This window comes from Cibotium barometz, chromosome 10 (assembly GCF_041138505.1).
Source record: "Cibotium barometz isolate CiBa-2024 chromosome 10, ASM4113850v1, whole genome shotgun sequence".
Classification (NCBI taxonomy): domain Eukaryota; kingdom Viridiplantae; phylum Streptophyta; class Polypodiopsida; order Cyatheales; family Cibotiaceae; genus Cibotium; species Cibotium barometz.
The window spans coordinates 54,328,864-54,473,042 of record NC_141055.1 but is presented as its reverse complement, the minus strand read 5'-3'; the positions used below and the strand labels follow the sequence as shown (position 1 = coordinate 54,473,042).

The following is a 144,179-nucleotide window of genomic DNA, read 5'->3' as shown; positions in this document are numbered from 1 at the left end:
ACATCCTCGCTCTAATGTCACATCTGAATCCTCCTTGCTAAGGGGGTGAAAGAAGAGCTCTCTTTGCCTAGATGGAGGCAAATTGAGATTGGCCTTTGTGTTGGTTTTCTCTCACAAAAGATGGAAAGCTAATGCAAGAGGGAAACCAATGAACAAACCTGTGACATGTAACCATCAAGCAAGTAAGATTCAATGGCATTCAAGCAAGAATAAAGAAGAGCATAGCTCACAAGTATTCTATTCCAAGGGAATGATTGTGTATTGCTTAGTGTCAAAAATACCTTACATACAACTAATGTTCCTACTAGGCTGACCAAACTTATTTTTGAGCACTTTACCTGGGCAAGTTCAATTATAAAGCTACAAGCTCACATTTGTTAGTCTCGCAACGGATGAGCATGCTCAAAGCCCAACTTTCTCCCATCCACTAACATTCAAAAAGGGCGAGGATTTCCCTAGACATCCCTCACCCTGTCCTAAGAAGTAAGGGTGCATCAAAAAGATTAAGAAGCCAAGAGAGTTAGAAGTTGAGAGGCATATCAAAATTTAGCATATCTAACAAACCCACTTTAAATGTGGTTGTCTCCTCCATGTTTCAGTAGGCCTCTCATCTTGTTCTTCAGATTTCACCTCGTCAAATGGGTGCGGACCTCCCCTTCGCCATTGAAGTGGAAGCCTACAATATTGTATCTAGTGGTGGATGTGTCTGTTGGGATACATCTTCGTTGATGGATAAAGTGGACGGAGCCTCCTCCTCCACTTGATGGGATGCTCCACAAACACCACATCACGGCTAACCACAATCTTCCTTGTCTTGGGATCATATAGTCTACACCCATTGACTCCATATTATACCCTAGAAAGATACACTTTCTGATTTTGGTATCCTACTTGGTCCTTGATGAGTCTAGAATATGCATAAAACAATCACACCCAAACATTCTGAAATATGAAACTGAAGGCTTCTTATCAAGGTAAACCTATTGAGGAGTCATCCCCTGCACCACCTTGGTGTGACTCCTATTGAGTATATGCATAGCTATGTTAATTGCCTCGACCCAAATAGTACTTGGCAATCATTCCCTCTTTAGCATATTCCGTACCATCTCCACAAATGTGCACGTTTTTTTGTTTCGCCACGCCGTTTTGCTTGGAAGTATGAGGAATAGTCAAGTGTCTCTAATGTAAACTCTCCTTCCAAGTCTATCAAAAGCTTTTTCTCATTCTTGTCCAAATTATGCAATAATTTAAACTTTGCAAAAGTATCTGCCTTATCTCGAAGAAAATACACCCACATCTTTACACTAAAGTCATCAACCATTAATGAAAAATAGGAAGAACCACCCAATGCAATGGTAGGCATATTTACCACAAAGATCAACACGAACAAGATCTAGAAGAGACTTTGCTTTGTTGTTGCTCTCTTGTGAAAAAGGCTATCGATATTGCTTACCCCTCATATACGCTTCGCATGCATTTGACATCTCTGAAAATGCTAGTAGATATGTAACAATCCCAAACTTTTGCATCTCTTTCAAGACCACATAGCTCAGGTGCCTAAATCTCTTGTGCCACAACCTGCTCGTGCCCATGTCAGCCCAGGCAAAAAAGTTTAATAATTCATTAGATTGCTATGCCTTGTACCTCTCCCAATGACATTGCCACTGACATCCAAGATGCATGCACCAACCCGATCAAAGTGAACCCTCAGGTCAAGATCTGTTATGGCCACAACAAACCGCAGATTCCGCTTGATATCTCGTACATAGAGGACATTTGACAACTTCTTAGTATCACTTGACACAAAAGAGATGATACGTACACATTTTGTTGGGGATTTGACATCATTCCAGCCAACCGCTACCAAGATGGACTCACCTACAGGCTGTAGGGAGCTATAGTAGTTCTTCTGATTAGGTGGGGCGCTTTACTGTCAATGATCCACGAAACATTGGGTGTTGCAGAATGGTTTGCCTTAACACAAATTTCTTCAATCCCGCTACAAAGAGCTTAAATTCTACTTCATAGATGTTACTCGACTCCCTATTTGATGGCTTCAAAGTACCATTCTTCTCAATTTCTTCCTGCTGCCTGCATTTTAACTGCATGTCCCAAGCTTGTCAAAGTAGAAGCATTTCACCGTCGTCTTCTTCTTTCTAGAAGAAGAGGAGTTCCAAAGTCCTTTCCCTCAACCTTTCTTTGTGCTAGCAAAGAAAGCAGAATCACCACCATTCCTCCTCTTCTGATGCATCTCCTCGTCCAAGAGCATAGTACTGAGCTAAACTCTTCAAAAGTCAGAGGAGGATTCCCTGTCTGAGTATTCAATGAGGTGACCAAGCTAGCATACTTATCCCGATGCACCTGAGTACCATACCTTCACTTGACGTATTGATCCCAACCGCCACCATCTGATCTTTTTTTTTCCGAGAAATAGATCCTTCTATTAGTTAATGAAAAACAGCCACGATGGGCTAAATACAATCACGAAGGGCTAGATACAACCTCGCTCTCCCATATCCATAGCCGCCAAAATCTCTCCCTGGGCACCTTGGCTGGGCCACCATTTGATCTTGTAGATCCTTGATCCGTGTAATAAACTGCTCAGTTGCTTCTCGATCAGAAAGCTTCTCTAACACTAGCTGATTCTCAAGCTTTTGTATCCTTGTCTGATTCATTGTTTCATACTAGTTCCGTAGAACCACCCAAAGCCTCTGATGCGGTAGTCGTATGCTGAATCAAAGTCATCAAAGAATCGGTGACGCTAGTAACGATGGCACACTGAGTCTGCCGAGTGACTGACGAGGGTCGAGATTTCCAACATTCACAACCCTTAACGCCAACAACTAGCCAACCAGTATGCTTTCTAAGGTTGGTGACAACCAAAAAGGAAGTATCTACAACAATTCACTACACCAATTCTCAATTGCAGCTACAAGTCACTGGACTCGCATGGTTTTGACTTAATTCAAGGAAGCAGTGTTACTTACAAAAAAAAACATGCTAGATTGTTCTGCAAGGCATACATATGGGACCTGGGCATATCAACCCAACCTGTCCAAAAATGTGGATGTACCATGTGACATGAATTGAAGGACACGTCCATATGCATTAATATTTGCAGAAAACATGCTTTCTGCATGAATATGTGTGTAGCTAAGTCACACCTCTCCATACAGTCTTGAAAGTCTCTCTTTGTCTTAAAACTGGGCTTCTTCAAGCCACCTGCACACTTGACCATTTAACCGAATCATGACGACCCATTGCATATGCTGGCATCACCAACAGGGCTGTATATGGCAGCATTCAAAGAAAAGATTTAGCCATGAAAATGGAATAATCCCTGCAGAGGCTGAAGTTTTCAAGAAAAACCTTATACCTTTGACATAAAGGTCATTGCAGTAACTCCCTCCCATTGAGTCATTTACAGCCCGCACTTTGCAAACAATGCACAGTTTGCTGTCTACACAGAATTATCCAAATAGTTTCCCAGAAGCGATCCCCACAAATACAATGGCTCCAAACCACTTGTTTGAAACGAATCTATAACAGAAAACCACAGGGCAGAGAAAAAGGGTGGAAACAAAGTTAGTCTAAATTAATATCCCTTTAATCCAAGTCGTCGAGTTTTGCAAACATGTAATAGGGCGAAGGGGAGTTACTTTGAGTTGCAATCAGCACGATTTTGAAGATCCACAGTTGATATTTGCCAATACAAATGGCCAGCTGCAACCAACAAACTAGAGTGGAAAAGCCATCCTGTTTGAGATTTACCATCATAAATGTTCATGTTAAGACTTTGTATATGGTAGAGCTTTGCATAATGAGAAAAATCTATAATAAGATTAAACCTCACACAAATGTATTTTTTGATATAATACGTGCAGATTTAGTTCAAGCTGCACCTAGCCTTTCCATCATATGTTTAGCCTAATATGACCCTGGGATGGTGCCTATACATAGGCCCACCCACAGCCTAGATCTCAAATCAAAGAAGCACTTTCTACATAAAAATATCACTTACCTAGACCATCATTGTGTCCGGCTAGAAATAGTGAACTGACAGTCACGGTGCCAAATCCTCCCAGCCACAATTTTGTCTGATCGCCAAAATATAAAGCTGTCGACTTTACACCAACTTTAACATCATCGTATTTGTCCTGCATCATGTAATTCAAGAAAGATCATGTGACACTTTCACATTGTAGTATCAAAAGGCCCAAATCTAGCTTACAGTTGGCCACACACACACATTCAGTTCCTACTAACGAGGCAGAAGCAGTGTTGAGCCAGGAAAAAAAAGGTGACAAAGCCAAGGAAATACCAAGAGGAAAATGCAGCCAAGGAAGCAGAAAAAAAGTACGACAGTTTTTAGCCAAGGTTTTGGCATCCAAACCCCAAACCAGGAACCCAGAAAGGTCACATGCATCGATTTACTCAGATGCAAATCCCTACTAGTTACACAGGCAGTAACAAGGAACACACCTAGGGTTAGGGTTCAGCAGAGGAACCCATGTTCTAGACTCTGATGAATAAAGGAACAACAAGGCTATGTACCAGCCAGATTTAGTTGTGATTGCCTCAGAGAGTGTTATGGGCAGGGAACAAAAAAATTGGACAAAGGAAGGTAAAGAACAAGGCAGCAAGAAAGCAGCATGCCACCAGGGAACAGGCCCAAAACAGGGCACCGGGGTTGAGCAGTTCTCAATCAATACCCAATGGGCCCAAAACATGCCTGCCCAGGCAGCAGAGATAGCATCAAGAACTGCAATTTGCACACATCTGATTATTATGAGGTCATAAGCATCTCTATTCCATATTTCCAAAAAGAAAGAAAAAGGCTTCACTTCAAATATGCAAACATTGTTTTTTTATAAAAAGAAACGATACTCAGAGAGATGAACACCTGATGAGCATAAATTGTGTCATAAACCAGTGTCCAACAAATACCAGCAAGATAAAGGGGGGCAATCACAGGTATGTCAATGCTCCCTTTGACTGCAGCCCAACCTAGCAAGGCACCCCAATTCAAGGTCAAACCGAGGAATGCTTGAGGCTGCATCAAAAAGGCACTCATTAGTGGCAGTTATAATTGGTAACAAATAAACACACACTAATCTCTCTCCTTCCCTCGCTTTTTTGTCTTTCTAATGCAAACCCACTGAGCCAGAGAGACTTGGATTACACCCAGTTAGCCTCTACCGCCGAAGAAGCTATACTACAGAGATCAGTTTATGCGTATCTCAGCGGATGGATTCATATAGAGACCTGGATACAAGGATGTGTACATGCCTCACAATGCCCGAGTGGTGATTGGCTAGCTCAGAGTGTCATCACACCAGCTTGAGATTGAGGCAGGTAGGGCAGCACAGATCCCTAGAGCAGAGAGGATATGCAGACTATGCCACGAGGAGATTGAGAGTGAGGAACATTATGTATGCAGATGCAGAGCATATAGTGTCATTAGAGAGAGATACACCACCATCTTCAGTGGACATCCCTAACTCCGCCAGATCATGGAGTCCGCAGACCAGCGCAGATTTGGCCAGTTCTTGCTAGAGACACAGCACCACAGAGAGACACTGCTACAGACTCATACCACAGGGAGAGGTGGGCGACAGCTCCAGCTCACTGATTTCTTCCAGAGATCTATCCCAATGCCTACCCTGACACGGGAGGGGGTTACACTTCAGCGCGCTGTGGACCTCCGAGCCAGACGGAGACCAAGAGCACCAGGCTACCAAACTCCCAGACTACATCAGAGGGAGATCACAGAGATACGAGCTCAACATCAGCACCATATCCAAGAGCGGCTAGCTCACTTACACTCACACCCGGAGATCATGCTCCGAGGTATTTTTGCCTCGCCATCGCCTATGTATCACATATTACACCCCCATTATGGTACTGGTTGGAGCTAGACAGATCTGCATTGCATTCTTGTATACCCTGTGCATATAGGTTGCATACTGAACCTCTAGCAGTAGTGCTCCATCCATCACACCCCCCCACTAGCTCAATACCTTCATAGTTTATTTCATGTTCATTTTGTCCTTTTTTTTTTCTGGACATCCAGAAGACATTGACAGTTGTACATCGATTTGTCTCATAGGTCGAGTTCGGCCTCTAGTAGACGTTAATACAGCTTTCTTTCTTTTTTCTTCTTCTTTCTTTCTCTCTCACCCGCAGTCAGGAGCCACACTACTCTCACATTAGCAGGAGGGCGGGTCGAGGTGGTGAGCTCTTATGTTTACCTTGGCATCACATTTACTAGCTCAGCTGGACGCTTCTCCATGGCTCAAGCAGTCCGAGACAGAGTGACCCGGGGGTATGCAGCTCTTACTGGCCTTGAGCGTCAGTGTCATCACGCACATTTTCAGGAACCCCGCACGAAGGGGTGGCTCTTTGATACATTAGTGACACCAGCCTTGATGTATGCAGCAGCGGTTTGGGCACCAGGGCTTGCAGCCTCCACATGGGTACAGCTGGAGAGACCACAAATCTTGATGCTCTCGAGGATGATACGCAGCAAACCATCCGTCCCGCATGACATTGTTCGAGCTGAGTTTGCTGCACCACCTATGGCAGTGGAGGCATTGTTCCAGACGATCTCCTTTATATACAGGTTGAGGGAGATGCCCATGGAGAGATTATCCCGCCGAGCTTTTGAGGCATCCAGACAGCTGGCCGAGGTTGGACACACTGGATCTTGGTATGCACAGATGCTACAGTGGTTCTCACATCATGGTATAGACATTGAGCGGTTGCCACCTTTTCAGTATGATCAGTCTGCTCCACGGGGTTACCTCTCTCTCAATGAGAGGAACAGAGTGATGAGACAGGACATATGGCAGCACTACATACAGGAGACATGGACAGCACTAGAGAGCCCACTACCACCGAAGATGCTATACTACAGAGACCACTTTATGAACATCTCAGGGGATGGGTTTATACATCGACCACGGTACATGGATGTATACATGCCACACAGCTCTCACGTTGCTATTGGACAGCTACGAGTCTCATCACATCAGCTAGAGATAGAGGCTGGGAGAGCGGCACGGGTTCCTAGAGCTGAGCGGATATGCAGATTGTGCCGCGAGGAGGTGGAGACTGAGGATCACTTTGTATGTAGATGTAGGGGTGGGAGACAGTCCCAGCTCACAGATTTCTTCCAGAGAGCTATGCCAGTGCCAGCTGATGTACCACGTGGGGTGACCGCACAGAGAGCAGAGGAATTGAGAGCCAGGAGGAGACCTAGACAGACTGGACATAGAGCACCCCAACTCCGTCACCAAGAGATAGCAGCTATCCGAATGAGACACCAAATGGAGACACAGGAGAGGCTAGCTCGCTTTCATTCAGACTCAGGGTACATGTTCATGCCATTCACAGCCTCAGCATCGGCGATGTATGATATCTTATATCCCTCTTATGGCACTGGATGGAGTTAGACATAGATCTGCATAGCATGCTTGTACTACCCCTTCAGCATATAGAGATGCATCTTGCCTTAGCACTCCATCCACATCCCCACCCCCCTTATATTGTTTGTATATGGGCTCAACCGATCCATGATGATTCACAGTTGTATCCAGACACATGCACACTTTTTCTTTTGTTTCTTTTCTTCCGATGACCGGAAGAACACAGTTGTATTATTTTTTGTCTCATAGGCCGACTTTGGCCTCTCGTAGACGTTAATATATCTTTCTTTCTTTCTTTCTTTCTCTCTCTCTCAAAGCGGCCAAATGGCCGAAGATAGAGAGGCCTCAGGTCATGATGCTCTCCCATATGATACGTAGCAAACCATCGGTCCCCGTACCCATGGTAGTAGAGGCACTCTTCCAAACAGTCACATACACTCACAGGATCAGTGCCATGGGCCCCTAGAGACTGCCAAGGCTCGCCCTACAGTCCTCCCAGCAGCTAGCAGCAGATGGGCACGAGTCATGGTATAACCGAGTATGCAACTGGTTCACGAGGTAGGTACTCAGGATGGATCGCCTCTAGGCTCTCACCACTCCAATATGACCCGGACTCCCACAAGAACCGGGTGATCAGATATGATTTATTGGGACTAGGATACCTGGATCACAACGCATGAGCCTCTCACACAAACGGCAGTACTACAAGGATACTTTCATGAGGCTCACAAAGGATGGTTTCATACTGAGGACCAAATATCTTGACATATACATGTGGATTGCAGTGGGCCAATTGCGGGTGTCATCACACTGCCTGAGGATAGAGCCAGGGAGAGCCATGCAAATACCTCGTGAGGAGAGGATATGCACTATATGCCAGTTGGAGGTCGACTCAGAGAAGCACTTCATATGCACGTGCACCGTATATTAAGAGATTCGAGGGAGGTTCCACTGTCTCTTCAGAGAGGGGTTTGGACCCTTGTCCAGGATCATGGATTACCCAGATCAGCGGTGCCTAGGCCTCTTCCTACTAGAGCTTCATCACCACAGAGACTCATTGATTAGGGAGTCGAGAACTCGTGGGAGACATCCACCCCAGCCCCGGGCAACCATCACTCAATTCTTCCGACCACAAGATGACACCACACCGGCCATGGATGGCAGATTACAGACTTCTTTCGACCAGAGATTGAGCAGACACGCCAGCAGGCATTGCAGCTAGCCCCAGAGTATAGCCGCACCAGAGGTACACTGATTGATCGGGCTATAGAGCTGGGGCGGTCCAGGCGCCCCAAGATGAGAGGCCCATCTCGACACCGGCGGAGACTACAACAGAGGATAAAGACCATACTAGCACGGCATGGGAGACGTCCAGTCAGAGTACTCACCATGGAGGACATTGAGGATATCCGCCATCGACCGATGAGAGACATCTTTGGATAGTGATGTATATGATGCTTACCTTTGTTGCTGGAGTTTTCCTTCCCAGATGCTATCCATTAGGAGCTCCTAGTACCTTACTTTTCCTCATAGTTGTTGTTTCAGTTTCAGTTAGTTGTTTAGTTGTTTTAGCTTTTCTTGCACAGACATTGTATCTGATCCACCAATTGTTGTAACCTTTTTGGTCTCATAGGTCATTTTGGCCTTTTGAGGACGTTAATATATCATTTCTCTCTCTCTCTCTCTCTCTCTCTCTCTCTCTTCGCCGCCCTGCTGGTGCTCCTCCCTCCTCATCTGTTCGTTGCTGCCGCCCGCTGTTTTTCCGTCTCTCTGTTCGCCGCCCTGCTGGCACTCCTCCCGTTGGCCTTTTGAAGACATTAATATAACATTTCATTTCATTTCTCTCTCTCTCTCTCTCTCTCTCTCTCTCTCTCTCTCTCTCTCTCTCTCTCTCTCTCTCTCTCTCTCTCTCTCTCTCTCTCTCTGCTGGCGCTCCTCCCTCCTCCTCTGTTCGTTGCTGCCGCCCGCTGTTTTTCCGTCTCTCTGTTCGCCGCCCGCTGTTCGCTACTGCCGCCCACTAGCCCCTCCGCCTCACTGCCCTGCTGGCCCTCCTCCCTCCTCCGCTGTTCGCTACTGCCGCCTGCTAGCCTCTCCGCTCGCACTGTGCGCCCGCTGTTCGCTACTGCCATTCGCTACTGCCGCGCCCACTGTTCGCTATTTCTGCCCGCTAGCCCCTCCGCTCGCACTGTGCGCCCGCTGCCCATCACCCCCTGTTTCGCCTCGCCTGTTGTGCCCAACACACCCAACCATCTCTCTCTTTCCGCCTCTCTGTTCGCCGCCCGTTGTTCGCTTCTACTGCCACCCACTAGCCCCTCCGCCTCGCTGCCCTGCTGGCGCTATGCTGGCCCGGCCCGTCTGCATGTCCGGTAGCCCCTGTGCCTACCTTGTCTCACCCACCCTTCCTCAGGCCCCCAAGGCAGCAACATAACTCTCTCTTTCTCTCTCCTCCTTGCCTGTGGGAAGGGCTGCATAGGAATCTCGAGGAATGGCCCCGAGTCTCCAAGAGAAGCTCGAGGCCCTCGAGACAGCAATGAAGGCACTAATCAAGGAGAACAAGAAGACATCCGATTCCAACCTCAATGAGGTGGAGAACAAACTACACCGGCACATCATGGCCCTCGAAGCACGGGTCACGGACCTTGAACAAGAGAACACAGCACTCAAGGAGGAGGTGAGTGCATTGAAAGTGGAACTGGTAACCGTCAAGAACACCGAGAAGGAAGAGGGGGAGATCAATGACAACACTCTCACGGCCATCAAAGAAGAGATCTCCAAGGAGATCACAAAGGACATGGAGGGAAAACTCGAAGCCAAGCAGTCAGGATGGGTTGAGGTGGTGAAGAAGAACATCCGTAAAGAAGTGAGGGAGGAGACTCAAAGGGAAGAACACCAAATCATTCACACCACCATTGAGGAGGAGACGATGAGGCATGCCTGCTGCCTCGACATTCGAGTCACAGGTATAGCCGAGACACCCGACTCCACTCCCGAGAAAGATGGACACCTTCTATGCATGAAGCTCGGCTATAAGGAAGAGGACCCTCTCCCCTTCACCAAAGCATGGAGAGCCGGGAAAGACTCAACACGCAAGCGAGCCCTCATCCTACAGTTTGCAGGAGAGACGGAGAGGGTCACCTTCATGAGGAAGAGGGTCATACTACGAGGCTTAGAGGGAGCTCCTATTTTCTTGGATGATGATCTCACGAGGATGCAGCTAGAGCATAGGAGAGCTTGCATGGCACGAGTCTTACACGCGAGGAGAGAAGGCAAGAAGGCCTTCTATCGAGATGGTCGGTCATCATTGATGGCCGGCCCATGGATTAGCGGTTTGGGGCCTATGGGACACACACCAGGCCACTGACAGAGATACACATGGCAGTATGGAACTGTAATGGTTCACTATGGGTGCAGCCTGGACGACTAGAGCATGTTATGGTGAGGAGAGACATCATACTTCTGATAGAGACACATCATACTTTTGACAGAGGCATTTGACACAGTACCACGAGAGAGGCTCTTTCAACGCGTGCAATCTCTTGGCATACCAGCAGATATGACATGGGGCATGTATGCATTATATGAGCAGGTTTTTGGGCAAGTCAGATGCCCAAGAGGTATGTCCGAGACTATTGCTAGCACTTTGGTGTGAAGCAAGGATGCCCACTTTCCCCCACGCTATTTGGGTTATACATTGATGAGGTGGCTGACTTCATTACACGGGGAGGCGGAGATAAAGTTGATCTAGCAGGTACCTCAATACATATTATGCTTTATCCTGATGATATTGTATTAGTGTCTGAGTCTCCAGGAGGTCTACAACAGCATCTACATGCACTCGATGATTTCTGCACACAGAGGGGTCTTACTGTGAACCTTGGGAAAACCAAGGTTATGGTCTTTCATACATCAAGACAGGGCAAGAGTCAACTGACATTCACTCTCGCAGGACGCCAGGTGGAGGTGGTGACATCATACGTGTACCTAGGGGTTACCTTCTCTGCAGCAACCACGTGCTTCACCATGGGTTCAGCAACCAGAGCTAGATTGACACAGGGATATGCAGCATTGGCTATGCTAGAGAGACAGTGCCACCAAGCGCATTTTCAAGAGCCCCGAACGAAGGGGTGGCTATTTGACACATTAGTCACACCGGCACTGATGTATGGAGCAGTGGTATGGGCACCAGGCCTTGCTACCCATTGGTGGACACAGATAGAGAGACCACAAGCCCTCATGATGGCACGCATGATACGCAGCAAACCGTCAGCACCTCATGACATTATCCGAGCAGAGTTTGCTGCGCCTCCTATGATGGTAGAGACCATATTCCAGACTATATGCCTGCTAGACAGATTCAGCGAGATGCCACAAGACAGATTGTCATACAGAGCTTTTGAGGCATCTAGACAGCTGGTTGAGGCAGGAGACAAAGGATCATGGTATGCACAGGTCACACATTGGTTCTCACATCATGGCCTAGACATGGATCATCTACCACCATTCCAGTATGACACGGATGCACCACATATCCGTCTCTCTCATAGTGAGAGGAACAGAGTATTGAGACAGGACCTATGACAGCTCTATACACGAGAGACATGGATATCGCCTACACAGCCTCTTCCACCGAAGACGCTATACCACAGAGATCACTTCATGAGTATCACTGATGATGGATTTATAGAGAGGCCTAGATACATGGAGGGCTTTTTACCACACGGCTCCCGAGTAGCTATTGGTCAGCTTAGAGTCTCATCACATCGATTGGAGATCGAGACTGGCAGAGCAGCACGGATCCCCCAAGAGGAGAGGGTATGCAGATTGTGCAAAGAGGAGGTGGAGAGTGAGAAGCATTATGTATGCAGATGCAGAGCATATACAGCCATCACAGAGAGATATCCCATTTTATTCAGGAAGCCACATTCCCTACGCCAAATCTTTGAGGCAGCAAACCAGCGCATACTGGGGAGATTCATTCTAGACATACAGCGTCACAGAGAGACATCATTACAGGCTCAGACAGCTCCAGAGGGGGGACGACAGACACATTACTACATTTTTTCAGAGATCCACCCCACTCCCAGCCCCTACACAGCAGGGAATTACTCTCCAGAGAGCAGAGACACTCAGAGCCCGCAGGAGACAGAGGACACCTGGCTTTCGGACACCACGCCTATACCAGCGAGAGATGACAGAGATCAGAGCTCAGTTTCACAGAGAGGGTGCGGAGCGACTGGCTCGCTTCAGAGCAGACCCAGGCATGTTCTTCAGGGAACTGTGGACACCCCCTTGATGTATACCATTTTATACCCCCAGTATGGTACAGGATGGAGCTAGCTAGGTTGCATATAATGATTGTATACTCCATGCATATAGCTTTGCAATCTCCTAGTAGTAGAGCTCCATCCCCTCCCCCACTCATTGTACTTATTGCACACCCAGATTCAGCTTTTTAGTTCAGTACTTTTTCATTTTGTTGGGATGACAGAGGATACCCCACACAGGTACACTGATTTGTCTCATAGGCCAAGTTCGGTCTTTTGGAAGACGTTAATAAAATCTCTCTCTCTCTCTCTCTCTCTCTCTCTCTCTCTCTCTCTCTCTCTCTCTCTCTCTTTTTCGTAAAGTTGATTTGTATTACTGTAACTACAACAGCCACATGGCTAAAAAAAAGAGTGCGGCTCCAACCACCAATCCAAAAACCTAAAAACCCCCCAGAACTACCAATCCAATGAAATAGCTAAGTCCACGCTGACGAGCATCTAGAAAGAAGTAGCCCGAACTGTAAGAAGCCAAATGTCAGCCTTCTCTTGCTTGATCACACGTCCCGAAACCATTGAAGAAATCTGCCATAATAGCAGTCCTCGAATGCGCCGGATATGCCCCACTACACCTGAAGCCGAATCGAAAATGAATGCATTCCTGGTGAGCCAAATATGCCAAACTCCCGCCCATCGAAAGAAGTCAAAGAAAGACTCATGCTCCGGCTCCGGCACCCCTACAGCAAGCCGCCCAAGAACCCAATCCGTGGCCGAAATTGAAACATGAGTAACCGCACACCATACCTGGGACACAAAAGCCCAAACCTTCTTGGCGACAGGACAATGAATAAACAAATGCCCCGAAGCAATCTTTCGCCGCCGACGATGCGATCCAACAGGAAGGCCACCCACAACCATCCGCCAAAGAAAGACCTTGCCTTGATATGGAACTTTAGAGTGCCATCCTCTATCCAAAGTAACTCTCCACCAAGAGCGATTATGTCTCTTGTTCCATTCTTTATTTGCCTTCTCTGTGACCCATCTTTTATCCTCAACAAGAAGGTGATACAATGCATTTGCGGACACATGCATAAGATCATCTTGCTTACGTAACATCCAATCTCTCCATGGTTTGTCATTATCCAACTCCGGAAAAGCACCCAAGCCACCCACTATTTCCTGAATAGTGGACCATAAGCCACGATAAACCCTCGGCACACCAAAAAACTGTCGTATACGACGGAAGGAATACAAGCGTTGTGCCGAGGGAAGAATGCCATCCTCCACCCGAACAAGTCCTAACCTTGCCATCCGATTTAATTTCCTCCTATCATCTTGCTTTCCGTTCCAATTCACTACTCTCGAAGCAGCCAATATTTCAACTGGCAAGGAATTAGCTAAGGCCCGGTCATCAAGTGGGCTCCAACGAGTGCGCTTCAAGACTTCCTGCCAAGATGCAGACAAGTGGGAAAGAAGCATGGACGAAGAAACTAAGCAAGACTGAGAAGCATTCAAAATGTCCCACCAGGATGCCTCAATATGCGTGCTCCCTTGTGAAATCCCTACCTGTGCAATGAGATAACGAGCCATAAGTACCCATGGCTGATCCGGCTGTAGACACATGTCTTGAAATAAAGACCATCGCCGAGCAGTAAGATGTATGCGAATATCCATTACAGCCGTTCCACCCATTCGTTTGGGTGTAGTCACATGGTCCCAAGACACCCAAACTTGGCCCCGTAAATTCCCTTGTTTTTTCCATAGCATGAAACGCAGAGGCTGCATAAGATGTCCCAAAGTCTTCTTAGACCAAGGCAAAAGTGGTAGGAAAAAAGAGACCATGCCAGTCATTATTACCTGTGCTACTTTGAGGCGAACATGAATCGGCCAGGCTTGAGATTTCCAATACATAAATTTGTCATGAATGCTCCCCGCAATCCACTCCAGTAAGTCCACATGACTCACATCTACCCCAAGTGTCTAGTAATGCTCCCTCTCGGAATGACCTTCCCTTTCCAACCAAGACCTTGAAGATCAACTTCAGTGCAACTCAAAAGGGCTGATTTACGAAAATTAATATGCAATCCAGATGCCCTGCCATATAAAGACCATGCCGCCATGGCACGTGCCACATTAACCTTGTCTGCCCTCAAAAACATAAAAGAGTCATCCGCGAGAGCCTGACCGACAAGCTGCTTATTATTGGGAAGACGGAGCCCAACTACTTCTCCATCTGTAGCCAGCTGATCCAGCAATGAAAGAATCGGATGTGTCACTATTGCAAACAACAACGGGCTGAGGGGACATCCCTGTCGTAAAGACCTCGACAAGGGGACGGCATCTGTCACTCCACCATTTATCAAGATCCTAGTTTGTGCATGCATACTTATCATGAAGATGAGCCCAGACATTCTTGGACCAAAACCCATAGCGTGCATAAGCTCATGCAAGAAGGACCAACTCACATGATCATATGCTTTTTCCAAATCTAGTTGTATCATGACCACTTCTTGTTGGGTAGCCTTGGCATAATCAATACCCATCTGTACATTAAGAATATTATGCAAGATATTACGACGTTGGATGAAACCATATTGATGTGGATGAATAAGCTTTGGAAGCACATGTTGTAAACGATTAGCAAGTATCTTTGTGAAGATCTTGTACATGGATCCCATCAAAGAAATTGGTCTCCAATGTGCCCACTCCAATGGAGATGGGACCTTCGGCAAGAGGCGAATAATACCAATTTTCCAATCATCCGGCATATGGCCCGTCCTCCAGATCTCTTGACAGATAGCTCTTATTGGAGACTTCAGCTTATCAGCATATTTCTTAAAAATTTCATTGGCAAGACCATCCCAACCTGGACTTTTCCCACGGGGCAAATGTACCAATACATTCTCCACCTCCCCCTCAGTAATATCTGCCTCCAATTCCTCAACCCAAGAAGGAAGCACAAGATCAAACAAAATATTCCTAGCATTCATGACTGGATCAGAAACCTCCTCTGGTGAGCTAAACAAAGTAGAGAAAAACAGTGTGCAAGTGTGAATCACAGATTGTGGATCTGTCAAAATACATCCATCGGCTTTCTTTACCCAAACCACATTTTCCCGCGCATACTTTTGTTGTAATTTTGCAAAGAATTTGTGGCTTTGGCAGCTACTATCCAGTAATGCATCTTGGCGGGCAAACAATTTATATTTAACATATTCTTCATCTTCCAAATCAGCCAAATGCTTAGAAAGCCACACCAATGCAGCTTCAACATCTAAATTAAGTGGACCATTCATAGCAACCTCTTGCAATTGAGCATGTAAATTTTGTATGTTGCGCAAGTATTCCCTCCTAGCACACGCGTAACGAATCCCATATTGCCTAGAAAGAGAACGCATATTGTGAGCACATATCGCCCAAGCATTCATCCCCTCGAAAGGCACTCGATACTCAAAATGTTGGATCAGCTGTAACATAAACTTATCAAACAGCTCATGATCCAAAAAAGACTGATTGAATCGAAGAGGTAGCTTACCCAATAAAGCCTTATAAGCATCCACTGGATGATGAAGCAACTCTAGAACCAGAGGGAAATGATCTGACAAGGTATATTTCCGGTCCACCCACATTTGCACAACTTCTGGAAGAAACAAATCATTTTGTAGAACATACATACGATCTAGCCGTGACGATGTCCCAAGATACTGTACAGAACGATAAGTGTATCCCCTCTTCCCTGGATGGACCCATTCCCACATGTCTTGTTGCAAAGCCAAAGCTGCTAATGCATCCCAACATTCACGTTCCGGAGCATCCATAACCGAATGAGGGGTAGAGGCATGCGTACGTTCCGTGCAAGCATTAAAATCCCCCATCATAAAACCAGGTTTCGAAATGCATATCCGCTTAAGGTCCTCCCACAGTACATGTCTCTCCCTCGAATTATTCGGGGCATAAACACCTAGCAGCCAAAGAGGCTCGTCTTCGAAAAGGATCTCGATACCCAAAAATCTGCCCCTCGCATCATGCAACACCTCTCTCTCTCTCTCTCTCTCTCTCTCTCTCTCTCTCTCTCTCTCTCTCTGGATTCGCTTTGGTCGTAGTGTGGGCAGCAGTGCTATCTCTGGATTCGCTGGCCGTACAGGTCCTTCAACAGGCAGTCGACGTTCTCTGTCTTTCTACAGCAAGCCGGCGAGCTCTTCTCCCTTCTCTTGCACTGGTCGTACTGTGGACAGCAGACCGGCCAACACACCTCCTCTCTTGCGCTGGTACAGGCCATATAGTAGGTGCAGCAGCATTGTACAACAGGTACAGCAGCGCCTTACAGCATGGACAGCCACCTTCTCCCTCTTCTGGGCGACTAGCGGGCAGCAGTTTTGTTGTACCTCAAGCGCAGGAGCTGCCGCCCATTGCAGAGCCAAGCGTCACTGCAGCCGCCGTTTAGAGCCAGTGCCGCCACCTTCCTCCCGCTACTTCGGGCCCGAACTAGTGGAGAGGGTCCGCTACCGTGGGCGGCGCGAGTGCAGAGGGTCCACCCATTTTGGCGGCATCGCTCCCAGTGAGCTGTCTCAGCCACGCCGGCCAGTTTGCCACTTCTGGTGACTGCGTTAGGTCGAGTACTTCATCAGCAGCTATGCGTGTGTCTGCACAAGCCATCTGAAGCCTAAGGGGCAGCTGCTTAGAAGTCTACGTCATCTATCAAGGCAGAGGTGTACGCCTGTTGTCTGCTGGTCAGTCTCGAGACCCTGCAATCTGCTGGTCAGCCTGGGGGTCTTTCTGTCGCCTGCATACAACACATTTGTGACTTTGCAGGGAGCATACAGAAGAGAAAAGAGGAAGATCAGTACATGTTTTACAGAGAATTTCCGCCTGCTGCTGCAACAACACAGCATTGCCAGTTCCATTCCCACCAACCCTTGCTCAGGTCCCCAAGGCAGCAACTAGTAGGGGAAAACATGTCTCAACCCCTAGAGGGGGAACAGGATGGTGAGACAACCTTTCACACCCCCACGAAGGCACCGAATGCCTACCGTAGAAGACTGAGGGAAGGAATCATGTCCCCTGGCTCACGAAGGATTACGAAGATGGCCCGACGAGACGAGGCCCTTTATGAGGAGCTACAGCTTCACATAAGGACAGAGATGAACACCATGCGACAGGAGCTTGAAAAGGAATGGACCAAGCAGATGCATGCCCAAAGGAAAGTGATATATGAAACGCTAAAGGAAGAGATATGAAGGGAGCTAAAGAAGCTCAGCTGAAACAATTAGGGTTTCATGTGGGAGACACACACACAGAAGAAGGGAGAGAGAGAGAGAGACGTGTGGGGATAAGTCAACTCACAAAGTATGAGTGTGTGACTCCCCTATCACACATGTATATTTGCTCTAGTACACATAGTGCACTTAGTACATTAAAAGTACTAAGTGTACTATGTACTATAAAACTTATGGGCTTGTACACACTACAAGGGTGGGCATAATGCCTTTACCCCAACAACCTCCCACTTAAAGGCAATGTGCCCTTAAGTGAAGGAAAAGAAAAAAAACAGCATGTACATGATAATATACAAGGCCATATCAAGGCTGAAACTGGCCTCATCCAATGCCCATCAAGTGTCTGCAATGAGCAAATCGCTCTGGAGGCAAACTCTTTGTCAACAGATCAGCCGGGTTGTCATCCATATGAATCTTGACAAGCTGAATCAGCTTGTTCTTTATCACCTCTATGATGAAGTGATACTTCACATCCACATGCTTCGTCTTTGCATGAAAGACAAGGTTCTTTGCCAACTGGATGGCACTCTGACTGTCATAATTCAACATTGGAATATCCCCTGTATAACCCAAATCAACCACTAACCGAGATAGCCATAATGCCTCCTTGCAAGCCTCTGTGGCTGCAATATACTCAGCCTCTGTAGTAGATAAGGCAGTGCACTTCTGCATCCTGGATATCCATGACACAAACAGCACCTCCTGTGAATGTAAACACATAACCGGTAGTAGACTTCCAGTTATCTGGATGACCAGCATAATCCGAATCCGTGTAACCATGCACTAATGCATCCTGTTTGCCAAAGCAAATGCACATATCCTGTGTGCCCTTCAGGTATCTCATGACACCTTTCACTGCTTCCCAATGCTTCTTGCCAGGGTTGGCCATGTATCTAGTAACCACTCCCACTGCAAATGCAATGTCCGGCCTGGTAGCAACCATGGCATACATGAGACTGCCACAAGCTGAAGCATACGGAATCTTGGCCATATCAGCCCTGTCCCTATCCGACTGTGGGCTGTCCATAGCACTGAGTTTCACATATGGAGGCAAAGGAGTACTAGTCTTCTTCCCCCCCTCCATATTGAACCTCTGCAAAACTTTGCCAATGTATTCCTTCTGAGACAAATACAACACATGCTGATTTCTGTCCCGAAGTATCCGCATACCCAAAATGTGATTTGCATCACCCAAATCCTTCATATCAAAGGTCTGATGCAGCCTCTTCTTGAAGGCATTCATCTCTTTACGAGATTTCCCGGCAATCAACATATCATCAACATACAAGATGAGGATTAATAGACTGCCATCCAAAGCTTTCTTGGTGTATGAGCAGTGATCCATGTCACTCCTCCTGAAATCCTAGGATTTCATGAATGTATCAAATTTATGATACCATTCCCTTGGTGCCTGTTTGAGCCCATAAAGACTCTTTTTCAGCTTGCATACAAGCTTCTCCTTTCCATTCACTACATAACCCTCTCGCTGTTGCATATATATCTCCTCATGGAGATCACCGTGAAGAAAAGCAGTCTTCACATCCATCTGAATCAAATCCAGATCATCATGAGCAACCAAAGCTAATACAGCTCTAAGTGTGGTCATTTTGACCACTGGAGAGAAGATCTCATCAAAGTCCACACCATATTCCTGCTTGAAGCCCTTAGCCACTAACCTGGCTTTGTATCTTGGCTTTGCATCAGGTGCAACTTTGAGCCTGTAAACCCACTTGCATGGCAAAACCTTTTTGCCTGTAGGTAAATGCACCAACTTCCATGTTCCATTTTTGTGCAGAGAATCCATCTCTGACTTCATAGCACGCTCCCAAAGAGCCTTGTCTGCCCTCTGTAAAGCCTCCTTATAACAAGAGGGCTCCCCACAGTCAGTGAGCATCAAGTAGTCAACCCCTGGAACAAACCTGTCAGGGGGTCTGGAGGGTCTTGTGGACTTCCGTACCCAATGACCATCATTTGCAGGTTGCTGTCCAGCCTGCATATCACCTATTGGTGGCTCCTGTTCCATGCCATAAGGTTGAAAGATCATGCCCGGTATCTCCTCTAACTGTGGGATATCCATAGGGATATCTTCTGCCATCTCTAGCTGTCCATTTGGACCATTTTCAGCACCATTTAAGGGCTGGTTTTGTTGCTGTAATGGCTGATTTACAGCTTTTGGTTGTTGTCCATGATGTCCATCATCATCAAAGATGACTCTGCCAGGCTCCTATTGACTTGCAAGCTCCTTATACATACATGTTTCATCAAAAATGACATCATTGATCTTTCTATTCACTGGATCCCAAAGTCTATACCCCATTTCACCTCTGTCACCATATCCTAGGAATATGCATTTGTGAGACTTAGGATCAAGTTTGGTGCGTATTTCCCTGCGTATGTGCACGTACGCAACGCAACCAAACACTCTCAAGTGCTTGTAGGACGGAGGCTTCCCTGTCCATACTTCCTCTGGCACTTTCCCACCAAGCCTCGTGTTAGGTGACCTGTTTATAAGATGAACGGCTGTCATAACAGCTTCAGCCCAAAAACCATGAGGTAACGCAGCATGTGACAACATAGAACGGACCTTCTCCTGAATGGTCCTGTTCATCCTCTCTGCTGTCCCGTTTTGTGGAGGATCATAAGGAGCAGAGAGCTCCCTCTTGATGCCTTTAGCATCACAAAAGTCCTGAAACTGTTTGGACATATACTTCCACCATTGTCGGAACGCAAAGCCTTCAGTGTTTTGCCACTTTGATTCTCAACATGAGCAACAAACTTCTCAAACACTGAGAATGTATCACTCTTTAAACGAAGAGGATAAACCCACACCTTGCGTGTGGCATCATCAATAAAAGACACAAAATATTTTGCCCCTCCCAAAGAAAGCTGAGGCATCTCACATACATCTGTATGCACAAGCTCTAACTGAGCATCTTTCTGTCCAAGAGCTTTCTTGTGGGGGCACTGGAGTTGCCTGCCATATATACAATGCTCACAAAACTGAAAACTTGAGAACTTTAGAGAAGGCAAGTAACCAAAACGAGACAATTGCTCCATTCCTTTGACACTCATGTGTCCCAACCGGCTATGCCACATAGAGATTTCCGGCAGCTCAGTTGCATTTACATTAGCATGGTGACAAACACCAGCATGCATGAAGTAAAGAGTGTCCACCTTAGAGCCTCTGGCAACAACCAGTGAGCCCTTACTAATCTTCCACTTTCCACTACCAAATGTGGTAACATAACCAGCATCATCAAGCTGTCCAGTAGAAAACAGGTTCTTCTTGATCTCAGGCACATGCCTGACATCATGGAGCATAAGCTGTGAGCCATCTGAAAACACAAGCCTCACATCACCTCTGCCAAGAATCTGGCATGCATGGTTGTCACCCAAATAAACTACTCCTTCATTGCCAGCAGTATACCTGACAAACAAGTCTCTGCAACCTGTGACATGAAAGGAGACACCTGAATCAATGATCCACGAGTGCATACCATGACCATCTCTTGCATGGAGTGAATGGGCATCAAGTGAAGACGTGAATAGGACTTCATCCTCACTGTCACCTGCATGTGACACATTGACTTCTTCAATTTTGACTCCACTTTTGCCCTTTGGCTTTGCATCTTTGGCTTCATCTTTGTCTTTGTCTTTGCCTTTGCCCTTTTCCTTTTGATCATTCTTCCATTTGTAGCATTGCTTTTTGAAATGTCCCTTCTTGCCACAATAATGGCATTCCAAGTCCTTTTTGGAGCGGGACTTGCTCCTTCCCCGTTCTTGGCTTTTACCCCTTTGCTGGGATCTCCCACGTGCATTCATTGCATTGGACTTTCCAACAGAGTTGTTCTTCCTGTTCATCTCCTCTTGAAGGAGAGCACCCTCCACATCTGCATATGAATTGCTAGTGGCTGTCCTGAATGTGTCCCAGCTCTCTGGCAAAGTGCATAAGAGAAAGGTGGCTTTAAACTCATCGTCCATTGCCAACTTTTGATTGATGACCTGGCTAACAACGCCATTAAACTCATTTAGATGGGCTGTCATAGACGCCCCTTCCTTCATTTGAAGACCTATGAGTTTCTTCAACCAATACACTTTGCTTGTGGCACTTTGTTGGGCATACAAGTCCTGCAATCTTTGCCACATTCCCCAAGCTGTCTTCTCTTCACGTATGCTGAAAAGTAAAGAGTCTGACATAAACAACATGATGGTGGATCTTGCCAACTCATCCATATCTTCCCATTCTTCAGCAGTAAGAGAAGCGGGCATTACACCCCTTTCTTTAATGGGCTTGTGCTGCTTCTTCTAGAGCAACACATTATACCACTGGGTTTGCCAAATGTCATAATTATGTGAGCCTTCAAGCTTCTTGATGTGAAGCAATGAAGAGCTCTCACCTGTGGTTGCCATAGCAATATGCAACCTTTGACACAGTCAATGCCTGACTCCCTGCAAGATGTGCAAACACTGCACCAAAAGCACACAAAGTGCTCACAGTTGTTCTCCCAAAGTTTATCTCCCACTGCAAAAGCACGAATGCAACTCTCCTCCCACTGAATGTGATAAAATCACCAAAATCTGTTTGCTGCAGATTTATGACAGCACCTTAGATGTGCTCTGTTCCCCTTCCAAAATACTGTACAACAGTACTAAGTGCTCACCAACGATGTACCAAATCTGTACCTGCAAGTACAGCAGCTGAAAATGAGCATTTTCCTCACTCAAATCAATGTACAGCCATGCCAAAACTTGTACAAAGTTGTATCAAATCTGTACCAACAAGTACAGTAGCAATAAATGCTCTCCTGGCTGTCCAAATGAGTGAAAATCAGACCTTGACAGTCCCCACCACTGCATACAACAGTCCCGGACAGAAATTGGGCAAAAGCCCCTTGACTGCAAGTGGATTACTAAGGGTTCAAGGCATAAAAGTCTTCCCTGCTGCTTTGCCAAGCTCAACAAGCACGAAATCTTGAAAAGCCCCTTGATTCAAGATCAATTTCTGATCATGAATGGTACATTAATGCACATGAAGGCATCCAGAGTCTTCACAATGCTTCCCCCTGGCCACATATACATCCAATACATAAAAGCCCCTTGATTTACTGGCACATTGAGTGCTTGACAGGCATCAACACATTGCCCAAAGCATCAAATGCCAGTGCTTGCATGCAAATCAACCCAATTGGCACAAAAGCCCTTTGATTTGCACTCCACTTTCCTGCAATTTAGCCTCGAATGTGAAATTGCTCACATCATACAGCATGTATGAATGCCCAATGGCACAATTACATCAAAAGCCCCAAATGTTAACACCCAATTTCCTGCAAATTGACCCGAAATGTGACCAATGTCACCCAATGTTGCCAATTGTGCTCAAATCTGAGCCATTAGGACCTGTACCTGCTCAATTGATGATAATGAACATGCAAATCCCAAAAATTGAAGCAAATACCTCTGAAATTTCTGTTGCAGGAAAAGGGGGGGGGTGTGTCGTATTTGCTAACTCGTGTAGCCGAGTTCACAGGCTGCAATGAGCGAACTTTGAGCTACGCATGCGGGAGCTAGTGACGAAGAGGTGGTTGCCGGACTAAGTCGTAGACGGCAAGCTGCAAACGCAGGCGGCGTGGGAGAACCGGGAATGTGCAGACGAGTAGGGCGACTATACCTTGGAGCCGGCAGCGGCGACTGTGCAGCAGACGGGCAAGGGCTGATGTTGGGAAGCCACAGACGGTGGAGTGGAGGCCGTCACAAAGCACACGGACGGGAGCTGCCAGAAGACGAAACAGTGACACGGTCGACGGTAGGGAGCTACCGATTGGAACAGAGCCTCTCCCGCACGGCGCCCGACTCCTCCAGCTGCGCGCGAAACTCCTCAAACTGCCGGTCCATAGACACCTGCCTTCGTGCTAGCTTGGCATGCAGGTGTCCTCAATATTGGAAGCAGTGCCGCCATAGCCAGTAATTACAGATGCCGCTTCATCATGCACTGAGGCTCTGATACCAATTGAAGGGAGCTAAAGAAGCTCAGCTGAAACAATTAGGGTTTCATGTGGGAGACACACACAGAGAAGAAGGGAGAGAGAGAGAGAGACGTGTGGGGATAAGTCAACTCACAAAGTATGAGTGTGTGACTCCCCTATCACACATGTATATTTGCTCTAGTACACATAGTGCACTTAGTACATTAAAAGTACTAAGTGTACTATGTACTATAAAACTTATGGGCTTGTACACACTACAAGGGTGGGCATAATGCCTTTACCCCAACAGAGATATATGTCCAATTGAAGGGAGAAATGCAAGCCCAAGTACGGGTTGAGATGGAATTAGCCCAAGCCTTGATGCACATAGAAATGAAAAAAGAGATGCAGAAATGGAAGGATGACATGCTTCGAGAGATTGGCACAACAGTTGCATCGTATGAAGGCACTTTGAAGACATGTATGGCTGACCGCGAAAAAGACATCACAGAAATGCAAAACACTTTGGAATCATGTAAGGCAAAAGTGGCTGCAGGTGAGAAGGAAATGCATTCATGGGCTGAAATTGCTAGTGCCACAAAGAAACAAATTGAGGAAGTCAACCCATGGATTGAAGTAGTAAAAAAATACAAGGATACACCAGTCAATAAAGTAGAGGTGATGAATGCTACACTGGGAGAGGAAGCCAAGAGACGGGCACGTGCCTTACATGTACGTGTAGTTGGGTGGGAAGATGAGGGAAATCCCCAAGAGGATGCAAAAGCTCTTGCAACAAAAATTGGAGCCACTGATGTACCCATTACCGGAGCATGGCGAGTAGGCAGAGATGAAACCAGGGCGAAGATATTGATCATCAAGTTTGGTGACTTGGAGAAGAAGAAGGCCTTCCTCTCCAAAAGGATGGCCCTTAAGGGGGAAAAGATTTATTTGCATGAGGACCTTACACTGGCACAGATAGCACACCGGAAAGAACACAAGCCGCGTGTGCTTGAGGCAAGGAAAGAGGGAAAATGGGCGGTATACAGAGATGGCCGAGTCATCATTACGGAGAGGAGGCCTGCTTGACAGTGCGCGGCCTATGAGACCTTGCGATTCACGGTGTGGAATTGCAACGGGGCCCTTAGAACAGATGCAGGATACTTTGAGGATACTTTCAGACACAGTGATATTGCTATGTATACGGAGACCCATCAATGCACAAACAAAAGGCTTCCTGACGTCCGGGGTTATAGATGGGAATCAGTTTTCCGCCCTCAGCCACGCACAGCGGGAGGTACCAGAGGATCTGGAGGAGTGGCAATACTTTACAGGGAGGAGCTTCGTGACAAAATACATGTGCTACATAGAGATGCAGATGCAAGGTACATGTGGGTCCGAATATGCAGAGAGGGGGGCTCCGCGAGCTATATGTGGCGGTATGCTACTTTCCCCCAGCCCACTCCAGGTTTGCACCATCAGGAGAGTCGCCCTATATACCACTATATGATGATATCATGAGGTTTGCCAGCATGGGAGACATATTACTATTGGGAGACTTTAATGCACGTACAGGCACAGAGCAGACAGAGTTGTATGATACTCAAGAGGCTATGTACCGGGAGATCACGGCAGAGGATGTAGGGTTGCAGAGATCAGCACAGGATGAGGGGGAGATTACAGATTATGGCAGGCATTTTCTCACACTCGGGAGTGCACATGGGTTGGTCATATACAATGGCTTATCGAGATGGCAAGGATCACATGCTCTCACACACTGGAACTCTAAACGAGGAGCGACCACAGTGGACTACTTGATGGGATCTCCTTCATTGATACCTGATGTGCGGGGTTTCATGATTTCCAGTAGGCCCATTGGCATAGCAGCCGATCATGCATACCTGAGTTTCACACTAGTAGGTAGATCCCCGAGAGATGGGCCAGCCACTCATCTACCTAGGTACCCGAGATATCAGTTTACACGTGAGACAATTGGGGTTTATCGAGATGCAATATCTGATGGCTTGTTCGCTTTAGACCCGCATAGCCCTCTGGACGAGATCACGAGAGGATTGGCAGGTGTACTACATGCATCCGCCTCATATGTGTTTCCCTGCACTATTATCCCTTCCACCCACCCCCGCAGCACTGCCCCACAGAACAGTTGGTATGATGATGAGTGTCGTGAGACACAAGCACAGCTACAGCGTGAGATTGCCATTGGGTCTCACACGCATAGACACGCTAGGATGATCTTTCGGCGCCTTGTGCGGAGGAAGAAACGAGCCTATCTGGCTAAGCTAGAGGAGGAGATCTACCAACTCTTCCTAGGGAAGGACAGCAAGAGGGCATGGAAGATGTTTCAGGAGAGATAGCCTCGTACTCCGATTACTGCACCTGAGGCATGGCATACTTATGCTAGAGAGCTATATGATGCACCAAGACAGCCCCCCACCCCCCCTCCACTGGGAGCTAGACCGGTACTATGCGGATGGTGCTAGATGCGATAGACAGGTTACATAATGGAAAGGCACAGGATCATGATGGGCTAGTTGGAGAGCATTTCTCATATGCACGAGACACTTTGGTTCCGCTCATCGTACATGTGTTTAATCGTGCCATTTGTGAGGGTTTCCCGACAAGCTGGACAGAGCATATCATTGTACCACTCTTTAAGACTGGGGACCCCATGGTGCCAGGCAACTACAAGATGATCATGATTGGTCATTACTTGGCCAAATTATATGGCTCTGTATTGGAGTCGGAGTTGAGCCGATGGGCAGAGAGGCATGGTCATCGAGCACATGGACAGGCTGGCTTTAGGAGAGGATTTACTACCTTGGATCACATACTCACACTTCGGACACTTATTGAAGAGGGCAGGGCACATAAGAGAAGGATATACTGCTGCTTTGTGGACTTCCGCAAAGCCTTTGATACCGTACCACGTGCCAGGCTTATGCACAGATTGCATGACATAGAGGTGCCCGAGGATATGCAGTGGGGGATATATGCTTTGTATGAGTTTGTGACAGGCAGAGTCCGAGCTCCAAGCGGACTATCTGATAGGGTGACCAGCACAATAGGGGTGAAGTAGGGATGCCCGCTATCGCCCACCCTCTTTGGACTGTACATTGATGCCGTCTCTGATTATGTAGACAGATTGGGAGGCCCAAGGGCATGCTTGGCAGGGGTGTTGATACCCATCTTGTTATATGCTGATGATATTGTTCTAATCTCAGACTCTCCGGAGGGATTACAGAGACACCTGGATGCTTTACAGGCTTTCTGTGCGGATAAAGATCTGACAGTGAACCTTGGGAAAACCAAGGTTATGATGTTTAACACCTCACAAGCATGGGTGACGAGATCAGAGCCTCAGTTCACTTTCCGAGGGGAGCCGGTAGAGTACGTCAGGTCATATGTCTACTTGGGAGTTACTTTCACAGGACCGCGTTTCTCCCTGAAGGAGGCAGCAGCAGCTAGATTAGCTCGAGGGCATGCAGCCTTGGGGGCACTTCAGAGGCAGTGTGCACACATACAGTTTAGGAGCCACGCACCAAATTGTGGCTATTTGATACGCTTGTCACACCGACCCTCCTGTACGGAGCTCCAATTTGGGGACCCAATATACATCACAGATCTCAGAGAGGGACAGATGAGGGATGGAGGCAAATGGAGAGACCACTAATTATGATGATTGCCCACATGATTCGGAGCAAATCGTCAGTACCACATGAGATTGTTCGGGCTGAGCTGGGTGCCCCACCTGTAGTAACCGAGGCCCTATTCCAGGCAGTTACCTTTTTACAACGGCTATGGGAGCTCCCTCAACAGAGGTACTCCCGATTGGCATTGACCTCATCTATACAGTTGGCAGAGGATGGAGATACTCATTGTTGGTACACTCAGATGAGATCATGGTTTGACCTACATGGTTTGCGGATAGAGGCACTACCACCCTTTCAATACAATCTGGATTGTCCATTTTTGGATCTCACCCGCTCAGAGCAAAACCGCGTGATCAGGATGGATATCATCAGAGTGGACACAGAGAGGACATGGACTAGCCCCCTTGAGCCCTTGGGCACGAAAATGGCTCATTACAAGAGCCATTTTCTTCACCTCTCACCAGATGATTTTATCACCCGCCCAGCGTACATGGATGTACACCTATCACATGGGATACGTTGTGCCATTGGACAGATCCGGACCTCATCACACTAGCTGCGGATTGAGACAGGGCGATATGTGCATCAGATCTTGGATGACCGCATTTGTCAGCTATGCTACCAGGAGGTAGAGACAGAAGAACACTACATTTACCGATGTACAGTCTATTATGAGATCCGAGGGAGATATCACTGCCTCTTCCGAGAGGGTTTTGGGCCGTTACGCAAGGTCATGGAGTTTGAGGATCAGAGATGCCTGGGATTGTTTCTACTTGAGCTCAGGAGACGCAGAGAGACTCTCTTGGCAGACAGGAGGACGAGCCATGATGTACCTAGACAGAGGACCCTGACAGATTTCTTCGGCACCAACACCAGCAACCCAACCCACACACCTCCTGATACCTCCTCCATTGGGCCATCAGGGCACCGACCACGCTCCCAAGGAGTCACCACTGATAGAGCAGTTATCTTAGGTCGTGCTCGTCGGCCACGCCCACAAGGATCCCGACCACGGCATCCTCACCATCGCCAGATCAGAGCCATTATTCCTCGGCATCGGAGGCGCCTACCTCGCTTCTACGACCTTTCCATTCTAGACAGCCCCATGGCGGAGATACTTGATCTAAGGGGAGGGCAACACTTCAACTAATCAGCATACATGGATCTACCTAATATACATTTTTCAGTATTTTCTACTCAGTATCATCTTGGAGTCTTACAGCTCTCTCTCTCTCTCTCTCTCTCTCTCTCTCTCTCTCTCTCTCTCTCTCTCTCTCTAAGTGTCTCTGCTCTCTTGGGGGGGGGGGGGGGGCGACAGACACAGATTACTACATTTTTTCAGAGATCCATCCCCCTCCCAGCCCCTACACGGCACGGAATTACTCTCCAGAGAGCAGAGACACTTAGAGCCCACAGGAGACAGAGGACACCTAGCTTTCGGACACCACGCCTATACCAGAGAGAGATGACAGAGATCAGAGCTCAGTTTCACAGAGAGGGTGCGGAGCGACTGGCTCGCTTCAGAGCACACCCAAGCATGTTCTTCAGGGAGCTGTGGACACCCCCTTCACTGATGTATACCATTTTATACCCCCAGTATGGTACAGGATGGAGCTAGCTAGGTTGCATATCATGATTGTATACTCCATGCATATAGCTTTGCATTCTCCTAGTAGTAGAGCTCCATCCCCTGCACACCCAGATTCAGCTTTTTTTTGTTCAGTACTTTTTCATTTTGTTGGGATGACAGAGGATACCCCATACAGGTACCGATTTGTCTCATAGACCGAGTTCGGTCTTTTGGAAGACGTTAATAAAATCTTTCTTTCTTTCTTTCTTTCTCTCTCTCTCTCTCTCACATGATATTGTATCCCCTCACTGTACTCCACCCACCTCCATAGCGTACCCCCCCCCCTCACCATGATGTAACTTTTTGGTCTCATAGGTCATTATGGCCTTTTGAAGACGTTAATATTTCATTTCATTTCATTTCATCATCCTCTCTCTCTCTCTCTCTCTCTCTCTCTCTCTCTCTCTCTCTCTCTCTCTCTCTCTCGCGTTCGCGCCTCTGTGCGTAGCAACCGCCTTTGCGCCCCTGCTCGCTTCGCTATTGTTCGCCACCCGTAACTCTCCCGCCTTCGCTTCGCTACTGTCTGCCTTCTGTTCGCGCCTCTGTGCGTAGCCGTCGCCTTCTGCCCTGCTCGCCGCCCTCTCTCCCGCCTGGGCTGGCTCGCTATGCTGGCCCGTCTGCCTGTCAGCCCCCTCCCCCTCCGCCTCTGTCTCCGTTTCGGCACCCACCCTTCCTCAGGCCCCCAAGGTAGCAACATAACTCTCTCTCTCTCTCTCTCTCTCTCTCTCCTCTTGCCTGTGGGAAGCACTGCAGAGTAAGCTCGAGGAATGGCTCCGAGTCTCCAAGAGAAGCTCGAGGCCCTCGAGACGGCAATGAAGGCACTAATCAAGGAGAACAAGAAGACATCCGATTCCAACCTCAATGAGGTGGAGAACAAACTACACCGGCACATCATGGCCCTCGAAGCATGGGTCACGGACCTTGAACAAGAGAACATAGCACTCAAGGAGGAGGTGAGTGCATTGAAAGTGGAACTGGTAACCGTCAAGAACACCAAGAAGGAAGAGGGGGAGATCAATGACAACACTCTCACGGCCATCAAAGAAGAGATCTCCAAGGAGATCACAAAGGACATGGAGGGAAAACTCGAAGCCAAGCAGTCAGGATGGGTTGAGGTGGTGAAGAAGAACATCCGTAAAGAAGTGAGGGAGGAGACTCAAAGGGAAGAACACCAAATCATTCACACCACCATTGAGGAGGAGACGATGAGGCATGCCTGCCGCCTTGACATTCGAGTCACAGGTATAGCCGAGACACCCGACTCCACTCCCGAGAAAGATGGACAGCTTCTATGCATGAAGCTCGGTTATAAGGGAGACGACCCTCTCCCCTTCACCAAAGCATGGAGAGCCGGGAAAGACTCAACACGCAAGCGAGCCCTCATCCTACAGTTTGCAGGAGAGACGGAGAGGGTCACCTTCATGAGAAAGAGGGTGATTCTACGAGGATTACAGGGAGATCCCATCTATTTGGATGACGACCTTACAAGGATGCAGATAGAACACAGGAAAACATGCATGCCGAGAGTCCTACAGGCCCGGAAAGAGGGCAAGAGAGCATTCTATCGCGATGGCCGTGTCATCATCGATGGCAAGGCCACCGATTAGCGCTAGGCGGCCTATGGGACATCGGCTATGGAGGATCCAGATACACATAGCAGTTTGGAACTGCAATGGAGCACTTTGGACACATCCTGGGAGGATGGAAGAGGTCATGGAGGGACGGGACATCATACTACTTACAAAGACGCACCAGAGCCCAAAGAGGGAGCTACCCAAAGTAGAGGGCTATCAATGGGAGTTTACATACAGGGGGACCACACGACAGAGCACATCGAGAGGATCTGGAGGTATAGCGGTACTCTTCAAGCGAGAGCTACAAGAGCGCCTACAGGTGGTAGCACGTGACCAGGAGGCTACATACATGTGGATTAGACTGCAGCTCTCAGCAGACAAGGTGTTATACATTGCTCTATGTTACTTCTCTCCTAGAGGATCAAGATATGCCATGACAGCAGAGGATGAGAGTAGAGAGGGACCATTACACAGAGACACGCGAGCCGACAGATGAGGATCCTCACACGCCGTAAGAGGCGTGCCTATGAGGAGGCACAGTACTGGGATATATACCACCTACTCATGAGCAGAGATGCAGCCACTGCATGGTGCAGGATGAGAGAGCCTCGCCCTCGTACCCCAATTGAGGATCCACACACATGGCACACACACGCAAAGAGCCCCTACCATATCCCTCAGCAGCCGCCCATACCACAGCCACAGGAATCCCGCCCTACCACCTCTACGTTCTTTACCGCCTCGATGGTAGAGAGAGCTATCCGCCGGTTACAGCATGGGAGATCGGCTGACCACACAGATATACAAGTGAGCATCTTATTTATGGAGCTGACACACTGGGACCCTTTGTTGCTCACCTCTTTAATAGGGCACTAGTGGAGGGCCTACCAGCTGAGTGGACTATGCACACCATCGTGCCTCTCCACAAAGCGGGAGACATGCTAGACCCCAGCAACTACAAGACTATCATGATTGGTCATACATTGGCCAAACTTTATGGCGCAGTGCTCGAGGCAAAGTTGAGCTCATATGTAGAGGAGGAGGGATTGTGAGCACCAAGGCAGGCTGGATTCCGACGAGCTTTCTCCACTATTGACCATATATTCACTCTGAGATGTCTGATTGACCAAGCTAGGGCGCGGGAGAAGAGATTATACTGCTGCTTTGTGGATTTCCGCAAAGCATTTGACACGGTGCCACGAGAGAGACTCTTCCAAGCGCCTACAGTCATTGGGGATCCCATCAGAGATGGTTTGGGGCATCTATGCTTTATATGAGCAGGTCTTCGGGCACATACGATGCCCCGGGGGGCTAACTGATGAGGTGTGAAGCAAGGATGCCCACTCTCTCCTACACTATTTGGGCTATACATCGATGAGGTGGCTGACTTCATTGGTCACAGTGGTGGGGACAGGGTAGACATCTCAGGTACCACAATCCACATTATGCTATATGCAGATGATATTATTCTGGTCTCTGAGTCGAAGATGGGACTACAGCACCATCTCCATGCACTCCATGACTTCTGCACACAGAGGGGGCTTACAGTGAACCTTGGGAATACCAAGGCCATGATTTTCCACACCTCAGGGCCGGTTAGGCCATCTTCACACTAGCAGGAGGACAGGTAGAGGTGGTAGACTCATATGCGTACCTGGGGATTACATTTACGACTCCGCCAGGAAGATTTACTATGGCACAGGCAACCAAGGATAGACTCACACGAGGGTATGCACCTCTGGCCATGCTAGAGAGACAGTGTCACCAGGCACACTTCCAGGAGCCAGGCACGAAGGGGTGGTTGTTTGACACACTAGTCACCCCTGCTTTGTTGTATGCTGCAGCAGTATGGGCACCTCACTCGCCACCTCCACATGGTCTCAGATAGAGAGGCCTCAGATTCTCATGCTCTCACGGATGATCCGCAGCAAACCCTCCGTCCCAAATGACATTGTCCGAAAACGGAGTTTGCTGCACCTCCTATGCTAGTAGAGGCCCTCTTCCAGACGATCTGCTTCATACAGAGGATCAGAGATATGCCATCAAATCGACTCTCACATAGAGCTTTTGAGGCGTCCAGGCAGCTCGCAGAGAGTGGAGACAGGAGATCATGGTATTCACAGATGATACAGTGGCTCACTCAGCATGGTCTTGACATAGATCACCTGCCACCTTTCCAGTATGATATACATGCACCACACATCCAGCTCTCTCACAGTGAGAGGAACAGAGTCCTTCGGCAGGATTTATGGCAGCGATACACTCAAGACACTTGGATTACACCCAGTCAGCCTCTACCGAAGATGCTATACTACAGAGAGATCAGTTTATGCGTATCTTAGCAGATGGATTCATACAGAGACCTGGATACATGGATGTGTACATGCCTCACAGTGCCGCCAGCTCAGAGTGTCATCACACCAGCTTGAGATTGAGGCAGGTAGGGCAGCACGAATCCCCAAAGCAGAGAGGATATGCAGACTATGCCACGAGGAGGTTGAGAGTGAGGAACATTATGTATGCAGATGCAGAGCATATAGTGTCATTAGAGAGAGATACACCACCATCTTCAGTGGACATCCCTCACTCCACCAGATCATGGAGTCCGCAGATCAGCGCAGATTTGGCCAGTTCTTGCTAGAGAGACAGCGCCACAAGGAGACACTGCTACGGACTCATACCACACGGAGACATGGGCGACAGCTCCAGCTCACTGATTTCTTCCACAGATCTATCCCAGTGCCTATCCTGACGCAGGAGGGGGTTACACTTCAGTGCGTTGCGGACCTTCGAGCCAGACGGAGACCGAGAGCACCAGGCTACCAGACTCCCAGACTACGTCAGAGGGAGATCATAGAGATACGGGCTCGACATCAGCACCATATCCAGGAGCAGCTAGCTCACTTACACTCACACCCGGAGATCATGCTCCGAGGTATTTTTGCCTCACCATCGCCTATGTATCACATATTACACCCCCATTATGGTACTGGTTAGAGCTAGACAGATCTGCATTGCATTCTTGTATACCCTGCGCATATAGGTTGCATACTGAGCCTCTAGCAATAGTGCTTCATCCATCACACCCCCCCACTAGCTCAATACTTTCATACTTTATTTCATGTTCTTTTTTTTTTCTGGACATCCAGAAGACATTGACAATTGTACATTGATTTGTCTCATAGGTCGAGTTCGGCCTCTAGTAGACGTTAATATAGCTTTCTTTCTTTCTTTCTTTCTCTCTCTCTTTTCAAAGCCAAACACCCCAAGCCCCAGGTATCTCAGTCCTCCACCTGTCAACTGCAGATCCAAGATATCCTTTGACGACATGAAGAACACCCATCCCGAGATGTTATTACCACCTTACATTTTCTTCTGAAGAGGATGATATCATTATATGAGCCCACATTATACACATTGGCATCATTTATCATCCACATGATTACTTGTATTATACTTGGTAGCTAGATTTTTTCCATGACTCAGTATTTCTCATGATATGTTGTACTACTTTTTGGTCTCATATGGACCCCACTCTGGTGCGACTCTAGATCGGGCCATGGCACTACAACGAGCCCAACGTCCCGGACTCCCTTGACCTCGCCAACAACATAGACATCAGCCCCAGCTTGAGGAGATCTTGGAGAGGCATAGAGCCACTTTCCCACGCCCAGTGGATCTACAGAGCCTTCTCCTAGCTACCCCCATGCTTGATATCCTCGATGGGCCCCCCCCTCCCTACCACGGGGCATAGGTTGTATGATGATTCACCTGCCCGGACGCATGGCACTCCTATGCACGCTCCCTCTATCATATCCCCCATTAGCCACCCCTACCCCCACCATCTCCACCTTCTTCACAAAGGGCACGGTCCTCAAGGCCATTCGTAGACTACATAACGGGCGAGCCTGGGATCATGAGGGATTCATTGCCGAGTATATCTTGCATGCTGATGATACCCTGGCGCCCCTACTAGCCTACATGTTCAATAGAGCCCTTTGTGAAGGATTTCCACCCTCTTGGTCCACCAACACCATCACCCCCATCCTCAAAGCTGGAGACCCACTTGATCCTGATAATAACACGATGATCATGATTGGCCAGTGGCCACACATTGGCCAAACTCTATGGATCGATGCTAGAGGCGGAGCTCAGTCCATTTGTAGAGAGACAGGGATGCAGAGCCTCAGGATAGGCAGGCTTTCGAAGGAGCTACTCTACCCTTGACCACATCTTCACCCTCTGTGCCATCATCAAAGAGGATAGAACACGACATCCGAGGGTTTACTGTTCCTTTGTGGATTTCCGCAAAGCTTTTGATACTGTACCTCGAGCCTGCCTCCTGCACCATCTCCAGGAGATAAGAGTCCCATCTAACATGGTTTGGAGCATCATCGCCCTCTATGAGTCACCAAACAAGTGAGAGCCCGAAGAGGTACATAGTAGGAGATTTCTAGCACTATTGGGGTGAAACAGGGCTGCCCTCTATCACCCACTCTTTTTCGCCTCTACATTGATGAGATCTTGAGGTTAATTGACGAATTAGGCGAGGCTCATCCCACACTAGTAGGCATATTGATCCCCATACTACTTTATCCATATGACATCATGGTCCTCTCAGATTCAGCCAAGGGGCTTCACAGACAGCTGGATGCCTTTTAGGACTTCTGCACTCAACAGGACCTCTTTGTTAACCTTGATAAAGCCAAGGTAATGGTCTTCAATACTTCCCGCCCCTTTACATCCAGATTGAGCTTCACATACAAAGGGGATCCTATGGAGATTGTCTCATCCTATGTCTACCTTGGTGTCACTTTCAGTGGCCCACGCTTCACCATGCTTCCCGCATCACATGCCAGAGTGACATAGGGATATGCAGCCTGGAACTTACTTGAGCGACAACGCTTCAAGACACATTTCCAGGAGCCCACGGCGAAGGGTTTTTTGACACCATCGTCACACCAGCCTTGATGTATGTAGCAGCCTCCTAGGGGCCAGATTTATCCAATGAGGATTGGCAGCATAGTCACATAGAAACGTGTTTCTGGGCTGAGAAACTCCGAAACCCCGAAACAGCCGAAACTCCAGAAAAGCATTTCAAAAACGGGGATTTTTTTTCGTTTCTAAAAAAAACAAGTAGACTTTTTTTTAAAAAAAATAAGTGTTTTTTTTTTTAGTTGGGCTTTCTCTCTCTCTCTCTCTCTCTCTCTCTCTCTCTCATGAGATAGCTATATTTATGTTTTCATTCTGTTTTATTCTCCATTCCATGATGAGATATGCCATGGACATTATTGTACCACTTTGGTCTCATAGGCCCATTGGGTCTTTAGTAGACGCTTAATCTCTCTCTCTCTCTCTCTCTCTCTCTCTCTCTCTCTCTCTCTCTCTCTCTCTCTCTCTCTGTGCGCAACCTGCAGCCCAAACATCCTCTCTCTCTCTCTCTCTCTTGCACGCGATCTGTAGTCACCTCTCCTCCTCCTCCTCCTCCTCCTCTTTCTTCTCTCTCCCCCAATTTCTCACAAATTCCCCAATATTTTCCCAATTCCCTAAATTCTCCATTGCCCAATTTCTCACAATTGTCCAATTTCTCAAGAGTCACAATTCCACAACTCCCCAATTGCCCAGTTGTGACCACAATTGCCTATGCTTTTACCATATTTTAAGTGCCTAGCTAGCACTAGGTAGGCCTACAAATAATTCTACAAACTGCAAGTTCTAAACCATTTTATTGTATTTATATAGAAAAAACTACGAAACCTCTGCATTTCTTAGCCGAAAGACGAATCGTTTTGTCCCAAAACGTCAAAAACCCCCGAAACGTTTCTGGTGATTATGATTGGCAACGAGTTGAGAGGCCCCAGGTCATGATGTTCTCCCGTATGATCCGCAACAAACCATCAATCCCACACCAGATCATCCAGGTAGATTTTGCTGCAACCCCAATGGTAGTGGATGCACTCTTCCAGACAGTCACTACCTCCATCGCATCAATCACATGGATCGCCACAGGTACCCGAGGCTTGCCTTGGAGTCCTCAAGACAGCTAGCACTCCAGGGTCACTCTGAAGTATGGTATGCATTAGTTTCCACTTTGTTCTCAGTACATGGGCTCGGCATGGACCACCTACCACCCCTTCGGTACAGTTTGGACTCCCCTTCTCTCCAGCTATCTCACGAGGATACCCACCAGGTTATCCGGTTAGATCTTCTCAACCTCTAAACCCATTGCACATGGATCACACCTCCGGAGCTCCCAACGAAGATGCACTTCTACAGAGATCACTTCCCCACGCTCACTGAGGATGGATTCATCCAGCAGCCGGGCTACCTGAGTGTTCACATGTGCCATGCAAATTGCGATTGGCCAGATACGGGTTTCATCCCACCACCTTAGAGTGGAGACTGGTAGAGCTGAGCGCGTCTTTAGAGCCAGGAAGCTCATACGGAGACTCGGAAAGGAGGATCTGCCGATTCGGCCACACAGAGGTTGAGATGGAGCATTACAAATGCCAATGACCAGTATACTATGAGATCCGTGGGAGGTTTCACTGTCTGTTTCGTGAGGGATTTGGTCCACTCTCCAGAATCATTGACTTCCCGGACCAGTGTCGCCTAGGCCTCTTCTTGATTGAGCTCCACACACACAGGGACACTTTCTTGAGAGATCTTCGGCCCCAGCCACCCTATCCCTTCCCTAGTTAGCCAACCATCACCAGTTTCTTCTGAACCCATGAGGTGGAGGACACCGATACAGTGGATCTTGTGGACCCACCTCAACTGCTCCAAACCCACCTCACCTGAGAGGAGTTACCTCGGACTAGGCCTCTGCACTCTAGCATGCCCGACGCCCTTGGCCCCCCGTCAACCACGATCCCCTAATCAACTCCAAATCCAGGACATGCTCCACCGCCATCGAGCTACCTTTCCATGTGACGTAGCTTAGGGAGACCTCTCAGCCATACTCATTAGCCCCATGCTCGATATTTTGGAGAGTGGTATACCATCTACTGGGGGCTGATGCTGCTCTCATGTTTTCTATGTTCCTAGTATTTCATGACAAGTTTCCATGGACTATTTTGTATCACCCCAGTGAGATAGCTATGTTTATGTTTTGTTTCTGTTTTATTTTCCATTCCAAGATGAGTTATGCCATGGACATTATTGTATCACTTTGGTCTCACAGGCCCATTGGATCTTTAGTAGATGCTCTCTCTCTCTCTCTCTCTCTCTCTCTCTCTCTCTCTCTCTCTCAAGATGACACCAAATGGAGTCCCAATTACCCATTGAAGGGCCCTCCCTCCAAGCAGGAGTATTTGCTTTATTTCTTTTGGAGAACAGAATACAAGTTGAACTGTGTCCACAAGACTAAACGGACAAACTGATTAACTAACCGCCAAACGCAAGGACAAAGTGACCAAACACTAGGCAGAACTATGCATAAGTTGTAGGCAAATTGTGAACCTATCTTCAGAGAGAATACACCGGCTCGAGACTGAGGGATGGTGTGCTGAGAACTCTGGGAAGAGATTGAGCTTCGGATGCCTTGGCCTTGAGAGCACAAAGGATGCTAAAAGTATGCAAAGGCAGGCTGCCTAAGCACACATGCTTGACTTGAGAATGTAAACTCGAGTCTTGATTTGATGATTTTGGACTATGGTAGGCTCACCCTTTTATATGTCCAAAGGATGCAAGTCAGCTGGTTTCTACTGCTGTCAGCCTGTTTAAATCTGCCACGATTGGGATTAATTAGCATTAAATGCTGAATTAAGTCGTGGGGCTTCTACCTCCCATTAGACCTTGCCGACTACTGTCCAGTCCACCTAAAAGGTTACCGACTCGATCTTACTGTTCGTTGAGGGTGTTTATCACCCATCGCAAGGCTGTCCTCTCCATGGGTTGTCCTTGGGGCTGGCCCCTACTACATGGATGCAACTATCATGCTCAAATGCATTCTAACCTAAGGCTGACATCTACATGTACCTACATGAGGACTACTTGTTGAATTCTCCAAAGTGGGTTAAGAGACAGACCTTTATGGTTGGGAGACTGACATACGTAGCTTGTGCCGGACTAGGGATCATAAAGGGGTCACGGCATACAACAAAGTATCCTATCAAGAAACTACTTCTGTACATGTTTCTTGCACTGTTGACGAGCCAATGTGTCACCATGTACCACAGTGCATGGGTGCACGTGACATTCCCTCTTGCTTAGCTTGGCTGCAGGTTCATGGCTTCGAGGTAGTCCGCCACTAACTACGGATACTCGAGAAAGAATTCTTCATCTAGCCAAACAGCTTCATGGGTCCCTCCATCTTTTAACTTGGTATAATATTGGTAGTATAATATTGGTAAAGTCATCGTCCGGAACCGTCTTTCCAACGATGTAGAAGGATCTGCTTGGACTCTATCACTTTTGCTTCATCAACCATTTTTGATTGCTGCTCTTCTAGAACATTCTCTAATGAGGGTCCGATAGAAGGCTTTAACCAAGAGACATGGAAGACGTGCATCATCCAACTGTCTGGCAATCTGAGTTGCATGGCGACATCACTTAACTTCTTGGTGATGGGAAAAGGACCAAAACTCTTGAATGATAACTTTGGACAACACTTGCCCACTTGCTTGAGTCTTTGCTTCATGATCCTTAAGTATACCCAATCGCCCTCTTTGAAGTTGACATCTCTCCATGACTTATTTGCCTGTCTCGTATAAGCCTCCTGAGCTTTGGTAAGGCACTCTTTGACTGACTCAATGATGGCTGAAAATGTTTATGATGTCTTGTTGGCTTCCAAGGAAGGAGATAGCATCTGAGTGAGAAGGGATGAAAACCTTCGACCAAAGGCTACCTCATAAGGAGTTCTGCCAACACTTGATGAGTGTGTGTCATTGAGAATCGTCTGCACCAATGGGAGATGAAGCCCACTTCGATTGTTGATCATGGCAATATGCTTTAAGCACATCGAAGCCAACTGGTTGTAAATCTTTGTTTGGCCATCGGTCTGAGGATGGAATGCACTAGACAATTGCAATTTGGTATTTAAGTTGTCGAAAAGAGCTCGCCAGCCACATACTGGATACCAATGTCGGAGAAAGAGTCAGGCTATATCTTCTATTGTGGCCGTTTGTTTGCATGGTATAAGCAGACAAAATTTACTGAATCTGTCAACTATCGTCATACACTGGGTATTCCGAGATCCAGTAGATGCGGGAAGTGGTCCAACGAAATCCATTGAAATATCGTGAAAAGAACCCTCAAGAACGGGCAATGGTTGAAGCAACCCTGCCTATTTGGTAGCATGCAAAAACATAGTTGTATACATCCATGTGCATCTTCGGCCAATAAAATGATATCCCAGGATGACCACCAACGAGTGAATCATGAAGGAGTGCCGGCCTCTTCCAATGAGAACGCATATTCAACTCTTGTAAGCCAACCATCTTGAATGGTATAATGACCTCGTTTTGAATAAAGGGCCATACCGTTAAGGAGTCCCGAATTCTGAGCAATCTGCATACTCTGTCTTCATACTATCTAAGTCCTTTCCTTGTATCTCCATTACAATGGACTCGTGTACTATCTGAATACGACCTTTCCGACTCATAGCATCGGCTACAGGCTTGTGCTTACCCAGTACATACTCAATCATTCCGCCAAACTGTTGGAACAACTGACTCCACCGGTGCTGTCTATCGCTCCACTGGGCACTTGGCATAGTCTATAACCACTTCAAGGCCTGTTGGTCTGTCTTCACAATAAATTCCCTTCCGTAAAGAAAAGGTTTCCATGGTTTCAAAGCTGTGAAGACCCTAGCAACTCTTTGTCATAGACAGAATAGTTCTTTTCTGCATCATTCAACTTTCTGTTGTAATACGCCACGAGTCTTCCTTCATGTTGTAATACTGCTCCAATAGCGAGATTACTAGCATCAGTGATCACCTCGAAGGGATCATCCAATGATGCGAGTTTGAGGACTAGTGCTTCGAAAGCCACCTTTTGTAGAGCAAAGAACGCCTCTAAAGCCTTACATGTGTGACTGAAACCTTCTGTCTTCTACTCTACACTCCCTTGAGCGAATCTGTCAAAGATGCTGCCAAGGCTAGAAAACCAATCTATATGCGAGCTATATGCTTGGCAAAGGCCCACGAAGGATCGCATCTCTTGGGTTGTCTTTGGAACGTCCCAATTGAGGATTGCCTTTATCTTGTCAGGGTCAAGGCGAACTCCATCGAAATCGATCACGTAGCCCAGGTATTGGATCTCTTGAACTCCAAATATGCTCTTCTTCGCATTGATGTAGAGTTCGTTATCTCGCAAAATCTGCAAAACCTTCTGCATATCCTTCTCGTGCTGTTCTGCAGTGGTGGTACAAAAAATAAGAATGTCATCCAAAAAAATGAAGACATTTACTGATGAGTACGGCCAAGACTCAAGAAATCATCTTATTGAAGGTAGCTGGTGCATTGGTTAAGCAAAAAGGCATGACCATGAACTCGTAATAACCTCGTTCTGTTCGAAAGGCCGTCTTCGGGATATCGGCTTCAAAGATTATGACTTGATGATAGCCGCTTTTGAGGTCAATCTTTGTGAAGTGCTTAGCACTGTTGAGTCTTTCGAGGATGTACTCTATCCTTGGCATGGGGAACTTGTGCTTGATTGTCAGCTTGTTCAAGACTCGGTAATCCACACAGAGACATGCGGTCTTATCTTTCTTCTGCACAAAAAGAATCGGTGTGTGCAGCAAATGAAGAGAATAAAGGCTTGATAAAACCAGACCTAAGCAACTGCGCGACTTGCGTCTCCAACTCAGCTCCAATGCCTTGGAAAGACAATACGGAAACTTATTGGGTGACTCAGCTCCAACTACCAAATCGATACGATGGTCTTCAGGACGAGAGTGTGGGGGTCTGGACGGGAGGTCATCCTGCAACATGATGTTCTAAAAGTGCTAGAAGAGTCCTGTCATCTATGACTCTAATGGAGTAGCGCTGGATGTCGATATCTGTTGTGGGCGTACATAGATCATCACACACTCTTCTCCCTTTCTGATAGCTCTACTAGCCTGGTGGGAAATGACCGGAATACCCTGAATGCTCCGATTCCCCGCGGATGATAGTAGGCTCAGGCAAACCTTCGACGATCGTGAAGGTCTCCTGCCTCCAATCAGGAATGGGTGCATACTAGCGGAACCACTTGTTAAGAGATGTAATCGCGGTGTTGTGTGTATGTGGGAAAGCACCCTAGAGGTGCAAGATATTGTGGTAAGATAAGAATGCCACATGTGATATTGTATGGTGTGAGAGTGTTGACCAAAAGAGTGGAAAAGGGAGTGCCACATGGATGATGATATGTAAAGTGGGATAAGGCTAGAAGGCCTATATCATTGTATGGTTCATTGTGAGTGCAATAGAATAGAGAACTTGTGTTGTTGAGTCTACAATCTCTCTCTCTCTCTTTCTCTCTCTCTCTCTCTCATGGAGTTTTTAGTGTGGTATAACTCACCTTAAGTTTTATTCTTAATTTTGTGTCTATCACCATGATCAATCCCATATTAGGATTGTTAACATGGTATCAGAGCTTAGGTGGGCTCTTGGTCATGGTGAATATTTATGTATAGATTTCTTGGTTATGTGTTCATTTGATTAAGCATTATTTTCAGTTTATTATGAGAAAAAATTTAGCACACTCATTGTCGTTAGTATTGCATTTGAAGAGAGATTATGTTGGTGATTGGAGAGAGTCTTGAAGCTACCATGGAAGCTGAAAATGGAGATTTCAGCAAGTATGAAGACTATGGAGTCTTCGGTGTCAACAAGGAAGTTGTCAAGAAGATCACAAAGTAACGTTTTGTGATTTTGCCTCAATTTTGGTGTGGAGCATAGGAAAATTCTCATGTTAAGAAGGGTTGCTATGTGGGATTTGCAAATCTCATGATTCTTTGCATATCGGCAAAGAGTATGAAGGTGCATACTTGTCCAATTCGAGGCAAGTACTTGAGGGCTGATTTGTAGTCCATCTAGAGCACGTCAAGAGTAGCGTTGCTACATGATTTGCTCATGGAAGATGAGCAAAAGAGTGAAAGCTTGTTGGAGCTTCTACATTGGCTTAGCACCTTGGTTTCTTGCGAGCAACCGCTTGTGAAGAGCACCCTAAAATCGATGCATGCACAAGACGAGCATGCATAAGAAAGCTTATTTGGGAGCTTATGAGCCACAATGGTGGTTATTGAAGCCTCAATATGGAGGATTGCCGAGGCAAAAGTTCGGTAGCTATTAGAAGCACGTTTTGAAGCTCATGAAGAGCTCAACACACAAGCTTGTGTAAGAGATTTTGCAGCACAAGGAGGCTGCAAGCTTGGCATACTATGCAAATAGAAAATCTTGAAAGCAAAGAGAGCAACGAGTTTGCAGAGAAGGCCTCAGAGGGACTACCGTCGAGTGAGCGCTACAAGAGAACTACACAGTGAGAAGTAAACCATGGCACAATGAGAAGCGAAGGTGAAATCTGTAGCAATGGAGGCTCTGAGGAAAAGATAAGGTGGCTAGGCCACAACAGACAACTGTGGAAAATCAATCATAGTGAGCAATACACAAAAGCACGCACAAGCGTGGATTGCATGACTGATCTGCGTTGAAACCCTGGAAGGAAATCAATGGGGTTATTTCTTGGTGTCAAAAAAAAAATGACTTTCAGAGGCCATGTTGTTGCGATTGCTGCAAGTTGGTCAGCAATAGTTGCGAGAAAATTGGAAGCTTGCAGCCACGAGAGCAAGCTAGGTGCAGAGTAGATATTGCACCACCAATAGCTGCTTGAAGGTACCCATAGAAGCTTGGCGAAGCTTGAAGAAGAAAGCGTGAAAAAGCATGCGGGTCCCACGTGCAGGTTGTTCCCAGAACGTTGATGCACCGTTTGAAGGTTGCAGAGAGCGTTGGCGCGTAGCAAGAGTATGCCGCTCTATTTGGCAAAGATGCCAGCTGCCGCAGATTAATTTCAATTGTATTGTTTATAAAAATACCCTTAATACATTTAAGGGTGGGTCCTCAAGAAACAATTTGTTCACGCACACTCCAGAGTCCATTTATAAAACCTTGGTCACATGCTTGAAAATGGTGTTTTCTGATCATTTTCAAAACCTAGTCCACACACACGAGAATGTATCGCCCTAAGAGAAAATATCGGCTTGCAAAACAAAGCCGTGGACATTATTTTTTTTATGACAACTTGAATTTATGATGGGTAACCGTACCTAAGCCTGCATGCTCAAAACGAGATGTGTATTCACCCATTGGTATGAGGGTTGCCCTGCCCGAGCTCACCGAGAAGCTCAAAATGGTTGTTGTGATGTGTACATGAGCGATGCACGTGTGAGGTGCATATGCATGGGTTGGTTCCCACCCGAACTTCTATGTTTAAATCGGACTCAGTGGTTCTGTTGAAAGCAAATCGGCGCAAACTAGATTCGGTATCTGAGATGGTAGACACACGCACACATGTTCGTTCGATGGACACTACAATGTATCATTGAGGGGGAGTGTTGAGAGGTAGCGATTATGGTTGTGCAATGCTACATTGACATGGGTAATGGGTGAGTTGTAGAACACCTCGATTAAGAGGGGGTGTTGAGAGATGTAATCACAGTGTTATATGTATGTGGGAAAGAAGATATTGTAGTAAGATAAGAATGCCACATGTGATATTGTATTGTGTGAGAGTGTTGACCAAAAGAGTGGAAAAGGGAGTGCCACATGGATGATGATGTGTAAAGTGGGATAAGGCTAGAAGACTTATATCATTGTATGGTTCATTGTAAATGCAATAGAATAGAGAACTTGTGTTGAGTATACAATCTCTCTCTCTCTCTCATAGAGTTTTTAGTGTGGTATAACCCACCTTAAGTTTTATGCTTAATCTTGTGTTCTATCACCGTGATCAATCCCGTATTAGGATTGTTAACACCACTGAATCCCAAGGATCATGTCGCACCTAAGGAGGTGGGTGAGACAATGAAATCCCTCTGAAAATGGGCGTTCTAGACTGTGAAGGTGAACTGTTGAGCTTTCTGGGAGATATGGGTACGTAGGCCGGGAGTGAACCCGTCCACGTCCAAATGATAAGGCACTAGGGCACATCTCATTTTGGTCACCGACTACGGAGAGATGGCATCTTCGAAATTGCCCATGTCGAAGAGAACAACAAATTGTTCTCTTCGATGTGCCATAAGCTTTGATAAGACCTTTCTGAAGCTCCTTAACTCCGCCCTCCTGCATATCATCGAATACCACTGCAGGTACTGCCTTCAAAGCAAGCAAGAGTTGAACAACATTGGTGGTTGAGGACGGGTGGAGGGAGTGGTACAACTGTGGCGGTACTAGGTAGCCACTGTAGAGGTTTATTGCTTGCCTTTTTCCTCATTTGGAACAATCCTTCTTTGCATGTCCCGTGTAGTGGCGAAAAAACAACCGTTCTCTTTGAAGTACCGCTCCTTCTCATCTGACTGTAGGAATCCTCCAGTAAGGCCCTCCTTGATCTTTTCTTCAAGGGTCTTCTTGGGTCCATCTTGTTGCTCCTTCCTAGTAGAAGAGGTATTCTAGCCCTTCTTTTGATCTTTATTGTTGGATGCCCCTTACCTGACTGTTGGTTAGACGCCCGGTTCTGCTAGGTAGTCTGCATCTACTGCTGCTGGGGTCTGGGGGCGATTGGAGTGGTTTTGGACTTGTCTCCATTGAGCATCATCTTGTGGTTCTGCGCAAAAGTCAAAGCCCTATCATAACTCCGGGGTTCAAAGTTTCGAACGAGGAACCGAATGTTTGGATTATCCTATCAAGGTACTACTTCTGTACATGTTTCTTGCACTGTTGATGAGCCAGTGTGTCACCATATACCACAATGCACAAGTGCACGTGACAAAAACTTAAACTATACTCTATAAGTCACACTTATTGCTAGGGGAAATGTCACCAAACTAATAGGCACATAAGCAGGAGAGATAGAACTCCACAATATGTTCTATTGAAAAGAAGCAACCTAGTTACATAAAATAAAGGGCACATAATGATGATAGCCCAAATTAAATTCTACCATGACACATGGAAGCTAATCCAAAGGTCATGATAAAAAATTGTAACTATAGTCCCTAATATATATCTTCTACTAGGATAATGTCACCAAACCTATTACCTAGGAGCTAATACACATTTCCAATAACACATATATCCCAGATATGTATGTACACATGCGTGCAGATACACATATATACATACATACATACATACATATGTACGTATGTATCTATGTATGTATGCATGTATCTAGGTATTTAGATAGGTATGTATGTATAGATAGGTAGATATGTATATGTGTGCGTATATGTTGTGCATACACGTGCACGCGCATGCACGTGTATACTTGTGGTGTGCACACACCTGTGGGTATGTGTGTGTGTGTGTGTGTGTGTGTGTGTGTGTGTGTGTGTGTGTGCGCGCGCGCGCGCGCACGCGCATTCGTACACATACATACGTACAATGTACATACATACATGCATGCATGCATACATATTTGTGTGCATGCACGTGTGTGTCATTTCAAGAGGAGTGAAACTGAACATACCCAATCCGTCCACCGCTTAAAGAGAGGATAAGTTCCCACAAGTAAGAGAGAGGATGCTCCCAAAATTTGACTGCATCAAAACAACATTAAAAAACTGTCAATATTCATGGTCAAGAGTACGACCATGGGTGTTAACTCAACAGTTAGTAATTTATATAGGAAAAGTGAAGTTGGAAGCTGTCCCTATGCCTTGATGTAAATATTATTTTCACACACGTCACACTTTTTTATAAAAATGTATATCCATGAACCATCTGATTATCGCATTCCAATAATTTATGATTGGCAGCTAAATCAAGGGAAAAACTTGATACAAGTAAAAATTCTGCACACACAAACCCCCACCCCCCCCTCCCACCTTGGTTGTAAAGTAATAAAAGGGTGTCTGGACCCTGTCTTTCACAAACCAGAGGTATTTTTTTATTAATCACCAGCATTGTCCACTGCAAGAGCAGGAGAAAGAGCAGCAAGAGGTATTTTACCACCTCATGGCTAGAAGTACCTGGTTAGCCACCCCACCTGTCACGTGCATGCCACGTGGACATGCTTCTTCTGATTTGGACAGGCAGTAGACACCTTTTTAGGGCTGAGTGGGACCAAGAGGGCTGTAGCCAGTGACCAGCAACAGTGGATGAGGCGGCAGCCTCACAAGACTGTGAAGGGCAGCGCGGAGCTTTCATTAGTGTAGCCAGCAGTCGGTAGGCAGCGAGCAGCAGCAGCAAGACAGGAGGAAAACACCAGGATTGTGCTGGTCGGCCAGGTTTGGTCCAGTCGGCCAGAGTTGGTCCAGTCGGGCAGATTTATAAGGACCTATATAAAGAGGGCCAGATCTTTTAGTTATTCATTCAAGTTCCTACGTGGGACTTGGGTCATTAGGTAGAAGCGCAAGTACCTTTTCAAGGGAAGCTCAGCTTCCATCATGGCATTGTAACAGACAATTATATAAATAAGATTTTGAGTAGGTTAGGTAACTGCTTTCTCTCTTGCGTTTTTATCCAATTCTTTGTGCATCAAGCATCTAGTGGGAGTGCTGTGTTTCTGTTGAGTAATGATCTGGCCACAGAAGCTTCCACATGTGACATTGGTATCAGAGCGCCAGCACTCCAGATTTCGAGTGCTCCAAGAGCAGTCCCAAGAGAAGGTGCATAGTCCGAGGCAAGGAACACAGCTAAGGGTAGATCTCCAAGGAGGATGGTCGGTGTTCAGTAAAGTCATAGGGAAAAGGCAGTCCGTGGGTGGATGCCAAACGGCATACCGGTGAGCCCATAGGAATACTGGTTCCAAGGGATGGTACGAGACTCGAAACCTGCAAACAAACAAACAACAAGGGAGTGCAGGCCTGACTCACCTCCCAACCATGACAGCCATGGGCAAGCCCACAGACTTGGCTGTCCCCACCGAGCCACGAGCTGAGCTAACTAGGTTGACGTACCGACCAATCTCCTCCTTGCGACGTCCCATACCGCCACGAAGCTACCCTCGCGGGCCTCGAGATTGCTGCCGGCCTCGACTGCGTAAAGCAGGTGCGCGTCTGCACTAGATCCAAGCTCCAAGACCATAGAGCTCTCACAAACTCACGAGACTCTCTATATGACTAATGACTAACCTTGGCCACCCTTTTATAGGCTCTTGGCCGGTCATCGGCGTCCACGCTTGGGGGCCCGCCCATCCATACTTGGGTGCCCGCCCGTTAGTCTATCCCTAACTCAGCTCGCCAATCAACCTGCCTAGCTCCAAGCTTCCCCAAACCTCGAAGCTAGTCTTGCGTGCGTGTAGCACACGGTAGATACACACTGTGCACATGACATACTCCCCTTCCTCTATGAGCTCACTCCTGAGCTCACTAAAAAGCCAGGGTAATAATCTCTCTGAAGAGTAGTTAATGTCTCCCATGTAGCGTCGTCCTCAACATGATCCTTCCACTTGATCTTGTATTCCGTGATAAGCGTATTACGCAATCTTCTTTCACAAAATCCAAGAATCTTTTCAGGTTCGTGCGGAATAAATATCATGTCCTCGACATCTATAATTTCTTAAGGAGTAACTAACTGATCTGTTCCACCCAGTACTTCCTAAGTCTACTGACATGAAATACAGGATGAACTTTCACATGAGAAGGCAAATCCAATTCATATGCAACTGAACCAATCCGTCGTGTAATACGAAATGATCCACAGTATCTAAGGGATAATTTCGGAGATCGACCTGTCCGTAAAGTCTCGAAATCTTTCGGAACTCGCAAATACACCATCGTTCCTTCAAAGAACTCTCTCGGTGAACGATGTCTATTAGAATAAAATCTGTCTCGGTCTTGAGCACTTCTAATAGATTCCTTCGCAACTTGTAACATTTCCTGCATATCTTGCAAAAAATTACGTACTGCATCATGCTGAAGTCTTGAGAATCCTACTGTAACAGGTGATCGAGGTTGAAAACCATACATAAGCATGAAAGGACTAAAACCTGTACTCATATGCTTAGTACTGTTATATGCAAATTCTAACATAAGAAGATAATCCTCCCATGAACTCTGTCTTTTGGATACATATGCTCGAAGAATATCCTCCAAAATCTGATTCACTCTTTCAGTCTGGCCATCAGATTGAGGATGATCAGAGGAACTCAAATTCAAAGTTGTTTCCAACTTCTCGAAAACAAGTTTCCAAAAATCACTCGTAAACTTAGAGTCTCTATCACTGACGATGTCCTGCGGTAACCCGTACAGTCTAAACAATTACTCGATAAACTGCCGTGCTAATTGCGTAGCTGTAATAGTCTTCCGGGATGGTAAAAATCTAGCCATTTTTGTCAAGCGATCTACCACAACCCAAATAGAATCGTGGCCTTGATGTGTTCTTGGCAATCCGGTAATAAAATCCATGGAAATACTTTCCCATTTATTACCTGGGATTTGCAAAGGATGCAACAACCCAGCCTGTCTAAAGCGTTCAGCTTTATTTGCTTGACAAATTTGACACTTGAGAGCATAATCTTCTACATACCCTTTCATCTTTGGCCAATAAAAAGTGTGTTTCACTAACGATAGTGTCCTGTGTACCCCAGGGTGTCCAGCAAAAGGGGCATCATGACACTCCTTAAGAATCTTACTTTTCATGCTTTGCATTCGACACAGCCGACTCCATCAAAATTGAAGATTTATGCTTCATTCTCTCTTGTGGATAGTTTTCTTTATCATCAAGATCTCATATGCGTGCCGCACAATGCACATTTGCGAAAGATCTTACTGCGTGAACATCATGAAGTACCTTATGCAGCACACCCTGGAGTAAACAAGATGTATCGATTATTGACAGCGTCTTATTATTGGCCTCAAATGAAACAAGATATTATTAAGTTTGTTGCAGCATGCCACCCTTGTCAATAGATGAAACCTAGCAGACAGTTACCTCAAGGTCTTCTTCAACCCTTGCCGGTACCACAAGAAAGATGGGAAAGTATTAGTATGGATTTCGTTACTTCCTTGCCAAAGTCTTCCAAGGGAAACACACAAATTCTTGTGGTTGTGGAGCTCACTTCATTCCTTGTCAGAAAGAAGCTACTGCGCCAGACATTGCTTCATTATTTGTACAGTATATTTTCAGGATTCATGGCCTACCAAAGTCGATTATTTCTGAACGAGACCTGAAGTTTACTGGACATTTTTGGACTTCATTATTCAAGTCTCTTGGCACTAATCTCTTGTTCAGTTCAGTTTATCATTCTCAGACAGATTATCAAACTGAAAGAGTGAATCAGATTTTAGAGAAAATGCTTCGACATTATATTCATTCTCAATTGGCATCATGGGAAGATTATTTGCCTTTGGTAGAGTTTGCCTACAATAATTCTTTTCCATTCGGCAATCGGAATGTCTCCTTTTCAAGCAGTGTATGGTCATACACCAGTTATGCCGACAAATTTTGTTTTGCAACATAAAGTGGCATTACCTGACCAGTTAGTTCAGAAAATGCAAGACATTATTCTTCAAATTCATGATCAAATGATTGGAGTTCAAGAGAAATATCACAAGAATACATACAAGAGCAGAAGACATGCAAAGTTCAATGAAGGTAATCTTGTTCTACTGTATGTTGTGCCTCATCGGTATAAGACGACAAAGTCAGTATTTCCGAAACTCAAGCCTAGATTCTATGGTCCTTTTCGGATTTTGAAGAAGAATTCAAAAGTCACTTATAAGTTGGAACTTCCTCCTTCTTGAGGAAAGATTCATCCGACCTTTCATATTTCTTGGCTTAAGAAGTATGTTCAAGGAGATTCGCCTATACCAGATGTTTCCTCCTATGTTCCTGAAATTGAAGATGAACATTTTATATTAATTCCTGAGGAGATTCTAGATGTTCGACAGAAAGAGACTGGGAAAAAACTTGCTACAGAGTTTCTTATTAAGTGAAAAGATCTGGATGAGTCAGATTCTATACGGCAAAGTGATGAAGATTTACAAAATTACCCAAAGCTTCTCCAGGATTTCTTTGACAAACGGTAGTTCATTATTTAGCCGGGGGTCTTATTTTAAATGGGAGGGAATGTCACGATTTGTGACTAATATTATTATTATTCATTAAGTGATGAGTTGTGCCTTCTCGAAAACAGCCACCTTTGTACTGGGCGTTTTCCAAATCTGCACCAATTCTGCACATCTAGACTTCAACCAGGCTTTGATACCAATGTAACACGCAAAAGAACTTCACGCCAGCCCAATGCCCCCAAAAAACCACCACACAAATAATACAAAAATCCACCACTGCAAGCCGAGTATTTGCTTCATTGAATGAGAGAGGGCTGATGATGAATGTCCTCACTGTCCTCAAACTGGGGCTGTGGCACCAGAAAGGGTCACCAGACAAGGTTACCTACAACGGCACAAACTAAGTGCTTCCAAAATGGCTGAACCTGGATGACCAATCTCAGCAACTCAAGACTAGCTGTGCTTACTACTACTCAGCTAGTAAGAAGCAAACCAAACAATGACTGTAAAATGGGCTGTAAATTCTCCCGTGCACCTGATCCTCTCCTTGTTCCCACAGTACAGCCCACCAAAACACTACGTACACATCCTCTGCTGACAACAACAGACTGCCAAACATCAAATCTATTACTTTCCTATCTGTAAGAAACCAAAACTGGTTTGAAATCCTGCCAACCTGAATCGATTAAGCTGCAAAAGAATTCCCAGACCTAGCAACAATTGCAAACCAACAAAAGTTAACCCTTGAAAAGGTGTTACAGCTCCACAAGCAATCGGACGAAGCTTTGTTCTTTCCACCTACATGAAAGAGAGGTTTTTAGAAAAGTATCCAAAGATATAAATGCAAAAGCCAAAAAACTTTAATCGATCTAGGAAGCTATGCATATCCTAGAAATGTTACCCACCTTGATATACATAACCCATGCCGGCTTGCCTCAGGGATACGATGAAATGCCCTCATCCTAACTATCTCAAATTCAACTGCACAAATTGTTGTGGACGTGCCCACGTGCATATGATGTTTGGGTGGGAAGTGAGTGTATGTGTATGGAGATGTAATATTGAACAAAAGCATCACCTCACCTGGCAATCAATGTCTCGATCAAGGAGGTCATTCACAGTACAACCTGCACCGCGCAACAGAATAGAACCCGCTCCAAATAAAGCAAGGGTTTTGAAGTCTGGTAAACTTCCTGCTGGTGCAGCAAGAGCAATTGACCTAAAGTGGGTAAAATTTCAGTCCCATAAAACAGTTAAAAATCCTATTGGCAAAAGGCTAGGCCTCAAATATGAATATTATCTTTGCACAAAACTTGTTCACCTTGGCCAAAGCCAATGGGCCTCATATTTTTGCACAAAACTTGTTCAATTAATACATGCTCAAGGACTGTAACTAGCAAGAGTCGTCCAAAAAGGCTCTAGAAAAGCTAGGTCCAATAGTTGCAAACCAAGAGCTCAATACAACCACACCAGCATGGCAGCCTATATGTGAAACTAACATGGCAACAAAACATGCTTGGAAGCCCACATGCACATAACAAGTAAAAATCCCATCATCCACAGGCCTCTCAAGATAGAGAGCCACCATATCCACCCTCCATCTCAGAGCTGAGACCCCACCCTAGCCCCCTTGCTCTCAAAGCCATGCCGCCCTGAAGAATTACTGCAAGCATAGGGTTATTATGATGGTCATACCATGATTTTGCTCCCTAAGATTACCATTAAAAAGATGGTGGTGGGTGTCTAAATCACTACTGGAAGCATTGAGGTACTACAGTAGAAACACCCCATTCTTGCCCTCAAAGCCGCGCCTGCCCCTCCCTCTCCTTGTCCTCAATGTGCCGTACATTCACGCTATGCTCCATTTGCGCTCAATATCATTATTAAATGGAAACGCATCAACAAGCAAGCAAGTAATTGCCTTCTCACCACATGCAGGGCCAAGCAAGGAGCCAGGTGCCAATAGGCTTGTCGAGCCGGGCCAGTAAGGCAAAAGGTCTGATCCGTCCAGGCAGGTAACGGTAGATCCACGAGGTCTGCAAGCCAACAGTCTCCTCACCGCGATCCTGATGTTTATCTCCATCTCCTGCCTGTCCCGATGATTTGTTCAGAGAGGCATTGCTTTGTTGGGAAAAAGGGGCTGTTTGCAAAAGCCATGGCCCATGTCTAGTACGACCAGCTGTTTGAATGGCATTGCAATATGCTCTCCATTCAGTCCTGGTCTGGTTACACAGAGCTGAGCTTGCATCCTCAATGACACTAAACCTAGCATTACTGTAACCACTGCAATAGTGACGAGAATCGAGCAATCTGTCGGACCTGCTTGTGTTGATCAATAGCGGAAACCGATCCTGAGGTTTGAGAGAATTTGCATAGCGCTTCGCCAAGCGAGCTAATTTGTATCGATGGAAAGCCATGCACTCATACGGTCCCTAAGCGCTTTACATTCCGGTCTCCAATTGTGCTACTGTGTATAAGCCACTACGCCATGGTGTGCCCACCTGTATCATCATGTGCGATTATCTCATATGAGTTCATATGGTAATATGCCATGTTGTGCTAGCTATGTAGTATGTATCCTGTATGTGATGTGTCAAAACATGTGTCACACTTGAGTTTATATCTTCATACACCTCTTCATGTGTCAAAAATATTTCTAGCCTATTGTTGCAAGGGCTACGATTTTGACTATTGTAGGGAGTGTCATAAGGGGGCTTCTATTTTACTATCCATCACCTCACACAATATCTTTTAAATAGTACCCTTTAATTTATTTATTTCTAGCATGGTAACCTACCCATCTCGGCACCCACTTAGCATGAGGCAGCTCCATGTCATCTATACATACATTCTTTTTTCAAGTCGTCTTCTCGCTTTCTCCCATGGGCCCACCTCATAGAAGATAAGTATTTCTCTCTCTCTCTCTCTCTCTCTCTCTCTCTCTCTCTCACACACACACACACACACACACAAACACATATATTATGGGTTTGTATCTGTTCAAGTCAAGAGCTTACCTTAGCCTTGTCGAAGCATGTGTCGTTGGTTCTTGCCTTAGAGCCGCAAAATCTACAACTTCCCTATGTGCGTGCACTAGCTCATCCACTCCCCGTTGCACAGCGGAATGCTCCTTTGCTAAAGGGGTGAAGGGAGAGCTCTCTATGCCTTGATGGGAGCAACAAGAGATCCATCTTCGTGGTGGTTCTCTCTCACAAGGGCGGGGAATGAAGAAGAATGCAAGAAGAAAACCTACAATCAAACCTATCTCTAGCATGCATCCTTCAAGCAAGATTCAATGGCATATAAGCAAGCAAGAAGAGGGAAAGGGAGAGCTCACAAGTAAACTGTTGTAAGGGAATGATTGTGTCTTACTTATCTCAAAAATGACTTATATATGAATGATTAGTTTTCACACGAGGAGGAGGACAAAACACTTAAAAATGGTTCGACCTCTATTACTAGTCTTAAGCAACTATGTATACTAAGTCCGACCTTCATTACTAGTCTTAAGTAGCTATGTACACTCACTAGTCTTAAGCAACTATGTACACTAAGTCCGTAGATTGTACTAGTGCCATCTTATAGAAGTCAAGTGACCATTCGAATGAGTAAGAAGGCAAAGTGCCTTACTATAGGTCGAGCAGGTATGTTAACCTACGGAGTTGTTAACATTACCGCCTTCCTAATGGGTGGTAACCGTGTCCTCGCATCACCCAAGTCAATGGTGAAGTTGATGATAGGGTGGATGGTCCAAGATATGTCATGATGTTGGCAGGGCCGAGGTCAAGTGATATAGTTTGGGACCGATCCACAACCATATGTACGAAAAAGTGATGGAAAGTTTTGGGTAGCCCTGATGGGACATGCAGCTTGTCGAGATGGCATGGAAAGTGATAGGTGAGATGTAGAGGTTCTTTATACCAAGCCTCCATTGGTTGTGGACGTGGTGTGGACCTTTCCACATGAGGTGGTTGGTAGAAGCAGTTTGCACCCTATAATTAGTAGAATGAGCACCAGAACCACCATGGAATAAATTGCAAGGGGAGATGGCCGTCTAGATCTTCGTGGCACAACATGAGAGTATGGCCCGATGTTACAGCATGATGTTGAGAGATGAGGCCTTCGAGGCATGCCATGAGAGTATGGCCTAATGTCACAACATGATGCTAAGAGGGGAGGCCTCTTCGTGGGTGGCGAATATGTCACTAAGGCAAAATGTTGTTGGTGTGAACATAGAGTCGAAGTAGAGGTTACATTCATTAAAGCTCTTTGGAGGTACCTGCAAGGTCAAAGGGTTCTCCAAGCAATGGGTCAGGCTTGCACCCGCCATGGTTCCCCCATCCAAAGATGTATATGAAGGGTTGGCGTTGACAAGGTTAGTTGCAGGTGCATGTGTTTATGTGTGCCATGAGATGTGAGAAGTGAAAGAAAATTTTGATTCCGGTGACATGCATAAACGATGGGCTAAAGGTGTGCCATGTATGTGCACTTCTCTAACACAAAGACTTCTCCAACTCAAATGCTTTATCTAATTTTTACTTTACATCCCTTTTCTTGGGGAGTCAAGATCATTAGATTGGTTAAGGCATGGTAGCAAAATTTGTACATGGTTTGGACCACAACTATAATGGAGTTAGGCGGCCTCTGTGGTGGCGGCGCGAGGGATTTGGCATTGTCGAGCAATTAGGATAGAGGCAATGTTGATCAACTGGGTGGTGTGCTCGAAGACAAGGCCATGAAAGATTCCAGCTTTAATTAAGAAGGTCCATGTGATGGGTCGTACCATGGGCTAAAGAGAATGTGAGGGAGAGGGAGAGCTTGAGTTCCCACACACACCACACACATGAGAGAGAAAGATGGCTAAATTTTCTTCTATCTTCTTCTCTTCTCTACAACTATAAACTAAAGAGATAAGAGTACATATTATAAGGGAAAGTACTCTCCTACTATAACATACAATGATCGAGCAAAGTGTGAACCCAGCTATATGAGCTGATCTCACCAACCATGCTAGTGGCATAAGTGTATAAGATATCACCCAGATGGATCATCAATGTCCGCAGCACTAGTTAAGCTCGATGTCTCAACACTGCTCCTCCCCTTGAGCTCAACGCCATACACTGTATTCCAAGTAAGCTCCTAACTTATGAAGCTTCTATGTCCCCAATGCCTTCGTTAAAATGTCAGCCATGTTCCTTTGTGCCAACATATATCAACCTTCTCCCTCACAAAGTGATAATGCATCTCAATATGCTTCATCCTATCATGTTATGTTAAGTTGTTGGCTAGCTATATATGCTACTCATGTTATTACAATAAATGACAATGGCTCTATCCATAGGCTCACCCATATCACCAAGTAGCTTCTGAAACCAAGCTACCTCATAAGTTGCCATAGTAGCATCCTTGTACTTCACCTCTATATACTACTCGACAAGGTAACTGTCTGCTATTTCTTACTATTTCAACTCATAGCAGCACTCACAAAAAGAAAACATAAATCTAGTAGATCTCTTGTCTACGACACTATGAGCCCAATCAGCATATATGTACCCATGTAGCTGTATCTTTGTGTTAGCCTCATAGAAAAGTCCATAATTAACTATGAACCCATGTAGCTGTATCTTTGTGTTAGCCTCATAGAAAAGTCCATAATAAACTATGGACTTTATTTACTTGAGAATTAGTCTAGCCACATCCAAGTGTGGCTTCTTGGGAGCTTATATAAACTGACTCACAAGTCCAATAGCATAACTCATGTCTTTCTGAGTAATGGACATGTAGATCAAGCTACCCATTATACGCCTGGCATCACTAAGATAGGCTTACAGCCTATTATACTATACTTGAATAACATGTCCAAGCCATAATGTCTCTGTAACAACAAAATGCCATGAGGTGATCTCACCACCTCTATATCCAAGGAATACTGCAACTCACCCAAATCCTTTATCACAAACTTCTACTTCAAAAGAATTATGGCATCATGTATGTCAGTGTCACGTAGCTTGTAACCAACAACTGTTGAGATATCGAGCTCAATGAGACCTGCGGACATTGATGACCCACCTAGGTGTTATGGCTCATACTAACCCTTCTTGAAACACATCCAAAAAGAGATTACGTGGTGAACCGCAACTATCGTGATGATCTTTCCAATGGCCGAGCTCGTAACCCTTGAGGTCTCCAAGCTCTACAACTCCTTGAGAAGCAATTCCACCGCGTGTCGCGAGCGTTGTCACACCACCATGTTGCACTACGTGTCCTCGTCCCTCCTGTCACCTCACTTCACTCACACACACTCAATATAGCATGCATTAGGGAGAGAGATTAGCAAGAGCAAGACTCAATTGCACAATGGGAGAGTCCCTTGTATTATGAGAGAAATTCACTTATATACATGGCCATAAGTGTCCACACTCACTTAAACTATAGTCGACATAGCACTTTAGGCTCATAAGAGGCCTAATGCTATTACAATGACTACTCTCATAATATATCCATGAAGTACATCACTTTGGACTTCATCCTATCTTGCTACCACTCGCTCTTAAAGTGGAATCGCCATAAATACTCCGTCACACCATTACGGGCACCCGTCCAAGTTGTAGTTTTGGACACTTCATATCTTGAATGTATGACCCTTTGGTGTATCTACTGTGACTCCTTGATGTAAGATAATGGCGGTAGCTCTTGTTAACCCTAGAATTGGGTTAATATTCCCCCCTTCCTGATGGCGATCGCGTCGTTGAAGACCATTGTGTGGGGTGAATGAAAAAGCTTTCTGGATGGCTTTGATGTTGAGTGACATTCAATTGTCTTTGTTCCTCCTCCGGAAGAAATAAGAAAAGCTAGTTAATGAATGAAGAGGTTAGTGGTGCATTGGGAATTCCTAACAGGGACTTGGGGTTTTTTGCGAATGATTGCATTTTTATATTTGTGTGAGCCTTTTTTTGTGGCTTAATTTGTTTTTGGCAATCATCGGGGGGGCAAGGTTACATATGATTTTTGTTAGTGTGAGGACACCAAGAGATGTTAATAATGGGAGAGAAGAGAGGGAAGAATTCTGGAGGAACATAGACTTAATTAGCAGAACGAGATGGTGATTCTCAGTTCCTCATTCGATTCATTGAAGTGACATTCATTATTTGAAGTAATTGGCTTTTGATGATGTCCCTTTATGTAGCAGGAATCTTGTCAAATGTTGTTGAGAAGGACCTGTTCTTGTCTTCTTCTGCCCATGTGCTTTTTATGTTTTTATGTATATTTATGTGCTCTTATGAAGCAGATTTACATGAAGTCCAAGAATTGAGTCATATAGACTCTTATTGAACTACTCTGTGTTGAAGTAACCACTTGTTGGTGAGGATTGAAAGAATTACGTTGACTTGCGAGGCTAATATAAATATCTTACTATTGAAGATCATTGATTTGTGAAGATGGTGGTGTCGTTTAGAGAGGTTTGTAATTTGAAGGAAAACTCCAAGTGATGGGTTGTACCATTGACCAGGCTTTCACCCACCATGGCCTCCCCATCCAGAGATGTACCTGGAAGTTGTCGATGGTTGGTGAGGCTTTGGTGCAAATGTTCTCCTATACATGAGTATGGATATGTACTCATGGAGCAGTTGCTTCATTAATTTAGCCAAAAGAATAGTAAGCAATAAGCTTAACAAGTATATAATGGCTATTGAAAATGTCTTGACTTGTGAGCACAACAGGTTCTTGTGCACTCATTTCTCACTTCCAGAGGGATGACAAGAGCATTATTATTTTGTTCTTGATGCACTCATAAGTATCCATTGTAGACGTGGGTATTGATTCTTGAATTTGTTGCTCAAATGTTGTCGAGACAGTAGGGAAGACTACTCATTGGTTGCTTGAACAGACAAGCTCTTGTGTTGGTGCTGAATGCAGGAAAGTGGTTGAGTGATTTGCTTGGGCCTCCATTCTTGTCGAACTTTAGGTGAAGCTGTTGGGGTTGAAGTTGGTGTGGTGAGGCTTTCTTCACATGTTCGATTTTGGCAACCATATGATGGAATTACCATCATAGTATCCTTGTTGTTGAAGCACATTCATAGGCACCCATCTTTGATGAACATTGTAAACTAGTGGCCGATGTGCTTGGTGCTGAGGCTTTCTTCTTTGTGCAAGCTTAGGGGACTTTGTGATGTGCTTGGGGACCCAAGCTTTGGTATTTCTTTGGCAGTACCCTTTGTGCATGCAGCAATGTTTTTGGTACCCACACTTGATGACTTGGTAGAGATATTTGAGGAACTCGCATAGGCTTTTGTGCACTATGTTGTGGAGTACTTTTCTTTTTCCTTGGTCTCGAGTGCTGCGTTGATGATGAAGAGGTTTTGACTATCGAGGCACCCAAATTTGATTGGAACCTTCATAGTAGCCTTGAGATAGAAGTAGCTGCTTCTCCACCCACATTTTTAGATATCGTGATTGTGGTAGTCTTGGTGGAGTTTTCTTTTGGGTTGATGTGGAAGGTTTGGGGCCCTCCTTGAATTTGGTTGGTGCTGAGGCTGTAGCTTTCTCATGGGCATTATTGATGATGATGAGGTTAGATTCTCTTGTGGAGTGGTTGTCAATGACGAGGTCTTTGAGCATGTGGTTGTCTCCTTTGGTGAGGTTTGTCGGTGAAGATGCATAGGCTCCAGGGTCTTTCCTTTGAGTTCCTTGTTGGAGATAGATGGTTTGGCTGTGGGAACTTCTTCAAGAATAGCTATTGATTGTGAGGTTTTGGCATCAAACTTCGTAAGGTGAGGATGGGGTTGAAGGAGTAGATGCTTTATCAGAGCCGATTGTTGACGTAGATGGTAGGTCATTGTGTAGGGGGGCTTTTGTGGAACAGGCTTGTATCCTTTTGCATTCAACATCATAGATATTCATTAAAGTTGGATCCTCTTCCTTGCAGTATGGTATTGTCAACTTTTCATCCGTTGACCATCATGATGACTCTATCGCTAGTAGCAAAGCACAATGGTGCTTGGGCAACAATAGTCCATTTATGCCCCAAGAGCAAATCTTCTTCCAACACATACTCAACCACAAAAAACTTACAAGTGAGGGGATTAGTTTCAATATACATTGTATGTTTAAAGTACCAAAAACATGGTATGTTCAAGTCTTATGTAAAGGTAATACTTTTAGAATGTGCCGTGAGTGTTGGTTGACCTAACAAATCCATAGCTCAAGGGTCATGAGATTGTGTTCTCGTGTTGGATAAAGTTGTGCTTGAGTTGTGGTGATTTTATTTGAAATTTCCAATCCCACCAAAATCCTAGGGATCTTTTCAGTAAGATATGTTGGAAATTCCAGCTCTTAAGGTCTCTTGATCCTGTTAATAGCAATTTTACATTGCTTGCACGAGTGTTCAAGGTGACTGTTTGCATGTATTCATCTATTGAATACAACGATTCACCTACCCAAGTTCCGCCAAGGACAATATCATACTCAAGAGAATCTAGGGTAACATGGAATGTAAATTTCATATTGCCATCGATTGTTTGAGTAGTGTATCTAAAGTAACCTGGAAGCTCAATGTTTTATCCATTAGCTCCTTTTGCAAGACTATTACTTGTAGGGAGGAGTTTAGGTTGTCCCAATGACACCCAAGTGTCTATTGTCACTCACGACGTTATGACTAGCTCGATGGCTAATCAATGCTCATTTGTGATTAAGTTATTGTTTCGGCTTCAGATCTCGTTTATGTTTCATACTCCCATTCACTTTCGTCCTCATTTTGGCTTTCAGCTTTTTTAAGAGTACCCAATGCGTACACTGGCACACTGACAATTTATAATGAGGTATGTTTGGAAACTTGCAAATCCTCATAGTCCTGTTTTATGGAGTTCTTTATGTCTTGGTATATGAGCCCTTAAAGTAAAGGTGCGAGTGCTGATGTGATGCTAGCTTTATCATGAGAGAAGAGCATTCCTCCAAATGAGGTTTTGAGAGATTGTTTTAATCTTGTAAGGGAATTATCGAATTCCTCATGTGCTTTCTCAAGCGTATAGTTTATACAATCTATTCCAAATGACTCTTCTGTAGAGAGTATGTATTCCTCTTGAAAGGAGAAGCGGTACTCCTCTAGGCTTTGTATTTTGGTTTGCTATTTTAGGATTGGCATTATGAGGCTCAATCACAACTAGTGACTCTGTAAGACATTCAACCAAGCTAAGCATGCTTTCTTGATCTTGCTCTTTATGTTCCGCATATGTCATGTGATCATTATTATCCATTTGGGGTGGTTGGGTGGGTTCTAGTTTCTTGATTGGTCTATGTGGTGCACTGAGCGAAGAACTTATTTCATCGTCACACTTAGTGATGTACTAGAACTTGTTTCATTTTCTAACTTTCTTTGACTTGTGAGTTTTTCATTATGTTTACCCATGTGACGAGATCAAATTTTCTTTTGGGTTTTTGTATCCTGTGTCGCATATATGGGTGTTGAGGTTTGTGTGGTGGTCTTTGAGGTGGATGCTTTTGCATCTTGTATAGCTTTTGGCTCTTTTGTGTTTATAATTCCTTTTTGGGTTTATGTCCTCTACTACAGGCTCTTTTTCCCTGTCTTTTAATTCAGCCTTGGTTTTGATAGTTTGTTGTCCCTTGTCTTTCTTGGGTTTAGAAGGTTTTGTTTTCTCTTTTGGGTTCTATTTTAAAGCATGTTCTTCTACCCATGTTGAGGTTTTGTCTTTTGCATTCTTTTTTACTTTTCTTATGCGTTGTCTTGTAATAAGCCTATAAGCACATTCAATGGCACCATGGATAATTGCCCGTTTTGTACACTTAAGATGTTAAGAGTTGTATTTTGTGAGACGAATTGCATTGAAGCAACTTGTCTTGGGTAATCTTGGAACATATGATCAATGCCACATTGTTCACACATTGGTTCCAAGGTGTCAATGACTATGGGCATGTAAGTATTCCAAACTGTGCAGTTTGCCACCTTGTGAGGTCCATGACAATTGAAACATTGAAGTGTTTGATAAACTACTTCCTCATGACCAGTTTCTATCCTTTGGACTATTTTTGTTTGGTGCACAGGAGATGGAGGTTTTGAGACAATTGTGTGGATGAAGCGGGATACTTTTTAGTATCATGGTCAAAGGTTTTACAATATATGGAGTATAGAAGAACAGGTGCCTTGTATGCATAATGAGGATTGGGATGGTCATAGTGATTGCACTCAACACAAGGCATTTTGTTCCTCACTTTTAGAGGCATTAAGGATGTCTGGTTTTGAAGGCTTTCACCCTCTCTTAGAGATGTTGGCTATAAGGTTATAATAAGCAAGCCTACATAAAATTTGGGAATGTCAATTCCAAGATCGATCTTTCATTTGCCATTACTTCACTTAGTTTAGATGAGGAACACCTCGTAGCATGATCATCTTTTAGTATGTTATTACCCAAACGTATTGCTTCTTTACAACATTGATTGAATGTTTCCAGATTGGATACAATGATCAATTTGTGTAAGCTATTATTCTTCAAGCCCATCATGAAACATCTCTTCAATTGAACATCGTTTAATATTTCCCATGACTCACAACGTGAGTCCAAGAGTTTTATCCTAAGGATAAAATCTCTAATGGATTTATTTAGTTGACGCTTAATTGAATAGAGTTCTATTACTACACTCCACCGATCACCTTGTCTGGAAAAGCCATGTACAAAGGCTGATTTCAAGGTTTTGAAGTTGGTCTTGATCGCAAGCATCAATGTGATGAACCAGCTTGTTGTGTTTCATAGGCTAAGTGGCAAGCATCTTTCGAGCCACATGATTTGGTTCATTTATATGGCATGATTGGTGGCCATAGAGTCACCATTATGATCAACAATGGAGCCATGCACAACTTTCTTAACTACTCGTCATTAGCCAAAGATGAGGCTACCTAAGACCAATAGTGACCAAAAGTACATAGTTATGACAAAACCGTTCGGGACATGGCGGTTTCAGGAGTGCCACTTGGTATGCAGGGCTACGAGGCTATGCTTGATTTCCAGGTCATGAATTTAGCTAGGGTAGATGTCTATCTAGGTAAGGAGTGGTTGTATAAATTGGGCCCTCCTCTGCATCGTAGTTACTAAGATAACAACCTGGATTTCATGCATGAGGGTGGATGTATTTGCGTGGAGAGCATGATGTGCCAGGTACACCTTTGATATCGTGTGTGTTGTGCCATTCCAAAATGAGCTTGACAAGATTCATCACGTATACATTTGTAACCTTTTTGCATAATTTTGTTTCCAAAGATGAAACAAAATTGAATTATGTTTCCAAAGATGAAGCAAAATTGAATTATGTTTCCATAGATAAAACAATAAATTTAAATGGCCTTGGACGAGACCCCCTTTTTTGTAAACCCTATTTTGTCTACATGTGAGAAAAACTTAAAAAAATCCAAGGTTGAAAACAAGACGATAAAAAATTGATAAGTAGTAGATAATTTAAATTCTTTATTATTACAAGAGTATCCGGATGTTTTTTTGGAATATTTTCCAGATGGTGTCCCACCATCTAGGGAGGTAGACCATTCCATTGATGTACTACTAGGTTCTAGGCCTATAAGCAAGCTTGATTATAGACTTAGCCACTTTGAAGCATAGGAGGTAGAGCGACAATTGGCCGATTATGTGAGAAAAGGTTTCATAAGACCTAGTTCTTCACCATGGGCTTCGCCTATTCTTTTGGTAAAAAAGAAAGATGCTTCTATGTGTATGTGCATAGATTACCGTGTTCTTAATCAAATTGTGATTAAGAACAAGTATACAATGCCCCACATCAACGAGTTGTTTGAACAACTCAATGGTTCATGTTATTTTTCTAAAACTGACCTTAGGTTGGGCTACCATAGGTCAGGATCAGGGAACAAGATGTTCCCAAGACCACGTTTAGAACTTTATGAGTTTTTTGGTCATGCCATTTGGTTTAACTAACACGCAGTGACATTTATTACGTTGATGGGGACAACATTTTACATCCATACTTAGGAAAATTCGTAGTGGTTTTCCTAAACAACATACTTGTTTATATAGCAAGTCGAGAAAGGAACACGTAGAGAATTTATGCTTAGTGTTCAAAAAACTTAGAAAGAATAGGTTATTTGTGAAGGAAAGAAAATGTAAATTTTTTGCTAAGAAAATTCATTATCTAGGCCATATTATATCGCTGAGGGAATGCAGATGGATCTTGAAAGTGCGTGCTATTCTCAAATGGTCTGAGCTTAAAAACTTAGAACCATAAATGTTTCTAGGTTTATAAGGGTTTTACTAATAGTATGTAAAGGACTACATGAAGATCGCAGTCTAGTTGATAGATTAGCTGAGAACTAAATGCAAAATTGTTAGGAGAATCCACAATGAAGTTTTGAGAAACTCAAGGTTGCAATTGCAGGTTTATCTATCTTGAGTAAATTGCACCTTAATGATAATTTTTTCATAGAAATAGACGCTAGTGGGGAAGCCATTGGGGCGGTTTTAATACAAGGGGGACACCTAGTTGCATTTGAAAGTAAAAAGCTTGACCGTGTCCAACATAATGACTCGGCCTATGAGCAAGAGTTACTTGTAGTAGTCCATGCTTTTAAAAAGTGGCGATAATATTAATATGGTGCTACTTTTGAGGTCTGTAGTATGGACCATGAAAGTTTGGCTTTTAAGTCAAAATGAGTTGAAAGGTAGAAAAGCAAGGTGCGAAGAGATCCTACAAGAGTTTGACCTTTAGCTTCGTTTTTACCAAAGAGGTAAATTTAACATAGTAGTGGATGCGCTGAGTTGTATTCCAATGGTGAACGAGTTAATCTTCACCATATTCAAGAACAAGCTCTTGGAATCTCTATGTGGTTTGTGTCAGCATGATCCATCTTAGTCAGAGGTTTGGCTTGCTATATGTGCACGCACTTGCCACCATTAGTAGCCATTGCCTTCCTTGTTAGAAAGGAGTGTTAATCCGAAGTAATTAGCCGAGGTTTTTGTAAGAGAAAGAGAGAGTTTTAGTTCGAAGAGACTAGATGGGTTCCTTGGATTATGTGTACCGAGACGAAGAGCTCGGGGTTCAACCCTTCACTACCATTTGACATTGTTTCAAATGGGGGTGATAAAGTTCGTTGGGGGGAAAGGTTAAGGAACTTCTCTATCAACGATGAGTACTTGCTTTACAAAGGTAGAGTTTGTGTGCCATCTATTTGTGACTTTCAGTGACAAATTCTTATTGAAAGTCACGATAGTCCAAGTCCTAGTCACCCTAGGGTACAAAAGACCTATGCACTATTTAGTTTGTTCAAGGACATCTAAGACTTCGTGCTAGGTCAATAAGCATGAGCATCTCAAAGTAGGAGACTTTATCTAGTAGAAAGGAGGTAAAAACTCTTGAGCTAGCTATTTTTCTTTGGTAGAGATAAGAAGTTTGATAGCCACTTTTGGAGGGAAGTCTTCAAAAAGTTGGATACTACTTTGAGTATGAGTATGGCCGACCATCTGCAGTCTAATGGTTAGGATAGAAAGAGTTAACTACGTGCTAGAAGACATGCTTCTTTGAGCATATGTTATTAAAAAGCAATCAAATTGGTCTGCCACCACTGTTGGAATTTTCTTATAATAGTTCAACATTCGACGACTTGATTCATCCCATTCATGTTGATGTATGGTTTCCAACCGAGATCTCCTACAACCGTAGGGCTAGAGAAGGAGAAAATCTAGTCTGTTATGGATTTCCTTGAGGACATGCAAGCTATGCTAAAAGCAACAAGAGATAGAATTTGTAGTCAATAAGATCATTGTGGTCCTAACGTAGTTACTCCTGACATTTTGGTGGAACTTATTGAACCATCATCTCTTCCACATGAACTCAAGAAGGTTCTTGGATTTAGGGATCAGAACACGAGGCATATTATGTACCGAGAGGCACTTGTTAAGTGGAAGGATAGAGATGAGGAAGTGTCCTCTTAGGAACACTTGAGTATGCTTACCAAAAACTATCCTCAGTTTGTTTTTTTGTGTGGATGAAAACTCTTCACATAGCATGTATCCAGCTATGTAGGACTTGATCGGACATGGATCCTGATCATCGAAGTGCGATCAACGAGGGTGTCCAAGTTTCAGGGGGTGAGGTGCCTAGGTTGGAGGACCACGGGCGGCAGGGTAAGGTGGGCAAGTAGGCCACTACATAAGCCCGATAGTGTGGTGCTTATCCACCATCCTCTATGGTTGTGCGGTGAACAAGATCTCTACCTCTCCTCCCTCATCCCGGCTATGGTAGATGTATGATAATCTGTATCACTATTACCAGTGAATAATCAAGTCTCATCCACATAAATGACTAATAACATGATCCCTCTATGTGTTTTTTCACATAAAGTGAAAAACCTACATTGGATTGCAACAATTCTAAATCAGCCCCCTTGGCATAAAATAATCCAAGATCTTGAGTGCCTTGTTGTGAGTATCAAAAGATAGGTTTAACTGCCTACCAATGCTTAATGCATGGGCATTGCATGAACTTTGAAAGTTGGGACATATCATACTGGTGTCTGGTCCCATGAGTTACACAAATAGATTATGCATCCACAACTTGATCATAAGTGGTTATGTCAAATGATTCACCGGCATCCTACAGACTAAGTTTTACATAGGTTCCATTGGTGTACAAATCGGTTTGTGACTTTCCATATTGAACCTCTTGAGCAGTGCCTTGATGTACTTGGATTTCTTAATGACTATAGATAGTATCATCTTGCCGTATAAATTGTATACCCAAATAGTAGTGCAAAGACCAAGATCTGACATGTCAAAATTTGAGGCAAGGTCAGCCTTGAAGGCTGTAATAAAATCCCTATCACTAGCATGTTTTTGACATAGAGATGACAACAAGAAAATCTTGCTTTTCCTTTTTCACACATAAAGTGCTTTTCGTATGACTATTTTGAAATCCATGTCCAATCAAATAGGCATAAATCTTCTGGTACCAAGCTCCAGGAGCTTGTTTCAAACCATATAAAGCTTTTTTAAGCTTGCATACCTTATGTTCTTAAGCACACTAATCAAATCCAGCTGGTTAACTCACATAAACGTCTTCTTGCAAAGTAAGCATTCAAGAACAATTTTTTTCTATCCACTTTCCATCCATGATGATCGGATAGTGGTTATACGGAAAGTGGAAGAAAGTTTCATCATAATTAATTTCTTTCTACTAGACATAATCTTTTACAACAATTCTGGCCTTGAATCTATCAATTGATCCATTTGCCTTTCTCTTGACTTTTAAAATCCACTTAGTACCAATAGATTTGGTAGATCCACTAAATCCCAAGTACCATTTTTTTGAATGAAATGAATTTATCCTGCCTGGCTTTCACCCAATTTGGATCTTCTTAAGCCTCTTTAAAATAGTCAGGTTCATCTACATCGTATAGAGAACTAAGAAATGTAAACTCAACAATATCTATGGAAGAATTATACTGGATGTAATGTGCTTCTAACCCACCTAGGCATAATCCTAGATTCATTGATTACTAATATTTTAGTATTTACTGTATCTTCTAGTTGTTGGTGCATCAATTCTTTGAGCATTTCTGCCTTGTGCAATAAAAAAGGATCAATAGGCAAAATCTAATGAGAATCAATAGAAACTCGCATAGGTAATGACCCATCAAACATGTTAAGTGATTTAGTATATGCATGGTTATTGAAGTCCATCTTTGGATCCTTTACAAAAACCGACATCCCTACTCATAATAATCTTCTTTATGGTGGGGGATTTCAGAGACGATAATCTTTGCTTTTAGTAGTATAACCAATAAAAATACATTTCACTACCTTGTCATCGAGCTTAGTCTCCTTTGTATTGGCACATGTGCATATGCTAAATAACTTAAAAAACGCATGTGTTCAACCTTAGGTTTTCAATTCATAAAGAGTTATAGTCTTCAAAGCTTTACTGGGGTACCTCTTCAGGACATAGGTAGCACAAAGAATTGCTTCCATCCAAATCCAAAACTTATGTGGAAGCTCCTAACCTTTGACCATAGATGAAAGTCATGTTTTGACACGGATCCAATTTTAGAAAAATAGAGAAAATAGGAACTTGCAAGAAAATATATTATTCAACCCAAATAACTCATCAAGTCCACAAATTTAACATATTCAAGAATTGAATGAATAACAAATAAAATACTTAGCTCAAGATAACGACTTAAACATTAGGTGCAATCATCCCTCCTTATGTGTGTGGCCTCTCCCCACACGAGTATTTACGTAATTCTTCATTCCAAAATAGGCCATAGCCTCCAAAAATACAAAAAGATGCTTTCACTTGCACGACACTGTCTTCTTATGCTTAGAATAGAGTGTCCATAAATTGAGGCTAGAGTTAAAGCATATCATGCTTTACAAAAATATTAAAGTTCAAGCCTAAGCTTGATAAATCAAAGCTTTTAAAAATAAATCAAAATGTACAAAAGTTAGCACATGAATATACAAAGCTTGTTTACAAAAATGTGTGCCAACAAATAATACTGTGCATATTCTCCTCAATCTTCTGAATCCTCTTCACCTATAAAATAACCAATAGAAAATTGGTAAATAAATATTTCATAAGTATACAAACCATAACTACACATGTTTGCCATGCGTAACCTAGGAATCACCCTTCCATATACAAACCAACTGTAACAAACATTCGAGATCCCAACTAACCATATGTTAATGTATACCAAACATATTAATATTTATAATGGTATCACCCATGATATTAACATGATTTGGCTTGATGAAAAGATAATCCAAGCATCCCCAAATTATCTAAGAGGGTAGAATAATATTTTAAAAGAGAGCATAAATATAATCTCATAACATTCTCTCTTCCTTGAGTTTGCAATTGTCTTTAATTGTGGGTTTGTTGAAAAGAATGAAGGATCTCAAGGAAAGCACGAAGGTATTTCTTCGGCACCCATCTTGCATCTTCAGGAGAATGATTTTGAAAAATTACTAAATATTTGATATATTGATTTCCAGTACGAGTTGATATAATCGATGATAGAATCTGGAATCAAAACTTCTTCCTCACCCTCAATATAAGAGGTGGTTCCTTATACACAGGATGAGTGGGAAGTGATTCCCTGAAAGGTTTAAACAAACTCACATAAAATGAGTTATGAATCTGCCAAATGAGGTCATTTAAGTTTGTAAGCAACATTATTAATTTTGTGCATCACCTTTAAAGGTCCATAAAATCTTGGGGCGAGCTTAATAGCTGGGAATTTTTCAAGACTCTTAAGTCTACGCTTCTCAATTCTCAAAAGTACATAATCTCCAATTTCAAAAGATATAGCTTTACGTTATGATTTGCTTTCTTATCATATTGTTCTTGAGCATGAGCAATACAATGTTTTACATAATTCAAAATGCTACTAAAATCCATAGTGAATTGATCAACATCTTTGATTTTGTGGGAAAGTCTAGTAGCTAAAATAGGCAAAGGTTTTCCATACATAATTTCGAAAGGTGCTTGACCAAGTCGAATGAGGAGTATTATTGTAAGCAAACTAGAGAAGATGAATATATTTATTCCATGAATTAGGTTATTGGGCAACATAGGTTGGGAAAAATAGGCTCTGAGTAGATCCAATATAGTGCTATTAGTAACCTCAATTTGTTTATTCATTTTTGGATGAAAAGCTGTCGGAAAATCTATCTTAGTGTCTAAATTGGAGAAAAGAGTGATCCAAGAATTACTGTAGAATCTAGAATCTCCGTTCATAAACAATGACTTTTGTGATGAACAAAGATTTGCTTGATAAACACAATCATAGCTTTTGAGAAGTCAATGTTTTCTTACAAGGTAAGAAATAAGCTTTGCTTACTTAAACGGTTGACCATAGTCCAAATCATATCATTATGACCGGATGTAGTAGGAAAACTTGTAATGAAGTCCATAGATATTTGTTCCCAAGTATCATTAGGGATTGGTAGAGGAGTAAGAAGTCCTTGGGTCCTACCTTTGTAGCTTTTAATTTTTTGACAATTAGAACATTCAATCATAAATTTTGTTACATCTTGTTTAAGATAAGTCCAAAAGAATTCTCTAGAGACTAATTGTAATGTAGCTGAAACACCTCGATGGCCCATGTATGGTGGTGGATGCATTTCTTCCAATATGAATTGTCTCAAAGGTTGTGTAATACACAATCTCTTCTGGAAGAAAAGGTAACAATCATGGCATGAATAATCACCAATAGGATTCCAATTATTATCTCTAAGTTTAGTCCAAACTTTAGAAAAATTCGAGCCAGTATCATAGGATTCTCTCATAAGACTCAAAGGTTCACTCTAAACGATAGAAATGTTGTGAACACTGGGACGTCTACTTAATGCATCCGCCATAACATTTTCTTTGCCTGGTTGATATTGACTCATGGGTTGAAAACTCTAGATAAATGAAGCCCATTTGATATGTCGGTCAGAAATCAATAGCTGGGTCAATAAATGACGAATGCTTTGTTGGTCTGCCTTGATTAAGAATTGAGATCTCATTAAATAATGTTTCCAAAGTCTTCAAGCATGTACAACATTAGCTAATTTCTTGTCATATGTACTATAATTTCTTTCTACTAGTTTAAACTTACAAATTTCATAAGTAATATGATGTCCATCTTGCATGAGAACAACAGCAAAACCATGTCCACTTGCGTCACTACAACAAAGAATGGTCGTTGAAAATCTAGTAGTGTAAGAACTGGTGCATGAGTCGATGCTTTCTTAAGCTCAGAGAAGGAATGGCCTTATCTACTAGTCCAATTAAAATGTTTAGCTTTCTCAATTAAAGGATGTGCAATATATGTAAAATTTCTAACGAACTTCCTATAGTAGCTACACAATCCAAGAAAAGATCAGAGCTTGTGAATATCATGCAGTCTAGGCCAGTTAGCAATGCTTTAAATCTTTTTGGGGTCTACTTGAATACCATCAACAGAAACAATATGCCCTAAGTATTCAATTTCCCCTTCAAAGAATTTTCTCTTTTCAGAATTGACATAGAGCTGATTCTCTTGAAGAAGTGAGAACACTTTTTCTAAATGTTGTTCGTACTCTTGACGATTCTTATTGAAAACTAAGACATTATCAAAAAACACTGCAACAAAATTTTGATGTTTCAAGAATATTCTATTCATCATTTTGTTGAAAGTAGTCAAACCGAATGGCATAACTTGTTAAGGAAACCCTACCCTAACGTGTCGTGTGAAGTTGCCTATCCGCCGAGCTCGAGCATGGCTTAAGAGATCCACCGTAGCATCTCGTCACCGCCGTCTTCCCGCACTCGTTATCACACTGAGGCGGTTGCTCTAATCCAACGGGTGATGCAAGATCTCTCGCAAAGATCATGTGGGATCTCCGCGAAAGAGGATCGCGTGTTGGTTAGCCTAATCGAGAGAGAGAGAGAGAGAGAGAGAGAGAGAGAGAGAGAGAGAGAGAGAGAGAGAGAAATGGAAAGCACTAATCACTCCCAAACCCTAACCCTAAGCACACCACACATGCTAGATTAGAGTTGCAAGAGAGAGGGAGAGAGAAAACACTTCACTTCTATTGCACAAATCGGAGAATCCATTACAAACAAGGGAAATTGGCTTTTATAGTTACAAGTCTTTTCCCACTAGGCCGCCTAGGAGTAAGTGACCCCTGGGCACGTAAAACATAGTTACAAGGCTTTTATCTATGGTTTGGCCCAAGATTCTCTTGTTTGTCCTTTGAAGCTTAATACTTGGGAGCATCTTTAGAGCATTTCTCTCATCAATTGACAGGATTTACAATATAGCACGAGCGCCCGTTACATAAGTGTGCGGACATAGTTGTCATAGGAATGTGTGAACCAATATGTGGTTAACATAACTAAAAACTCATAATGACCGATCTGGGTTCTAAAATCAATCTTGAAGATATGTCCATCCATTCAAATTTAATGATAACCAGACTTGAGGTCAATCTTGCTAAAAACTTATGCTTCCTTAAGCTTATCTAGCAAGTCATCCACTCGTGGTATCGGATATCGGCTTTTATCTATGGTTTGGCCAACTGACCAAGATCCTCTTGTCTGTCCTTTGAAGCTCAATACTTGGGAGTGTCTTTAGGGTGTTTCCCTCATCAATTGACGGGATTTACAATATAGTACGGGTGCCCATTACATAAGTGTGTGGACATAGTTGTCATAGAAATGTTTTAATCAGTATGTGGTTAACATAACTAAAAGCTCATAATGACCGGTTTGGGTTCTAAAATCAATCTTGAAGATATGCCCTTCATCCATTCAAATTTAATGGTAACCAGACTTGAGGTCAATCTTGCTAAAAACTTGTGCTCCCTCGAGCTTATCTAGCAAGTCATCCACTCGTGGTATCGAATATCGGTTCTTGACAGCAATCTTGTTTAAAGCATAATAATTGATATACATTCGATATGTTCCATTCTTCTTTTTATAACGAGAAGAACTGGAGTACCAAATGGTATTGTGTCTAATCAATTCTTTCTCTAATAATTCTTCAACTTGTCTCTGAATCTCTTTTTGCTCAAGCATGTTAACTCGATAAGGAGCTTTACATGGCGAAGAGCTACTAGGGATTATTTCAATTTTATGGCCTTCTGAACGTGGTTGGGGTAAACTAGGAGGTAGGTTATCGATAATGCACTTAGAGAACTTAAAGATGAAAGGATCATGAGACACATTTGGTTTAAAGTTAGCTTAAGCAGTAAGCTGGTTGACAAGAATAAAAAGTGTCTCCTTTTTCCTACAGCTTTTTTTGCGTGGTCTAACATTTTCTTTTTCACCTTCCATTAACCACATGGTATGGGTCTCAAATCAATCTGGGGATTCTGGTCGTCTCAAAGGCATTCCTAAGATAACATCAACACCTTGTAAAAGAGCTACTAGAAATTTTCTCTTTTCTTTCAGTGAATCCATTTCCAATTCTAGATTCTTAACCTCTTTAGTGCAATTGTACTTTGCAATTGTACTTAGTACCTTTAAATGCAGCTTTCACTTTATAACTAGAGTACGATGCATCTAGGTTAAGTGCTTCTAATGCTTTTTCAAAAATGAAGTCATGTGAGCTACCATCATCATGCAATATAGAAATTGATTTTCTTTTTATTTTTCCATGAATTCTTAATAAAGTTGAGATGAGCCACATGTGCGGAGTTCTTTTTCTTCTCAGGACTGTCTCGTGCAAGGTGTCTTTCCTTGTGACATCTGAAATATTTGACGCTTTGGTTCTTTTGTTGACCATTAGAGAGTTTGTTGTTATTGTCTTTCCGAGCATCTCCTTTGACAACATCTTTACCCTTGTGCATTCTAGATTTATCAAAAGTACGTGAAGGAAAATATGGTTTAGAGGAATTTGTAAAAAGACTTTTCCTGCATTATGGAATCTCTAGAAATAGATGTTTTGCGTTCAAAATTTAAAGCAAGATCCATAGCAGAACTAAGACTATGAGGATGAAACATATTGACATCAGACCTAATTGCAGGCTTAAGACTAACAATGAATTTTCTTCGTTGCTCTTTTTCTTTGACTTTCTCAATCAGTTGAACCTGTGTAGAATGTCCGAGAATTTGTTGATGTAGGCTTGGACATTCTCTTTCTCGACCTAGCATAAAGTGTCCCATCATAAAGTGTCCCATCATTGACAAGATCTGGCCTTGTGAGAAGGTAGAAAGTGCTTCTTTAAGAGTTTCTAAAACTCTTTTCATGTCGTAGGTTGATGTTTACCCTGCTTTATCACATTCCACCATAGAGCACCACTTTCAATCAAGTGATTACAAGCACACTTAATCTTGTCCTTTTTCGAGAATTTTTTTCCTGAAAAATAATCATCCAATTGAATGAGCCATGCAATAAGTACTCATGCATCTTTCTTGCCTCATAGTTCTGGAAAGTGAACGCCTTTCAACTAATCCATGAATCTTTCCGGGAACTCTGAGTACCTAAAGTAGCTTTGACAATGCACCTAACACGATCACTTTCCTCCTCATTAGAGTCAAAAGAGTCACACTTGCGCTTAGAATGCTTTACACGATGCTCTAGCTTGTGTCAAAGTTCACGCTCACTTGCAATTTTCTCTTGAAGTGCAAAATTTTCTCTTGCATAGTGGGTTATTCAGATAGATTGGCCATTATAAATAAATAAATAAATAAAGTGTAGTTTTATGATGTGGATAAATAAATAAAGACAAGAAACTTAGCTTTTGAACCATGTTGAATTCAGGTTTGAAGTTTGTCAAAAGGTTGATCTTAGCACTGCCCTTGTACTCCAATTCGGAATGAAATCCCGAGCGTGATCAAGAAGCTTGAGTTTCAGTTGACTTTGGTAAGATTTTTAAAACCACTTCAAATTCGTTGAGTATCCAAAAATCATGCCAAAACTTAATGTGACGAAGAAACCAGAGCCAAAGATAACACCTCCAAAAACTTTGGATTTTTTATCTCTTTGATGATGTCCAAAATTTTTCTTACAAAAGGCCTTCCAATTTTTCAAAAAAGAGAAAAGAAATTTTCTATAACTTCTTGCAAATCCAGCAAACCTGAAATTTTCCTTTTGTTGAGATCCCTTTATTCTCTTTTTTTTTTCAATGAGGGATTTTTTAGGCTTTATCATAAGCTTTTAAAGCTTATAATGCTCATAAGATTTTTAAGGCTTATAATAGTAATAAGCTTTAAGCTTTTAAAGATAAAGCTTCTTCATCATGGCTGTGAGAAATCATCGACAGTGCTACTAGAGAACGAAGAAGAAAATCGCTAGCGCTTGATTTTTATTTTTATTTTGCCCGCTGTCAAATTAATGGAGAGAGAGGAGAGAAACGAAAAAATTGAATTTCTCTAATTTCTTAATTACAAGCTTAAATTTCTCCATTTGATTAATCTTTTTTAAATCCAAAAAGTAATTAAACTTGCAGGGATTAGCGCTTGTGGGAATTTGTCCACCACCATCCATTATGGATTTTTTTTCTAAGTAAAGGTTTAACAATCTGTTCAAGTCTCCTTTAAATGCTGAATCTATATGGTCGAGAGGTTAATAATTTAAAAAAACCACTTTTCAAGAAAAAGGGTGGTTTGGTGGTTTTTGCAAAGTGGTTTCTACCTCCTTGTCTCTTGGTCTTTGCTCTTTTGTTAAAAGCCTGCAACTCTTTGAAAACCTTTGATTTAAGCTTTCAAGCTTTTAAATCTTGATGCTATCTTCCTAGACTTATAGCTTTGATACCACTGACACACGGATCCAATTCAAGGAAAATAGAGAAAATAGGAACTTGTAAGAAAATAGATTATTCAATCCAAATAACTCATCAAGTCCATAAATTCAACATATCAAGAATTGAATGAATAACAAATAAAATACTTAGCTTAAGATAACAACTAAAACATTGGGTGAAATCATTTCCCCTCATGTGTGTGGCCTCTCCCCAAACATGAGTATTTCGTAATTCATCATTCCAAAATAGGCTATAGCCTCCAAAATTACAAGAAGGTGCTTTTACTTGCACATCATTATCTTATGCGCAAAATAGAGTGTCCATAAATTGAGGCTAGGGTTAAAACATATCACGCTTTACAAAAATATTAAAGTTCAAGTCTACACTTGATACATTAAAGCTTTCTAAAATAAATAAAAAAATACACAAGTTAGCACATGTATATACAAAGCTTGTTTACAAAAATGTGTGCCACCAAATAATATTGTGTGTATTCTCCTCAATCTTCTGAATCCTCTTCACCACTAACCAACAACAAATTGGTAAATAGTATAGAAACCGTAACCATACACATGTTTGCCAAGCGTAATAAACCAGGAATCACCCTTCCATACAAACCAAGTGTAATAGACATTAGAGACCCCAACCATACGTCAATGTATACCAAACGTATTAGTATTTATAATGGCATCACCCATGATATTAACATGATTTGGCTTGGCATAAAGATAATCCAAGTGCCCAAATTATCTAAGAGGGTATAATAATATTTTTAATGACATCTTAAAATATATTCTCATAACATGTTTCGTCTCAGTAACACCATTTTATTGTGATGTATAAGGAGTTTTACATTGATGCTTAATGCCTTTTTGTGCCAAAAAATTTGAATGCATTGGACATATATCCCTCCATCTGTCTAAACGGGGAGTTTGAATCTTTAAGCCAGTTTCATTTTCAACCAAGCAACAAAGCGTTGAAAATGTGAAAATACCTCTTTTTTCTCATAGGGTAGGACCAGCTGTACTTTCTATAATTATCAATAAATGTAACAAAATATAAGTTTCCTCCCAAAGAAGTAGTCCTCATTAGACCACATGGCCCACTCTATTTGGATATACGACTAAATTTGTAAACGGTTGTGATGTGAATGTCAGCGATTCGCTGGTATTCACAACCATGATAAAATACCCTTGCACCTTGTAGTATCTCTTCAACCATTTGGGCATTGACTTTGTTGGAATTAGTCTAGTAGCTTGAGATACTTAGCGTGATTTATTATTAGTGCCATGGATTATTCTACCAAGTGTATAGAGCCTTGTGTAACCCGAAAGGCTAATGCAAGGGAAACAACCAAATTCCTTTACGAAAACATAATTACTAGATTTGAGTGGCCGCTCGAAATAATATAAGCAATAGGGGAACCCACTTCACAAAAATATAATTACTAGATTTGGGTGTCCACTTGAAATAATAAGCAATAGGGGAATCCACTTCATCAATGATGTAATCAAGTTCCTATGTTGGGTGAATTCATGGTCGCAAATATTCACCCTACTATCCCCAAGCTAATGGTTAGGCAAAAAAAAAGCACCAATAAGATTATGTGTGCTATCCTGACCAAGACCGTGGAAACCTCACACAATGACTGGGAATAGAAGTTGCCAGCCAGCTGCTCTTTGGGCTTACAAAAGAGCCTACAAATTTGCCATCCATCCTTTTAACCTGATATATGGAACACACACTTTCATGCTCATTAAATTCTTGGTACCAAGCCTAAGAATTGCTACCAACAAGGAGAGGCTCACAGAGAATGTAGTGACTGAATAATTATTTGAACATGAACACTTGGATGAAGCCTCTAACTACATGTCATCATCACTATGTATGAGCTACAATTTAGAATTAGCTCTATCAATTGCATTCTTTGAGAAAGGTTGGTGAGCAAGTTTGCCAAGGATACATCCTTCACAAACATATCTTGGTGGTGAATCAAGTTGAGGAAGATCCTCTAGCATCCCATGTTGCTACAAAAGCATAAACCACCAATAGAAGCATGGCCAAATCTAGCATGCCATAACTAGACATCTTTCATGGCATTAGAAATGTCTACCAGACAAGCAAAATCACGCTTGTTGCATACATGTTCTGTAAATTCAACATTAAAATCCCCCTTACTAAAGTGGGCATAGAAGCATATTCTTTTTAATTCCTCAAACACATTTTGAAGATAAAGATCCTCACCACTTGCAACAGTAAGAACTATCTCACCAATACCTTTGACAGGTTGTTAGCACACGTAATAGTGTGACCACTTTACATAGTCTCTATACGTTTTAACGAAAGTAACTAACATGTGATTCTTACCGTGGTGCATAGCTTGTTCACCACACATACAATAGGGCTTGATGATCCACAAAAAATATAAACTTATTGGCCAACAAGTAATGTTTGTATTTCTTGACAGCATATACCATGGCCAACCCTTCACGTTCAGTTATGGTATAGTTGATTTTTGCATCATTTAATTATTGACTGGCAAAGCAAACTGGGTAATCCAATTTGAATTCCCCAGGTTGCGCCGATACGCACCCTATAGCAAAATTTGATGCATCAATGTGTACATGGAATACAAGATCCCAATTGGGTGGTTTCAATATCGGTGCACTAGTCAGTGTCCTTTTCAACTGGTCATAAGCTTGTTGGCACTCTTCAGTCCATTCAAAGACCATGAGTAGTCTATACAATGGTTTGACAATTTCAGCATAGAAGATAATGAATCTTTGATAGTATCCAACATGCCCCATAAACCATTATACACCCTTGTAGTTTGTTGGAGGGAGTAATTCCAGAATCAACTTCACCTTGCTCTCATTAGTGGAAATACCATTTTTAGACACAATGTGTCCCAATATAACACCGTGATTGACTCGAAATTAGCATTTTAAAGGATTTAAGGATATGCGATACAATTGACATATCTCAAACACCTTCTTTAAGCAAGCCAGATGTTCAGTCCATCGTGAGAGTGCACAAAGATCATCAATGAATACCTCGAGCCACTCTTGCAAGTAGTCCTTGAAGGCCATGCACATCAATCGTTTGGAACGTTGCAAGAGCATTAATGAGGCCAAAAGACATAACCTTATAAGCATAGGTCTCCCACATTGTGTTAAAGGCTGTCTTGTGTTGGTCTTCCGGAGTAATGGACACTTGGTTGTATCCCGAAAAACCGTCTAAGAAGCTGTAAGCTTCATTACCACAGCTATCCGTTCTAATATATGATCTGTATATGGCAATGGGTAGTGGTCTTTCCTGGTAGCTGGTAATGAAGTTGTAGGCTTCACTACTAGCTACCCATTCTATTATATGCTCCATATATGGTAATGGATAGTGGTCTTTCCTAGTAGCTGCATTGACCTTTTTGAGATCAATACACACTCTGAGCTTTCCATTCTTTTTTGGCACGATCACAATTGGTGATAGCCAATCTGTGTGCTCAATCTCGTAGATGAAATCTACAACTATGAGTTTATCAATTTCTTCCTTTACAATAGCTGCATATTTAAGATTTATCTAGTAAGGTTTCTGCCTGGATGGTCTCGATCCTCTTATGATCTGAATAGTGTGTTGAACCACCTCGGGTGGTACACCCTTCATTTCTCTGTACTTCCAAGCAAAACAATCCTTGAATTCTTTCAAGAGAGCAATGAGATCCACCTCTTCAGCAGGAGTCGAGTCATGAGCAATGTAGACAAGTTTAGGATCCTCCCCTCGCTCAGCAATGTCTTCTTCTTTAACTTCTGCTGGTCCATCGTAAGACATGGAATGGCTATTTTACTTCACTCTTTTGGCCATCAATTAGACTACTTTCCGCTCATCGATGGTGTAAGTCTTGAAATGGTTTGGCGTTTGGTGTAGGTCTGGCTCGTCGTCATCATCATCCTCTTTTCGAGCCATCGCCTTCCTTGCCTCTCGCTCGGCTTTAGCCAGAGCCTTATTTCGTTTCCTTCTTCCAACCTTAGTAAGTTTAGGCGAATCAGGCTTTTCAAGAGTAGATTTCTCTTCTCGTTTTCCTTCCAAGGTAATCTTACTCAACTCCTTATTACAGTTCTTCTTAGAGAACTCATCGTGCACCTTGGTGACCTCGAGATATCTTCACCACTAGGCGTCTGTGGGTTTACTTCACAATAGGGCATTGCGTCAAGCAATATACCTTTTTTGCTTCCGCCATTTTCCGAGGCGTTCAGCGTTGTTGCGACCTTGTGTCTCAGGCTCTCCTATGCTTGAGGTGGTCTCATCTTCTATTTCCTCTTCCACAAGTTGCACATTCACCATGTGCACTGAGGTAGTAGGAACGGTTCCCGATTCAAATTGTTCCTCTAGGAGAGGTAATACTATGGTGGCAAGTACATGCATCCAGTTTCCACTAAAGTATATGCATATATACATCTCATCCTTTTGTATATACACTTGGTCTAATGCCCAATCGTGCACCATCTTGGCTTCCCTCATAAAAGGTATGCCCAAGATTATATCATATGAATCTGGTTGGCACAAAAAGTTCATTACAACAAATGTATGATGGTAATGGAACGAAAAGCTTAACATTTTTCAGTAATCCCAATGGCCTTAAGGATGTTCCATCTGCCATCTTAACGAGATCTACTTTTTCTAACTCCAATTTTATCCAATTTTTCCAACATTGCTTGGTGATAATTCTCACACCCGCACCCCCATCCAGGATAGCAAGTGCTTGTTGGTACCCGTTATGGTGGATTGGAATTGTGACATTTGTGTCATCGCTCTCATAATACCTTCCCAATTGATTGACAGGTATTTGAATGAATCTGGGTGTTTCCCTTTGACGCTCTACTTCAACCATCTTAATGTCAACCTCCAATTCCACAGATGTGGAAAAGAAGATCTGACCCGTTTTGACAGCATTTTCCTTGTCTCGCCTAACCCTAGGAGTAGTTCCACTAGGTCTCAGGGTGTTAGTGTTTGTGGGGCCAGACGTTAGGGCTGTAGGTGTTGCTAAGTCTTGATTTGGACCGTATCCCCCGCTCGTTGACAGACCCTCGTCCGCAGATTGAGCTTCATCTTTTGCGTCGGGTTGGAGACCGAAGAATCCCCGGGCTATATCAAATATTCTACGAGACTTTGCAGGAGAAGCGAGTTTCCCCTCTTCTCCATGACCAAAGAACCTTAGCCCTTCTTCCATGGATTCTTTGCTATTGGTTTCTGCAGTGGTCAGATTTCTCCAAGCTGCTACACTCAATTGAGTGCTCGCCGAGTGACCTCAACCAACACTTTTCTAGTATGAAGATCCTGGGTAGTTAGATGCGCTATCGTCAGGGGTAGGATCATCTCCAATAAGTTTTCCTGACCTCAAATGCATGACAAAAAAAGTTCAATAGGTGAACTCACTATGCCAACTCTTTTGCTCAGGTATCTGTTGGACTGATGTTACACATCGTAAAATGGTTTCACGCTGTGACTGGGTTTCACGTTGTGATAAGTTATCTCACGCCTTGTGATTTCATGCTGGAATTCGTGACCTGTTTCACGCCATGAAATGACATTTATTTCACGTCGTGAACTAGACCTTCTATCTCACGTTGTGAAATACTGATACTTCACGCCGTCAAATGTTGATGCTTCTCACGTCGTAAAATGGACCCGTTTCATGAAATAAGATTTTTTCGGTTTCCTTGTGTCAGTCGTGTTGTCAGGATAAGATACATTGTTTTTAGTAAGGCAACCCTGAGTATCCGGTTGCTAAAAGCAAACAGGATCTTATGTCGTGAAATGCAACTATGTTTCACGTCGTGAGCTGATTTCCTACACTTTCACGTGTTTATTAGTCGAGCTGACAGAATGATTTTTGAGTGGTTTGGAGTTTGATTTCCCTGCCTAATGAATCCAGAATGATTGTGCGCCTAGCAAAAGGAATGTAATGCAAGTGACTAACACAACAAATGGCTCTTTATTTTTGTGATTTTCGTGATTTTTTGAAAAAAAAAAGGGTATCACCAATTCCTAACTCACAATAGCAAAATTGGTGATGAAAACAACAAAATCAAAAGAAAAACCAAGTGTTGCTTTCCTCCAAGCATTACCAAGTACTCACACACACTTCAATACACAGGATTTCACAACTAATATAATTTCTTTACTTCCACATAGTACTTCACAATGCACTTCCAAAATGCAAAGGCAATAATGAAACTTGCATAGTGGGAGCTAAAGCTCTAAGAAGATGAAAGAAACAATGATTGTTTCCTCGACAGCAACGCTAAAAATGTTATGGCCTATTGCACCTCCCAAGAGAACTCAACACATTCACCAATGGAACGAGCAATAGACAACAACTATCGAAAGATACTTACCAAGTTTCGAGCTCACGTCTCTTGAGGCTCTCCAAGCTCGCTTGTAGAAGCTCCAACCTCTAATCTCCACCTCCACTCTATCATCGCGAAGTCGCTCACAAGTCCTCCAAGATCCTCTACTATCCTCGAGCATCAGTTGGTCTTGCAAACACAACCCTAGGACCTTCCTGGTCATTCTACTGACCCTCTTCTATCCATGTGCTGAATCACAATGTAAGACAATCGTCCTGTCACTCTCCCACACTCAAGCATGCTCAAGCATAAAAGAGGCACATGTACTAGAGTACTCTCTCTCTCTCTCTCTCTCTCTCTCTCTCTCTCTCTCATGCACAAGACAAGACAAGAGCTCTCATAGCGCAAAGGAGGATTGTGTGTTTCCATTATGAGAAATTACCTTATATACATCTGGCCTTTATTGAGACTTGGGCACCTAAAACTTACTAACTAAAGCCTTAGCTGGCTAGTATCTCATAATGTACAACATTTATAGTGCCTTTACATAATACTTATTATTGTTCTTAATGGAAGGAGCATCTTTGTTAATCCAAAATAGGATTAACAACCAACTGCTCCTTAAAATCCTTAATTTTTTGTAAAGAAATTATCCATTGAGTCTCCTTTATTCATATGCTCTGACTCTAATCGCTTGTATAGATAAGCAACAAGTGCTTCACTACATACCTAATACAATGATGCAAGTGCATCCTAAGCATGTTTAGAAGTCCTATATGACCAAATGTGAGGAATGATGCTCCTCTTGACTAACAAAGCAAGTAACGCATGTGCCTGCGCATCTCTTTCATCCCGCTCTGTTTGTTTTTACGTAGGAGGTATGCTATCATGTGATAATGTCCTATGTGAAATTGAGTCTGTGTCTACAAATGTACCTTTTGCATCATGGTCATCAAAGGAACTAAGACATTTATTAGTACCAACCATAACATTCCATATCCCTTTCTCTACCAATACATGTCGCATCATATAGGACCATAACGGATAGTTGATCGCATCATGCTTATCCTCAACAACATTTTGGATAATATTCTACATACATCACTATCTACCATTTTTGATAATATCCAAGCAAGTAATCACGCATCCTGCGAGTGTTAAGTGACCCTTTGATGCAACCAAGATGACTTCTAATAAGACCACTAATAATGGAGACCTATAAGGTATATGAAAGAAATGCAAAGTAAAGTAAGTAGAGATTTTACTCGTAACATGTAGAGTTTGATGTCGTTGAAGCATAGCTCGTAGACAAGATCCAATGTGGTGAGTGTCTGATGATGCTTTCGCATATATCTACATACCTGTCTCTGTAGTAGATCTGACAATACTACTCCAGAATCTAATAAAGAACACTGCAAATCTAGTCCCCAAAGATGTCTACAGAAAACCGAAAACTATACAAACAACCCCCAAAGTATGCCCGAAACGAAAACCTAATTGAAAAACTGTAGTACAAAATATTGTACACTTTCCAGTCCTCTTTCTTTTCCTAGAAGGGCTCCTTAAGAAGACAGGTGACTCACGAGAAAGGATAGGCAACAACATGAGCAAGGAGCATATGCTCTCATACCAAATGTTGGAAACATGGTTGCAAGGATACGTGCGTACACACAATGGAAAAGCTCAAGGGAACACACAATGAGATGATGGATAGATAATGAATGTGTGTTGTATAAAGATAATAAGTACACCCCAAGATGGATGTATACTAGCACGGAGAAGAAAACCTCCTATAGTGAAAAAAAGTGACTGGTCCTAGTGAGTTAAACTACACACATCGTTACTAAATATGGCTACACTCCTTATTAAACACCGCCCAATATTAGGTAACCCAAATGCTTGGAATGGATTAAAAAATGGACATAAGACCTAGGCTAGTCCCCAGATAACGGTGCCAAATATAATCAAGTCAAAAGCTTACCTTAACCTTACCAAAGCATGTGTCATTGCCTTTGAGCCGCAAATGCAACTTCCCATTGTGGGTGTTGTAGTTCGTCCGTCAAGGCCTCACTCCGTTATTACAACAGAATGCTCCTTGCCAAATAGATGAAAGGAGGGCTACGAATGCATAGATGGAGGCAAGAAGAGATGGTCCTTTTTGATGGTTCTCCCTAACAACAAGTAAGAAAAGAAGAATCTCATGGAAGAACATTTATAGCATAATACATAAGGTGGGAAAATTGCTTCAAGTTTGTACGTTTAAACCCCTCAAGAGTCCCAAGAACTGCTTACTGGGTAGACGCGAAGACTAGATGTTACATCTCAAGATCTACTATCAATCTTTCCAAAAGAGAAGAAGGGACATTCAATCAAGGAGCTATGAATGTCAGCTCATTCAGCATAAGTGGTGTGCATACATATGTACACATATATATATCTATATGCATGCATGCTTATGAGTGCGTGCATGTGCGTCACTTTTTAGTTCATAGCTGTTGTGTTTAGAAGCATAATCTTTTGGACACATAAATAGAAGAAAGTTTCTAAGTTGAAATGCTATTGCACTCTCTCCACATCTTAACTTATGTATTTGTGTAAATGAGGTGTGGCGCTTACCTCTTTCAAAATTTAAACAACCAATTGATTGTGTGCTATCCTTCCACTTTTAGCAAGTTAAAAAGCTCCTACGAGTTCTAGGCCATGTAATGGAAGAAGATGTGTGACTACATACACACCCTGCCTTCAATAGTTTTCATATTCGCTTGTATCTACTACGGATGTTCCTCCAGGTGTCTGAAGAGAACCTTGGTTGGTACACCCATTCTTGTTCTGGCATTGCCATCTCTCTTGCATGTCAAACGTCCACTACAACTTGTGCTATGCGAATTACAAGTTGCAGCCTCGAATGCAGAGATGCCATGTATTTTCCTAAATAATATACAGTATATGATGCGAGCACTTTTGAGTCTGCTTTCTTTAGCTTTTGTGTCAGTAAAAGTAACTAACACAACCATGCCGAGCAGGTGCTTAAATTTGAAAATGGATAATGAGATGGACTCAGTTTTGGTAAAGAGCTTAGGGGGCTTGTTCGCTCCTCCAAATGTTGAATGAATTGAATGAACCCCAAAAGAGCAAGCTATACACCTTTCAAAACCATTGCCAAATGCATATAAGATGATTTAAAAATGGCATGCTTTTGACAAGGCATTACTTTCGAACATAAGATACCTTAAACCAGGCTAATGCCTTGCATTTTCCTTGTGTGAGTCTCTTCTATTCCAAGATAAGTATTGACTGTCACCAAGAGGCCTGTTCATGCCCAGGAAAAAAAAAGAAACCCAAGAAGTTAATGAAATCACGAACAAAAACTCACGAGTTAAAACACCATGTTGTCTTGATTTGCAATAATTTGCGACTCCCGAGTCTGTGCACGTGTGGAGAAGAGAGAGAGAGAGAGAGTGCTCAAAAAAACCAGTAACTGACAAGAGTTCAATTACCTTGGATGCTTTAGATGAGCTGCCAAAAACAAGAGGGCCAAGAAGATGCAAATGGATCCCACTGTGATGTACGCTATGCCCAGAAAGTCGTTCTTGCCACCCAGCCAACTGGTGGTAGAAAGAACCAACTTTTTCTTCCCACCAAAGCTGTAAGTATTGTACACATTATTGATATTGACTGTTATATTCGTGCTCACTTTAAGGTCTTGCTCAATCCTGCCGTAGAGCTTCCGGAAGTTTGGTAATGCAGCCGTTCTCATCCACACTATAAGGTCCTCGTCTTCGTTAAGCTGTAGACAAACATCCATAGAAACTTACTTTGACACTCTCTTCACATCCATAGAACCCTACTTTGACACACTCTTTTCAGAGTGCAAAAGGACTAAAGACTTTTAACAATTCTCTTGATGTAACATATAGTTGAAAGCACTTACAGGTTTACTTGAATTCAGATTTGCACCTCCAATCAGAACCCCACTTCCATTTTCATTATTAGGAAAATTACGGGGGTACACTTTTGCACCAAATTTGTGCTCACGGTCACTTTTCCATGAGATTCCCGTCTTGTTGACAGAAAGCTTAGCACCATCATTAGTAAAATTGTACGTGTCATTGAATAAGCTCCATGCTATCAAACCACACGGGATTATTGGAACGCTGCTGTTATTTCGCAGGTTTTGCTCGGGCTTGCAGTTTTTGGTGTCCTTGGCATTGGGCCCCTTCAATAGCTGTGTGTCACTCCTACTCTTGACATACCTGCAAAAACATTCAAAAGATCCGATGTAGGATAACTACTTTGGGCTGGCTACTTTTGACATGGCATGTAGCTACTAGCAGAAGCAAGCAGGGGGCATGGTATGTCTTTCCCCATCTATTTGTCATCAGAGAGTGGGACTGACACTGGCAGAGGAAGTAAAAGGCTACAGCTACAACAGAATAGACAAACCATCCCTCGGCATGTCAGAAAAGCAACCTATCCACCCAAATTTGAGGTACTCCCATGTGGAGGAGTCAGCTCTGTTGAGCCGTGAAGGCGGTCTTACAGCCAATATAGAGCTCCACCTTGTAGGAGCTTAGACAAAGTGTGGGTTTAAGGCGGTCTCTCTAGTGTAGGTCTGTCCAAAATTACTCCATATGGTCCGTCCAAGATTTGAGTAACTTCATTGCAGCTCCACCCAAAATTGAGAAACCCCACGTGAATGTCACCTTGGCAGATGAGGGCTTATACCCAGGGGTTAAGCGGAAGTGTGGGTTAAAGGCATATGTCCAAGTTTTGGCACTGCCTATCATGGAAGTTGGACATTAAAAATATAAGCAAGGAAAATAGATTGCTCTCTCACAGTCCAAGAATAGGAATCCATAGATGGCCCAAGAAAGGCGCATTACACACTCACATTTACATGAAATGAATGCCCACCAGGATGGACAATATTTCTTTCTAACATGATGCATTGCAAAAAGATTATACAGATCTCCCACGAGCGGAAAAGCTTCAAACAACAAAAGGATGTCATGGAGGTAACGAAGACAGTTATGAAGAAGGTAGATGCCCATGACATAGGTATTCAAGAAAGATATCATGGCCAAGTAGCCAACCTAATAAGCAAGACGTTCAAGGACCAATGTCTAAAAGAGAATGACAAAGTGGCATGAGGATATAAACATCAACACTCACTAGCTTGTGGGTGTGATCATCTGTTGAGAATAAGAAATCCAAAGCGTGGCAGAGGTCTTGGCTGTGGACAGTGCCTAGGAGCTCAAAGGAGTGTATGCATGGAGAACCAAGGGATACAAACAAAAGATTTGCAAATAAGGAAAACGACTGTGCTTATAAAAGAGGGATGGAACCTCCTCACGCCATGATAGTTATTTTTAATCTTGCTTACTGGTAATCAACCTCTCCCTGATTATCTTCCTTAAACTGGCAGGGTTTGCTTCTATGCGAGCACATGAAGCATCAGGCTTGGCAAAGCTTGCTAGGAGCCTGATATTTGGTATCATGGCCACTAGCTATCACAAAAATTAGTTCTTGGATGCATGCTCATGAGGACATGTACAAGGTAGCCTAGGACACTTAGGGATTAGGAGTCCTCTCACAACAACTTAGTGATCGTGAACGTAGGGCTTGCACATAGGGTGGATGTAGGTGCATGCCTATGAGGAGGTATAGCCATCTAGAGGCACATGACCCATGAAAATGATCAAGCCGAGAACCAAAGGGCAACAAAGACCTATGTTGGAGACCATTAAAAATTCAAGACGCCTGCATCAGGGCAGAATCAGTAGCAAATCAGCATGAAGCAGAATGAGTAGGTTTGGGGCAGATTTAGACATGTTTTGGGCAGCCTTAGCATGTGTAGACCAGCCAAGGTGTAACATGCAGCAGAAGTATTCGTATTGGAGGATGCTGTCACACAAATGCTCACACCGTCTTCTGTATCTTGAGTTTCGCGAGTTTAGCAATCCACTTTAAGACTTCAAACTTTTAAGAGATTTGAGAGAGAGAGATGAGAACTGTACACTGTATGGAGTCCCGAACTACCCACTGAAGGGCCCCCTATCCCATTACCGAGATAGTATTTGCTTTATTATCTTTGAAGAGACTAACGGTGTGACTGACGATAAGCCAAACGCAAGATCTCTGAAGACCGAGAGTTGGGCTGAACCGTACACAACTGTAGAAGCACCAATGATGTGAGCCTATGCACTCTTCCCAATGGAATGAGGGAGGGATGCAAAGCTTAGGCTGAGAGAGGGGCTGTTTGGGACTGTTCTAGACTGTGTATGAATGCTGCGTTTTACCTTCACCAAGTGGCTGGAGCAAAACAATGAGTAGATGAATGCTGAAAACTGTATGGATGCAGAAAACGCAACGTGGACTGCTGGCTGAATGCTAAAACTGATGCGTTTTACTGATGCAGGGGGCTGAATGCTCATGCGTTGAGGCGCCTAGTGCTGTAGGAGGAAAACGCTGAGGTATGATGGCTGTAAACTGCCATCGCTTATGCTCCTTGTGCTGAAGATGCCAAGCGCTTGAATGCTCTACTGCTGAATATGATGAATGAATGAATGAATATGATGCTGATCTATTTATATGGACCAAAGGAGCCAGTCGGCTAGCTACAGAGCTGGCCGACTCCTCATGTCCACAATAAATGCATAAAAGATATAAAATGCTGAAAATGATGGGAAAATTACCAAAAAATTCCTAATAAATATTTTGATAAATACTAGATGATATGTGGGGGTTCTGCAATGGTCTAGATGCAATGAATGAATGAAGAATGCTTTCTAATGCAAACCCTAAGGTTTCTACTGACTTTACATGCATGAATGCATCTCTTCAAGTGGGTTAAGGGACTTGGACTGACTGACTCACTTCCTATGGCTGAGAATGACCTACGTAGCTCGTGCCTAACTTATCCTGGACCGAGGATTACAATGAGGTCACGGCGTATAACAAATATCATCCTGAAAGTTACTAATATTGATACAATGTTGCACTGATGATGATGAGCCAGCTTGTCACCATGCACTACAGTGCAGAGTGCATGTGACACAAGGGGCCTAGGGTTGGGCACCTTTTTAGCCCAGTATTAACGTGTTAAGTGACTTTATAACTTATTAAGGGCATACAAAGGAAGTGGATATTTCCTATGAATAGGCCCCTAGTCTCCTCATTCCTATTATCCTCTTCCACTTCAGCCCCCATAGCAATAAGATCAAAGACACAAGCACTCTACAGTAGCCCGATTAAGCCCAGAGGAGCAACAAAGCAAGCGTTACGGCCCCATGAGTCATAACAACTAGCATGTATATCTGGCGCTAGGTTTATGCCTAGGGCGGCCCGAGTGTTGGTACACATAGGTTATAAATGAATCATGGGTAGTTTTTTTTTTTTTTTTTTGAGAAAAGATCCTTTCATTAGTTATAAAAAAACGCCCGTAGGGCTACAAAAGATCCTCTCCTCCTCACAAGAAAAACAGAGCAGAGAACAAAGCAAGGCAGCCAGGGAGACTCTCCCTAGGTGCTGAAAAGTACAAGTATCAATACAAAGACCTTAGGGGCTATATCATACAATAGGAGGGGGGAAAAGCCAAACAGGTAGCCTGTAGTGCCAACGGGGAGACCCCGCATGTAGGGTATAGAAGGAGCCACTGCGCCAGGTGGTGTGAAAGGCCTGGCGCCGCAAGATCGCCTCATCCGAGTCGCCCCGGATGCGGTCATACTGTCCTCGCAAGGTGTGGATCAACTCCTGCCAAATCCCCCGAACAGTCTCTGCTGGTGGCTCCAGTCTCCCCTCAAAGGCCCTGAAACACCGGGCCCTCCAGGTGAACCAGATGGTGAGGCTGCTGAGGAGCTCCCATCGTAGATCCCTCTCCTGTGTCCAGTTGGCGGACGAGAAATCCAATGAAGGAACAAGGCGAGGCTGGCCCCTAATGAATCTGATGGCCTGGCTGTCCTGCTCCGTCTCATAGCCCATAGCAGGCCCTGACGAAGTCGACCAAGCAGCGGCACCCCACGTATACATACCCTCTGGAGAGGGGCCAGAATACGCAGCATCCGCAGCTAAATCTGCTGCGCCTGAGGGCAGTCCCATAGGCAATGTCTCTGTCTCCATAGGGTGGCCGCATCGGACGCAAGCCGCCGGAAGACCGCTGTAGACAAGCCAGGTGCCAACTGCAGAGCCCCTGTGGGCGACCAGCAAAACTGGAAAGTCGAGATCCTGCGGGCCTGTCGACTAGCCCAGAGCCGGGCCCAAAAATCCTCCAGGAACTTCTGTGAGAGTCCCTGTAGCCACCAGTGCCCCGCTGCAGCTGGAGAGACCATCCTCCTCGCCATCAAAATATGCCGCCCCAACCGAACAGTATACTGAAAAAAGGTGATCTCTGTGGCCTCAAGGGATGCATAAGGATCATGCCACTCGTACTCACCAAGGTCCCACTGGAGCCGGGCCAAGGGGCGCGCTGCATATGCCCATATGCGCCAATCCGGAAGCACATCTGCAAGGTCTGGGTCAATATGCCACTTCCGAGAAGCAGCGGCTACTACCCGTATCCTCTGAAAGGTGCACTCTGCAACCAAAGGCGACTCCACCTCCACTCTCTGAAGTCTGCCCTCATCCTGAATCTCATAGTAGAGGCATCTGCCATCCTCAGTGCAAGCTCTGACAGCAATCAGGATCTCCAACTGTGTAAAGGCTCCCATCCACCGTGGGGCCACTAGCTCGATAGGCGTGAACCACTCCTCTGTGAGTGCCTCCTGAATGTCATCCCTCATAATCAACCCCCTCTGAAGTGACTCAGCCTCTCCACCTGGATCTCCTCTGGGAGACTGCAGAAGGCCTACCAGTCTCCAAAGTTATGTGCTGGGCCTGCCGCCAAAGGTCCCCAGGCTAGACGAGGCCGAGAACCCAGCATATGCCCCTGCTCTGTGCGAACCGCTGGGCTCCAGATGAGCGGCTATCTGGCCCGCTCCTCAACACAAGGAGGTCTCTGAGAGAGCCCCGGTCGCAGCAGCTCCCAAGCTCTCAGGATCCTCAAGGCAAATCTGTCCTCCCATCCTCTACTGAGGCCTGTCCTCCTCATCTCTATGAAGATCCATCGAATCTCTGGTGCCCAAGTGCCCCTTGCTGGGGGAGCCCGAGCCTGCAACCGCTGCAAAACAAGCTCTTTCCAAGGCTCAGCGCCTGGAAGCAGCCCCCGAACAATAAGCTTCCCCAATAAGGCTCTACTCTGATCGACTGGATCTATAATGCCCAAGCCTCCCTAGGCCAGCGGAAGTGTAATAACTGCCCATGCAACCTTTGCCCGGGCTGGCTGACCGTCCCGCCCAGACCAAAGAAAGTTCCTGATCAGCCTCTGTACCTAGCTGATGCAAGAGCTCGAGAAGATCCAGCAAGACGTAATGTACCACATGGTCGCTAAAAGCACCTGATTTGCCACCACCACCCTCCCAGCCAAGGATAGCCGAGCTGTACTCCAATACAAAAGCTTCTTCCGAATGCTCAGAAGAAGCGGGGCAATCTCCTCCTCAGGTGACAAATCTAGTCCAATCTGGCATCCCAAATATCGCACTGCTGTGCCAGGAGGAATCCATCTAAAACCGGGGTCCGGGCTCCATGCCGGAGTGGGAGCGCTACTAATCCAAAAGGCCACTGTCTTGCGCCAATTGATCAATGCTCCCGAAGCTGCACTAAAAACCTGGAGCGCCTGCTCTGCCCGAAGAAGTTTGGCCTCCTGGCCATGCAAAAATAAGCCCGTGTTGTCAGCAAACTCAGCATCGAGCAGGTCCTCCCCCCGGACTGGGAGCTGGACTCCTCTCAAACCAACCTCCTCTGCAGTCAAATACATGCTCATAGCCTCAGCAAAGAAGAGAAAAAGAAACGGGACGAGAGGACACCCCTGACGGACTGATCAAGTCAGCTCAAAACTCGGCCCCCGTCCTCCTGCAATCAACACCTGGCTACGAGCTGCTGTGGAATACAGAGCCGCCACCCCTCTAATCCAACCTGGCTCAAAGCCCAGGTGAAGCATAGTGCCCTCTAAGAAACCCCAATCGACTCTATCGTATGCCTTCTCAAAATCGAGAAGCATCACGACCAAGTCCTCACCAAGAAATCTAGCTCGGGCCGTCGCCTCCCAGAAGGTGAAAATGTTGTCAAGGAAACTACGCTCCTTGACGAATCCTGTCTGGGTAGCATGAATCAACTTCCCCAGGAGGGGCTGGATCCTCAAACTCAAGGCCTTTGCTAAGACCTTGTAGACAGTATTGAGGATCGTAATAGGTCTCCAATGCCGAATATCATCTGATACTCCCTCCCCCTTGGGGATAAGAAAGATCAAGCCCTCTGAAAAGCTCTGTGGCATCACCCCAGTGTCCAAAACATACTGAAAGCCCCTGCGAAGGCCTGGCCCCAAAAGGTCCCAATAGCGCATAAAAAAGGCAGGCGACAGCGCGAGCAGGAGTCCGCCAGCTTAGTAGACCGGATGGATCGGTTGCTACTGAGCTCGGGGACATCAGAGCCATTGCCACTGCATTCTATAGTGACCTACTTTCAGCGGAGCCAGCCACTGAGGATCGAGATGTTTGCAGACAGACTGTGTGGGCCCATGTGCAGAGGAGGGTCACAGACCATATGCGTACAGTTCTAGGTGCGCCTCTGTCAGAGATTGAGCTTGCCGAGGCCTTGAGGGTCCTGCCGCGACATAGTTGCCCAGGGGAGGACGGACTGACGCCAGCCTTTTTTATGCGCTATTGGGACCTTTTGGGGCCAGGCCTCCGCAGGGGCTTTCAGCATGTTTTGGACACTGGGGTGATGCCGCAGAGCTTTTCAGAGGGCTTGATCTATCTTATCCCCAAGGGGGAGGGAGTATCAGATGACATTCGGCATTGGAGGCCTATTACGATCCTCAATACTGTCTACAAGGTCTTAGCAAAGGCCTTGAGTTTGAGGATCCAGCCCTTCCTGGGGGAGTTGATTCATGCTACTCAGACAGGATTTGTCAAGGAGCGCAGTATCCTTGACAACATCTTTACTTTCTGGGAGGCGACGGCCCGAGCTAGATTTCTTGGCGAGGACTTGGTCGTGATGCTTCTCGATTTTGAGAAGGCATACGATAGAGTTGATTGGGGATTCTTAGAGGGCACTATGCTTCGCCTGGGCTTTGAGCCAGGATGGATCAGAGGGGTGGCAGCTCTGTATTCCACAGCTCGCAGCCAGGTGCTGATTGCAGGAGGACGGGGGCCGAGTTTTGAGCTGACCAGATCAGTCCGTCAGGGGTGTCCTCTCGCCCCTTTCCTTTTTCTCTTCTTTGCGGAGGCTATGAGTATGTATTTGACGGCAGAGGAGGTTGGTTTGAGAGGACTTCAGCTCCCAGTCCGGGGGGAGGATTTGCTTGATGCTGAGTTTGCAGACGACACGAGCTTATTTTTGCATGGCCAAGAGGCCAATCTTATTCGGGCTAAGCAGTCGCTCCAGGTTTTTAGTGCAGCTTCGGGAGCATTGATCAATTGGCGCAAGACAGTGGCCTTTTGGATCAGTAGTGCTCCCACTCCGGCATGGAGCCCGGACCCCGGTTTTAGATGGATTCCTCCAGGCACAGCAGTGCGGTATTTGGGATGCCAGATTGGCCTCGATTTGTCACCTGAGCAGCAGATTGCCCCGCTTCTTCTGAGCATTCGGAAGAAGCTATTGTATTGGAGTGCAGCTCGACTATCCTTGGCTGGGAGGGTGGTGGTGGCAAATCAGGTGCTGTTAGCGACCATGTGGTACATTACGTCTTGCTGGATTTTCTCGAGCTCTTGCATCAGCCAGGTACAGAGGCTGATCAGGAACTTTCTGTGGTCTGGGCGGGACGGTCAGCCAGCTCGGGCAAAGATTGCATGGGCAGTTATTACACTTCCGTTGGCTCAGGGCGGTTTGGGCATTATAGATCCAGTCGATCAGAGCAGAGCCTTATTGGGGAAGCTTATTGTTCGGGGGTTGCTTCCAGGCGCTGAGCCGTGGAAAGAGCTCCTCTTGCAGCGACTGCAGGCTCGGGCGCCCCCTGCAGGGGGTACTTGGGCACCAGAGATTCGCTGGATCTTCATAGAGATGAGGAGGACAGGCCTCAGTAGAGGATGGGAGGACAGATTTGCTTTGAGTATCCTGAGAGCTTGGGAGCTGCTGAGACCGGGGCTCTCTCAGCGGCCTCCTTCTTGTGTTGAGGAGCGGGCCAGGCAGCCGCTCATCTGGAGCCCAGCGGTTCGCACGGAGCAGGGTCATATGCTGGGTTCTCGGCCTCGTCTAGCCTGGGGACCTTTAGCGGCAGGCCCAGCTCGTAGTTTTGGAGACTGGCAGGCTTTCTGCAGTCTACCAGAGGAGATCCAGGTTGAGAGGCTGAGTCACTTCAGAGGGGGGTTGATTATGAGGGATGATATACAGGAGGCTCTCACAGAGGAGTGGTTCACGCCTCTCGAGCCAGTGGCCCCACGGTGGATGGGAGCCTTTACACAGTTGGAGATCCTGATTGCTGTCAGAGCTAGCACTGAGGATGGCAGATGCCTCTACTATGAGATTCAGGATGAGGGTAGACTCCAGAGAGTGGAGGTGGAGTCGCCTTTGGTTGCAGAGTGCACCTTTCAGAGGATTCGGGTAGTGGCTGCCGCTTCTCGGAAGTGGCATATTGACCCTGACCCTGCTGATGTGCTCCCGGATTGGCGCATATGGGCATATGCAGCGCGCCCCTTGGCCCGGCTACAGTGGGACCCCGGGGAGTACGAGTGGCATGATCCTTATGCATCCCTTGAGGCCACAGAGATCACCTTTTTCCAGTATACTGTTCGGCTGGGACGGCATATTTTGACGGCGAGGAGGACGGTTTCTCCAGCGGCAGCGGGGCATTGGCGATTGCAGGGACTCTCACAGGAGTTCCTGGAGGACTTCTGGGCTCGGCTCTGGGCTAGTCGGCAGGCCCGCAGGATCTCGGCTTTTCAGTGGCTGGTCGCCCACAGGGGCTCAGCAGTTGGCACCTGGCTTGTTTACAGCGGTCTTCCGGCGGTCTGCGTTCGATGCGGCCACCCTATGGAGACACAGAGACATTGCCTTTGGGACTGCCCTCAGGCACAGCAGATTTGGCTGCGGATGCTGCGTATTCTGGCCCCCCTCTCTCCAGAGGGTATGTTTACGTGGGGTGCCGCTGCTTGGTCGACTTCGTCAGGGCCTGCTATGGGCTATGAGATGGAGCAGGGCCGTCAGGCCATCAGATTTATTAGGGGCCAGCCTCGCCTGGTTCCGACACCGGATTTCTCGTCCGCCAGCTGGACACGGGAGAGGGATTTACGATGGGAGCTCCTCAGCAGCCTCACCATCTGGTTCACCTGGAGGGCCCGGTGCTCCACGGCCTTTGAGGGGAGACTGGAGCCACCAGCAGAGACTGTACGGGGGATTTGGCAGGAGTTGATCCACACCCTGCGAGGACAGTATGACCGCATCCGGGGCGACTCGGACGAGGCGATCTTGCGGCGCCAGGCTTTTCACACCACCTGGCGCAGCGGCCCCTTCTACACCTTACACACGGGATCCCCCCGTTGGCATTACAGGCCACCTGTTTGGCTATTCCCCCCCCCTATTGTATGATTTAGCCCCTCAGTCCTTAGTACTGATGCTTGTATTTTGCAGCACCTAGGGAGAGTCTCCCGGGCTGCCTTGCTGTATGCACTGCTCCTTTTCTCTTATGAGCAGGAGAGATCTTTTGTAGCCCTACGGGCGTTTTTATATAACTAATGAAAGGATCTTTTCTCGGAAAAAAAAAAGGCAGGCAACAGTCCGTCCTCCCCTGGGCAACTATGGCACGGCAGGACCCTCAAGGCCTCAGCAAGCTCAACCTCTGAAAGAGACTCACCCAGAACTGTACGCATACAGTCTGTGACCCTCCTCTGCACATGGGCCCACACAGTCTGTCTGCAAGCATCCCGAGCCTCAGTGGCTGGCTTCGCTGAAAGCAGGTCTCTATAGAACCCAGTGGCAATGGCTCTGATCTCTCCGGGCTCAGTAGCTACCGATCCGTCCGGCCTCCCAAGCTGACGGACTCCGGCTCGAGCATGACGGAGTCCAGTAATCTCAAAAAACTCCCCAATCACTCTATCACCAAGCTGCGTCCACTAAGAGGCCTGGCGACGATAGTAAAACTCATGTCTCTGCTCCTTTGCCTCTCTAGCCTCCTGGCGTGCCTGGCTCAGCTGGGACGCCACCCACTCACATGCATGCTGCTGCTCCTGAAGGCGCTGAAGCGAAGCAAGACTGCTTCTCAGCCGATGCTCCCGCTCGCGAATCACTCCCAGCCGTGTCAAAGCTGCAGTGTGCAGAAAAGAGATAAGCTCGATGAGTCCCTGGGCACACTGGCCTGCTGCATCCTAGTCAGAGCACTGACTATCATGCCAGATCCTCTCAATGTCCTCAGCGAGACTAGGATCTGTAAGTACTCTCTCTGGGATCCTCAACTGCAAGCTGGGCTCCCGTGTCCTCTCCTCAAGCGTCGAAATAACTGGCGCATGGTCTGAAAATGAGGTGCCAGCGAGAATGCCAACGGAGCCCCCTCGCTCCCCTAACGAGTCGCCCACATAAAAGCGATCAATCCGTGATAGATTAGTCTCTCCCTGCCGGCGATCCGACCAAGAGAAACTAAGACTGTCCTGAGAGCGGGAGAAGGCTCCATGCTGCCATGCATCAGTGATCCTCAGTGACATGCAAAATCGCTCCCAAGCTGCAAGCTCCGTGCCGTGCACTGTAACATGACTGCCTCCCACCCTATCGGCCGGGTCCTCAAGCATGTTGAAGTCTCCCCCGACACACCAATGTGCGGCCTCTGGCAATGCATCCGTAACCTGGGTCCATAACTCTGCTCTGGCACTAGCATGGTTGGGCGCATAGACGTTGAGCACGCCCAATAGCTCATCATGCATCCTCAGAATGACATACTGTGCTCTACCAGGCACAATGATCCCTCAATCCACAATGGCCTGCCGCCATACATCTGCAATGACCATGCATACTCCTCCCTGTCCACCCAAAGGACCAAACCCTGCAGACCAAAAGGTGTCCCATCTACCAGGCATCACCGAACCATATCTCCGGATCCTGCTCTCACCCAAGTGGTGCTCCTGCATCATCAAAATATCAATGCTGCCACCAACCAAGCATCTCTGAAGCTCCTGCCTCAAGCAACCACGATAGCGTATATAATGTGCTCCGCCAAGGCCCCGTACATTCCATGAGATGATCCTCATGGATGACCTGCTGAGGTGAATGCTGTCTCAGCCGTACGGCGGGCCTTCGCAAGCGGCTTGGATGGAGAGTAGTCCCCATCCGAGCGGCTACGAATCTGCCCACCCGGTGTGCTGCAAGAATCACGGATCAGGCGCTAGTGGCTGTGTCCCATGGCAACTGCCTCCCGCTCAGACAGAGCAACCTCGTGTATACATACATATCCAGGGTCGCATCGCGTGCTAAGTCTGCCACTATGCGAACGACCAAATGACGAATCCCTGAGACATCCACACTCCCAGGATCCAAGAAAAAATGAGCCAACTCCCATAGTCGGCCTATCACATCTGTCACCTCCAGATCGCTCACATGGTGAGAAAACTCAACTGCCTGAGTCTTCAAAGTGCTAAGAGCGAGCTCCAGAGTCCACTCCTGGTCGCATGGGCCACAGAGAGGGAACGAGAAGACCACCGCTGAATCAAGTGCCTCCTCCCCGCGGGCCGGAGGTATCACTACATGAACTCTGATGGGTGCTAGCTCATGGGGGCCCTCTGCTCCAAAAAGCCGTGTGAAGCAGTAATCAAAAGCCTTCGAGCGCTGTCTAGTGCCGAGGCGACTCAGCCGACTGCGGATAGATGATATCCGTGAAGCCCGAATCGGCATGGTAAGTCTCCTCTGCGGTGCTCGAGCAAGGTCGGTTCTCAGAGCCCTCCGGACTGCAGGTGAACGCCAGGGGACTGCCGGGGCCTCCCGGGGAGCTGGGGCGGGCCGCGGGGGGGGGGGGGGGGGGGGAGGAGAGGGGGGCGAGGGGGGTGGAGAAGGAACCGCTGCCGAAACCGGAGCAGGGACGGGAGGAGGCGAAGGTGGAAGCGAGGCGGTAGAGGGGGACGGGGGTGGGGGGGTGGGGAAGGGGGTGCTGGCATCTCCTGGTCCTCAGTCATCGCAGGGGTCTCCTCCTGGAGGGAAGCAAAGTTGTTCCTCACGGGAACCCAGTGATGCTGAGACTGTGGCTGCTGCTGCATCGGTCTCTGGGCGTGCTGCTGTGACGGTCTCCCTCGACGGCGCCCCTGTCCAGGCTGCCACTCCGAGGTCTCTTTGGCCTGAGCAGGTGTCCCGGAGGCTGCCTGCCGAGCCGCATCTGTGGGCGGGCTATCAGGGGCCTGCTGCTGCGGTGAAGGTCGGGGTCTCCTGCGAGGGCAGGCCTTGGCCAGATGGCCGACCTGCCTGCAAATAAAGCCCTGGTTCGGGAGCCCCGAGAACTCCACTCTCTGATCAATCCATCCCCCCCTATCCTAGGTAGCTGAATGACCTTCGGAAGGGAGGAGATGTCAGACACCAAAACTCTGACCGAAGGTAGCCCAGCTGCTCTGGCCACCACTGAAGCTGCTGTGGGGCCAGTCTCTAGCACCGAACCCACCAATGCTTCGAGCCTAGAAAGGAGCGGAAGGTACTCCGGCGGAGTCCAGGGAAGCAAACTGTAACATGGAAAAGGCGCTCTCCCTGCTCGGCCGCTGCTGGGTCAAAGCCATGCTGCCAAGGTCTAAAGAAAGCCGAGCACACCCCTGATGTCAAGGGGACTCATGGCTAGGACCTTGGCCACGCTCTGGGCTGTCTCGAACTCGATCTCTCGTAGTGTCCACGCCTCAGTAGCTGAACGTCCAAGATCTTGCCCACATCTGCAAGAAGGCGGGCCTGGAGAAGATCCCGGATCTCCCTCTGCTGGGGCGAGTGCCGACTATATGGCAGATGGTGGAATGTGCCTGGAGGCGTTCCACCTCTGCGGCGAGGCTCGCTTTCTCTTCTGGCGAAAGAGAAAGCCTGATGGGGGTGTCCTCAAGGGTGGGCGAGGGGCTGCGGGGGAGTCCCTCTGAGGCGGGCCGGAGGAGCCTCCATCAGTGTCTGAAGCTATGTCGAAGGCGGAGCGAATGCGGAGAGTCCTGCAAGAACCGAGTTGCATACAAAGGACGGAGGGGGAAGGCGGAAGGCAAAAAGGAAGAAAACCCCAGGGGGGGACAGAAAAATCAGAAAAGGAAAAGGGGGGGGGGGGGGGTAAGGCGGCGAAGACAAAAAGCCCCTAGGGGGGAGGCGGAAGCAGCGCGGAAAAGGGGGGGGGGGGGAGGCGACGGCGGCTAAAGGGGGGGCAGGGCGCTGAAGAAAGACGGGAGGGCGCGAAGGAGAGGAGCACGAGCACGAGCAGGGGACAGCAGCGCTACAGCGCTGGGGCGCGCAGAACAGCCAGGCGGGGGAGGGGGGGCAAACGCGAGGGCAGGCGGGGGGGGGGGGGGGGGGGGGGGGGGGGGGGCAGACGCGAAGGCGGGAAAGGGGGGGGGGGGCGTGCAGTCAGCGCGAGCCGGGGGGGGGGGGGGGGGGGAGGCGAGAGCTTCAGGCGAGCCGTTTTTTTTTTTAAATCATGGGTAGTTATGGGAGTAGGATAGGTGTAAAAGCCTATAAATATTAATAAGTGAGATTTTACTCTATCATTGGATCCTTAGGCCTATATAAGTAACGCGAGGGCTCATAAGTGACTATCTGTTGACAGGGGATCATGCCCAAGCAAGGCCTAGACCTTGGTTCTAGCCAACACCCGGAGGGGTGTATTGTAGTGCTATGGAATGCCATAGCTTTGAAGTTAGGACATGGTCACAGTGTTGGCCTAGCCTCATGGCTCAGAGGTGCTTCATGGGAGCTATGGCTGGGAGGTGAGCTCAGCAACCAATTTGTGTTTTGTTCTTGTGTGTTTGTCTGAGAGGGATGAGCGGGAGATCAAGTGGCAGTTTCAGTTGGTATCAGAGCCATTCGGGCATCATCGGATGAATGCTTTATTGCTAAGAGTGCTTTTTTCGCTTTTATGCCTGTGAATGGCCAATCATGTGGGGCTGTAAGGGCTAGACACAGGAGGCAGCCTGGTTTAAGTGCAGGGCAGAAGGCATTGCGCCCTGTGATGCGAAAAAACAGGCTGATTGTGTGTGGTGAACCGATGCATAGGCTAGTCGGGTGCTACACATGCGAGCATGTGCATGAGCCCAGGAGAGCTAGTGCTTTTGTGCACTATTACCCTAAGACCGACTATGAGCAGCTGTTTGCTCTTGGCCCAATGCCAGGGTGGCAACCTACACAACAATATGCCTCCCTTGTGCCACAATAGTCCTCGCATGCCACTGTGATGGACACCATACTTGCTGCCCACCCACCCAGCGGCTGTACACGTGGCTCACCTATGTTCTATCCGCCCATGGGTTATAGACAGTCTGAGTGTGAAACTTGCAAAAAAAGCACATTAAAAAAAACAGTGAGTAGTTAAAAAACACATCCTAGCTTTGTTTGTGGGAGAAAAAAGCAAGCGAAAAAAAAGTAAAACAAAGCTGGGCTTTTAAGTTGGTTTGCTTTTCACTCATCCCAATAAATAAGCATCCACTGTCACTTCTCATCACAACACATTCTCCACTCGCTTGTGCATAGATGCTAGAGGAAAGGAGTGTGGTCCAAGCTCCGACAGCTCAGAGCATGTTGGAACCCTAACCCATGTGGATATTGGAGTGAGCGCATCTTCTACCCATGCTACACCCACTTCTGCACAATCTATGGAGGAGTGACAAGAACAACATCAACCCCATGGCTTTGCCCTCGCTTGAGCAAATACTCACATATATGAACCAACTCTTGTGCTTAGTTGTGCAATTAAATCAGCTATGAACCAAATTTGTGCTTAGTTGTGCAAATAAATCAGCACCTTGCCAATGAGGTGATAGGCCAAGTGGTGAAGGTATTTGCCTAGGACCAGGAGGCCCAGGGTTAACTACAGCAGGATCTTGGGCCCAAGGCTAGGCGGAAAAAAAGAACCTTCAACAACAACAACTAGCTTTCAAAACCCGATGACAGCTATGCAACCATCATACCCTCTTTTTATGTCTTCAAGGGAGAAAATGGAGAAGACTCTTGAGTTTGTGCATGGGTAGACAGACAAGTGGGATTGGAAGTCCAAGGTAGCCCCGTTTTCTATTGATTGGGAAGACTTGCAAAGGTTTATGTTGCTCGGCCCCAAGATACTTATGCTAAGTTTGCAAGGTTTTGTCATCTTTCTATTAAGGGGAGGACATTTGAGGCATATGTGAATGACTTGAGTGTTTTGTTTCCCACTTTTCCTGACATACCTCAAAGGGTACGGTGCCTCAGATTTGACCATGGAATAGATGAGGATCACCAACATGAGGTTCACAAGAACAAACCGGCACATTTTGGTAGTGCTTACACTTTGAGCTATGGTTGGGAGAAGAGCTGCCAACAGCCAATCTATGTGTTTTGTTCTTGTGTGTTTGTGTGCAGGGGATGCTAGGGAAATCAAGAGGCAGTTTCAGCAGGTCATCATCCCTCATCAGCAGAATTCAGCCAACATAATGCTGGAGGTGAAGGAGAAGCGTCCAAGGGTTGCTCAAATTCCTGGTTTGTTAATGCACTGTGATATGCGGAAGCTTCGGAGAAAGATCGGTACTTCAAAACTCAGAAATCAGCACTCTTTTCGCGACGGAAATTAACGCACAAACTGAAAGGAGATGTGCAAAACATAGAGAGAGAAGGGGGAGATGGAGAGGACACAGTATTGGGTCCCAATTACCCTTTGTAGGGCCCCCACCACGGATGGTGTATTTGCTTTATTAGAATGATGTAAATCTGAAAACAAATACAGAAAACTTGACCTTTCTTGGTTGGGAAATCCCTGCCCTTGACCTTCAGAAGTCCACCCCTTTGCTTAGCAATCTCCTTGGCTTGTCTAGCCCTTGATTAGCTTGAGCTCTTGGTGAATACTGAGATGAATGATGGGATTGTGGACCTCTCCTATTTATACTACTCTTCAGGGGCAGTCGGCCAATATAAGAGCAGGCGGCCAGCATCATATTCCCACGACTGAGTAAATTCAGCATTAAATGCTCAAATAAATCCCAATAAATGCTGTGTTTTTCCCCTGGCAAGCTGGGGAGGCAGGCGCTTGCTTCTAGAAGGCTGGACATAGCCTTTGCCCACAATCCATGGGCTGGGCAGCCTGTATGGGCTGCCCCATACTTGCCCTACAGCCCTATGAAGGCTGTAACCTCCTGAAAATGGTCTTATTCTTGCCTTAGGACTGTCCTACAGCCCTTCCATGGCTGGTGGGTCCAGCCTGGGCCTTATTGGCCCACATGGGGATGGTTTCACACCATTCCCATGCCCATACTAAACAATTGGCCTTTCCTGGAAGGTACTCAATCATACCACCGAACTGCTGGAATATCTCACTCCAGCGGTGTTGTCGATCACTCCACTGTGCGCTTGGTATCGTCTGAATCCAGCGCAATGCCTGATGGTCAGTGCGAACCTCGAAGTCACAGCCATACAAGAAATGTTTCCAATGTTTCAAGGCCTGTATAACTGCTAGGAGTTCACGATCATAGACTGTGTGGTTCTTTTCAACGGACATTAACTCACGAGACATGTAAGCTACCGGATGACCATTCTGTTGCAATACACCTCCAATTGCGATGTTACTCGCATCAGTGATCACTTGAAATGGTTCGTCCCACGAGGCAAGGGCTAAACAAGGTGCTTCTGACAAAGCCACCTTGAGGTTCTGGAATGCCTCCAACGCTCGTGGAGTCATTCGAATCTTTTGCCTTCTTGTTTTCACTCCCTTTAGCAGATCGGTGAGATCTACCGAGAGATCAGAAAACTTGTCAATGTGGGTGGAATATGCCTGGCATATACCCACAAATGATCTAATGTCATAAGCTATCTGAGGTACTTCCCAGTTAACAATTTCGGCCACTTTAGCCGGATCAAGTCGAATGCCTTCAGCACTAATTATATATCCCAAGTAATGTACCCGGAACAGATAAAATTCCGACTTCTTTTCATTGACGTAGAGCTCGTTGCTTTCCAGCAACTTAAGGATTTTCTCCACATCAACGTCATGCTGCTAAACTGTAGCTGAAAAGATGAGTATGTCGTCCAGAAATATGAACACACACTTTCCAATCAAATCCTGGAAAATACGCATCATCATGCGGTTAAATGTAGCTGGGGCGTTTGTCAAACCAAATGGCATGACCACAAATTCATAGTGGACCCGTTCTGTACGGAAGGCTGTCTTGGGGATGTCCCCCTCTACAATCCGTACCTGGTGGTACCCACTCTTTAAATCCAGTTTGGAGAACACCTTTTCTCGATTCAGCCTCTCAAGAATATAGTCAATTCGAGGCATCGAGAATCTGCTCTTGATAGTCAGCTTGTTGAGTGCACGATAATCGGCACACAACCGGGAAGACCCATCTTTCTTCTTGACAAACAAGATCGGTGCTGCAAATGGCGACACGCTGGGGCGGATGAAGCCAGCTTGCAACAATTCTTGGAGTTGGCGGTCCAACTCCGATTCCATTGCCTTAGAAAGGCGATATGGAAACTTGCTCGGGGGTTCCGAGCCTGGGAGGAGGTCAATCCTGTGATCCTCCGGTCTGGACGGGGGGAAGCTGGGGAGCGAGACTGTCCCGAAGAAAAATCTTCTGGAACTTTTCATGGAGAACCAAGTACTTCTCGGAAGCACTGGCCACCGTCTGGGCTGTCTGGATGTAAATCATCGCACACTGTGCGCCTTTCTTGATTGCTCGCTTAGCCTGCAAGTGGCTTATGAGCGGAAAGTTTGGAATACCTGGCTCACACTTAATGGTCACCGGGGTGTTTGACACATTCCGATTGATCTGGAACGTGTGCCTGTCCCACTTGACATCAGGAAGAAACTTGTGAAACCACTGGATACCCAAAATTATGTCTGCTCCTACAAGAGGGGCAACCATAAAGTCACGCACAAACTCTATGCCCTGAATCACTAACTTAGCACCTAGAGCTTCATACTTGACGCTCGTTGTCATACCTGTGCTAAAACCCTCAACCTGTTTGTCCACCGGAGTCAGCTCGAAACGGGCACGCCTAGCGGCCTGTTCCGTGACCACATCCTCCGTGCTGCCGCTGTCAAACAAGACAACGACTCTCTGGTCACCTATGTAGCCAAAGGACTTGAGCAATTCGTTGCGCTCATACTCCTGGTCATGGGCGCCCTTCTGCTTATCTTCGAGCTCCCGGCTAATAATTGCTCCAACTGAAGCACCGGATTTTGAAGAACTAGGGTTAGCCGCCGGGGTCTGTGTGGGAGCTGAGCTCACCACGGAAGCTGTGGAGGCGGCGGCGGCCTTTGGAGGCTTCTTCGGACAATCCCGAGAAGTATATCCTTTTGTATGACAAAAGAAACATCTACCCTCCTTCTTGTACTGAGAAAGCTCCTCAGCACTCAACTTACCACCTGTCTTGCCTGCTCCGTTTTCTGGTCTGGAGTAAGCTTAGACGCATTGTTCGAGTTCTTGGAGCGCCAGAGGCTCCCGGGCTCTGTCCTGGGGAAGACCCCGTCTGGTTCTGGCTTTTGCCCCCCGAGGCGTTAGCCCTGGGAGAAGCCGGCTGGAAAGTCTTGGGCTTGCCACCATTGTGTTTCATTTCTCCACTCTGCGCAAGCGCGAGTGCGTCCTCAAAGGTGGCTGGCCTAAACATACGCACCTCCCATTGGATTTGCGTGTCCAGGCCATACAAAAACTGTCCTTTCTTGTCCGTATCAGATAAGCCTAATTGCAGACATAAAGTCGAAATTTTATTGGCAAACTGAAGGCCTGGCTGCGCGTTCTGACGAGCTCCCCTGAACTCGTCTTCGAGTCGCTCAAGGTAGTGGGGCGGTAGAAACCGCTGCTTAAGGTCACGCACGAATTCGTCCCACACATAAGTTGCCATACCTGCTATGGTGTGGGCATGAGCCCACTGAGTCCACCAAGGAATGGCCTCACCTTCCAAGTACCAACCGGCTAAGATCACTCTGTCAGTATCTGTTTTCCTCACTTCGGCAAAGTAAGCTTCAAATTGATGTAACCATGAATAAAGAGTTGTGGGATCGAGTTTACCATTATACTTACTCAAATTCATTTTCTCGGGAAAATGATGCGAGGGTGCCGCCGGTGTCAATCTGGCGTCCAAAGCTCTGAGGTAACGCTCGTGTTCCACGCGTCGCATGGCGTCGTCTTCTCGTTGTCGGATCTCCAATGCACGCATCTGCATCTCAAGCAAGGAGCTTGGCTGCGGCTGTGACCTCGCGAGAGGGTCCCTGTGACGAGGATCTGGTATCTGGGATACGGAAGGAGAGGGAGGAGGAGATGGAAAACGCGACGCTAGAGAGCGGGTGCGCTCCTCCAGAGCCAAGATCCGCGCCTTCTGCTCATCCAACTTGGCTGTTTGTTCTGCGAGTGCTCGCATCATCTGCTGGAACATGTCTGTGACACCCAAGCCGGGTGCCCTAGTTGGGCTGCCTGGTGCACTCTGGTCCCATGGTTCTGGTTCTCTCTCGTCGCCAAAGCTCGCCATAGCGGGAAAATGCAATTCCTTTTCCGGAACGCAATCTAACCATCCACTATCTGTGTGGGAGACTTCCGGAGGCTAAAAACCAACCGTCCTTCGAGGGACAGGAATCACTCCGAAAGGGGTAGTCCACCGGTGTCTAAAAACCAACCACACGAGCGAGAAAAAATTTTTGGTTTTCTTTGCTGAATCTTTGTCCTTGAAGTAGGCTCTGATACCACTGTGATATGCGGAAGCTTCGGAGAAAGATCGGTACTTCAAAACTCAGAAATCAGCACTCTTTTCGCGACGGAAATTAACGCACAAAATGAAAGGAGATGTGCAGAAAATAGAGAGAGAAGGGGGAGATGGAGAGGACACAGTATTGGGTCCCAATTACCCTCCGTAGGGCCCCCACCACGGATGGTGTATTTGCTTTATTAGAATGATGTAAATCTGAAAACAAATACAGAAAACTTGACCTTTCTTGGTTAGGAAATCCCTGCCCTTGACCTTCAGAAGTCCACCCCTTTGCTTTGCAATCTCCTTGGCTTGTCTAGCCCTTGATTGGCTTGAGCTCTTGGTGAATACTGAGATGAATGATGGGATTCTGGACCTCTCCTATTTATACTACTCTTCAGGGGCAGTCGGCCAGTATAAGAGCAGGCGGCCAGCATCATATTCCCACGACTGAGTAAATTCAGCATTAAATGCTCAAATAAATCCCAATAAATGCTGTGTTTTTCCCCTAGCAAGCTGGGGAGGCAGGCGCTTGCTTCTAGAAGGCTGGGCATAGCCTTTGCCCACAATCCATGGGCTGGGCAGCCTGTATGGGCTGCCCCATACTTGCCCTACAGCCCTATGAAGGCTGTAACCTCCTGAAAATGGTCTTATTCTTGCCTTAGGACTGTCCTACAGCCCTTCCATGGCTGGTGGGTCCAGCCTGGGCCTTACTGGCCCACATGGGGATGGTTTCACACCATTCCCATGCCCATACTAAACTCCGGGGTAGCCCTATGGGCTGGCCCCTTGTCCTAAACATAATCTACTCAGTGATCTGGCATCCGGTACCATACCAGATACACAGAACCACTGACATCATTCTAGAGGGAGACTCACAGCGCGGACTGACACTGTTTCATGTGCAGGACAGTGCACACCTGACCTTGGACAACTGAGATGGAACCCTGGTTGACTCGTCCCGGACTGGGCTCACATGGGACCAGTTCACCATCCCAGGTCCTGCACCTTCTGTACAGAAATGTCCACGTGGCATCCAAGTGTGGGATGCACGTGACATGCACAGAGAGCACAAGTGAGGCAGCTTTGCAGTTTTCAGCCACAGCTCATTGTACTTTCACTCTCACACCAATACTCTGTATGGGGACGAGAGGGGGAGATGGTGAGAATCAAGATGCTGGGACCCAACGCTGCGTCAATTGTGGATGATTGTTCAGTTTTCTGATTTCTACCCAATCCAAACTTCAATCGCATCTGCAATATTGAATTCAGCAAAGCATAAGACATATGATCCAGAGCACGTAGCATCTTTAGAACATGGGAATACTGTGTCCTCCTACCCTGGACTAGCTAGAACGCATGGTCATTCTAGTAAGCCACTCCCACCCAACCTTCATCGCGCATCGGGTCGGCTCCCATCTTCACCTGTGCTACTTCACCTTAGCTTTCACGTTGGCCAGATGTATTCCATTCATTCAGTAGTTGCTTCCGCTCAAATAAATCCATTATTAAAGATTTTACAGGTCTTCATTGCAAGCTTTAGCCTATATTTGCATTAGTAACCCTTATTTGCATTTGCATAGCATATAGGGTTGCATCAGCATGTAGGTCATTTAGACCCGCATCTCATTCAATCATATATTAATCCTTTGCATTCGCAAGTCAGACAAGACCATCTTTGGTTGTCTTGAAGAAGTCTGACATCCATCATCAAAGGGGAAAGTGGAGTTTTGTGCATCACTTGGAAACAGTAAGTTCTCTTCAACATTGCCATCAATTAGCGCATGTCCTAGCAAATAAGTGGGTTTTGCGTATGGCAACAAGAAGGGGCTTCAACATTCGCTTCAAGAGGTATGGAGTTTCATGCTTTCCAAAGTGAAAGGTTTTAACTGGCCAGTTGAAACGGGCCTCTGGTAAAAACCAAAGTGCAATAGACTAGCAGTCAACCAATCCAATTGTAGTCCAACCAATAAAACAATTATATGGGAGCTAGAGTGCTCCAACACATGAAAGAGAAGGACACCTGTTGGCCCCAAAGCTTGGCGCCCCTTAGAGTATTTCTTTATTCAATTTCAATGGAAAAGTTTAAATGATTACAACATGGCCATTCATGGCTCGTATGTCTGCAAGTCCAATCTGCCAATCCTCTGGACCTCTTAGCATAAAGGTTACACACAACTTTGTGTCCCAAGAACACCACACTGTTATTTCCTCTAATCTGCTAAGTCAGTGCATCCATGAGGCCTTGAATATGCATCTGACTGAACCATGCACATAGCCACAAACTCAGCCATGAAAACAGTCCACAAACTCTTCCAAATCAGTCCACAATCTTGCCCTGTTTCCACCCTTTGAACTGTCAAACCCTTCCTTTCACAAAGGGCCAGAGAGAACAACTCCGAAACAGTCACGAGCCAGTGAAAAGAGAGACTCAATATGACACCTCCTGCAGTCCCACCTGCTCACAAAGAGAGAGAAACTTACAATCCTTGTGTCGCTTTTCATAAGAGAGAAGAGACGCGAGGAAAAGCCCCGTTCAGTCCTGCCCTCTTGTCTTGCAACCGGGAGAGAGAACACCCGTGAGTGAACCTGTATTCCCCTCCTACAGCCCACGCTTCTCAACTAACAAACAACTTCTTGCCAAAAGCAAAGGAGAGAGAAGAAGCTTCTGTAGGCGCTTGTTTTCTCTGCAGCACGGTATCCAGTTCTGTCCTCCAAAAGCCAAAGAAAGAGAGAGAAAAGATGGCATGTGTCCCTGCCCTGTAGCGCAGCACAGCAGCCAGCTTCAGTCTCCTAACAGCATGCGTAGAGAAGTATTAGGCTGCCCCTGTAGACTCAGTAGCACAGCCCGTCTGCTGTCCTTCCAAAAAGCCAGCCTATAACCAGCAGTGCAGACCCCTTGTAGTGGTTTTTTTCCCACGCCAGAATCCAGCGCTGCCTGCCAGCCCCTTTTCCCATAAAGCATGAGATAGAAAGAGAGAGGCATGTGCTCCAAAAGTAGAGTAGCCCCCCATAAATAGCCTAGGGGCCACTCAAGGTTATAAAACCTTTTGAACTTTAATTCTTGGCCACCAAAGGTTATAAAACCTTTTAAATTTTAATTTCTTTGTCCCCTTCACACTTGGGGTTGTCCACACATGTTTCCTTTTTGTCCGGCCACCCAAGTATGAACATTTAAATATATAACTTGCTCATTGACCACCATGCTCACACTTATGCTGCACCCATTTTACAGGGTCATGACACTAGTCAGTGGTGTGTTGAGTTTTCCGAGCAGTTTTAGGCTGCATCACCAGACAAGTTCCCGCAGTTCAAGACTCTTGGTTCAGGTATTCCTCAATTGCTCTTGTATAAGCCTCAATCCCTGCCAAAGAAGAAGTATGGGGTCAATGGCATCAGTGGAGTTGGAATTAGTTGCCGGAATCAAAGTGTTGTTTGTAAGGTCTCCACCTTAGCAACAAGTTTAGCAAAAGGGAATGTCACGTGCACACCCTTCGGAATACTGTGTCCACATCTGCAACATTGATTTTCCTAGATAAGAAGGGCTATGGCATCTTGCAAGCACTTCAAAACATTAGTGATTAACTCATGATAAAGCGGGATTTATGCCGTGGCATTAAATCAAGCTTCCTCCTCTGCAAGTAGGAGCTTCTACAATGGCAGCTATTGCATCAAGCATGCTTTGGTCGATTTCTTCTAATTAGAATTCCTATTTCTCTTTTACCTCACTGCAAGAAAGCAACTGAATGTTTAATTATATCCTATTAAGCAATCATGCGAGATCTTTTGCAACTGTTTTGGGCATTGCATGCAGTTTTAGTACTGTTCAAAGCTGAGAATCAATTGAGCTTTTGATAATTTGGTAAAATGCACATGCTCAACCGTAGTCAGCAGTTATGCAAGCAGAGCACCCCAAAAAAAAAAAAGCATGCCCAGCTCATAAGCTTTCAAGAGCTCAATGGTCAGCCTTTTGGTGTTGAAGGAATTCGATGGGTGACAAAGTCTGCGCTTTTTGAGGCTGCCACCTAAGGCAGATGAGGTTTATGCAAGTGCTAGCAACCTCTCTGTTGCTCTTCTGCTGCATTTCCCTTCAGGCATCAGTCACCACTGTGATAAGGGATAGTAAGCATTCCTTTGCAAGCTGTACCAATCTATTCCGCAACTCCAACAAGCCATTTACCCTACAAAAGGGAATTCTATGCCTCCAAGGCACTCGTTGGATTCAAGGAGCTCAGACGATGATTAGCGATGTTTTGAAGGAATTCTTAGTGTGGGCTCTCTCTGCTAGTCAATCCTTATTCTCATCTAATCAATGCTTATTCTTAAAAGCTTTCTTGGCAGGGTTCTGAAAAGTGTACTCATCAATCAAGGCCTGTACATTTGCCTCCCTTCAAAGAGTGCAAGCTCAAATTGGGAATTGGATTTCTTAAAAGAGAGCAAAAGTGAGGATGTGGATGTGCTGCTTCATGAACTTGCATGAGATAACAAGCATATCCCTTGAAAAATCTGACGATCTAGACAATCAGATCCAGTTTAGGGACAACTAATTAGGGTCTTTCAGACTTGGAAGCACAAGGATTTGGCACCTTTTGGTGTTGAAGAAATTTGCTGGGTGACAAAGTCTATGCTTTTTGAGGTTGCCACCTAAGGCAGATGAGGTTTGTGCAAGAGCTGGCAACATTTCTGTTGCTCTTCTGTGCATTGCCCTAAGGCAGATGAGGTTTGTGGAAGAGCTGGCAACATTTCTGTTGTTCTTCTGCTGCATTGCCCTCAGGCATCAATTCACTACTGTGATAAGGGATAGTAAGCATTCCTTTGCAAGTTGTACCAGTCTATTTTGCAACTCCAACGAGCCATTTAGTCTACAAAAGGGAATTCTATGCCTCCAGGGGTATAAAAAGCCCAGCCAAAAATCAGTTAAAGCATCTCATAATTCACAAAGGGTTGCTGTGCAAACCAAGGGCCAAGACAGCCAAGGGGAGTGATACAGCCAAGGTGAAGAGTGCAGGTCAAGAACCGGATTTTATTTGCAGAATTTGCATCATTCTAATAAAGCAAGTACACCACTCGTGGTGGGGGCCCTACATGGGTATTCAGGACCCAATACTGTGTCCACGGCATGGGAGACGTCCAGTCAGAGTACTCACCATGGAGGACATTGAGGATATCCGCCATCGACCGATGAGAGACATCTTTGGATAGTGATGTGTATGATGCTTACCTTTGTTGCTAGAGTTTTCCTCCTAGATGTTATCCATTAGGAGTTCCTGGTACCGTACTTTTCCTCATAGTTGTTTCAGTTTCAGTTAGTTGTTTAGTTGTTTTTAGCTTTCCTTACACAGACATTGTATCAGATCCACCAATTGTTGTAACCTTTTTGGTCTCATAGGTCATTTTGGCCTTTTGAAGACGTTAATATATCATTTCATTTCATTCTCTCTCTCTCTCTCTCTCTCTCTCTCTCTCTCTCTCTCTCTCTCTCTCTCTCTCTCTCTCTCATAGCTGTCCTTTTTAGATCCCATCTTCGACAGATTCTCAGCATCATCCAAAAGGACGAAGATGCACGGTATCTTTGGGTGCGGCTACAGCTTAGCAGTGACAGGGTCATCCACATTGTTGTGTTATTTTGCACCATGCCACTCCCCTTACGCTGCACAGCATGGCCAGTCACCATACTTACCATTATATGGGGATATTATGGAGTTCTCACAGCTGGGGGAAGTCCTGCTGCTCAGGGATTTCAACGCCAGGACGGGAAGTCAGCAGGTTCCACTACTCAATCTGGATGACCCTATCAGACTACAGACTACAGGAGCTGGACATCACTGACACAGGGCTACAAAGATCATCACAAGACCGTGAGGAGGTCATGGTGTATGGGAGATATTTCTTAGAACTAGGAGCTGCACATGGTCTCGTTATCTATAATGGGATGTCTTGATGGCCCTCCTCCGACGCCCTCACCTCCTTCCCTCACTCATGAGGTACTAGCAAAGTGGACTACCTTATGGGATCTCCAGCTTTGGCACACCTTCTCCCTGACTTCTCCATCCCACCACCCCCCTTTGAGGCTGACCATGCCTACCTCTCTTTCACACGTACCTGTACACCACCCGCCCCTCCGCCCACCCCCCCCCATCTCACATTACACTCAGGTTATCACATGTCCTTCCTGAATGCGAAACTGCCCCAATGCTGTTCCCACATGCATCGCACTAGAGCTTGACCTTGTTTACTCCAACCACATCTACCGCCAACTCCAAGATGTGGAACCTATTGTCCCCCTATCCACCCTCACATCACAGCTCACCACCATACTCCACACATCCGCCACCACTTCTTTCGTCTGCACACGGCGGTCTACTGCCAAGCCACCTTGCGGTTCCATGCCCCAGAACTGTTGGTATGATGATGAATGTCTAGCCACACGCTCCCGTCTTAAGCATGAGGTACGGATTGGGCAAATCACGAAGCGCCAAGTGCAACGGATTTCTCAACAACTCACCCAACACAAAAAACAGGAGTTCTATGCTCGGAAAGAGGATGAGTTATACCGACTTTTCTTAGGGCCGAACTGCAAAGAGGCCTAGAGGAAACTCCAAGAACATCGCCCTCCCACACCTATCACCTGCCCGGACACATGGCACTCCTATGCACACTCCCTCTATCATATCCCCCATCAGCCACCCCTACCCCAACCATCAGATCCCCGTCCCACCAGCTCCACCTTCTTCACAAAGGGCATGGTCCTCAAGGCCATTCGTAGACTACGCAATGGGTGAGCCCAGGATCACGAGGGACTCACTACTGAGTACATCTCACATGATGATACCCCGGTGCCCCTATTAGCCTACATGTTCAATAGAGCCCTTTGTGAAGGATTTCCACCCTCTTGGTCCACCAACACCATCACCCCCATCCTCAAAGCCGGAGATCCACTTGATTCTAATAATTATAGGACGATCATGATTGGCCACACATTGGCCAAACTCTATGGATCAGTGCTAGAGGCTGAGCTCAGTTCATTTGTACAGAGCCAGCGATGCAGAGCCTCAGGACAGGCTGGCTTTCGGAGGAACTACTCTACCCTTGACCACATTGTAACGCGCGGAAGCTCTGGGTAGTCTTCTTTCAGCCCTAAACACTCTTGGAAACCTTCTGATGCAAAAACGCACCATCTGATGCAAAAACGCAGGTAGAGAGAGGGTAGAGGGAGAGAGTGAGAAGTGCTGGAAATTCAGTATATACTATGGTACAAAAAGGGTACATATCTGCAGCCATGGGCTGCCTTCATAAAAAGGTGGTTAACCCTAAAATCTGTCCCCTATGGGACCTCTAAGGATCCAAACCCCTAGTGGGATTGAATGAATAAGACATTGAGCAAGGGGGGCTATTTATAGCCCCTGGAATAAATGGTGAACTGGCCGACTGCTGGTCGGCCAGTTACAAGTTCATTAAAGTCCCTTTAATGCAGCCCGACTGGACCTTATCCATGTTCTTGATGCGCCTGCTGTCCACTCTGCTGACTTCAGCCGACAGCTATTCTGGCAACCAACATCCTCTTTCTTGCAGCCGACAGCCCTTGTCTGGATTCATGTGCTTCAGCCGTCTGCTTCCCTCCATGATCCCACTTGTCCTGCTCCATGCTCACCTCAGATGCTACACCTGAAGCATTCTGGTTCTACCTATCTTCTACTGGTTCATGGTCTTTATCTGTTTGCCTCTTCTGGATCTAGCCCTGAGAATGTCCATGGCATCTGTGATGCACATGACATCCCCCTCTGCTAAACTTGATGACGGGAATCCAACCTGCTCTTGGATGACTGTCATCATCCCAATCCTGTCCCGAAGTCCCTCTGTCATCATCCATCCATGGCAAACTTTTTTCTCTGAAAATGCGGCCTGTTCTCCAAACCACTCTATCTCTAATGTAGATCTATGCATCTGGTCTTCCTCTAGTCCACAATCCATTCCTGCCCTGACTCTGAGAACACCGTCTTGGTCTTCATTCCTGGAACTGAGTCTGGCACTCTCACATCACCCTTGGAGGATCAACCTCCCTTGGGACCGTTACCTGAGAACCTATCTGGCTCACGGAACTGCCATCCCCATCTAGCACTGTGGAACACCACCAACAAACCTCCTGGGAGTTCTTCCCGATCTGTGTTCCCGACTTGGGCTTCGAATCCGTGTACTTTCCTGTACCTTGGACCTGTACACCATCATCTGGGACTGAATCAGTGTTTAGCTTTGCTGAGCCTGATGCTCTGATACCAATGTAACGTGCGGAAGCTCTGGGTAGTCTTCTTTCAGCCCTAAACACTCTTGGAAACCTTCTGATGCAAAAACGCACCATCTGATGCAAAAACGCAGGTAGAGAGAGAGTAGAGGGAGAGAGTGCGGGAAATTCAGTATATACTATGGTAGAAAAAGGGTACATATCTGCAGCCATGGGCTGCCTTCATAAAAAGGTGGTTAACCCTAAAATCTGTCCCCTATGGGACCTCTAAGGATCCAAACCCCTAGTGGGATTGAATGAATAAGACATTGAGCAAGGGGGGCTATTTATAGCCCCTTGGAATAAATGGTGAACTGGCCGACTGCTGGTCGGCCAGTTACAAGTTCATTAAAGTCCCTTTAATGCAGCCCGACTGGACCTTATCCATGTTCTTGATGCGCCTGCTGCTGTCCACTCTGCTGACTTCAGCCGACAGCTATTCTGGCAAACATCCTCTTTCTTGCAGCCGACAGCCCTTGTCTGGATTCATGTGCTTCAGCCGTCTGCTTCCCTCCACGATCCCACTTGTCCTGCTCCATGCTCACCTCAGATGCTACACCTGAAGCTCCTACATTCTGGTTCTACCTATCTTCTACTGGTTCATGGTCTTTATCTGTTTGCCTCTTCTGGATCTAGCCCTGAGAATGTCCATGGCATCTGTGATGCACATGACACACATCCTCACCCTCCGTGCCATCATCGAAGAGGGTAGAGCACGACATCAAAGAATTTACTGCTGCTTTGTGGATTTTCGCAAAGCTTTTGATACTGTACCCCGAGCCCACCTCCTACACCATCTACAGGAGATAGGAGTCCCATCTAACATGGTTTGGAGCATCATCGCCCTCTATGAGTCCGTCTCACTGGACGAGTGAGAGCCCCAGGAGGTACATCACATGAGATTTCCAGCACTATTGGGGTGAAACAGGGTTGCCCTCTATCACCCACTCTTTTCGGCCTCTACATTGATGAGATCTCAAGCTTCATTGACGGATTAGGTGGGGCGGGCCCCACACTGGTAGGCATATTGATCCCCATACTACTTTATGCAGATGACATCGTCCTCCTCTCAAACTCAGCCTAGAGGCTTGAAGTTGCTTCAAAGACAGTTGGATGCCTTGTAGGACTTCTGCACTCGGCAGGACCTCTGTGTTAACCTTGGTAAAACCAAGGTACTGGTCTTCAATACCTCTCGCCCCTTCACATCCAAATTGAGCTTCACATATAGAGGGGATCCCGTGGAGATTGTCTCATCCTATGTCTACCTTGGTGTCACTTTCACTGCCCCACGCTTCACCATGCTTCCCGCAGCACATGCCAGAGTGACACGGGGATATGCAGCCTTGAGCTCACTTGAGCGGTAGTGCTTCTAGGCACATTTCCAGGAGCCCAGGACGAAGGATTGGCTTTTTGACACCCTCGTCACACCAACCTTGATGTATGGAGAAGCCTTCTAGGGGCTATATTTATCCGATGAGGATTGGCAGTGAGTTGAGAGGCCCCAGGTCATGATGTTCTCCCGTATGATCCGTAGCAAACCATCAGTCCCACAGCAGATTATCCAGACAGAGTTTGCTGCAGCCCCGATGGTAGTTGATGCACTCTTCCAGATAGTCACATACCTCCATCGCATCAGTCACATGGATCCCCACAGGTACTCAGGGATTGCCCTGGAGTCCTCAAGACAGCTAGCACTTGAGGGCCACTCTAGAGTATGGTATGCACTAGTTTCCACTTGGTTCTCAATATATGGGCTCCACAAGGACCGCCTAACCCCCCTTCAATACAGTTTGAACTCCCCTTTTCTCCGGCTCTCTCACCAGGATACCAACCGGGTTATCCGATTAGATCTTCTCGGCCTCTACACCCATTGCACATGGATCACACCTTCGGAGCTCCCTCCGAAGATGCACTTCTACAGAGATTACTTCCTCACACTCACTAAGGATGGATTCATCCAGCAACCGGGCTACTTGAGTGTTCACATGTCGCATGCCATGCGGATTGCGATTGGCCAGATACGGGTTCATCCCACCGCCTCAGAGTGGAGACAGGTAGAGCTGAGCGCATCTTCAGCCGGGAAGCTCATACGGAGACCCAGAGAGGAGAGGACCTGCCGATTATGCCCCACAGAGGTTGAGATGGAGGAGCATTACATATGCCGCTGCCCAGTATACTATGAGATCTGCAGGAGGTTTCACTGTCTATTTCGTGAGGGATTTGGTCCACTCTCTTGGATTGACTTCCAGGACCAGCATTGCCTAGGCATCTTCCTGCTTGAGCCCCGCAGACACAGGGACACCTTCTTGAGAGAACCCCCTCCCTCGCCAACCAACCATCACCAGTTTCTTTCGGACACAAGAGGCGGAGGAGACCGATATAGTGGATCTTGTGGACCCTCCACGAGCTGCTCTAGACCTACCTCGCCCGAGAGGAGTTACCTTGGACCGAGCCTCCGCACTCATGCCCCCCCCCCTCCCCAGTCGGCCACGATCACCTCATCAACTCCAGATCCAAGACATGCTCCACCGCCATCGACGAGCTACCTTTCCATGTGACATAGCTGAGGGAGACCTCTCGGCCATACTCATTAGCCCCATGCTTGATATTTTGGAGAGTGGTATACCATCTACTCAAAGTTGATGCTGCTCTCATGTTACTATGTTCTTAGTATTTTCATGATGAGTTTCCATGGACAGTTTTGTATCACCCAAGTGAGATAGCTATGTTTATGTTTTCTTTCTATTTTATTTTCCATTCCATGATGAGATATGCCATGGACATTATTGTATCACTTTGGTCTCATAGGCCCATTGGGTCTTTAGTAGACGCTTAATATATCTTTCTCTTTCTGCACATCTCTCTCTATGCTGTGCGTTATCTTCGTCGAACGATTGCTGATTTCTGAACATTGAAATTACCAATTCTTCCACCGAGCTTCCGCATGTTACATTGGTATCAGAGCCTTCTTCAAGTGTGAAGATTCAACCAGAAAACCAAAAAAAAAGAAAGAAAAATGTTTTCTCGTTTGTGTGGTTGGTTTCTACACTCCGGTGGACCACCCCTTTCGGTGTGACTCCTGTCCCTAGAAGGATGGTTTTTAGCGTCCAAAAAGTCTCCCACACGCATAGTGGATGGTCAGATTGCATTCTAGAAAGGAAGTGCATTTTCTCGGTATGGCAAGCTTCAACAAAGAGAGAGAACAAAGAACTTCGGAACAAAGCGCACTAGGCAATCCTTTGAGGGCGGCAGACATGAGTGTGCTCGACATGTTCCAAACGATGATGCAAGCAATCGCAAACCAAAGCACTAAATTGGAAGAGAAAAAGGTGCAAATCTTCGCCCTGGAAGAAAGAACCCAAAGAACCCATTTTCAGCCCCTTTTTCTCCATCTCCTCCTCTCTCCTTCTCTTGTCCACATCTTGATAGCAGATCCTCTACTAGATAACCCTTTTGAAGGATTACGACTATAACTGAGTTCGACCCTCGAGTTACAAATGCGAGCACTAGAGATTCAATTGATAGAAGGCCGTGCGGTAGCATCCCATGCTATCACACAAGAAGACGTCAGGCGACGCATCCCATGCTACTGCACAAGAAGACGTCACGCGACGTGTGGGGCACGCAAGATTTCTTGTGGCTTTAGACACGAGAGCGACACTAGCGCTTTCTCGAGTCATCCTCCCAAGAGGATAAACTTCAGTATAATGGTAAACTTGACCTCCTTGTTGCGTCAATTTGAAGCTTATTTTGTTGCAATTAGAAAGAATGATACACTAACAGAGTGATCTTGGCTAGTTGGTATTTGGAAGGTGAGGCCATTCCTTGGTGTACCCAGTGGGCTCATGCCCACAACATGGTACGTATAGCAGCTTATGTCTGGCATGAGTTTTTCCTCGATCCTAAGCAACAGTTTCTACCACCCCATTACCTTGAGTGACTCGAAGACAAGTTCAGGGAGGCACGTCAAAACGCACAACAAGTCCTACAGTTTGCCAATAAAATTTCGAACTTATGTTTGCAATAGGGCATATCTGACAAGGACAAGAAAGGACAGTTCCTTTATGGCCTTGACAAGTAAATCCAGTGGGAAGTGCCTATGTTTCGGCCAGCCACCTTCGAGGATGCACTCTCGCTTGCGCAGAGTGTTGAAATGAAGTACAATGGTGGAAAGCCCAAGACTTTCTAGCCTTCTACTCCCAAGGCACCCGCCTCGAGGGGAAAAAGGGGGGTCTTCCCGAGGACGAGCCTCTGGCTCCAAGAACTCGACTTATGCGCCCAAGCTTTGTAACATGCGAAAGCTTTGGGGGAGAACGGTAAATTCAATGCTCAGAAATCAGCTCACTTGTCGCAACGAAATTAACCAGTTTTTCCACCCCATGTCCTGCACCTTCTATACAGATATGTCTACGTGGCATCCAAGTGCGGGATGCACGTGACAAGCTTACTCAAGACCAAAAAGCTCAGGTAGGCACGCCTGGTGGGAAACTGAGTGCAGAAGAGACAGCTCAGTACAAGGAGGAGGGTAGGTGTTTCTTTTATCACACAAAAGAACACACTTCTAAGGATTGTCCAAAAAAGACTACCACTCAGCAGACTACCACCCCAGCGTCCACGGCTTCCGTGGTGAGCCTGTCTCCCACATAGACCCAACAGTCGTCCCTAGTTCTTCAGATCCCAATTCTTCGGTTGGTGCAATCATTAGCCGGGAGCTTGAAGATCAGCAGAAGGGCGCCCAAGACAAGGAATATGAGCGCAACGAATTGCTCAACACCTTTGGCTACATAGGTCATCAGAGAGTCGTCTTGTTTGACAGGGGCAACACGGAGGATGTGGTCACAGAATAGGCCACTCGGCAAGCCCGTTCCCTGCTGACTTTGGTAGACAAGAAGGTTAAGGAATTTAGCACAGGAACGACAATGAGCACCAAGTTTGAAGCGCAAGGTGCAAAATTAGTGATTCAAGGCATAGAGTTTGTGAGAGACTTTATGGTTGCCTCTCTTGTAGGAGCAGACATAATTCTGGGAATTCAATGGTTTCAAAAGTTCCAGCCAAACATTGATTGAGACAGACATACTTTTCGGATTATCTGGAATGTGTCCAAAGCCCCAGTGACCATTAAATGTGAGCCAGGAATCCCAAACTTTCAGCCACCTAGAAATCAAGAAAGACGCACAATGTGTGATGATTTATATCCAGACTGCCCAGACTGTTGATTGTGCTTCAGAGAAGTACCAAGCTCTGCATGAAAAGTTCCAGAAGATTTTTCTTCAGGACAATCTCCCTCTCCAACTACCCCTATCTAGACTGGTAGACCACAAGATAGACCTCCTCCCATGCTCGGATCCACTAATCAGGTTTCCATACCGCCTGTCCAAGGCAATGGAATCGAAGTTGGACCGCTAACTCCAAGAACTGTCGCAATCTGGCCTCATGCTTCATACAACCTAGTGTGTGTTGGGTATAAAGTCCCAGTTTCGCCTCCGGACCTTGATCATCGCGTAGCTCTTTTCGAGAGCTTCGCGGCCATATATTTACTTGTACATTTGGCCCCCATTTGGGCCTTGTAACGGCATTCTTTGTATTTGGTCCGCCGGGCGCCCCATAAGTTGGGCGCCCGCCCATACCCTTGTATCACTATAAATACGAGGTCTCCCTTGAGCCTCAATAAGACATTCAAGATATTCTTGAGCATTGTGTGAGTTCTCTCTCTCTCACTCTCACTCTTCTCTATCTCCTCTGCACTTCCTTGGCTAAAGCTCTTGTGTTTGAGTCATTCTCCTCCAACAACTGGTATCAGAGCTATGGAGGGAAGCTGTATGCAGAAGCTATGGAGTTAGAGGTGTCTTCCACCACTTGACTACGGGATCGTCAAACACCTCCCTTCTATCATCAAGATGGTGCGTTTTTTTTAGAGTGCTGCTCTTCTTTTTTTTTAACGCAGGAGACTGTTTTTTGCTGTTTTTTCTTGCTCTTCCCTCTCCTGCGTTTTCTGCTCCACCCCTGCTGCCCTTCTGCTGCGTTTTTTTTTCCTCTCCCTTGCTTCCCCCCTTTGCTGCGTTTCTGCTGCCCCTCTTTGCTGCGTTTGCTGTTCTGTCCTCTCCTTGCTGTACGGCTGCCATCAGCAGCAGCCAACACTGCTGCCAGCAGCCCCACGACCACCAGCAGCAGCTAGGGCTGCAGCCAGCAGCCCCACGACCACCAGCAGCAGCCAACGCTGCAGCCAGCAGCCCCAAGGCCACCAACAAGCAGTCCGGGCTGCAGCCAGCAGCCCCACGGCCACTAGCAGCAGCCGTCGTCGCCTCCAGCAGCCAGGATCTTCGAGCAACCCTCAAAAGACAGCAACATACTGCCCCTCGGGTTTACATCGACATTCGGTGATACTCTTCCGCCGTCTCCTTCACTTGAAGTTGTTTCATCAATCTACGAGCATCCTACATTCAACCCATATCTGGTACATAACATCTTGCTATTGCTTACTTTCTGAAGTGTCAGTTTGATAAGTCATGGCGTCTACAAGTGATCTTAAGGGTCTACTAGAGATTAAGAAGTTTGCAGGCACTGGGTTTGATCTTTGGAAGGTGAGGATTCAGAATATCCTCTATCTGCGGGAATGTGATACTGCACTTGAGCAGTTCAAACCCGCTGCTATGACAGATGATGAATGGGGAATCCTGAACAGAAAGGCCGTTGCCTATCTCCAGATGGCTGTTGCTGATGAGGTTCTTGTAGACCTCAAAGGGCTGACAACAGCCTATGCCGTTTGGGAGAAGCTGAGAAGCACCTATGAGATCACCACGCCAGTGAACCAGGTACATCTCATCAGGAAACTCATGAATATGCAACTTGATGATTCTAAGAATGCAGTAGAGCATATTACTACTTTCACAGGGGTGCTTAATCAGATGCAGGATTCTGGATTGCCTGCTTTTGATGATAAGTTGAAAGCTATCTTTTTGCTCACTACTTTGCCTGACTCTTGGGAAACACTTGTGGTGTCACTTGGGACAAATCCCAACCTAACTTTTGATGGAGTCAGGGGTGCTATTCTCAATGAAGATATCCGGAGGAAGACCTCAGAGACTAGCGGTTCTGCAAATGTCTCACGAGGGAGGACGACCAAGCGGGGAAATACTACTACCAATTCAAAGGGTAGAAGCAAGAGCAAGGGCCAGCAATCTGATGTTACATGCTACCAGTGTGGTCGTAAAGGCCACAAGAAGCCAGATTGCAAGTTTTACAAGATGGAGCAAGACCGGAAGAAGAAATCCAGTCATTCAAATGACAAAAAGAAGGAAAAAGAGAGTAATTCCAGCAAAGCAGAAGAGTTCGAAAAGGACAAGAGCAAGGCCAATGTGGCCTCTGGTGTTGTCATAGAGGAACTGTCTGACTCAGATGATGTGCTATGTGTTTTTTCTGCTAATGCACTTGATGTTCATAACTTGCATGTCACAGAACCAGATGTTATTCATGCCTTGATGTATGAATCTGATGTGCTTTCACAGACTTGGATTATTGACACGGGTGCCTCTTTTCATGTAACTCCTATCAAGGAGTGTTTTGCAACTTTCACTGCAGGCTCCCGAGGAAAGGTGTTCTTGGGGAATGATCATGCTTGCAATATTGAAGGTATGGGCACCGTGAATTTGACTTTGCAGGATGGTAGTGAGTTTGTGCTGCCAAATGTGAGGTATGTGCCTGGTTTGAAAACCAGTCTCCTGTCTGTGGGCCAGCTTGATGCCTTGGGATACACGGCCATATTTGGAAATGGCACATGGAAATTGACCAAAGGCACAAGGCTGATTTCAAAAGGATGCAAGAAAGGAACATTATATAGCCTTCATGGTCAGGCTTTGTCTGGTAAGTTTATTGCTTTTGCAGAGGTACGCTCCCACATGGAGCTTTGGCATAAGAGACTTGGCCACATGAGCCATAAGGGTCTCTCCATTTTGTCCTCCTTGAACAAGTTTGATGCAAAAGGAAGCAAGCTTGATTTTTGTAATGATTGCTTGTATGGGAAACAGAATAGGAGTTCTTACTCCTCTCGTGCCTCTCGCAAGGCTGAAAAGTTGGACTTGGTCCACTCTGACGTATGCAGCATGCCCATTAAATCTAAAGGTGGTTCAAAGTACTTTGTGTCTTTTGTGGATGATCACTCACGAAAAGTATGGATCACTTTGTTGAAATCTAAGGATGATGCTTTTGCTGCTTTTCAAAAGTTTTATGCATTTGTTCATACTCAAACTGGAGTGAAGATTAAATGCTTACGCACTGACAATGGGGGTGAGTTTGTTAGTACTAAATTTCAGAAATTTTGTGATGATAATGGCATTAAGAGGGAACTTACACCCCCTTATAGCCCCTCTTCCAATGGTGTGGCTGAAAGGTATAATCGTACACTGTGTGAAAGAATTCGATGCATGCTGTCCACAGCTAATCTCTCTCAGGATTTTTGGGGAGAAGCCTTGAAAACTGCAGTTCATGTTTGCAATCGATCTCCACACACAGCTTTGAAAGGTGGAATCCCTGAGGAGGTTTGGTCTGGCAAACCGTCCTCATATGACCACTTACGCATCTTTGGTTGTGATGCATATGTGCATATCCGCAAGGAAGACCGGAACAAGCTTGATGCTAAGTCCGAAAAGGGCACCTTCGTTGGCTACGGTGATGAAGGTGAGATGGGCTACCGTGTGTGGTTGCCATCAACCAACAAAGTGGTTCGCAGCCGGGATGTTGTATTTTATGAGGCAAAGCTGCTCCGTAATGTTTGTGCCTCTCATGGTGATCAGAAAAAGGTCAAATTTCAGCAAGGGCAGCCACCCATTGATGCTGAAAATGAGCCCCAGGATGCTTCACAAAGGGCTGAAGATAATGAGTCCGTGATATTTGAGCCAGAAGAGGTTGGACAGCCGCTTCATGCTCCTGGAGGTGTAGGGCAGCAACCCCTATATGCTGAAAATCAGGCTGTTCGTGAAAACCCGCAGCCTTTTGATGCTGAAATTATGATTCCTCCCGATATTGACCCCCAACCAGCCAATGATCATTGGGTACGGAGGTCTACTCGCTTTCGGAGGGAACCTCAGCGTTTTGATCCCTCTTTGCAACATGTTTTGCTTACAGATGAGGGTGAGCCTCTTACTTTCAAAGAGGCTAAGTCTTGTGAACTCCGAAACAAGTGGGAGCATGCTATGCAGGAGGAGATTAAGTCTCTACATGCAAATGACACTTGGGACTTGGTTGAGTTGCCCAAAGGAAGGAAGTCTATTCCTAACAAGTGGGTGTACAAAGTCAAGACAGTTGACAGTCAGCCTAAGTATAAAGCCCGCCTTGTTGCTAAGGGCTATGCTCAGAAGGAAGGGATTGATTTTCAGGAGGTCTTCTCTCCTGTGGTCAAAATGACCACCCTTCGTGTTTTGTTTGCTCTCACTGCTGTTTTGGATTTAGAACTGTATCAGATGGATGTAAAGACAGCTTTCTTACATGGTGATTTAGATGAAGAGCTGTATATGAAGCAGCCTGAAGGCTTTGTCATTCCGGGCAAAGAAAATCTGGTTTGTAAGCTGAAGCGTAGTCTCTATGGGCTGAAACAAGCCCCGAGGCAGTGGTACAAAAAGTTTGATGCTTTCATGCTTAACCAGAAGTTTAATCGTAGCCATGCAGATCATTGTTTGTATACTAAAACTGATGCAGATGGCAGCCCAGTGATACTTGTGCTGTATGTTGATGACATGCTTCTTGCCGGGAAGAATAAGAGCGTTTTGGAAGCTCTTAAGGACCAGCTGAAGTCAGCTTTTGCTATGAAGGACTTGGGTTCAGCTGAACATATTTTGGGTCTTCGGATTAAACGGGACAGAGCACAGAAGTTGCTTTTCCTCTCGCAAGAGAAGTATATCCAGAAAGTCCTTGATAGATTTAACATGGCTGATTCTAAGCCTTTGGGTGCTCCATTGCAGCCCTATGTTAAACTATCCAAGGATGATTGCCCAAAAGATGATGATGCAGCCAGTACTATGCGTGGGATCCCTTATGCTTCTGCTTGTGGATCTCTTATGTATGCTATGGTTGCTACACGGCCTGACATTGCTCATTCAGTGGGAGTAGTCAGTCGTTTTATGTCCAACCCGGGCAAAGCACATTGGGATGCTATAAAGTCTATTTTGAGGTACTTGAAGGGGACACAGAAGAAATGCCTTATGTATGGTATAGGTCCACTTGAGGTGCAGGGTTATTGTGATTCAGACATGGCAGGTGATTCTGATACCCGCAAGTCTACTAGTGGGTACATCTATACTCTTGCAGGTGGTGCTGTTTCTTGGTGCTCTAGACTCCAGAGGATAGTAGCACTTTCTACTACTGAGGCCGAGTACATCTCCGTCACAGAGGCTTCTAAGGAGGCCATTTGGTTAGCACGCCTTGTCACGGAGTTTGGATTGCCAGAGAGGGCTCCGGTCCTTGGTTGTGATAGCCAGAGTGCCATATACCTGGCTAAGAATGCCATGTTTCATGCTCGTACCAAACACATTGATGTACGGTACCACTTCATCAGACAGGTGCTAGATGATGGTTTGGTCAGTTTGGTCAAGATTGGCACTCATGAGAACCCTGCAGATGCTCTCACCAAAAGTTTGCCAAAAGCACAGCTTGATATGTGTCTACAGCGGGTGGGAGTTACATAGCTTAGAGGAGCTTCACTGGCCCTTTAAGTGGGAGGTTGTTGGGTATAAAGTCCCAGTTTCGCCTCCGGACCTTGATCATCGCGTAGCTCTTTTCGAGAGCTTCGCGGCCATATATTTACTTGTACATTTGGCCCCCATTTGGGCCTTGTAACGGCATTCTTTGTATTTGGTCCGCCGGGCGCCCCATAAGTTGGGCGCCCGCCCATACCCTTGTATCACTATAAATACGAGGTCTCCCTTGAGCCTCAATAAGACATTCAAGATATTCTTGAGCATTGTGTGAGTTCTCTCTCTCTCACTCTCACTCTTCTCTATCTCCTCTGCACTTCCTTGGCTAAAGCTCTTGTGTTTGAGTCATTCTCCTCCAACAGTGTGTCGCCATTTACAGGCCCGATCTTGTTCGTCAAGAAGAAAGATAAGTCTTCCCCATTGTGTGTCGATTATCGTGCACTCAATAAGCTGACTATCGAGAGTAAGTTCTTGATCCTCGAATAGATTACATTCTCGAGAAGCTGAATGGGACCAAGGTATTCTCGAAACTGGATTTGAAGAGTGGGTGCCACTAGGTTGGGATTGTTAAGGGGGGCATCCCCAAGACAATCTTCCGTACAAAACGAGCTCACTACGAATTTGTGGTCATGCCTTTTGGCTTGACGAACGCCCCAGTCACATTCAACCGCATGATGATGCGGATTTTCAAGGACTTAATTGAAAAGTATGTGTTCATATTTTGGGATGACTAGTCGTATTTTCAGCTACGGTTGAGCAGCATGACATTGAAGTGGAGAAAGACTTGAAGTTGCTGGAAAGCAATGAGCTCTATGTCAATGAGAAGAAGTTGGAATTTTATATGTTCGAGGTTCACTACCTTGGATACATAATCCGTGCTGAGGGCATCCGACTTGATCCGGCCAAGGTGGCCGAGATAGTCAATTGGGAGATACCACAGACCACATACGACATCAAATCCTTTGTGGGCATATGCCAAGCATATTCCACCTACACATACAGATTCTCTGACCTCTTGGCGGATCTTATAGATCTGCTTAAGGGTGTCAAGACTAGAAGGCAGCAGATCCGAATGACTCCACGAGCGTTGGTGGCTTTCAAGAACCTCAAGGTGGCTTTGTCAAAAGCTCCTCGTCTAGGACTTGCCTCGTGGGATGAGCCGTTCCGAGTAATCACCGATGCGAGTGACATCGCAATTCGAGCTGTGTTACAATTGAATGGCCATCCAATAGCTTACATGTCCCGTAAGTTACTGCCTGTTGGGAAAATTCAATGTAAAGAAGTGTGTGTGAGTAGGGGCATGTGAAACACCCCTTGTATGGATTATGTAAGCAGGGATGTCACCCAGTATAACTAGGCATACTTATCTTATCTTGTACTCTGGGCTATATAATAGCCACCCCTATGTGAATATACAATAAGATTGAGCAAGATGTAGCCCTCAAGGTGTCCCATGTTTTACCTTAGGGTTAATGTATTTATAATCTTGCTTATGTCTAATCTCTTGCGTGTTGCCCCTCTCTAATCCCTCCAAACCCTAATCTACTCTCCCCCCTAACCCTAATCCTACAATGGTATTAGAGCTATCTATCTTCCTGTCTACAAACCCCACAATCCTGTGCATTCCACCCTTGTGACCATTCTCTGCCAACCACGCTGTTGCTCTGCCCTTTACTGTGCGAACAACTGTCTAGACTCCCATCGCCGATTCCGCCAAGCCATGCCATGCTTGTGGCTTACGTGGCAAGGGGCCCATTTTTTGCATTTTTGGTTTCCAGCGTTTCGCTAAAGACGGGTATTGCGCCCACGTGGTACCTGCGCGGCGATCGTATGAGTCCCCACGTTGCTCCTGCGCGGCGGTTGTATGAGCATCTGATTCTGCCTCGTCTCCGGGCCTCGCTCCAGATGCCATCACATCGTCCTATGCCTTTGTAAGCCCATCTTACACCTTCTAGGCCGCCTAGCTTAGGCCCTTATGAGCCCCTGCTGAAACCGGCCTTTAGAAAACTTGACGGGCGGTGAGCACACTTAATCACACTTAAAACTCTTTATGAACTGGAATAATAAACTTGGAGGAAGAAGAAAAAGAATAAGTGGAGCTAGAGTGCTCCTCCACAAAAGACCAAGTGGCCCCAAAGCGTGACGCACCCGTCGGTATTTATTTATCACTCGAGGTCGGCGTAGCCCTTGTACAATTCCCGAGAAGATGCCTCCTTGCTTCACTTGGAGGAGATCTTCTCAAACTTTCACCCGGTTTGTGTTGTGGGATACAAGAGCCTTGGCCCCCTATTTATACAAGTTTAGGGGTGAAAAGCTGCGCTTTTCCCCCTTAGAAAAAAAACTACTACAAGTGCTTTTCCCAAAAAGAAAGAACTCTTCGAATAGCTTTTCCTCTCTTTTTTAAAAAAAATTTAAAAAAAAAACACGAGTAGCGTTTTAGCGTTTTCTTCTTTTTCGAAAACTGGGCTACCCGGCGCTTTTCTCCATCGTGCTTTTCCTTGCGCGTTTTGCTGCTGCTTGGTTGCCCATCGCTTTGCCTCTCTTTCTCTTGCTTGTGAGCGCATGCCTGCCGCCTTTGCCTCTCTCTCTTGCTTGGGTGCGGCTGTATGATTGCTTCAACTGACTAGCCATATGTGCCAACCGCCTGTACGACTGCTTCAGCACCTGCAGCCAACTGCCACACATCAACTGCGACCCTGTCAGCCCAGCAGCCACGTCAGTTACCTTGCGATCCTCATCGCCTGCAGCCAGGTACCACACGTCAGCTGCTTGCCATCAGTGCCACGTGGCTGTGCCACGTGTCAGCTGTTGACTGGGCTGACCCTTAAACAGTCTTGAGAGAGAAACTGCTACACCTGCAGCAAGGTAAGAGAAAAAAAACACAAACATGCACATGAGCATGACACACGCACACCAAACATGTATCTGCATCCATACACGTGTACAAACTTACACATGCATATACAGGATTAAACATGATTAGTGAATGATAAACAAGATTAAACTTAATCACAATGCTTAAGAAAAAGAGGTAAAATACTCAGTCCTGTAACATACCCCCCTCTTAAAACAAAGCAATCGTCCTCGATTGTTCATTCAAAGGATCTGCCAAAACTGAAACAGAACCTAAGAGACCAATGAGAAAACTATGTCCTGCCAACTGAAACAGAACATCTGAATACATAAATCAAGAGCATCCACCTCGTGAATAGTCATGTCCCCCTAGATGCTTTACCTGCTCCGCTCAAGGCCATACCACAGGACCCACGATGAGCAGTACATCATGAACATGAGTAAACACTGATGCATATCAAATGAGAGTCTAGAATAGGCATCCCCATTCTCTCAAAAGATTCGTATATCCATGAATCAAACCATGCGACTAGTACACATATATCATAGAAATCCCATAGACAGATATACTGTCAGTTCAGTATCTCGAGTGTGCTGATAAGAACACCAAGCGACTTCCAGATCTCATCCAAGTGAACTCTGTGACAAGGGAGCGGAGTCACCCCCCTCTTGAGTAACATGTAGTACTCCAGAATCCACAGCTAAACCTGTTTCTAAGGTAGGCCCCAAACCAAAAGCCTCGAGGTGAAGTCGTAGTATCCTCGGTGAATCTGCCAAGTCACCCTCCTCCATCCACTTCGAATCCATAGGTGATTAGTTCACAAACTTCACCTCATATCGACGTGAAACTTTTCCTCTGACTTTTCTTTCTTTATGTGCCAAAATCTATTCCGGTTGAGGAATCTTATCTAGTTCTTGGACTTCTGGTTGTGTCTCATCAACTTGATTTGTAGGCACCTCACCTCTGAAAGGTTTAAGAAGACTCACATGAAATGCATTATGAATCCTCCAATGATCCGGTAGCTGAAGACGATAAGAAACATCACTCATCTTCTCAGTCACCTGAAAAGGCCCATAGTACCGCATACTCAGTTTAGGATATAAGTGTTGTTTACCCTTCATTTTCCTGAGTCTAGCCTTCTCAAATCTCAAAAGCACCCAATCACCCAAATCAAAAACCAGCGATCGACAGTGAAGATTTGCTGCTTTCCTCTGTTTCTCTTGAGTCCTTTGAAGCGCCACCTTGACCTTCTTGTAAGCCTCATCCATATTCTCCACAAAACGATCTGCCTCGAAGATCTTATCTTTTGTATGCAGGATCGGAGGTACTTTCTTCCCGCCTTCCACAATCTCTAAAAGTGCCTTACTTGTTGAAGTGTGAATGGTGTTGTTGTAAGCAAACTCGACCAAAGGAAGATACTTTTCCCACTGCTCCTTATGATCCGAAACATAACACTTTAGAAGATCCAATACAACTGAGATGGCAATTTCCGATTGCCCATCTATTTGTGTGTGAAAAGACGATGAGAACTTCAACGAAGTCTTCATGTTCTCGAAAAATACTCTCCAAAATAAACTCGTCATTCGAGGATCTCGGTCACTAACAATAGATGTGGGCATCCCATGGTACTTGAAGATATTTGTCAAAAATATCCTCACCATTTGCTCTGCAGTAATCTTCTTCCTGACTGGAATAAAATGGACCTGCTTGCTGAAATGATCCACAATAGTCCAGATGCCATCATTCCCACTCTTTGTCCTAGGAAGATCAAAGATAAAATCCATAACAATACTCTCCCACGGTTTATCTGGAATCGGCAAAGGATGAAGTAACCCAAGTGTCTTTTGACGGTCATCCTTCACCTTCTGACAAATGATGCAACCACGAACAAAAGCATCGGTATCCCTGCGCATAGTAGGCCAATAAAAGAATGCCTCCAAAGCTTTTACTGTAGCCTCAATACCACGATGGCATGCATAAGGCGGAGCATGGCATTCTGTCATAACCTTCTGCCTCAACTGAGATGTGACAATTTTTATCATGCATCATCAAAAATCCTTCCTTGAGAGAATAATAATCAACTCGCTCTCCTTCAATCCAACGATCAAAAATCCGCTCAAAATCTGTGTCATGAGCATATTGTTCTTGCATATCATCAAGTTCATGATGAACGATAATAGAGACAGCCGCCACATGTGGTTTTCTAGACAAGGCATCCGCAACCACATTCTTTTTGCCATCCACATGAACAATCTAAAAGTGAAACATGGACAAAAAGTTTGCCCATCTCATATGCTTCTCTGAGAGCTTCGTTTGAGTAAGGAAGTATCGTAGAGTCTGATGATCACTCTGAACAATGAAATCAGCCCCAAGAAGGTAATGCTTCCAAGTAGAGAGAGCATGAAGCTCCTTCTCATATACTTGTAGATTCCTTTCTACTGTGACAAAGTTCTACTCTCATAAGCAATAACATGTCCATCCTGCATAAGAACCGCTCCAATGCTATTCCCACATGCATCACACTCTACCGCAAAAGGTTTATGAAGATCCGGTAAGACCAAAACTGGACCAGTGGTTAGCTTTTCCTTAAGCTTGTTGAAAGCTTCCACTTCCTTCTCTGTCCATCGAAATTTTACATCCTTTCTGGTCAGGTGATGTAAAGGTGAAGCAATTTCTCCAAAGAATCGGATAAACCTCCAATAATATAAACAAAGTCCTAAGAAACTTCTCACATCATGTATAGTCTGCAAATCCAGCCAATTCTTTATTGCTTCAATTTTCACTAGATCCATCCTGACGCCATCCTTAGACACGATGTGCCCAAGAAAGTGAATCTCCTCCATAAAAAATTCACTCTTCTTTCCGTTGACAACCAACCTATGGTTTCTGAGTTCCTCAAACACTTTGGTCAAATGCTCCCGATGCTCCTTTTCTGAATGAGAAAACACAATCATATCATCAAAGAAGGTGCCCACAAAAGCACGGTGGGGTCAGAAAATTTGATCCATCATCCTATTGAAGGTCGCTGGAGCATTCGTAAGACCAAAAGGCATGACCAAAAACTCATAAAGTCCAAAAGTTGTCCTGAAAGCTGTCTTGTGCACATCTTCTGGCCTGATACGAATTTGATGATATCCACTCTTCAGATCAATGCGACTGAAATAAGCTGCTCCCTATAACCGATCCAAAATATCATCGATTCATGGTATAGGGAATCTGTTCTTGATGGTAATCTTATTCAGTGCCCTGTAATCAATGCACATCTGCCAAGAACCATCTTTCTTTTTGTACCAAAAGCACTGGTGAACAATAGGGCAAAGAGCTCGCACTTGGCTCATAATCTCTTCTTGTTGGGCTGCACTTGGCTCATAATCTCTTCTTGTTGGGTGAGTGTGGGTTGCACTCACCCTATAGGGTGGCTTATTCGGTGGTGAACTTCCAAGAATCAAATCAATCCCATGATCCTCGAGCCTAGCATGCGGCAACTCCTCTTGCAAAGCCTCTGAAAAACAATCTTGAAAACTTTTTAGAAAATCCATTCTTTCCTTGTCCAACTCAGATAGGTTGGAATCTGTGGCATCCTGATTCTCTTTAACAAACACTAAGTAAACAGAAAGGTGTTTCTTTATTAAACGAGAAATGGCCAAGGCCAATACAACAGGAATAGATTCCCCTTTAAGCTTTACATCAAGAGTGTGTTCCTTATTCTTGTGAGTGAGAGAGAGATTTTCCTGTTGAAAGCATCTACTACCGCTTTAGCTTTATGGCACCAAGGCATACCCAACAAAACATCACAACCCTCCAAAGGTATAATGTAGAAATCACCCTCTCTGTCCATGTAGGTCTGCACACTGATACGTAGTTTTCCAATGATCGGTGTAACCTCAACCGAATGTCCAGGACATGCCAAAGTAGCCTCATGCAACACACCCATCTCCTCTGGTTTGATGCCCAACTTTGCGGCAAGCTCAGAGGTGATGAAGTTTGCACGAGCCCCAGGATCGAAAAAGATCAAAACTTCATGATCTCGAAGTCTTTCCCATGCTCTGCACAACTCTGAAGATGCATCCCCGTGCTTCAACCCTATCAAGTCAGGTACTAGTCCAGTAGACGGTTTCTGTTTCTTTGCTTTAGGCTCTTCCTGTGAGTCATCTGCGTTTTTAAGTGCTCTCTTCGGACACCTATAGTACCGATGCCCCTCTTCTCCATAAGAAAAACATTTGTTGGCAGCTATAAGTTCTTTCTTTTCTTCATTCGTTCTCTGTGGTAAGGGCTGAAATTTCCTCTTCTTGGATTGCCCCTTCTCTCGTGGTTCAATGTCTTTGTTGTCCTTTGACTCCTTTGCCTCTTTAAATGCCTTCTTTGAAAAGAGGCGTTGATCCTTAAATCCTGACATCTGACCAGTAAGCATGGCATATCCAATCTGAGCATTTTCTATCATCTGAGTCATATTAATGACCTTTGTTTTAATGCAATAATCACGAAGCTCCTTAGGTAACCCACAACAATATGTCTCTACCTGCTCAACCAGTGACACGGGCCTAAAGGATGTGACCGATAGCAAAGCATCCCAAAATTTCTTGTTATATTCTTTCAGATTGCTACAATCTCTGGAATCTAATCGATGCCAAGCTGTCATAACATCCACCTCAAAAGTCGGTGTCAACCATAAAGAAGGGAAGATTTGCTTGAACTCCACCCAAGTGTTAGGTGCTATTCCTTGATGAAGAAGTGTCGACCACCATTGAAGAGAATTTCCCTTTAGGAGAGAAGGTGCCTTCCGTACCTTAGATGCCTCTGTGAAGTTACCACCAGAAAATGCCGCATCAAATTGTTGAATGAAGGTGAGAGCCTTCAAACAATCCTTTGCACCACTAAAAGTATCAAACTTTACTGCAACACCACCCTCTTTATAATCTTTTGGCTTCTCGCTCGGAACAAGATTATCATAGAGATGTGGTTTGAAAAAAGAATTGCCCACAGCATTAGATCCCATGCCCATCATACCACCTCCCATACCAGGCATACCAAAAGCACTTCCGCCACCATGCCCATGTTAGGTACACCCGTCATGGAATGCAAGACAGAGCCTCCGCCAAAGTAACCAGGATGAGAAGAAAGAGTTTCCATGGGTAGGTGGGGGAAAAGAAGAAGAATCAGGGTATGGCTAAAAATTTAGGTAGATGGGAGCCGAATGTTGAGGCTTAGGTTTCTTCTCAGACCCTTGCTTCCGTGGTTTAGAATCAGCTTTGAAGTTTTAAGGAAAACGTGAATCCTTCGCGAGTTCCATTAATCCTTCCATCAAGCTCTGCATCTTTGCTTCATAGGTGACATCATCATCTTCAAATTCTGGCATATCAAGAGGTAATTCTTACTCGCTTTCCTCATCTTCTTCAAAGTAGTCATCCTCTTCTGAAGATAAATCCTTCATCTCCGCACTGGTTCCAGGCATAGAATTAAATGTGTCGACCACAGGCTCGCTCCTTGAAAAAGTTAACGATGAATCCCGGCAATGGAACCATGAAACCGGCCTTCAGAAAACTTGACGGGCAGTGAGCACACTTAAAACTCTTTACGAACTGGAATAATAAACTTGGAGGAAGAAGAAAAAGAATAAGTGCAACTAGAGTGCTCCTGCATAAAAGACCAATTGGCCCCAAAGCGTGGCACCCCCACAGGTATTTATTTATCACTCGAGGTCGGTGTAGCCCTTGTACAATTCCCGAGAAGATGCCTCCTTGCTTCACGTGGAGGAGATCTTCTCAAACTTTCACCCAGTTTGTGTTGTGGGATACAAGAGCCTTGGCCCCCTATTTATACAAGTTTAGGGGTGAAAAGCTGTGCTTTTCCCCCTTAGAAAAAAAACTACTACAAGTGCTTTTCCCAAAAAGAAAGAACTCTTCGAATAGCTTTTCCTCTCTTCTTTTTGTATTTTTTCAAAAAAATACACAAGTAGCATTTTAGCGTTTTCTTTTTCGAAAACTGGGCTGCCCGGCGCTTTTCTACATCGTGCTTTTCCTTGGGCGTTTTGCTAATCGCTTCGCCTCTCCTTCTCTTGCTTGTGAGCGCATGCCTGCCGCCTTCGCCTCTCTCTCTCTTGCTTGTGAGCGCATGCCTGCCGCCTTCGCCTCTCTCTCTTGTTTGGGTGCCCCTGTATGACTGCTTCAGCTGACTAGCCATATGTGCCAGCCGCGTGTACGACTGCTTCAGCGCCTGCAGCCAGCTGCCACGTCATCAATTGCGACCCTGTCAGCCCAGCAGCCACGTCAGTTGCCTTGCGATCCTCATTGCCTGCAGCCAGGTACCACACATCAGCTGCCTGCCATCAGTGCCATGTGGTTGTGCCACGTGTCAGCTGTTGACTGGGCTGACCCTCAAACAGTCTTGAGAGAGAAACTGCTACACCTGCAGCAAGGTAAGAGAAAAAAAACACATATACATGCACATAAGCATGCACACACATGCACACACGCACACCAAACATGTATCTGCATCCATACATGTGTACAAACTTACACATGCATATACAGGATTAAACATGATTAGTGAATGCTAAATAGGATTAAACATAATCACAATGCTTAAGAAAAAGAGGTAAAATACTCAGTCCTAAAACACCTGCTGTGGCATCTTCAGCTTCGCCTGGAGCTTCTTCTCCTGCTCGCCCTTTCTCCTCATGGTCTCCCACAAGTCTCGTTGCTTCTAGAACCATTGCTTTGCCCCGATTGAGCACTTGAGATCCCCGACCTCTGCCTACTACTGGTAGCTACTGTGTTGTGACCCTCTGCTCCAGCTGGTACTCATTTCCACAACACCCAACACCGCAATCCCGGTGGATGAAGGCTGGCATGTTGCAAGCAAAAAGGTGGTGGGTCGGGTCATGTAGATGCTATCTGCGATGCAGCGTTTGAGCAAGCGTTGAGAGTAAACATTGGAGTGAGTACCACCACCGTAAGGCGATCAATGCCTATACCAACTAGGAGTAGACTCGAGTGCGAACGTCTCAGCGTGCCATTGTGATTCAGATCCGAACTCCTGAATCAAGCCCAAAATTATTACAAAGAACCGTTTGTCATTCTAGATTTAATATGATGTAGGTGATGATTGCGAGTCTGCTGATCCGACTGCATACTAGTTTTTCCTCTCTATTCCAACTAATATGGATGCGGTCATTTTTGGCATTGATCTTGTTCAGTGAACCTACAAGTGTTCTTAAAAGCTTTCTTGGCAGGGTTCTGAAAAGTGCACTCATCAATCAAGGCCTGTACATTTGCCTCCCTCAAAGAGTGCAAGCTCAAATGGGGAATTGGATTTCTTAAAAGAGAGCAAAAGTGAGGATGTGGATGTGGTGCTTCATGAACTTATGCATGAGATAACAAGCATATCCCTTGAAAAATCCGACGATCTAGACAATCAGACACAGTTTAGGGATGACTAATTAGGGTCTTTCAGACTTGGAAGCACAAGGATTTGGCACCTTGGTTTCTAAGGCAAGCTTGGAAGAGTGGGAAAACCTATGACAATCGGGCTGCACATTCATCTGAAAGTGCATGCAAACAGGTCGTATTGCAGGGTGAATGGCTGCATTGGTTAGACAGTCATCCCTTTAGCACGCACATGGTGAGCAGCAAACCTTCTCAGATTCAAAACAGGTCAGTCTACAATTTGAAGACTTTGATTTTTCCACTCTCTCCGAGAAGAAGACAACGACAAAAAAGAAGCTTGTTGTTCATCTCTTCATATTTAATGGGCTTCGGCAGTTGATCTACCCGACAACAGTAACTAACAAGTTGGACTAGTTGGTTATATAACCATATGGACAATGCAAAAGAAAATGTATCCCACTTGTTTGGACAAGAGATTGTTTTATTGGAGATAAAAACAAGACTAGATACCTGATAAAAATTTGAGGCCAAATGGAGTCATATTGACCTTCAGAAATTTTTGTTGAATTTACAACAAAAATTTCCAGGCCAGCTCAATGTTGGTGAGGAGTTCACCTTGACAAAAAGCTCGAGATTCTGAATTGGAAATAGCTTCTCACCTCTCTATCTGAGCTATTAGAAAAAGTAGTCTAAGAGACACACACAGATATTACTGCCTGAAGTAGTCATGTACTCGCAAGTAGTGAAAGTTTGATGGACTATTGACTGTGAGACCATTCAATGAATCAATTTCTGAATTGAAACCCTCACTTGGAAATCGTTGTATGAGAAAGAAATCAAACTAAGTAAAGTTTTCAAGCATGTACGACATAAGATGAGCATGACTATGTGAAGTTTAGCAACTGTTGAAGGATTCGACCAAGTGTCTCCATTCTTGGGTAGTGATGCAGCTATAGCTGTTCATCATCCTCTCAAACCTCGAGGAATTCAACATCTGAACCTGCTCTTTGAAGAAGATGTGAACTACCCACTTTGCAGGGACTATGTCAACCTCGATAGAGAACTGGTGTGAAACCAATTGAACAAACTCAAGGCTGGGTGTTGGATAGTAGCAGTGCCACAGTGAATGTCAGTGGTATGACCCAGAGCAGACATCCCACCTCACTGCAAATCCAATGCTGCATCCTCTGGGTGGAAGCACGGGACATTGCCATTGCCCTCAAAAAAATTGAGTAACCTTGCTCGTCTTACACTTTTTCTCTGTTTCTAAATTGACATGCAAGTAGCCTTGCATTTGGTATCAGAGCTAAGGGCTCTACTGAAGTTTTTCTGGGGCCACCAATTAGCTGCTAGGGCTCACACATTGGCTTTACTAGGCTACTTCAAGAATGCACAATGAATAATATCAATAACCATGACCAGCCACTATATATATGCAGTAGTTGAAATCTCATATTACCTTCTATGATTTTGATAATAATTGTCCAGCTCATAGTACACATATATGGGTGAGTTCATATGCTTTGGAACCTATAAGATGGAGAAATGACCCATTTTTAGCCTTCTCATGACTAATAACTAAATGTGCATCAAGTCCCCAAAAACTTTCCTTTTAAAAATCAAATTTCGTGCATCTGATCTCTCTATTTTAAGAATTTGGAACATACAATTATCTGTCTGGTGCATGTCTTGTTCATTTTGGTACTCTGGATAAAGCTCACTTTGTTTGTAATATTTTGGGGCACACACACAGCATCATATCGATATACAATCTCGACAACCTGCACACACCACGCAATCTTCATAAGAATGTTTCTTCACTGTGCCTTAACTTTCTTCTGTTTTTTAGGTGAAGCAGAGGGCAGCAAACATACACTCTTCGATGCTAGCAATGAGAAAACGCCAATGGGGATGAATACCACTCCAACTAGCATGTAGATTGTGATAACCTGCACATTGATATAATAAGAATCTGATCTAAAACATGTCAGTGGGCCCTTGCCACAGTGGCTATTGCACCACACCGAAAGAAGGGGGTGTCATGTATTCAAACCCCCATGTAAATATATAATACATAACTTACCAAAAATGAGAGATTGTGATTTAAAAAGACTTTAAACAGTCATGGTAAAGACAATTTAGCATTAGCTCACCCATCCTGGTGTTAACAATGGCTTGCAAGCAGGCAACTCCTGCTGTAAAAAGCGTGACTCTGCACCTACAAGCAAAAATTACACTTGAACATAGATATCTGAGTCCTTTCTCAAGTAACTCGTCTTAATATTGTACAAACATACATACATGTATGTAAACGCATACACAAATGATAGACACATACAATATGTCTTGTATATTTTAGACTCAGACCATAGTATCCTTCCATTCTAAACATAGCCTTTTGTCATGGCTAGCTTTCACTAGCCAATGCTATTTAGTTTATTCACATGCATACTGTCAAGATGTAGCATGTTAAATAGTATATGGAGAAAGCAAGCTAGACAAAGTTTTGTTAAATAGTCTATGTTAAATAGTTTATGGAGAAAGCAAGAAAGACAAAGGTTTCGTTGCAAAGAACTAGGAGCAAATCGCAACAGATCAAAAGCTCTACACGCCACCACGCCAAGTCTTCAAACACGCCCTCACCCCCCGCCCTACCCCCCTGAAAGGTCAAGAAAAACACGAACATAAGGTCCCCATAGACCTAACCAAGGATTATTGGACATAGAACCACACAGATTAGGATTAGACCCACACACCTAAGAAACCCTAACAAGGGTTTTGTAGACCCGATGTTGTACGCATCGAGTGACCACGAAGAATTGTGGCTAGTGAATCACCACCCAACGTAGGTTCAATACCTTGAACCACCCCCCAAACTGAAATCTGATTGCCATGAGCCAGATGACCCCAACCTAGCCTCTCATGCCACCAAGCCGAGCCACCTGCTTGCGGCTCCATGGTCTTGAGGTCCTGCACGCCCCTGGCAGCTCTCATGTCTGCCGTATGGATACGTCTCATAACTCATAATTGCCCCCAAAGTCACTTATAACAATCACCCTGGTATTATTGGCCGTTGCTTTATTTATAAGCTTTACACTTTACTCGACCTGCATGTGACCTTCTCTTGCTGATCATTGCTGGATGCCATCTCCACACAAGAATATAGGTTGCTGCTCCTGGTGCCCTTTGCCTACCTACTGCAGCGCCTCTAGTTTTGTGGATCTAGGCCATCCTTCAGTCATGAAAACCGTGTGCACATCAGCTGTTCTTTGCTATCAGTGAACTTATCTCATCACATCATCCTAAAAAGGTGTTTGTTGAGGACCAGGAGGTCCTGGGTTCAAAAACCTACTAGCAGGTGCTTCCTCTGTGGCATCGCCATGGGCGAGAGCTTAACTACGGGAAGGAAAACAAAATGGGGTTGAACACTAACCCTTCGGCCGCTTGGAGTTCTTCGTGGATGTTCCTGCAGTCTGGGAGGCGGAGGCAGTTCCCACATCCGAATTCATCACAACAGCAGCAGCAGCAGCAGCCAGGACTCAGTTATGAACCAGGCTCAGCGCGCCCGAATGAAGGCAAACTTGACGACGAGTTCTGCTAAGCCCAAAAGCAATCGAAAGGAAAGGGAGCTGGTGCTTAGATTGTATACCGCGCGCGCGTAGAGAGAGGGGCTGTGGGTTTGGGATCGCATGTAATGTTATTTATCAGACCGCAAAGCTTCAACTAACGGTATGATTTGACGGCTTCAATGGCATCATATGAAGGCCTGTTAATTCTAAACTAAAAAGAAGTATGGAGTACTCTAGTAAATGTCAAAAGAAGGGCAACCCAAAAAATAATAATGCCCATATTAAAAATAAAACTTTGCCAAGGAGGTATCTTTGCATACCAAAAAAAAGCCACATGAACATATGTCGCACACACATACTCACATTGGAATCAGTGAATTGAATGAGACATGTAAGGGGTAGCACATATTGTCAACTACTCATGCTTCCACAAACGTTTTAAAACTTTTGCAACGTCAATGCATGTAAAGAGTGGCATGACCAAGCCACAACAGGTAAAAGAAAAAAGAAGGTTGCACAAATAGACATAATCCCAAAAAAAATCGAAGAATTTGGACCTTGCCCTTGGTGGGCATATCCTCTGTTGAGTGCAGTCCAAGTGGGAACATCCCTCCTCATATGTGTGTCAAGAAATTCATTTGCTTTTGCAAGTATTGTACCATCCTTTCGAGATTCATGCAAATGCAGTCGCATCGGGAGAGACTCATGTGACATCTGTTTGAAAAAATTTAGAACATCTGAACTTACTAAAACAGTGGCATATGTTCACATGAGTCTCTCCCAATGCAGTCGCATTGGGAGAGACTCATGTGACATTTGTTTGACCTTTCCCTTGTTGCTAGGCATATACATGTGATGAGTGCACTCCAAGAGAATACATATGTGCATCTAAATAGAAGCCTTTTGCCGCTTCCATTTGAAATGATTCAATGCTTTCTCTACCTTTGCCATGCTACCCATATTATGTGATTAATGTATTCCATGAGACAACAATCCAAGGAAAAAACTCCTCGTGATTTGGCAACTTTGCACAAATACAACACATTTCCAAGCAAAATATTATTTGGCACAATAGCTCCCTATTGCATGACGAGTGAAGATCAATGCAAGGATGCAACAAAAAGATACTTAGGGCTCTTGTAAAGAGTTCCAAGTTGTAGATGAGTGTGGGAGTGGGTTTGACAATAATCCCACATGGGAACTTTTGGGAGTTTTAGAGTTTTTGTATAAAAAGTGGCTCATTTGAGAGCTTATGGACACATTGGGCAAACTCATGTTTGAGCTCTCTTGAGACTAGCTCTCCCTCTTTTCCCATAGAGGTGCAAGCTCTTCTCTCTCCCCATCTACATTGTTGTAAGTTCTATTTTTGTTAATTCAATGCAATGAGTTGATATTTGTCTTTCTTCTCATGTCTATTCTCTAGTGTGCATGTTTCTTATTGATAGCTTCAAGGGTTGTGTGCATGCTAGGGAAATGAGTATTTGAGAATGAAGAATACTTTGATCTTGTGTATGCAATAGCTAAGCTTTCTTCTTGTTTGGATGCATGGATGAGTGGAATGTGGAGTTGAGTGAGCAATAGCAAGATTGAGCTTGTGTATGTGTTAAGTCTATGTCAATGGTAGTAGTATTCCTAGCATTCTCTCCATCAAATGGATAAGCTTTTGTGCACCGGTACGGGTTGAATCCCTAGCTCCGAAAGAGATGCAAATCCCATTGGATTGAGCTACGTGTGGATCATACTACTCTTGCTACAAGTGAGAGAGTTTTCCGTCTCTCCATTGGCGCCGCTGCCGGGGAGAAGACTCAAATCCGGTTGAGAGTGTGTGGAAACCACTACTATTTCCTCTTTTGGTTGCAAAACCATTGAGTGATTAGGTTAAGTTTGGGTGTGCGATCCCGATGTGAGTGGATAAGGTTAGGATAAGAAAAAAAACCATTGAATGGTTGAGGTTTCTCCCGCATTGTTTTTTATGTTTTATTGCTTTTATTCCTTTTCAAGTACCGTCATTATGCTTACATTTGGTCATTTCATGCTTTCATGCTTTTCGCTAACATGTATGTAATTAGTAAAAAAATAATGCTCGGCCAAGGATTACTTGTTTCTTCATTATCTCGGTAGGCATGACCAAAAAAGAAAAAAAAATGTTCACCCAGGGCCGTTTGCAGCATAGATAACACTTTGTTATTCATGTTATTGATGCCTTTTACTCTCAAAGGAGAAGTGGTCCACTGCTTAGTGCAATCATATTAAGCTTATGGAATCTACCGTTGGGATCTTGGTGTTGAAGGGAGTGAAAGGGGCGCAAAGGCCGCGTGGAAAGAGAGTAGGCGGGCTCACCAAAGTGTAGGAAGAGAAGCAAAAGGTGGGTGGAAGCCGACCTACGTGGAGAGTGGCTGTAGGTGGAGGCGAAGCCAAACAGTGAGAGCAAAAGAAGGTGGGGACCAAGGGGCGGTGAGGCGCAGCAAAGAAAAAAGAAGAAGAAGAAGAAAGCGAAGGCGTCAGGCTCAAGGCGGCTGAAAAAAAAATTTAAAAAAATAAAAAAAATATATATATATATACACTGAAGGCGTGGAAGAAGGCCTGCGTGGAGAGGCCGTCGAACAGAAGCACCTGCACAGCTGACGTAGCCGTGGAAGGAGGTCTGCGTGTGGGAGACGTGAAGGCAGGCAAGCACCTGCAGAGCTGACGTGGCCGTGGAAGGAGGCCGTGTGTGGTGGCGTCGAAGCGGCTGGCAGTTGGTGGCGCCACAGCTGCAGTGTAGAAGGGAGCGAAGGCTGGGAGGCAAAAGCAGGCAGCTAAGGCCGACGAATAAGAAAAAGGAGGGCCACAGCTGCAGTGTAGCGTGGGCTGCAGTAGAAGAGAAGAAGGTGGAACACGCCAGTGAAGAAATCAGTGGCATCGAAGAGGTGGCGCAGTAGCTGAAAGGCTGGCAACAAAGCGGTGAGAGGCAACAGAGGCCGTTGCAGAAGCCGCGTGGGGGCAGCCGTTGCAGACAAACACGTGGAGGTGTTGAAGAAGCCGCGTGGGGGCAGCCGTTGCAGAAAGCACGTGGGTGCGGCGGCCAAGAATCCGGAGCCGATAACGTTAAGGTTCGTATTTTTTTTAAATTTGTTTTTTTGTTTTTTGTTTTTTAAATAAAAATAAAAAAAAAGATAAATAAAAGAAAAGAAATCAAAACCATAAAACAATAAATTTTAAAAAAAAAAAAGAAAATAAAAGAAAGAAATAAAAAAAACATAAAACAATAAATTTATTTAAAAAAAAGAAGAAAATAAAAGAAAGAAAGAAAGAAAAAAAAACAAACAAATTTTGTGTTTGTATTTTGAGTCCATATATTTTGCAATTTTTCATTTTTTTAAATTTTTGTAAAATTTTGCATAATTAGAGTAACTTGCATTGTTTTAAATTTTTGTAATTTTGAGCTTGTGTGTAATTAGTAAGAAATTTATTTTAAAAAAAAGAGAAGAAAACAAAAGAAAACAAAAGAAAAGAAATAGAAATAGAAAAAATTTTGTAAATTATGTGTTTTTTTTAGAAGTCCATATTCTTTGCATATTTTGTAATTTTTATTTTTTTTAAAAATTTTTGTAATTTTTTGCATAATTAGAGTACTTGCATTGTTTTAAAATTTTGTAATTTTGTGCATAATTAGTATTTTTTTAGTGTGATTCATATTTTTTGTAATTAGGAAAAAAGAAAAAGAAAGTAAAAAAATAAAATCATTAAAAAAATTCAAAAAAATAGGATAGGTATTTATACACATATTCATTTTAGTTGCATTTAGTGGTTAGGTAGGGTAATATATATATATATATACATATATATATATATATATACATATATATATATATATATACATATATATATATATATATATATAAACAAAAACAAAACAAAAAAGAAAAAAACATAAAAAACAAAAAACAAAAACAAAAACCGAAAAAAATTTGACCTTATGCACTTGCGGTCGGGACGTCTTATAGACTCTGCCATAGGGCCTAGGGCACCTTCTAGAGTACCTACGCAGGAAAGCGGGACCCAATTGGTAGAAAATTTGACAGATATTGCTGAAACCTTTTCCGAATCCCAATCCGATACCCTTTCCTCCAGAACAACTAGCTCATTGTCCATGGACAATCTAGGGCCGTCAAATAGTCATCCCTTAGCCCCAAATAGGACACCCACAAGATCTTTTAATCCATTTGAAGCCAACACCATGGGGTTAACACTCAATGTGAGACTCCAATATGTCTACACGAATGCTCAAGGAGCTGAGATCTTTAGGGATCCACAACAACGGTATCTTGTTAAGATCGCCGACTTTTTCTCAGAACTTGATAGAGCACCTCTAGTCAATGACCAGGGTAACATGTACATGGGTGGAGATGGTGTTCGCTATGAAGTCACCTACCATCCAGAGAATTTAGACAAATTAGGGGAGCTCTCTAAAATCGAGTTCTTAGACTTATCGAAGCTTTCCAGAGCAAGGGAGTCTATAGATGATTGGCTCATTGAGCCGGACATGCCAGGACCATCCAATGCCCAGGCCTCAAAGCCATCCATAGATGATTTACTTCTTGTAGATCTAAATTTGGAAAGGGATAGGAAAGGCAAGAGCAAAATGGATCAGGGGGCTGAGAACCAATGGGAGTTTGTATGGCAAATTCCAGTGACAAAGGTCTTACAGGATGACCCACTTCAAGAGGTCTATAAGGACTCTTTAGAGGGATATTATGCCACAACTAGAATGCCAGAGCTAGATCTTCCTCTAGCACTTGTGGTGGTAGTCGAGAAGCTTGCAGGACACATGAACCGAATCGTTGATAAATGGGTCAATGAATACCGAACCTTAGATTGGAAGGAGATTCGGGAGCTCACGTGGAAAGGACAACCATTATTCATGGAAGTGTTCTCAACAAATACAGCTAAACCAGGAGAGACAGCCTTTCTTGGAGAAACTGTTGCTCCTCCCCTACGAGAGTTCACTAGAGAGGGACCCTCAACATCAAAGTGGACCACTGCTAGTAGCCCAACTCTAGCACCAAGACATTATCTGACACCAAAAGTGCGACCACAGATCACAACACAACAACATTTTTCTCACTATGACAATCGGAGGGTAGGTGAGCCAACTCGGCCTCCCATAAATGCACCTCCTGAAATGCGGGTAACAAGGTCTTTGGAGGGGGTTGGTGAGGCTGGTAATAGGGGACCCACACCAATTTGGGATGCATGTGGACCATCTTACCAAAGAGAGGAACAATTCCCACTGAGAGTGAGAGGCCGTAGGCCCTATGATGAGTATTCAAGACAAGTAAGGCCATCAACTCTTCAGAAACTGGTAAAGAAGTATGAAGGGTCGGGAGATCCATACGACCATGTAGCAGCATTTAGGCAAGCAGTTCGAGCTGAGCAAGTGGCTGACAAGCATACTCAAATTGAAGGATTTGGGCTCACTCTTGAGGGAAAGGCCCTTGCTTGGTTTCAGGCACTAGAGGCTTCAGATAAATCTTCTTTACGAGTTTTGGAAGAGAGATTCATTGCTGCTTTTTCCTTGATGGGAATTCAACATGACACAGTAGCAAACATCTACTCTTTCAAGCAAGGCAAGAATGAGAGTGTTAGAGACTGTGTAAATAGAATGAAGCAGTACATTAATCGTTGCCCAGAAGATGAGAAGCCCGCCCAAAGTCGATTAATTTCTCTCTTCTTAAAAGGACTCAAAAATTCAACACTGCATACACATCTCTATGCAAAGAAGCATACAAATTTCAATGAGTGTTGCCATGATGCTATGGATTTCACCGATAACTTCAAATTCCAAGATGATACTGGCCCTGAGGTGAAACCTAGAGATCAGTGGGGTGATGACCAAAGTTCAGGGTCTAGCGCGCTAGTCAATCCAGACCAGATAGCTAACCTAGTACTAAGGAGATTGGGACAGACCTATCGCCCACCCATGCAGCCACAACAACAGCAGCAGAGAATGAGGAGTGTACTACCTACAGGTCCTCATCTTTGTGGAGCATGTGGCGGTAACCA

General features: G+C 45.2%; 2 protein-coding genes across 9 annotated transcripts; both read right to left on the bottom strand.

Annotated features, from left to right (window-relative positions):
- Window positions 1–2,960: 2,960 nt before the first annotated feature.
- Window positions 2,961–53,418, bottom strand: PPT1 (polyprenyltransferase 1). Of its 3 annotated transcripts, none has more exons than XM_086804313.1 (9): window positions 52,821–53,418; window positions 51,975–52,110; window positions 51,568–51,689; window positions 46,406–46,475; window positions 4,904–5,053; window positions 4,022–4,157; window positions 3,660–3,756; window positions 3,377–3,540; window positions 2,961–3,287 (listed from the first exon to the last, which is right to left on the bottom strand). In XM_086804313.1, the coding sequence occupies exons 1-8, from the start codon at window positions 53,306–53,308 to the stop codon at window positions 3,471–3,473; spliced, it is 1,269 nt and encodes a 422-aa protein (XP_086660439.1). In that variant the 5' UTR covers window positions 53,309–53,418; the 3' UTR covers window positions 2,961–3,287; window positions 3,377–3,470. The 3 variants fall into 3 exon arrangements, with proteins under 3 accessions (XP_086660439.1, XP_086660441.1, XP_086660440.1); XM_086804314.1 differs by having other exon boundaries at window positions 3,096–3,222; XM_086804315.1 differs by lacking the exon at window positions 4,904–5,053.
- Window positions 53,419–81,596: 28,178 nt separating this feature from the next.
- Window positions 81,597–138,311, bottom strand: LOC147635056 (ALA-interacting subunit 1-like). Of its 6 annotated transcripts, none has more exons than XM_086804309.1 (9): window positions 137,999–138,310; window positions 136,719–136,783; window positions 136,440–136,514; window positions 136,233–136,346; window positions 136,025–136,095; window positions 85,415–85,736; window positions 84,981–85,270; window positions 84,712–84,792; window positions 81,597–81,732 (listed from the first exon to the last, which is right to left on the bottom strand). In XM_086804309.1, the coding sequence occupies exons 1-8, from the start codon at window positions 138,072–138,074 to the stop codon at window positions 84,723–84,725; spliced, it is 1,083 nt and encodes a 360-aa protein (XP_086660435.1). In that variant the 5' UTR covers window positions 138,075–138,310; the 3' UTR covers window positions 81,597–81,732; window positions 84,712–84,722. The 6 variants fall into 6 exon arrangements, with proteins under 6 accessions (XP_086660435.1, XP_086660434.1, XP_086660433.1 ...); XM_086804308.1 differs by lacking the exon at window positions 81,597–81,732 and adding an exon at window positions 83,296–83,654; XM_086804307.1 differs by lacking the exon at window positions 81,597–81,732 and adding an exon at window positions 84,016–84,627.
- Between the last annotated feature and the right edge of the window lie 5,868 nt (window positions 138,312–144,179).

Bases quoted from the DNA above. Each gene is read 5' to 3' on its own strand.
- PPT1 (XM_086804313.1), bottom strand. From the start codon at position 53,308: ATGGCTTTCCATCGATACAAATTAGCTCGCTTGGCGAAGCGCTATGCA. The intron at 46,476-51,567 runs GTTGGCAGGATT...GTTTTGATGCAG, and splicing joins TTGCAGCTTAATCGATTCAG to TCAAATTTTGGGAGCATCCT. The intron at 5,054-46,405 runs GTATGTTCAGTT...TTTTTGATGCAG, and splicing joins TTAAGCGGTGGACGGATTGG to CCTCAAGCATTCCTCGGTTT.
- LOC147635056 (XM_086804309.1), bottom strand. From the start codon at position 138,074: ATGAATTCGGATGTGGGAACTGCCTCCGCCTCCCAGACTGCAGGAACA. The intron at 136,515-136,718 runs GTGAGCTAATGC...ATCAATGTGCAG, and splicing joins CATTGTTAACACCAGGATGG to GTTATCACAATCTACATGCT. The intron at 136,096-136,232 runs GTATGTTCCAAA...TCCATCTTATAG, and splicing joins CATGCACCAGACAGATAATT to GTTCCAAAGCATATGAACTC.